Source organism: Atractosteus spatula, chromosome 17 (assembly GCF_055471065.1).
Source record: "Atractosteus spatula isolate fAtrSpa1 chromosome 17, fAtrSpa1.hap1, whole genome shotgun sequence".
Taxonomy (NCBI): Eukaryota; Metazoa; Chordata; class Actinopteri; order Semionotiformes; family Lepisosteidae; genus Atractosteus; species Atractosteus spatula.
The window spans coordinates 3,426,293-3,548,188 of NC_142722.1; the positions used below are offsets into that span (position 1 = coordinate 3,426,293).

At 49.5% G+C, this 121,896-nt stretch overlaps 1 protein-coding gene across 3 annotated transcripts; it reads right to left on the bottom strand.

Moving 5' to 3' along the window:
* Positions 1 to 57,799: 57,799 nt before the first annotated feature.
* grk3 (G protein-coupled receptor kinase 3) lies at positions 57,800 to 120,518 on the bottom strand. Of its 3 annotated transcripts, XM_088935269.1 has the most exons (22): positions 118,818 to 120,518; positions 111,246 to 111,322; positions 97,345 to 97,418; positions 96,521 to 96,622; positions 96,014 to 96,088; positions 95,088 to 95,149; positions 94,921 to 94,972; positions 94,729 to 94,820; positions 94,299 to 94,398; positions 93,569 to 93,647; positions 93,342 to 93,472; positions 90,240 to 90,334; positions 88,913 to 89,020; positions 68,411 to 68,477; positions 68,084 to 68,184; positions 67,348 to 67,414; positions 67,167 to 67,262; positions 66,253 to 66,415; positions 64,998 to 65,134; positions 64,068 to 64,100; positions 62,550 to 62,663; positions 61,662 to 61,951 (listed from the first exon to the last, which is right to left on the bottom strand). In XM_088935269.1, exons 1-22 carry the CDS (start codon positions 118,928 to 118,930, stop codon positions 61,790 to 61,792), a joined length of 2,100 nt encoding a protein of 699 aa, XP_088791395.1. In that variant the 5' UTR covers positions 118,931 to 120,518; the 3' UTR covers positions 61,662 to 61,789. The 3 variants fall into 3 exon arrangements, with proteins under 3 accessions (XP_088791394.1, XP_088791393.1, XP_088791395.1); XM_088935268.1 differs by lacking the exon at positions 64,068 to 64,100 and having other exon boundaries at positions 57,800 to 61,951; XM_088935267.1 differs by lacking the exon at positions 64,068 to 64,100 and having other exon boundaries at positions 57,800 to 61,951; positions 62,550 to 62,696.
* Positions 120,519 to 121,896: the final 1,378 nt, after the last annotated feature.

The window sequence follows — 121,896 nt, forward strand, 5'->3', positions numbered from 1 at the left end:
CTTTGGTCACCCACATTTAAGTTATGGGGCAGGAACAGCACACTTTTCAAAACGTGTTTTTCAGCCCGAAATAAACGCTTTTTCTCAGCCCTTGGAATCGCAGTGTAACTGCCTGGCTCAGAAGAGCACACTGAGTCAGCCCTTAACCTCAGTGATCAGAAATTGTCAAAACGTGTTTTTCAGCAGAAATAAACATGTTTTGGCAACTTTGGTCACCCCCATTTAAGTTATAGGGCAGGAACAGCACACTTTTCAAAACGTGTTTTTCAGCCCGAAATAAACGCGTTTTCTCAGCCCTTGGAATCGCAGTGTAACTGCCTGCCTCAGAAGAGCACACTGAGTCAGCCCTTAACCCCAGTGTGCAGAAATTGTCAAAACGTGTTTTTCAGCAGAAATAAACACGTTTTGGCAACTTTGGTCACCCCCATGTAAGTTATAGGGCAGGAACAGCACACTTTTCAAAACGTGTTTTTCAGCCCGAAATAAACGCTTTTTCTCAGCCCTTGGAATCGCAGTGTAACTGCCTGGCTCAGAAGAGCACACTGAATCAGCCCTTAACCCCAGTGATCAGAAATTGTCAAAACGTGTTTTTCAGCAGAAATAAACACGTTTTGGCAACTTTGGTCACCCCCATGTAAGTTATAGGGCAGGAACAGCACAGTTTTCAAAACGTGTTTTTCAGCCCGAAATAAACGCTTTTTCTCAGCCCTTGGAATCGCAGTGTAACTGCCTGGCTCAGAAGAGCACACTGAGTCAGCCCTTAACCTCAGTGATCAGAAATTGTCAAAACGTGTTTTTCAGCAGAAATAAACACGTTTTGGCAACTTTGGTCACCCCCATTTAAGTTATAGGGCAGGAACAGCACACTTTTCAAAACGTGTTTTTCAGCCCGAAATAAACGCTTTTTCTCAGCCCTTGGAATCGCAGTGTAACTGCCTGCCTCAGAAGAGCACACTGAGTCAGCCCTTAACCCCAGTGTGCAGAAATTGTCAAAACGTGTTTTTCAGCAGAAATAAACACGTTTTGGCAACTTTGGTCACCACCATGTAACTTATAGTGCAGGAACAGCACACTTTTCAAAACGTGTTTTTCAGCCCGAAATAAACGCTTTTTCTCAGCCCTTGGAATCGCAGTGTAACTGCCTGGCTCAGAAGAGCACACTGAGTCAGCCCTTAACCCCAGTGATCAGAAATTGTCAAAACGTGTTTTTCAGCAGAAAGAAACACGTTTTGGCAACTTTGGTCACCCCCATGTAACTTATAGGGCAGGAACAGCACAGTTTTCAAAACGTGTTTTTCAGTCCGAAATAAACGCGTTTTCTCAGCCCTTAGAATCGCAGTGTAACTGCCTGGCTCAGAAGAGCACACTGAATCAGCCCTTAACCCCCGTGATAGAAAATTATCAAAACGTGTTTTTCAGCAGAAATAAACACGTTTTGGCAACTTTGGTCACCCCCATGTAAGTTATAGGTCAGGAACAGCACAGTTTTCAAAACGTGTTTTTCAGCCCGAATTAAACGCTTTTTCTCAACCCTTGGAATCGCAGTGTAACTGCCTGGCTCAGAAGAGTACACTGAATCAGCCCTTAACCCCAGTGATCAGAAATTGTCAAAACGTGTTTTTCAGCAGAAATAAACACGTTTTGGCAACTTTGGTCACCCCCATGTAAGTTATAGGGCAGGAACAGCACAATTTTCAAAACGTGTTTTTCAGCCCGAAATAAACGCGTTTTCTCAGCCCTTGGAATCGCAATGTAACTGCCTGGCTCAGAAGAGCACACTGAGTCAGCCCTTAACCTCAGTGATCAGAAATTGTCAAAACGTGTTTTTCAGCAGAAATAAACACGTTTTGGCAACTTTGGTCACCCCCATGTAACTTATAGGGCAGGAACAGCACACTTTTCAAAACGTGTTTTTCAGCCCGAAATAAACGCGTTTTCTCAGCCCTTAGAATCGCAGTGTAACTGCCTGGCTCAGAAGAGCACACTGAGACAGCCCTTAGCCCCAGTGTGCAGAAATTGTCAAAACGTGTTTTTCAGCAGAAATAAACACGTTTTGGCAACTTTGGTCACCACCATGTAACTTATAGGGCAGGAACAGCACAGTTTTCAAAACGTGTTTTTCAGCCCGAAATAAACGCTTTTTCTCAGCCCTTGGAATCGCAGTGTAACTGCCTGGCTCAGAAGAGCACACTGAATCAGCCCTTAACCCCCGTGATAGGAAATTGTCAAAACGTGTTTTTCAGCAGAAATAAACACGTTTTGGCAACTTTGGTCACCCCCATGTAAGTTATAGGGCTGGAACAGCACAGTTTTCAAAACGTGTTTTTCAGCCCGAAATAAACGGTTTTTCTCAGCCTTTGGAATCGCAGTGTAACTGCCTGGCTCAGAAGAGCCCACTGAATCAGCCCTTAACCCCCGTGATCAGAAATTGTCAAAACGTGTTTTTCAGCAGAAATAAACACGTTTTGGCAACTTTGGTCACCCCCATGTAAGTTATAGGGCAGGAACAGCACAGTTTTCAAAACGTGTTTTTCAGGCCGAAATAAACGCTTTTTCTCAGCCCTTGGAATCGCAGTGTAACTGCCTGGCTCAGAAGAGCACACTGAGTCAGCCCTTAACCTCAGTGTGCAGAAATTGTCAAAACGTGTTTTTCAGCAGAAATAAACACGTTTTGGCAACTTTGGTCACCCCCATGTAAGTTATAGGGCAGGAACAGCACAGTTTTCAAAACGTGTTTTTCAGCCCGAAATAAACGCTTTTTCTCAGCCCTTGGAATCGCAGTGTAACTGCCTGGCTCAGAAGAGCACACTGAGTCAGCCCTTAACCCCAGTGTGCAGAAATTGTCAAAACGTGTTTTTTAGCAGAAATAAACACGTTTTGGCAACTTTGGTCACCCCCATGTAAGTTATAGGGCAGGAACAGCACAGTTTTCAAAACGTGTTTTTCAGCCCGAAATAAACGCTTTTTCTCAGCCCTTGGAATCGCAGTGTAACTGCCTGGCTCAGAAGAGCCCACTGAATCAGCCCTTAACCCCAGTGATCAGAAATTGTCAAAACGTGTTTTTCAGCAGAAATAAACACGTTTTGGCAACTTTGGTCACCCCCATGTAAGTTATAGGGCAGGAACAGCACAGTTTTCAAAACGTGTTTTTCAGCCCGAAATAAACGCTTTTTCTCAGCCCTTGGAATCGCAGTGTAACTGCCTGGCTCAGAAGAGCACACTGAGTCAGCCCTTAACCCCAGTGATCAGAAATTGTCAAAACGTGTTTTTCAGCAGAAATAAACACGTTTTGGCAACTTTGGTCACCCCCATTTAAGTTATAGGGCAGGAACAGCACACTTTTCAAAACGTGTTTTTCAGCCCGAAATAAACGCGTTTTCTCAGCCCTTGGAATCGCAGTGTAACTGCCTGCCTCAGAAGAGCACACTGAGTCAGCCCTTAACCCCAGTGTGCAGAAATTGTCAAAACGTGTTTTTCAGCAGAAATAAACACGTTTTGGCAACTTTGGTCACCACCATGTAACTTATAGGGCAGGAACAGCACACTTTTCAAAACGTGTTTTTCAGCCCGAAATAAACGCTTTTTCTCAGCCCTTGGAATCGCAGTGTAACTGCCTGGCTCAGAAGAGCACACTGAGTCAGCCCTTAACCCCAGTGATCAGAAATTGTCAAAACGTGTTTTTCAGCAGAAAGAAACACGTTTTGGCAACTTTGGTCACCCCCATGTAACTTATAGGGCAGGAACAGTACAGTTTTCAAAACGTGTTTTTCAGCCCGAAATAAACGCGTTTTCTCAGCCCTTAGAATCGCAGTGTAACTGCCTGGCTCAGAAGAGCCCACTGAATCAGCCCTTAACCCCAGTGATCAGAAATTGTCAAAACGTGTTTTTCAGCAGAAATAAACACGTTTTGGCAACTTTGGTCACCCCCATGTAAGTTATAGGGCAGGAACAGCACAGTTTTCAAAACGTGTTTTTCAGCCCGAAATAAACGCTTTTTCTCAGCCCTTGGAATCGCAGTGTAACTGCCTGGCTCAGAAGAGCACACTGAGTCAGGCCTTAACCCCAGTGTGCAGAAATTGTCAAAACGTGTTTTTCAGCAGAAATAAACACGTTTTGGCAACTTTGGTCACCCCCATGTAAGTTATAGGGCAGGAACAGCACAGTTTTCAAAACGTGTTTTTCAGCCCGAAATAAACGCTTTTTCTCAGCCCTTGGAATCGCAGTGTAACTGCCTGGCTCAGAAGAGCACACTGAGTCAGCCCTTAACCCCAGTGTGCAGAAATTGTCAAAACGTGTTTTTTAGCAGAAATAAACACGTTTTGGCAACTTTGGTCACCCCCATGTAACTTATAGGGCAGGAACAGCACACTTTTCAAAACGTGTTTTTAAGCCCGAAATAAACGCTTTTTCTCAACCCTTGGAATCGCAGTGTAACTGCCTGGCTCAGAAGAGCACACTGAATCAGCCCTTAACCCCAGTGATCAGAAATTGTCAAAACGTGTTTTTCAGCAGAAATAAACACGTTTTGGCAACTTTGGTCACCCCCATGTAAGTTATAGGGCAGGAACAGCACAGTTTTCAAAACGTGTTTTTCAGCCCGAAATCAACGCTTTTTCTCAGCCCTTGGAATCGCAGTGTAACTGCCTGGCTCAGAAGAGCCCACTGAATCAGCCCTTAACCCCAGTGATCAGAAATTGTCAAAACGTGTTTTTCAGCAGAAATAAACACGTTTTGGCAACTTTGGTCACCCCCATGTAAGTTATAGGGCAGGAACAGCACAGTTTTCAAAACGTGTTTTTCAGCCCGAAATAAACGCTTTTTCTCAGCCCTTGGAATCGCAGTGTAACTGCCTGGCTCAGAAGAGCACACTGAGTCAGCCCTTAACCTCAGTGATCAGAAATTGTCAAAACGTGTTTTTCAGCAGAAATAAACACGTTTTGGCAACTTTGGTCACCCCCATTTAAGTTATAGGGCAGGAACAGCACACTTTTCAAAACGTGTTTTTCAGCCCGAAATAAACGCGTTTTCTCAGCCCTTGGAATCGCAGTGTAACTGCCTGCCTCAGAAGAGCACACTGAGTCAGCCCTTAACCCCAGTGTGCAGAAATTGTCAAAACGTGTTTTTCAGCAGAAATAAACACGTTTTGGCAACTTTGGTCACCACCATGTAACTTATAGGGCAGGAACAGCACACTTTTCAAAACGTGTTTTTCAGCCCGAAATAAACGCTTTTTCTCAGCCCTTGGAATCGCAGTGTAACTGCCTGGCTCAGAAGAGCACACTGAGTCAGCCCTTAACCCCAGTGATCAGAAATTGTCAAAACGTGTTTTTCAGCAGAAAGAAACGCGTTTTGGCAACTTTGGTCACCCCCATGTAACTTATAGGGCAGGAACAGCACAGTTTTCAAAACGTGTTTTTCAGCCCGAAATAAACGCGTTTTCTCAGCCCTTAGAATCGCAGTGTAACTGCCTGGCTCAGAAGAGCACACTGAATCAGCCCTTAACCCCCGTGATAGAAAATTATCAAAACGTGTTTTTCAGCAGAAATAAACACGTTTTGGCAACTTTGGTCACCCCCATGTAAGTTATAGGGCAGGAACAGCACAGTTTTCAAAACGTGTTTTTCAGCCCGAAATAAACGCTTTTTCTCAACCCTTGGAATCGCAGTGTAACTGCCTGGCTCAGAAGAGCACACTGAGTCAGCCCTTAACCCCAGTGATCAGAAATTGTCAAAACGTGTTTTTCAGCAGAAATAAACACGTTTTGGCAACTTTGGTCACCCCCATGTAAGTTATAGGGCAGGAACAGCACAATTTTCAAAACGTGTTTTTCAGCCCGAAATAAACGCGTTTTCTCAGCCCTTGGAATCGCAGTGTAACTGCTTGGCTCAGAAGAGCACACTGAGTCAGCCCTTAACCTCAGTGATCAGAAATTGTCAAAACGTGTTTTTCAGCAGAAATAAACACGTTTTGGCAACTTTGGTCACCCCCATGTAACTTATAGGGCAGGAACAGCACACTTTTCAAAACGTGTTTTTCAGCCCGAAATAAACGCTTTTTCTCAGCCCTTGGAATCGCAGTGTAACTGCCTGGCTCAGAAGAGCACACTGAGTCAGCCCTTAACCCCAGTGATCAGAAATTGTCAAAACGTGTTTTTCAGCAGAAATAAACACGTTTTGGCAACTTTGGTCACCCCCATGTAACTTATAGAGCAGGAACAGCAAACTTTTCAAAACGTGTTTTTCAGCCCAAAATAAACGCATTTTCTCAGACCTTAGAATCGCAGTGTAACTGCCTGGCTCAGAAGAGCACACTGAGTCAGCCCTTAACCCCAGTGTGCAGAAATTGTCAAAACGTGTTTTTCAGCAGAAGTAAACACGTTTTGGCAACTTTGGTCACCCCCATGTAAGTTATAGGGCAGGAACAGCACAGTTTTCAAAACGTGTTTTTCAGACCGAAATAAACGCTTTTTCTCAGCCCTTGGAATCGCAGTGTAACTGCCTGGCTCAGAAGAGCACACTGAGTCAGCCCTTAACCCCAGTGTGCAGAAATTGTCAAAACGAGTTTTTCAGCAGAAATAAACACGTTTTGGCAACTTTGGTCACCCCCATTTAAGTTATAGGGCAGGAACAGCACAGTTTTCAAAACGTGTTTTTCAGCCCGAAATAAACGCGTTTTCTCAGCCCTTGGAATCGCAGTGTAACTGCCTGCCTCAGAAGAGCCCACCGAATCAGCCCTTAACCCCAGTGATCAGAAATTGTCAAAACGTGTTTTTCAGCAGAAATAAACACGTTTTGGCAACTTTGGTCACCCCCATGTAACTTATAGGGCAGGAACAGCACACTTTTCAAAACGTGTTTTTCAGCCCGAAATAAACGCTTTTTCTCAGCCCTTGGAATCGCAGTGTAACTGCCTGGCTCAGAAGAGCACACTGAGTCAGCCCTTAACCCCAGTGATCAGAAATTGTCAAAACGTGTTTTTCAGCAGAAATAAACACGTTTTGGCAACTTTGGTCACCCCCATGTAAGTTATAGGGCAGGAACAGCACAGTTTTCAAAACGTGTTTTTCAGCCCGAAATAAACGCTTTTTCTCAGCCCTTGGAATCGCAGTGTAACTGCCTGGCTCAGAAGAGCCCACTGAATCAGCCCTTAACCCCAGTGATCAGAAATTGTCAAACCGTGTTTTTCAGCAGAAATAAACACGTTTTGGCAACTTTGGTCACTCCCATGTAAGTTATAGGGCAGGAACAGCACAGTTTTCAAAACGTATTTTTCAGCCCGAAATAAACGCTTTTTCTCAGCCCTTGGAATCGCAGTGTAACTGCCTGGCTCAGAAGAGCACACTGAGTCAGCCCTTAACCTCAGTGATCAGAAATTGTCAAAACGTGTTTTTCAGCAGAAATAAACACGTTTTGGCAACTTTGGTCACCCCCATTTAAGTTATAGGGCAGGAACAGCACACTTTTCAAAACGTGTTTTTCAGCCCGAAATAAACGCGTTTTCTCAGCCCTTGGAATCGCAGTGTAACTGCCTGCCTCAGAAGAGCACACTGAGTCAGCCCTTAACCCCAGTGTGCAGAAATTGTCAAAACGTGTTTTTCAGCAGAAATAAACACGTTTTGGCAACTTTGGTCACCACCATGTAACTTATAGGGCAGGAACAGCACACTTTTCAAAACGTGTTTTTCAGACCGAAATAAACGCTTTTTCTCAGCCCTTGGAATCGCAGTGTAACTGCCTGGCTCAGAAGAGCACACTGAGTCAGCCCTTAACCTCAGTGATCAGAAATTGTCAAAACGTGTTTTTCAGCAGAAATAATCATGTTTTGGCAACTTTGGTCACCCCCATTTAAGTTATAGGGCAGGAACAGCACACTTTTCAAAACGTGTTTTACAGCCCGAAATAAACGCGTTTTCTCAGCCCTTGGAATCGCAGTGTAACTGCCTGCCTCAGAAGAGCACACTGAGTCAGCCCTTAACCCCAGTGTGCAGAAATTGTCAAAACGTGTTTTTCAGCAGAAATAAACACGTTTTGGCAACTTTGGTCACCCCCATGTAAGTTATAGGGCAGGAACAGCACACTTTTCAAAACGTGTTTTTCAGCCCGAAATAAACGCTTTTTCTCAGCCCTTGGAATCGCAGTGTAACTGCCTGGCTCAGAAGAGCACACTGAATCAGCCCTTAACCCCAGTGATCAGAAATTGTCAAAACGTGTTTTTCAGCAGAAATAAACACGTTTTGGCAACTTTGGTCACCCCCATGTAAGTTATAGGGCAGGAACAGCACAGTTTTCAAAACGTGTTTTTCAGCCCGAAATAAACGCTTTTTCTCAGCCCTTGGAATCGCAGTGTAACTGCCTGGCTCAGAAGAGCCCACTGAATCAGCCCTTAACCCCAGTGATCAGAAATTGTCAAAACGTGTTTTTCAGCAGAAATAAACACGTTTTGGCAACTTTGGTCACCCCCATGTAAGTTATAGGGCAGGAACAGCACAGTTTTCAAAACGTGTTTTTCAGCCCGAAATAAACGCTTTTTCTCAGCCCTTGGAATCGCAGTGTAACTGCCTGGCTCAGAAGAGCACACTGAGTCAGCCCTTAACCTCAGTGATCAGAAATTGTCAAAACGTGTTTTTCAGCAGAAATAAACACGTTTTGGCAACTTTGGTCACCCCCATTTAAGTTATAGGGCAGGAACAGCACACTTTTCAAAACGTGTTTTTCAGCCCGAAATAAACGCGTTTTCTCAGCCCTTGGAATCGCAGTGTAACTGCCTGCCTCAGAAGAGCACACTGAGTCAGCCCTTAACCCAAGTGTGCAGAAATTGTCAAAACGTGTTTTTCAGCAGAAATAAACACGTTTTGGCAACTTTGGTCACCACCATGTAACTTATAGGGCAGGAACAGCACACTTTTCAAAACGTGTTTTTCAGCCCGAAATAAACGCTTTTTCTCAGCCCTTGGAATCGCAGTGTAACTGCCTGGCTCAGAAGAGCACACTGAGTCAGCCCTTAACCCCAGTGATCAGAAATTGTCAAAACGTGTTTTTCAGCAGAAAGAAACACGTTTTGGCAACTTTGGTCACCCCCATGTAACTTATAGGGCAGGAACAGCACAGTTTTCAAAACGTGTTTTTCAGTCCGAAATAAACGCGTTTTCTCAGCCCTTAGAATCGCAGTGTAACTGCCTGGCTCAGAAGAGCACACTGAATCAGCCCTTAACCCCCGTGATAGAAAATTATCAAAACGTGTTTTTCAGCAGAAATAAACACGTTTTGGCAACTTTGGTCACCCCCATGTAAGTTATAGGTCAGGAACAGCACAGTTTTCAAAACGTGTTTTTCAGCCCGAATTAAACGCTTTTTCTCAACCCTTGGAATCGCAGTGTAACTGCCTGGCTCAGAAGAGTACACTGAATCAGCCCTTAACCCCAGTGATCAGAAATTGTCAAAACGTGTTTTTCAGCAGAAATAAACACGTTTTGGCAACTTTGGTCACCCCCATGTAAGTTATAGGGCAGGAACAGCACAATTTTCAAAACGTGTTTTTCAGCCCGAAATAAACGCGTTTTCTCAGCCCTTGGAATCGCAATGTAACTGCCTGGCTCAGAAGAGCACACTGAGTCAGCCCTTAACCTCAGTGATCAGAAATTGTCAAAACGTGTTTTTCAGCAGAAATAAACACGTTTTGGCAACTTTGGTCACCCCCATGTAACTTATAGGGCAGGAACAGCACACTTTTCAAAACGTGTTATTCAGCCCGAAATAAACGCGTTTTCTCAGCCCTTAGAATCGCAGTGTAACTGCCTGGCTCAGAAGAGCACACTGAGACAGCCCTTAGCCCCAGTGTGCAGAAATTGTCAAAACGTGTTTTTCAGCAGAAAGAAACACGTTTTGGCAACTTTGGTCACCACCATGTAACTTATAGGGCAGGAACAGCACAGTTTTCAAAACGTGTTTTTCAGCCCGAAATAAACGCTTTTTCTCAGCCCTTGGAATCGCAGTGTAACTGCCTGGCTCAGAAGAGCACACTGAGTCAGCCCTTAACCCCAGTGATCAGAAATTGTCAAAACGTGTTTTTCAGCAGAAATAAACACGTTTTGGCAACTTTGGTCACCCCCATGTAACTTATAGGGCAGGAACAGCACAGTTTTCAAAACGTGTTTTTCAGCCCGAAATAAACGCTTTTTCTCAACCCTTGGAATCGCAGTGTAACTGCCTGGCTCAGAAGAGCACACTGAGTCAGCCCTTAACCCCAGTGATCAGAAATTGTCAAAACGTGTTTTTCAGCAGAAATAAACACGTTTTGGCAACTTTGGTCACCCCCATGTAAGTTATAGGGCAGGAACAGCACAGTTTTCAAAACGTGTTTTTCAGCCCGAAATAAACGCTTTTTCTCAGCCCTTGGAATCGCAGTGTAACTGCCTGGCTCAGAAGAGCACACTGAATCAGCCCTTAACCCCCGTGATCAGAAATTGTCAAAACGTGTTTTTCAGCAGAAATAAACACGTTTTGGCAACTTTGGTCACCCCCATGTAAGTTATAGGGCAGGAACAGCACACTATTCAAAACGTGTTTTTCAACCCGAAATAAACGCGTTTTATCAGCCCTTAGAATCGCAGTGTAACTGCCTGCCTCAGAAGAGCCCACTGAATCAGCCCTTAACCCCAGTGATCAGAAATTGTCAAAACGTGTTTTTCAGCAGAAATAAACACGTTTTGGCAACTTTGGTCACCCCCATGTAAGTTATAGGGCAGGAACAGCACAGTTTTCAAAACGTGTTTTTCAGGCCGAAATAAACGCTTTTTCTCAGCCCTTGGAATCGCAGTGTAACTGCCTGGCTCAGAAGAGCACACTGAGTCAGCCCTTAACCTCAGTGATCAGAAATTGTCAAAACGTGTTTTTCAGCAGAAATAAACACGTTTTGGCAACTTTGGTCACCCCCATTTAAGTTATAGGGCAGGAACAGCACACTTTTCAAAACGTGTTTTTCAGCCCGAAATAAACGCGTTTTCTCAGCCCTTGGAATCGCAGTGTAACTGCCTGCCTCAGAAGAGCACACTGAGTCAGCCCTTAACCCCAGTGTGCAGAAATTGTCAAAACGTGTTTTTCAGCAGAAATAAACACGTTTTGGCAACTTTGGTCACCACCATGTAACTTATAGGGCAGGAACAGCACAGTTTTCAAAACGTGTTTTTCAGGCCGAAATAAACGCTTTTTCTCAGCCCTTGGAATCGCAGTGTAACTGCCTGGCTCAGAAGAGCACACTGAGTCAGCCCTTAACCTCAGTGATCAGAAATTGTCAAAACGTGTTTTTCAGCAGAAATAAACACGTTTTGGCAACTTTGGTCACCCCCATGTAACTTATAGGGCAGGAACAGCACACTTTTCAAAACGTGTTTTTCAGCCCGAAATAAACGCGTTTTCTCAGCCCTTAGAATCGCAGTGTAACTGCCTGGCTCAGAAGAGCACACTGAGTCAGCCCTTAACCCCAGTGTGCAGAAATTGTCAAAACGTGTTTTTTAGCAGAAATAAACACGTTTTGGCAACTTTGGTCACCCCCATGTAACTTATAGGGCAGGAACAGCACACTTTTCAAAACGTGTTTTTCAGCCCGAAATAAACGCTTTTTCTCAGCCCTTGGAATCGCAGTGTAACTGCCTGGCTCAGAAGAGCACACTGAATCAGCCCTTAACCCCAGTGATCAGAAATTGTCAAAACGTGTTTTTCAGCAGAAATAAACACGTTTTGGCAACTTTGGTCACCCCCATGTAAGTTATAGGGCAGGAACAGCACACTTTTCAAAACGTGTTTTTCAGCCCGAAATAAACGCTTTTTCTCAGCCCTTGGAATCGCAGTGTAACTGCCTGGCTCAGAAGAGCCCACTGAATCAGCCCTTAACCCCAGTGATCAGAAATTGTCAAAACGTGTTTTTCAGCAGAAATAAACACGTTTTGGCAACTTTGGTCACCCCCATGTAAGTTATAGGGCAGGAACAGCACAGTTTTCAAAACGTGTTTTTCAGCCCGAAATAAACGCTTTTTCTCAGCCCTTGGAATCGCAGTGTAACTGCCTGGCTCAGAAGAGCACACTGAGTCAGCCCTTAACCTCAGTGATCAGAAATTGTCAAAACGTGTTTTTCAGCAGAAATAAACACGTTTTGGCAACTTTGGTCACCCCCATTTAAGTTATAGGGCAGGAACAGCACACTTTTCAAAACGTGTTTTTCAGCCCGAAATAAACGCTTTTTCTCAGCCCTTGGAATCGCAGTGTAACTGCCTGCCTCAGAAGAGCACACTGAGTCAGCCCTTAACCCCAGTGTGCAGAAATTGTCAAAACGTGTTTTTCAGCAGAAATAAACACGTTTTGGCAACTTTGGTCACCACCATGTAACTTATAGGGCAGGAACAGCACACTTTTCAAAACGTGTTTTTCAGCCCGAAATAAACGCTTTTTCTCAGCCCTTGGAATCGCAGTGTAACTGCCTGGCTCAGAAGAGCACACTGAGTCAGCCCTTAACCCCAGTGATCAGAAATTGTCAAAACGTGTTTTTCAGCAGAAAGAAACACGTTTTGGCAACTTTGGTCACCCCCATGTAACTTATAGGGCAGGAACAGCACAGTTTTCAAAACGTGTTTTTCAGTCCGAAATAAACGCGTTTTCTCAGCCCTTAGAATCGCAGTGTAACTGCCTGGCTCAGAAGAGCACACTGAATCAGCCCTTAACCCCCGTGATAGAAAATTATCAAAACGTGTTTTTCAGCAGAAATAAACACGTTTTGGCAACTTTGGTCACCCCCATGTAAGTTATAGGTCAGGAACAGCACAGTTTTCAAAACGTGTTTTTCAGCCCGAATTAAACGCTTTTTCTCAACCCTTGGAATCGCAGTGTAACTGCCTGGCTCAGAAGAGTACACTGAATCAGCCCTTAACCCCAGTGATCAGAAATTGTCAAAACGTGTTTTTCAGCAGAAATAAACACGTTTTGGCAACTTTGGTCACCCCCATGTAAGTTATAGGGCAGGAACAGCACAATTTTCAAAACGTGTTTTTCAGCCCGAAATAAACGCGTTTTCTCAGCCCTTGGAATCGCAATGTAACTGCCTGGCTCAGAAGAGCACACTGAGTCAGCCCTTAACCTCAGTGATCAGAAATTGTCAAAACGTGTTTTTCAGCAGAAATAAACACGTTTTGGCAACTTTGGTCACCCCCATGTAACTTATAGGGCAGGAACAGCACACTTTTCAAAACGTGTTTTTCAGCCCGAAATAAACGCGTTTTCTCAGCCCTTAGAATCGCAGTGTAACTGCCTGGCTCAGAAGAGCACACTGAGACAGCCCTTAGCCCCAGTGTGCAGAAATTGTCAAAACGTGTTTTTCAGCAGAAATAAACACGTTTTGGCAACTTTGGTCACCACCATGTAACTTATAGGGCAGGAACAGCACAGTTTTCAAAACGTGTTTTTCAGCCCGAAATAAACGCTTTTTCTCAGCCCTTGGAATCGCAGTGTAACTGCCTGGCTCAGAAGAGCACACTGAGTCAGCCCTTAACCCCAGTGATCAGAAATTGTCAAAACGTGTTTTTCAGCAGAAATAAACACGTTTTGGCAACTTTGGTCACCCCCATGTAACTTATAGGGCAGGAACAGCACAGTTTTCAAAACGTGTTTTTCAGCCCGAAATAAACGCTTTTTCTCAGCCCTTGGAATCGCAGTGTAACTGCCTGGCTCAGAAGAGCACACTGAGTCAGCCCTTAACCCCAGTGTGCAGAAATTGTCAAAACGTGTTTTTTAGCAGAAATAAACACGTTTTGGCAACTTTGGTCACCCCCATGTAAGTTATAGGGCAGGAACAGCACAGTTTTCAAAACGTGTTTTTCAGCCCGAAATAAACGCTTTTTCTCAGCCCTTGGAATCGCAGTGTAACTGCCTGGCTCAGAAGAGCCCACTGAATCAGCCCTTAACCCCAGTGATCAGAAATTGTCAAAACGTGTTTTTCAGCAGAAATAAACACGTTTTGGCAACTTTGGTCACCCCCATGTAAGTTATAGGGCAGGAACAGCACAGTTTTCAAAACGTGTTTTTCAGCCCGAAATAAACGCTTTTTCTCAGCCCTTGGAATCGCAGTGTAACTGCCTGGCTCAGAAGAGCACACTGAGTCAGCCCTTAACCTCAGTGATCAGAAATTGTCAAAACGTGTTTTTCAGCAGAAATAAACACGTTTTGGCAACTTTGGTCACCCCCATTTAAGTTATAGGGCAGGAACAGCACACTTTTCAAAACGTGTTTTTCAGCCCGAAATAAACGCGTTTTCTCAGCCCTTGGAATCGCAGTGTAACTGCCTGCCTCAGAAGAGCACACTGAGTCAGCCCTTAACCCCAGTGTGCAGAAATTGTCAAAACGTGTTTTTCAGCAGAAATAAACACGTTTTGGCAACTTTGGTCACCAACATGTAACTTATAGGGCAGGAACAGCACACTTTTCAAAACGTGTTTTTCAGCCCGAAATAAACGCTTTTTCTCAGCCCTTGGAATCGCAGTGTAACTGCCTGGCTCAGAAGAGCACACTGAGTCAGCCCTTAACCCCAGTGATCAGAAATTGTCAAAACGTGTTTTTCAGCAGAAAGAAACACGTTTTGGCAACTTTGGTCACCCCCATGTAACTTATAGGGCAGGAACAGCACAGTTTTCAAAACGTATTTTTCAGCCCGAAATACACGCGTTTTCTCAGCCCTTAGAATCGCAGTGTAACTGCCTGGCTCAGAAGAGCCCACTGAATCAGCCCTTAACCCCAGTGATCAGAAATTGTCAAAACGTGTTTTTCAGCAGAAATAAACACGTTTTGGCAACTTTGGTCACCCCCATGTAAGTTATAGGGCAGGAACAGCACAGTTTTCAAAACGTGTTTTTCAGCCCGAAATAAACGCTTTTTCTCAGCCCTTGGAATCGCAGTGTAACTGCCTGGCTCAGAAGAGCACACTGAGTCAGCCCTTAACCCCAGTGTGCAGAAATTGTCAAAACGTGTTTTTCAGCAGAAATAAACACGTTTTGGCAACTTTGGTCACCCCCATGTAAGTTATAGGGCAGGAACAGCACAGTTTTCAAAACGTGTTTTTCAGCCCGAAATAAACGCTTTTTCTCAGCCCTTGGAATCGCAGTGTAACTGCCTGGCTCAGAAGAGCACACTGAGTCAGCCCTTAACCCCAGTGTGCAGAAATTGTCAAAACGTGTTTTTTAGCAGAAATAAACACGTTTTGGCAACTTTGGTCACCCCCATGTAACTTATAGGGCAGGAACAGCACACTTTTCAAAACGTGTTTTTCAGCCCGAAATAAACGCTTTTTCTCAGCCCTTGGAATCGCAGTGTAACTGCCTGGCTCAGAAGAGCACACTGAGTCAGCCCTTAACCCCAGTGATCAGAAATTGTCAAAACGTGTTTTTCAGCAGAAATAAACACGTTTTGGCAACTTTGGTCACCCCCATGTAAGTTATAGGGCAGGAACAGCACAGTTTTCAAAACGTGTTTTTCAGCCCGAAATAAACGCTTTTTCTCAGCCCTTGGAATCGCAGTGTAACTGCCTGGCTCAGAAGAGCCCACTGAATCAGCCCTTAACCCCAGTGATCAGAAATTGTCAAAACGTGTTTTTCAGCAGAAATAAACACGTTTTGGCAACTTTGGTCACCCCCATGTAAGTTATAGGGCAGGAACAGCACAGTTTTCAAAACGTGTTTTTCAGCCCGAAATAAACGCTTTTTCTCAGCCCTTGGAATCGCAGTGTAACTGCCTGGCTCAGAAGAGCACACTGAGTCAGCCCTTAACCTCAGTGATCAGAAATTGTCAAAACGTGTTTTTCAGCAGAAATAAACACGTTTTGGCAACTTTGGTCACCCCCATTTAAGTTATAGGGCAGGAACAGCACACTTTTCAAAACGTGTTTTTCAGCCCGAAATAAAAGCGTTTTCTCAGCCCTTGGAATCGCAGTGTAACTGCCTGCCTCAGAAGAGCACACTGAGTCAGCCCTTAACCCCAGTGTGCAGAAATTGTCAAAACGTGTTTTTCAGCAGAAATAAACACGTTTTGGCAACTTTGGTCACCACCATGTAACTTATAGGGCAGGAACAGCACAGTTTTCAAAACGTGTTTTTCAGGCCGAAATAAACGCTTTTTCTCAGCCCTTGGAATCGCAGTGTAACTGCCTGGCTCAGAAGAGCACACTGAGTCAGCCCTTAACCTCAGTGATCAGAAATTGTCAAAACGTGTTTTTCAGCAGAAATAAACACGTTTTGGCAACTTTGGTCACCCCCATGTAACTTATAGGGCAGGAACAGCACACTTTTCAAAACGTGTTTTTCAGCCCGAAATAAACGCGTTTTCTCAGCCCTTAGAATCGCAGTGTAACTGCCTGGCTCAGAAGAGCACACTGAGTCAGCCCTTAACCCCACTGTGCAGAAATTGTCAAAACGTGTTTTTTAGCAGAAATAAACACGTTTTGGCAACTTTGGTCACCCCCATGTAACTTATAGGGCAGGAACAGCACACTTTTCAAAACGTGTTTTTCAGCCCGAAATAAACGCTTTTTCTCAGCCCTTGGAATCGCAGTGTAACTGCCTGGCTCAGAAGAGCACACTGAATCAGCCCTTAACCCCAGTGATCAGAAATTGTCAAAACGTGTTTTTCAGCAGAAATAAACACGTTTTGGCAACTTTGGTCACCCCCATGTAAGTTATAGGGCAGGAACAGCACACTTTTCAAAACGTGTTTTTCAGCCCGAAATAAACGCTTTTTCTCAGCCCTTGGAATCGCAGTGTAACTGCCTGGCTCAGAAGAGCCCACTGAATCAGCCCTTAACCCCAGTGATCAGAAATTGTCAAAACGTGTTTTTCAGCAGAAATAAACACGTTTTGGCAACTTTGGTCACCCCCATGTAAGTTATAGGGCAGGAACAGCACAGTTTTCAAAACGTGTTTTTCAGCCCGAAATAAACGCTTTTTCTCAGCCCTTGGAATCGCAGTGTAACTGCCTGGCTCAGAAGAGCACACTGAGTCAGCCCTTAACCTCAGTGATCAGAAATTGTCAAAACGTGTTTTTCAGCAGAAATAAACACGTTTTGGCAACTTTGGTCACCCCCATGTAAGTTATAGGGCAGGAACAGCACAGTTTTCAAAACGTGTTTTTCAGCCCGAAATAAACGCTTTTTCTCAGCCCTTGGAATCGCAGTGTAACTGCCTGGCTCAGAAGAGCACACTGAGTCAGCCCTTAACCTCAGTGATCAGAAATTGTCAAAACGTGTTTTTCAGCAGAAATAAACACGTTTTGGCAACTTTGGTCACCCCCATTTAAGTTATAGGGCAGGAACAGCACACTTTTCAAAACGTGTTTTTCAGCCCGAAATAAACGCGTTTTCTCAGCCCTTGGAATCGCAGTGTAACTGCCTGCCTCAGAAGAGCACACTGAGTCAGCCCTTAACCCCAGTGTGCAGAAATTGTCAAAACGTGTTTTTCAGCAGAAATAAACACGTTTTGGCAACTTTGGTCACCAACATGTAACTTATAGGGCAGGAACAGCACACTTTTCAAAACGTGTTTTTCAGCCCGAAATAAACGCTTTTTCTCAGCCCTTGGAATCGCAGTGTAACTGCCTGGCTCAGAAGAGCACACTGAGTCAGCCCTTAACCCCAGTGATCAGAAATTGTCAAAACGTGTTTTTCAGCAGAAAGAAACACGTTTTGGCAACTTTGGTCACCCCCATGTAACTTATAGGGCAGGAACAGCACAGTTTTCAAAACGTGTTTTTCAGCCCGAAATACACGCGTTTTCTCAGCCCTTAGAATCGCAGTGTAACTGCCTGGCTCAGAAGAGCCCACTGAATCAGCCCTTAACCCCAGTGATCAGAAATTGTCAAAACGTGTTTTTCAGCAGAAATAAACACGTTTTGGCAACTTTGGTCACCCCCATGTAAGTTATAGGGCAGGAACAGCACAGTTTTCAAAACGTGTTTTTCAGCCCGAAATAAACGCTTTTTCTCAGCCCTTGGAATCGCAGTGTAACTGCCTGGCTCAGAAGAGCACACTGAGTCAGCCCTTAACCCCAGTGTGCAGAAATTGTCAAAACGTGTTTTTCAGCAGAAATAAACACGTTTTGGCAACTTTGGTCACCCCCATGTAAGTTATAGGGCAGGAACAGCACAGTTTTCAAAACGTGTTTTTCAGCCCGAAATAAACGCTTTTTCTCAGCCCTTGGAATCGCAGTGTAACTGCCTGGCTCAGAAGAGCACACTGAGTCAGCCCTTAACCCCAGTGTGCAGAAATTGTCAAAACGTGTTTTTTAGCAGAAATAAACACGTTTTGGCAACTTTGGTCACCCCCATGTAACTTATAGGGCAGGAACAGCACACTTTTCAAAACGTGTTTTTCAGCCCGAAATAAACGCTTTTTCTCAGCCCTTGGAATCGCAGTGTAACTGCCTGGCTCAGAAGAGCACACTGAGTCAGCCCTTAACCCCAGTGATCAGAAATTGTCAAAACGTGTTTTTCAGCAGAAATAAACACGTTTTGGCAACTTTGGTCACCCCCATGTAAGTTATAGGGCAGGAACAGCACAGTTTTCAAAACGTGTTTTTCAGCCCGAAATAAACGCTTTTTCTCAGCCCTTGGAATCGCAGTGTAACTGCCTGGCTCAGAAGAGCCCACTGAATCAGCCCTTAACCCCAGTGATCAGAAATTGTCAAAACGTGTTTTTCAGCAGAAATAAACACGTTTTGGCAACTTTGGTCACCCCCATGTAAGTTATAGGGCAGGAACAGCACAGTTTTCAAAACGTGTTTTTCAGCCCGAAATAAACGCTTTTTCTCAGCCCTTGGAATCGCAGTGTAACTGCCTGGCTCAGAAGAGCACACTGAGTCAGCCCTTAACCTCAGTGATCAGAAATTGTCAAAACGTGTTTTTCAGCAGAAATAAACACGTTTTGGCAACTTTGGTCACCCCCATTTAAGTTATAGGGCAGGAACAGCACACTTTTCAAAACGTGTTTTTCAGCCCGAAATAAAAGCGTTTTCTCAGCCCTTGGAATCGCAGTGTAACTGCCTGCCTCAGAAGAGCACACTGAGTCAGCCCTTAACCCCAGTGTGCAGAAATTGTCAAAACGTGTTTTTCAGCAGAAATAAACACGTTTTGGCAACTTTGGTCACCCCCATGTAACTTATAGGGCAGGAACAGCACACTTTTCAAAACGTGTTTTTCAGCCCGAAATAAACGCTTTTTCTCAGCCCTTGGAATCGCAGTGTAACTGCCTGGCTCAGAAGAGCACACTGAATCAGCCCTTAACCCCAGTGATCAGAAATTGTCAAAACGTGTTTTTCAGCAGAAATAAACACGTTTTGGCAACTTTGGTCACCCCCATGTAAGTTATAGGGCAGGAACAGCACACTTTTCAAAACGTGTTTTTCAGCCCGAAATAAACGCTTTTTCTCAGCCCTTGGAATCGCAGTGTAACTGCCTGGCTCAGAAGAGCCCACTGAATCAGCCCTTAACCCCAGTGATCAGAAATTGTCAAAACGTGTTTTTCAGCAGAAATAAACACGTTTTGGCAACTTTGGTCACCCCCATGTAAGTTATAGGGCAGGAACAGCACAGTTTTCAAAACGTGTTTTTCAGCCCGAAATAAACGCTTTTTCTCAGCCCTTGGAATCGCAGTGTAACTGCCTGGCTCAGAAGAGCACACTGAGTCAGCCCTTAACCTCAGTGATCAGAAATTGTCAAAACGTGTTTTTCAGCAGAAATAAACACGTTTTGGCAACTTTGGTCACCCACATTTAAGTTATGGGGCAGGAACAGCACACTTTTCAAAACGTGTTTTTCAGCCCGAAATAAACGCTTTTTCTCAGCCCTTGGAATCGCAGTGTAACTGCCTGGCTCAGAAGAGCACACTGAGTCAGCCCTTAACCTCAGTGATCAGAAATTGTCAAAACGTGTTTTTCAGCAGAAATAAACATGTTTTGGCAACTTTGGTCACCCCCATTTAAGTTATAGGGCAGGAACAGCACACTTTTCAAAACGTGTTTTTCAGCCCGAAATAAACGCGTTTTCTCAGCCCTTGGAATCGCAGTGTAACTGCCTGCCTCAGAAGAGCACACTGAGTCAGCCCTTAACCCCAGTGTGCAGAAATTGTCAAAACGTGTTTTTCAGCAGAAATAAACACGTTTTGGCAACTTTGGTCACCCCCATGTAAGTTATAGGGCAGGAACAGCACACTTTTCAAAACGTGTTTTTCAGCCCGAAATAAACGCTTTTTCTCAGCCCTTGGAATCGCAGTGTAACTGCCTGGCTCAGAAGAGCACACTGAATCAGCCCTTAACCCCAGTGATCAGAAATTGTCAAAACGTGTTTTTCAGCAGAAATAAACACGTTTTGGCAACTTTGGTCACCCCCATGTAAGTTATAGGGCAGGAACAGCACAGTTTTCAAAACGTGTTTTTCAGCCCGAAATAAACGCTTTTTCTCAGCCCTTGGAATCGCAGTGTAACTGCCTGGCTCAGAAGAGCCCACTGAATCAGCCCTTAACCCCAGTGATCAGAAATTGTCAAAACGTGTTTTTCAGCAGAAATAAACACGTTTTGGCAACTTTGGTCACCCCCATGTAAGTTATAGGGCAGGAACAGCACAGTTTTCAAAACGTGTTTTTCAGCCCGAAATAAACGCTTTTTCTCAGCCCTTGGAATCGCAGTGTAACTGCCTGGCTCAGAAGAGCACACTGAGTCAGCCCTTAACCTCAGTGATCAGAAATTGTCAAAACGTGTTTTTCAGCAGAAATAAACACGTTTTGGCAACTTTGGTCACCCCCATTTAAGTTATAGGGCAGGAACAGCACACTTTTCAAAACGTGTTTTTCAGCCCGAAATAAACGCTTTTTCTCAGCCCTTGGAATCGCAGTGTAACTGCCTGCCTCAGAAGAGCACACTGAGTCAGCCCTTAACCCCAGTGTGCAGAAATTGTCAAAACGTGTTTTTCAGCAGAAATAAACACGTTTTGGCAACTTTGGTCACCACCATGTAACTTATAGGGCAGGAACAGCACACTTTTCAAAACGTGTTTTTCAGCCCGAAATAAACGCTTTTTCTCAGCCCTTGGAATCGCAGTGTAACTGCCTGGCTCAGAAGAGCACACTGAGTCAGCCCTTAACCCCAGTGATCAGAAATTGTCAAAACGTGTTTTTCAGCAGAAAGAAACACGTTTTGGCAACTTTGGTCACCCCCATGTAACTTATAGGGCAGGAACAGCACAGTTTTCAAAACGTGTTTTTCAGTCCGAAATAAACGCGTTTTCTCAGCCCTTAGAATCGCAGTGTAACTGCCTGGCTCAGAAGAGCACACTGAATCAGCCCTTAACCCCCGTGATAGAAAATTATCAAAACGTGTTTTTCAGCAGAAATAAACACGTTTTGGCAACTTTGGTCACCCCCATGTAAGTTATAGGTCAGGAACAGCACAGTTTTCAAAACGTGTTTTTCAGCCCGAATTAAACGCTTTTTCTCAACCCTTGGAATCGCAGTGTAACTGCCTGGCTCAGAAGAGTACACTGAATCAGCCCTTAACCCCAGTGATCAGAAATTGTCAAAACGTGTTTTTCAGCAGAAATAAACACGTTTTGGCAACTTTGGTCACCCCCATGTAAGTTATAGGGCAGGAACAGCACAATTTTCAAAACGTGTTTTTCAGCCCGAAATAAACGCGTTTTCTCAGCCCTTGGAATCGCAATGTAACTGCCTGGCTCAGAAGAGCACACTGAGTCAGCCCTTAACCTCAGTGATCAGAAATTGTCAAAACGTGTTTTTCAGCAGAAATAAACACGTTTTGGCAACTTTGGTCACCCCCATGTAACTTATAGGGCAGGAACAGCACACTTTTCAAAACGTGTTTTTCAGCCCGAAATAAACGCGTTTTCTCAGCCCTTAGAATCGCAGTGTAACTGCCTGGCTCAGAAGAGCACACTGAGACAGCCCTTAGCCCCAGTGTGCAGAAATTGTCAAAACGTGTTTTTCAGCAGAAATAAACACGTTTTGGCAACTTTGGTCACCACCATGTAACTTATAGGGCAGGAACAGCACAGTTTTCAAAACGTGTTTTTCAGCCCGAAATAAACGCTTTTTCTCAGCCCTTGGAATCGCAGTGTAACTGCCTGGCTCAGAAGAGCACACTGAATCAGCCCTTAACCCCCGTGATAGGAAATTGTCAAAACGTGTTTTTCAGCAGAAATAAACACGTTTTGGCAACTTTGGTCACCCCCATGTAAGTTATAGGGCTGGAACAGCACAGTTTTCAAAACGTGTTTTTCAGCCCGAAATAAACGGTTTTTCTCAGCCTTTGGAATCGCAGTGTAACTGCCTGGCTCAGAAGAGCCCACTGAATCAGCCCTTAACCCCCGTGATCAGAAATTGTCAAAACGTGTTTTTCAGCAGAAATAAACACGTTTTGGCAACTTTGGTCACCCCCATGTAAGTTATAGGGCAGGAACAGCACAGTTTTCAAAACGTGTTTTTCAGGCCGAAATAAACGCTTTTTCTCAGCCCTTGGAATCGCAGTGTAACTGCCTGGCTCAGAAGAGCACACTGAGTCAGCCCTTAACCTCAGTGTGCAGAAATTGTCAAAACGTGTTTTTCAGCAGAAATAAACACGTTTTGGCAACTTTGGTCACCCCCATGTAAGTTATAGGGCAGGAACAGCACAGTTTTCAAAACGTGTTTTTCAGCCCGAAATAAACGCTTTTTCTCAGCCCTTGGAATCGCAGTGTAACTGCCTGGCTCAGAAGAGCACACTGAGTCAGCCCTTAACCCCAGTGTGCAGAAATTGTCAAAACGTGTTTTTTAGCAGAAATAAACACGTTTTGGCAACTTTGGTCACCCCCATGTAAGTTATAGGGCAGGAACAGCACAGTTTTCAAAACGTGTTTTTCAGCCCGAAATAAACGCTTTTTCTCAGCCCTTGGAATCGCAGTGTAACTGCCTGGCTCAGAAGAGCACACTGAGTCAGCCCTTAACCCCAGTGATCAGAAATTGTCAAAACGTGTTTTTCAGCAGAAATAAACACGTTTTGGCAACTTTGGTCACCCCCATTTAAGTTATAGGGCAGGAACAGCACACTTTTCAAAACGTGTTTTTCAGCCCGAAATAAACGCGTTTTCTCAGCCCTTGGAATCGCAGTGTAACTGCCTGCCTCAGAAGAGCACACTGAGTCAGCCCTTAACCCCAGTGTGCAGAAATTGTCAAAACGTGTTTTTCAGCAGAAATAAACACGTTTTGGCAACTTTGGTCACCACCATGTAACTTATAGGGCAGGAACAGCACACTTTTCAAAACGTGTTTTTCAGCCCGAAATAAACGCTTTTTCTCAGCCCTTGGAATCGCAGTGTAACTGCCTGGCTCAGAAGAGCACACTGAGTCAGCCCTTAACCCCAGTGATCAGAAATTGTCAAAACGTGTTTTTCAGCAGAAAGAAACACGTTTTGGCAACTTTGGTCACCCCCATGTAACTTATAGGGCAGGAACAGCACAGTTTTCAAAACGTGTTTTTCAGTCCGAAATAAACGCGTTTTCTCAGCCCTTAGAATCGCAGTGTAACTGCCTGGCTCAGAAGAGCACACTGAATCAGCCCTTAACCCCCGTGATAGAAAATTATCAAAACGTGTTTTTCAGCAGAAATAAACACGTTTTGGCAACTTTGGTCACCCCCATGTAAGTTATAGGTCAGGAACAGCACAGTTTTCAAAACGTGTTTTTCAGCCCGAATTAAACGCTTTTTCTCAACCCTTGGAATCGCAGTGTAACTGCCTGGCTCAGAAGAGTACACTGAATCAGCCCTTAACCCCAGTGATCAGAAATTGTCAAAACGTGTTTTTCAGCAGAAATAAACACGTTTTGGCAACTTTGGTCACCCCCATGTAAGTTATAGGGCAGGAACAGCACAATTTTCAAAACGTGTTTTTCAGCCCGAAATAAACGCGTTTTCTCAGCCCTTGGAATCGCAATGTAACTGCCTGGCTCAGAAGAGCACACTGAGTCAGCCCTTAACCTCAGTGATCAGAAATTGTCAAAACGTGTTTTTCAGCAGAAATAAACACGTTTTGGCAACTTTGGTCACCCCCATGTAACTTATAGGGCAGGAACAGCACACTTTTCAAAACGTGTTTTTCAGCCCGAAATAAACGCGTTTTCTCAGCCCTTAGAATCGCAGTGTAACTGCCTGGCTCAGAAGAGCACACTGAGACAGCCCTTAGCCCCAGTGTGCAGAAATTGTCAAAACGTGTTTTTCAGCAGAAATAAACACGTTTTGGCAACTTTGGTCACCACCATGTAACTTATAGGGCAGGAACAGCACAGTTTTCAAAACGTGTTTTTCAGCCCGAAATAAACGCTTTTTCTCAGCCCTTGGAATCGCAGTGTAACTGCCTGGCTCAGAAGAGCACACTGAATCAGCCCTTAACCCCCGTGATAGGAAATTGTCAAAACGTGTTTTTCAGCAGAAATAAACACGTTTTGGCAACTTTGGTCACCCCCATGTAAGTTATAGGGCTGGAACAGCACAGTTTTCAAAACGTGTTTTTCAGCCCGAAATAAACGGTTTTTCTCAGCCTTTGGAATCGCAGTGTAACTGCCTGGCTCAGAAGAGCCCACTGAATCAGCCCTTAACCCCCGTGATCAGAAATTGTCAAAACGTGTTTTTCAGCAGAAATAAACACGTTTTGGCAACTTTGGTCACCCCCATGTAAGTTATAGGGCAGGAACAGCACAGTTTTCAAAACGTGTTTTTCAGGCCGAAATAAACGCTTTTTCTCAGCCCTTGGAATCGCAGTGTAACTGCCTGGCTCAGAAGAGCACACTGAGTCAGCCCTTAACCTCAGTGTGCAGAAATTGTCAAAACGTGTTTTTCAGCAGAAATAAACACGTTTTGGCAACTTTGGTCACCCCCATGTAAGTTATAGGGCAGGAACAGCACAGTTTTCAAAACGTGTTTTTCAGCCCGAAATAAACGCTTTTTCTCAGCCCTTGGAATCGCAGTGTAACTGCCTGGCTCAGAAGAGCACACTGAGTCAGCCCTTAACCCCAGTGTGCAGAAATTGTCAAAACGTGTTTTTTAGCAGAAATAAACACGTTTTGGCAACTTTGGTCACCCCCATGTAAGTTATAGGGCAGGAACAGCACAGTTTTCAAAACGTGTTTTTCAGCCCGAAATAAACGCTTTTTCTCAGCCCTTGGAATCGCAGTGTAACTGCCTGGCTCAGAAGAGCCCACTGAATCAGCCCTTAACCCCAGTGATCAGAAATTGTCAAAACGTGTTTTTCAGCAGAAATAAACACGTTTTGGCAACTTTGGTCACCCCCATGTAAGTTATAGGGCAGGAACAGCACACTTTTCAAAACGTGTTTTTCAGCCCGAAATAAACGCTTTTTCTCAGCCCTTGGAATCGCAGTGTAACTGCCTGGCTCAGAAGAGCACACTGAGTCAGCCCTTAACCCCAGTGATCAGAAATTGTCAAAACGTGTTTTTCAGCAGAAATAAACACGTTTTGGCAACTTTGGTCACCCCCATTTAAGTTATAGGGCAGGAACAGCACACTTTTCAAAACGTGTTTTTCAGCCCGAAATAAACGCGTTTTCTCAGCCCTTGGAATCGCAGTGTAACTGCCTGCCTCAGAAGAGCACACTGAGTCAGCCCTTAACCCCAGTGTGCAGAAATTGTCAAAACGTGTTTTTCAGCAGAAATAAACACGTTTTGGCAACTTTGGTCACCACCATGTAACTTATAGGGCAGGAACAGCACACTTTTCAAAACGTGTTTTTCAGCCCGAAATAAACGCTTTTTCTCAGCCCTTGGAATCGCAGTGTAACTGCCTGGCTCAGAAGAGCACACTGAGTCAGCCCTTAACCCCAGTGATCAGAAATTGTCAAAACGTGTTTTTCAGCAGAAAGAAACACGTTTTGGCAACTTTGGTCACCCCCATGTAACTTATAGGGCAGGAACAGTACAGTTTTCAAAACGTGTTTTTCAGCCCGAAATAAACGCGTTTTCTCAGCCCTTAGAATCGCAGTGTAACTGCCTGGCTCAGAAGAGCCCACTGAATCAGCCCTTAACCCCAGTGATCAGAAATTGTCAAAACGTGTTTTTCAGCAGAAATAAACACGTTTTGGCAACTTTGGTCACCCCCATGTAAGTTATAGGGCAGGAACAGCACAGTTTTCAAAACGTGTTTTTCAGCCCGAAATAAACGCTTTTTCTCAGCCCTTGGAATCGCAGTGTAACTGCCTGGCTCAGAAGAGCACACTGAGTCAGGCCTTAACCCCAGTGTGCAGAAATTGTCAAAACGTGTTTTTCAGCAGAAATAAACACGTTTTGGCAACTTTGGTCACCCCCATGTAAGTTATAGGGCAGGAACAGCACAGTTTTCAAAACGTGTTTTTCAGCCCGAAATAAACGCTTTTTCTCAGCCCTTGGAATCGCAGTGTAACTGCCTGGCTCAGAAGAGCACACTGAGTCAGCCCTTAACCCCAGTGTGCAGAAATTGTCAAAACGTGTTTTTTAGCAGAAATAAACACGTTTTGGCAACTTTGGTCACCCCCATGTAACTTATAGGGCAGGAACAGCACACTTTTCAAAACGTGTTTTTCAGCCCGAAATAAACGCTTTTTCTCAACCCTTGGAATCGCAGTGTAACTGCCTGGCTCAGAAGAGCACACTGAATCAGCCCTTAACCCCAGTGATCAGAAATTGTCAAAACGTGTTTTTCAGCAGAAATAAACACGTTTTGGCAACTTTGGTCACCCCCATGTAAGTTATAGGGCAGGAACAGCACAGTTTTCAAAACGTGTTTTTCAGCCCGAAATCAACGCTTTTTCTCAGCCCTTGGAATCGCAGTGTAACTGCCTGGCTCAGAAGAGCCCACTGAATCAGCCCTTAACCCCAGTGATCAGAAATTGTCAAAACGTGTTTTTCAGCAGAAATAAACACGTTTTGGCAACTTTGGTCACCCCCATGTAAGTTATAGGGCAGGAACAGCACAGTTTTCAAAACGTGTTTTTCAGCCCGAAATAAACGCTTTTTCTCAGCCCTTGGAATCGCAGTGTAACTGCCTGGCTCAGAAGAGCACACTGAGTCAGCCCTTAACCTCAGTGATCAGAAATTGTCAAAACGTGTTTTTCAGCAGAAATAAACACGTTTTGGCAACTTTGGTCACCCCCATTTAAGTTATAGGGCAGGAACAGCACACTTTTCAAAACGTGTTTTTCAGCCCGAAATAAACGCGTTTTCTCAGCCCTTGGAATCGCAGTGTAACTGCCTGCCTCAGAAGAGCACACTGAGTCAGCCCTTAACCCCAGTGTGCAGAAATTGTCAAAACGTGTTTTTCAGCAGAAATAAACACGTTTTGGCAACTTTGGTCACCACCATGTAACTTATAGGGCAGGAACAGCACACTTTTCAAAACGTGTTTTTCAGCCCGAAATAAACGCTTTTTCTCAGCCCTTGGAATCGCAGTGTAACTGCCTGGCTCAGAAGAGCACACTGAGTCAGCCCTTAACCCCAGTGATCAGAAATTGTCAAAACGTGTTTTTCAGCAGAAAGAAACGCGTTTTGGCAACTTTGGTCACCCCCATGTAACTTATAGGGCAGGAACAGCACAGTTTTCAAAACGTGTTTTTCAGCCCGAAATAAACGCGTTTTCTCAGCCCTTAGAATCGCAGTGTAACTGCCTGGCTCAGAAGAGCACACTGAATCAGCCCTTAACCCCCGTGATAGAAAATTATCAAAACGTGTTTTTCAGCAGAAATAAACACGTTTTGGCAACTTTGGTCACCCCCATGTAAGTTATAGGGCAGGAACAGCACAGTTTTCAAAACGTGTTTTTCAGCCCGAAATAAACGCTTTTTCTCAACCCTTGGAATCGCAGTGTAACTGCCTGGCTCAGAAGAGCACACTGAGTCAGCCCTTAACCCCAGTGATCAGAAATTGTCAAAACGTGTTTTTCAGCAGAAATAAACACGTTTTGGCAACTTTGGTCACCCCCATGTAAGTTATAGGGCAGGAACAGCACAATTTTCAAAACGTGTTTTTCAGCCCGAAATAAACGCGTTTTCTCAGCCCTTGGAATCGCAGTGTAACTGCTTGGCTCAGAAGAGCACACTGAGTCAGCCCTTAACCTCAGTGATCAGAAATTGTCAAAACGTGTTTTTCAGCAGAAATAAACACGTTTTGGCAACTTTGGTCACCCCCATGTAACTTATAGGGCAGGAACAGCACACTTTTCAAAACGTGTTTTTCAGCCCGAAATAAACGCTTTTTCTCAGCCCTTGGAATCGCAGTGTAACTGCCTGGCTCAGAAGAGCACACTGAGTCAGCCCTTAACCCCAGTGATCAGAAATTGTCAAAACGTGTTTTTCAGCAGAAATAAACACGTTTTGGCAACTTTGGTCACCCCCATGTAACTTATAGGGCAGGAACAGCAAACTTTTCAAAACGTGTTTTTCAGCCCAAAATAAACGCATTTTCTCAGACCTTAGAATCGCAGTGTAACTGCCTGGCTCAGAAGAGCACACTGAGTCAGCCCTTAACCCCAGTGTGCAGAAATTGTCAAAACGTGTTTTTCAGCAGAAGTAAACACGTTTTGGCAACTTTGGTCACCCCCATGTAAGTTATAGGGCAGGAACAGCACAGTTTTCAAAACGTGTTTTTCAGACCGAAATAAACGCTTTTTCTCAGCCCTTGGAATCGCAGTGTAACTGCCTGGCTCAGAAGAGCACACTGAGTCAGCCCTTAACCCCAGTGTGCAGAAATTGTCAAAACGAGTTTTTCAGCAGAAATAAACACGTTTTGGCAACTTTGGTCACCCCCATTTAAGTTATAGGGCAGGAACAGCACAGTTTTCAAAACGTGTTTTTCAGCCCGAAATAAACGCGTTTTCTCAGCCCTTGGAATCGCAGTGTAACTGCCTGCCTCAGAAGAGCCCACCGAATCAGCCCTTAACCCCAGTGATCAGAAATTGTCAAAACGTGTTTTTCAGCAGAAATAAACACGTTTTGGCAACTTTGGTCACCCCCATGTAACTTATAGGGCAGGAACAGCACACTTTTCAAAACGTGTTTTTCAGCCCGAAATAAACGCTTTTTCTCAGCCCTTGGAATCGCAGTGTAACTGCCTGGCTCAGAAGAGCACACTGAGTCAGCCCTTAACCCCAGTGATCAGAAATTGTCAAAACGTGTTTTTCAGCAGAAATAAACACGTTTTGGCAACTTTGGTCACCCCCATTTAAGTTATAGGGCAGGAACAGCACACTTTTCAAAACGTGTTTTTCAGCCCGAAATAAACGCGTTTTCTCAGCCCTTGGAATCGCAGTGTAACTGCCTGCCTCAGAAGAGCACACTGAGTCAGCCCTTAACCCCAGTGTGCAGAAATTGTCAAAACGTGTTTTTCAGCAGAAATAAACACGTTTTGGCAACTTTGGTCACCACCATGTAACTTATAGGGCAGGAACAGCACACTTTTCAAAACGTGTTTTTCAGCCCGAAATAAACGCTTTTTCTCAGCCCTTGGAATCGCAGTGTAACTGCCTGGCTCAGAAGAGCACACTGAGTCAGCCCTTAACCCCAGTGATCAGAAATTGTCAAAACGTGTTTTTCAGCAGAAAGAAACACGTTTTGGCAACTTTGGTCACCCCCATGTAACTTATAGGGCAGGAACAGTACAGTTTTCAAAACGTGTTTTTCAGCCCGAAATAAACGCGTTTTCTCAGCCCTTAGAATCGCAGTGTAACTGCCTGGCTCAGAAGAGCCCACTGAATCAGCCCTTAACCCCAGTGATCAGAAATTGTCAAAACGTGTTTTTCAGCAGAAATAAACACGTTTTGGCAACTTTGGTCACCCCCATGTAAGTTATAGGGCAGGAACAGCACAGTTTTCAAAACGTGTTTTTCAGCCCGAAATAAACGCTTTTTCTCAGCCCTTGGAATCGCAGTGTAACTGCCTGGCTCAGAAGAGCACACTGAGTCAGGCCTTAACCCCAGTGTGCAGAAATTGTCAAAACGTGTTTTTCAGCAGAAATAAACACGTTTTGGCAACTTTGGTCACCCCCATGTAAGTTATAGGGCAGGAACAGCACAGTTTTCAAAACGTGTTTTTCAGCCCGAAATAAACGCTTTTTCTCAGCCCTTGGAATCGCAGTGTAACTGCCTGGCTCAGAAGAGCACACTGAGTCAGCCCTTAACCCCAGTGTGCAGAAATTGTCAAAACGTGTTTTTTAGCAGAAATAAACACGTTTTGGCAACTTTGGTCACCCCCATGTAACTTATAGGGCAGGAACAGCACACTTTTCAAAACGTGTTTTTCAGCCCGAAATAAACGCTTTTTCTCAACCCTTGGAATCGCAGTGTAACTGCCTGGCTCAGAAGAGCACACTGAATCAGCCCTTAACCCCAGTGATCAGAAATTGTCAAAACGTGTTTTTCAGCAGAAATAAACACGTTTTGGCAACTTTGGTCACCCCCATGTAAGTTATAGGGCAGGAACAGCACAGTTTTCAAAACGTGTTTTTCAGCCCGAAATCAACGCTTTTTCTCAGCCCTTGGAATCGCAGTGTAACTGCCTGGCTCAGAAGAGCCCACTGAATCAGCCCTTAACCCCAGTGATCAGAAATTGTCAAAACGTGTTTTTCAGCAGAAATAAACACGTTTTGGCAACTTTGGTCACCCCCATGTAAGTTATAGGGCAGGAACAGCACAGTTTTCAAAACGTGTTTTTCAGCCCGAAATAAACGCTTTTTCTCAGCCCTTGGAATCGCAGTGTAACTGCCTGGCTCAGAAGAGCACACTGAGTCAGCCCTTAACCTCAGTGATCAGAAATTGTCAAAACGTGTTTTTCAGCAGAAATAAACACGTTTTGGCAACTTTGGTCACCCCCATTTAAGTTATAGGGCAGGAACAGCACACTTTTCAAAACGTGTTTTTCAGCCCGAAATAAACGCGTTTTCTCAGCCCTTGGAATCGCAGTGTAACTGCCTGCCTCAGAAGAGCACACTGAGTCAGCCCTTAACCCCAGTGTGCAGAAATTGTCAAAACGTGTTTTTCAGCAGAAATAAACACGTTTTGGCAACTTTGGTCACCACCATGTAACTTATAGGGCAGGAACAGCACACTTTTCAAAACGTGTTTTTCAGCCCGAAATAAACGCTTTTTCTCAGCCCTTGGAATCGCAGTGTAACTGCCTGGCTCAGAAGAGCACACTGAGTCAGCCCTTAACCCCAGTGATCAGAAATTGTCAAAACGTGTTTTTCAGCAGAAATAAACACGTTTTGGCAACTTTGGTCACCCCCATGTAAGTTATAGGGCAGGAACAGCACAGTTTTCAAAACGTGTTTTTCAGCCCGAAATAAACGCTTTTTCTCAGCCCTTGGAATCGCAGTGTAACTGCCTGGCTCAGAAGAGCACACTGAGTCAGCCCTTAACCCCAGTGTGCAGAAATTGTCAAAACGTGTTTTTTAGCAGAAATAAACACGTTTTGGCAACTTTGGTCACCCCCATGTAAGTTATAGGGCAGGAACAGCACAGTTTTCAAAACGTGTTTTTCAGCCCGAAATAAACGCTTTTTCTCAGCCCTTGGAATCGCAGTGTAACTGCCTGGCTCAGAAGAGCCCACTGAATCAGCCCTTAACCCCAGTGATCAGAAATTGTCAAAACGTGTTTTTCAGCAGAAATAAACACGTTTTGGCAACTTTGGTCACCCCCATGTAAGTTATAGGGCAGGAACAGCACACTTTTCAAAACGTGTTTTTCAGCCCGAAATAAACGCTTTTTCTCAGCCCTTGGAATCGCAGTGTAACTGCCTGGCTCAGAAGAGCACACTGAGTCAGCCCTTAACCCCAGTGATCAGAAATTGTCAAAACGTGTTTTTCAGCAGAAATAAACACGTTTTGGCAACTTTGGTCACCCCCATTTAAGTTATAGGGCAGGAACAGCACACTTTTCAAAACGTGTTTTTCAGCCCGAAATAAACGCGTTTTCTCAGCCCTTGGAATCGCAGTGTAACTGCCTGCCTCAGAAGAGCACACTGAGTCAGCCCTTAACCCCAGTGTGCAGAAATTGTCAAAACGTGTTTTTCAGCAGAAATAAACACGTTTTGGCAACTTTGGTCACCACCATGTAACTTATAGGGCAGGAACAGCACACTTTTCAAAACGTGTTTTTCAGCCCGAAATAAACGCTTTTTCTCAGCCCTTGGAATCGCAGTGTAACTGCCTGGCTCAGAAGAGCACACTGAGTCAGCCCTTAACCCCAGTGATCAGAAATTGTCAAAACGTGTTTTTCAGCAGAAAGAAACACGTTTTGGCAACTTTGGTCACCCCCATGTAACTTATAGGGCAGGAACAGTACAGTTTTCAAAACGTGTTTTTCAGCCCGAAATAAACGCGTTTTCTCAGCCCTTAGAATCGCAGTGTAACTGCCTGGCTCAGAAGAGCCCACTGAATCAGCCCTTAACCCCAGTGATCAGAAATTGTCAAAACGTGTTTTTCAGCAGAAATAAACACGTTTTGGCAACTTTGGTCACCCCCATGTAAGTTATAGGGCAGGAACAGCACAGTTTTCAAAACGTGTTTTTCAGCCCGAAATAAACGCTTTTTCTCAGCCCTTGGAATCGCAGTGTAACTGCCTGGCTCAGAAGAGCACACTGAGTCAGGCCTTAACCCCAGTGTGCAGAAATTGTCAAAACGTGTTTTTCAGCAGAAATAAACACGTTTTGGCAACTTTGGTCACCCCCATGTAAGTTATAGGGCAGGAACAGCACAGTTTTCAAAACGTGTTTTTCAGCCCGAAATAAACGCTTTTTCTCAGCCCTTGGAATCGCAGTGTAACTGCCTGGCTCAGAAGAGCACACTGAGTCAGCCCTTAACCCCAGTGTGCAGAAATTGTCAAAACGTGTTTTTTAGCAGAAATAAACACGTTTTGGCAACTTTGGTCACCCCCATGTAACTTATAGGGCAGGAACAGCACACTTTTCAAAACGTGTTTTTCAGCCCGAAATAAACGCTTTTTCTCAACCCTTGGAATCGCAGTGTAACTGCCTGGCTCAGAAGAGCACACTGAATCAGCCCTTAACCCCAGTGATCAGAAATTGTCAAAACGTGTTTTTCAGCAGAAATAAACACGTTTTGGCAACTTTGGTCACCCCCATGTAAGTTATAGGGCAGGAACAGCACAGTTTTCAAAACGTGTTTTTCAGCCCGAAATCAACGCTTTTTCTCAGCCCTTGGAATCGCAGTGTAACTGCCTGGCTCAGAAGAGCCCACTGAATCAGCCCTTAACCCCAGTGATCAGAAATTGTCAAAACGTGTTTTTCAGCAGAAATAAACACGTTTTGGCAACTTTGGTCACCCCCATGTAAGTTATAGGGCAGGAACAGCACAGTTTTCAAAACGTGTTTTTCAGCCCGAAATAAACGCTTTTTCTCAGCCCTTGGAATCGCAGTGTAACTGCCTGGCTCAGAAGAGCACACTGAGTCAGCCCTTAACCTCAGTGATCAGAAATTGTCAAAACGTGTTTTTCAGCAGAAATAAACACGTTTTGGCAACTTTGGTCACCCCCATTTAAGTTATAGGGCAGGAACAGCACACTTTTCAAAACGTGTTTTTCAGCCCGAAATAAACGCGTTTTCTCAGCCCTTGGAATCGCAGTGTAACTGCCTGCCTCAGAAGAGCACACTGAGTCAGCCCTTAACCCCAGTGTGCAGAAATTGTCAAAACGTGTTTTTCAGCAGAAATAAACACGTTTTGGCAACTTTGGTCACCACCATGTAACTTATAGGGCAGGAACAGCACACTTTTCAAAACGTGTTTTTCAGCCCGAAATAAACGCTTTTTCTCAGCCCTTGGAATCGCAGTGTAACTGCCTGGCTCAGAAGAGCACACTGAGTCAGCCCTTAACCCCAGTGATCAGAAATTGTCAAAACGTGTTTTTCAGCAGAAAGAAACGCGTTTTGGCAACTTTGGTCACCCCCATGTAACTTATAGGGCAGGAACAGCACAGTTTTCAAAACGTGTTTTTCAGCCCGAAATAAACGCGTTTTCTCAGCCCTTAGAATCGCAGTGTAACTGCCTGGCTCAGAAGAGCACACTGAATCAGCCCTTAACCCCCGTGATAGAAAATTATCAAAACGTGTTTTTCAGCAGAAATAAACACGTTTTGGCAACTTTGGTCACCCCCATGTAAGTTATAGGGCAGGAACAGCACAGTTTTCAAAACGTGTTTTTCAGCCCGAAATAAACGCTTTTTCTCAACCCTTGGAATCGCAGTGTAACTGCCTGGCTCAGAAGAGCACACTGAGTCAGCCCTTAACCCCAGTGATCAGAAATTGTCAAAACGTGTTTTTCAGCAGAAATAAACACGTTTTGGCAACTTTGGTCACCCCCATGTAAGTTATAGGGCAGGAACAGCACAATTTTCAAAACGTGTTTTTCAGCCCGAAATAAACGCGTTTTCTCAGCCCTTGGAATCGCAGTGTAACTGCTTGGCTCAGAAGAGCACACTGAGTCAGCCCTTAACCTCAGTGATCAGAAATTGTCAAAACGTGTTTTTCAGCAGAAATAAACACGTTTTGGCAACTTTGGTCACCCCCATGTAACTTATAGGGCAGGAACAGCACACTTTTCAAAACGTGTTTTTCAGCCCGAAATAAACGCTTTTTCTCAGCCCTTGGAATCGCAGTGTAACTGCCTGGCTCAGAAGAGCACACTGAGTCAGCCCTTAACCCCAGTGATCAGAAATTGTCAAAACGTGTTTTTCAGCAGAAATAAACACGTTTTGGCAACTTTGGTCACCCCCATGTAACTTATAGGGCAGGAACAGCAAACTTTTCAAAACGTGTTTTTCAGCCCAAAATAAACGCATTTTCTCAGACCTTAGAATCGCAGTGTAACTGCCTGGCTCAGAAGAGCACACTGAGTCAGCCCTTAACCCCAGTGTGCAGAAATTGTCAAAACGTGTTTTTCAGCAGAAGTAAACACGTTTTGGCAACTTTGGTCACCCCCATGTAAGTTATAGGGCAGGAACAGCACAGTTTTCAAAACGTGTTTTTCAGACCGAAATAAACGCTTTTTCTCAGCCCTTGGAATCGCAGTGTAACTGCCTGGCTCAGAAGAGCACACTGAGTCAGCCCTTAACCCCAGTGTGCAGAAATTGTCAAAACGAGTTTTTCAGCAGAAATAAACACGTTTTGGCAACTTTGGTCACCCCCATTTAAGTTATAGGGCAGGAACAGCACAGTTTTCAAAACGTGTTTTTCAGCCCGAAATAAACGCGTTTTCTCAGCCCTTGGAATCGCAGTGTAACTGCCTGCCTCAGAAGAGCCCACCGAATCAGCCCTTAACCCCAGTGATCAGAAATTGTCAAAACGTGTTTTTCAGCAGAAATAAACACGTTTTGGCAACTTTGGTCACCCCCATGTAACTTATAGGGCAGGAACAGCACACTTTTCAAAACGTGTTTTTCAGCCCGAAATAAACGCTTTTTCTCAGCCCTTGGAATCGCAGTGTAACTGCCTGGCTCAGAAGAGCACACTGAGTCAGCCCTTAACCCCAGTGATCAGAAATTGTCAAAACGTGTTTTTCAGCAGAAATAAACACGTTTTGGCAACTTTGGTCACCCCCATTTAAGTTATAGGGCAGGAACAGCACACTTTTCAAAACGTGTTTTTCAGCCCGAAATAAACGCGTTTTCTCAGCCCTTGGAATCGCAGTGTAACTGCCTGCCTCAGAAGAGCACACTGAGTCAGCCCTTAACCCCAGTGTGCAGAAATTGTCAAAACGTGTTTTTCAGCAGAAATAAACACGTTTTGGCAACTTTGGTCACCACCATGTAACTTATAGGGCAGGAACAGCACACTTTTCAAAACGTGTTTTTCAGCCCGAAATAAACGCTTTTTCTCAGCCCTTGGAATCGCAGTGTAACTGCCTGGCTCAGAAGAGCACACTGAGTCAGCCCTTAACCCCAGTGATCAGAAATTGTCAAAACGTGTTTTTCAGCAGAAAGAAACACGTTTTGGCAACTTTGGTCACCCCCATGTAACTTATAGGGCAGGAACAGTACAGTTTTCAAAACGTGTTTTTCAGCCCGAAATAAACGCGTTTTCTCAGCCCTTAGAATCGCAGTGTAACTGCCTGGCTCAGAAGAGCCCACTGAATCAGCCCTTAACCCCAGTGATCAGAAATTGTCAAAACGTGTTTTTCAGCAGAAATAAACACGTTTTGGCAACTTTGGTCACCCCCATGTAAGTTATAGGGCAGGAACAGCACAGTTTTCAAAACGTGTTTTTCAGCCCGAAATAAACGCTTTTTCTCAGCCCTTGGAATCGCAGTGTAACTGCCTGGCTCAGAAGAGCACACTGAGTCAGGCCTTAACCCCAGTGTGCAGAAATTGTCAAAACGTGTTTTTCAGCAGAAATAAACACGTTTTGGCAACTTTGGTCACCCCCATGTAAGTTATAGGGCAGGAACAGCACAGTTTTCAAAACGTGTTTTTCAGCCCGAAATAAACGCTTTTTCTCAGCCCTTGGAATCGCAGTGTAACTGCCTGGCTCAGAAGAGCACACTGAGTCAGCCCTTAACCCCAGTGTGCAGAAATTGTCAAAACGTGTTTTTTAGCAGAAATAAACACGTTTTGGCAACTTTGGTCACCCCCATGTAACTTATAGGGCAGGAACAGCACACTTTTCAAAACGTGTTTTTCAGCCCGAAATAAACGCTTTTTCTCAACCCTTGGAATCGCAGTGTAACTGCCTGGCTCAGAAGAGCACACTGAATCAGCCCTTAACCCCAGTGATCAGAAATTGTCAAAACGTGTTTTTCAGCAGAAATAAACACGTTTTGGCAACTTTGGTCACCCCCATGTAAGTTATAGGGCAGGAACAGCACAGTTTTCAAAACGTGTTTTTCAGCCCGAAATCAACGCTTTTTCTCAGCCCTTGGAATCGCAGTGTAACTGCCTGGCTCAGAAGAGCCCACTGAATCAGCCCTTAACCCCAGTGATCAGAAATTGTCAAAACGTGTTTTTCAGCAGAAATAAACACGTTTTGGCAACTTTGGTCACCCCCATGTAAGTTATAGGGCAGGAACAGCACAGTTTTCAAAACGTGTTTTTCAGCCCGAAATAAACGCTTTTTCTCAGCCCTTGGAATCGCAGTGTAACTGCCTGGCTCAGAAGAGCACACTGAGTCAGCCCTTAACCTCAGTGATCAGAAATTGTCAAAACGTGTTTTTCAGCAGAAATAAACACGTTTTGGCAACTTTGGTCACCCCCATTTAAGTTATAGGGCAGGAACAGCACACTTTTCAAAACGTGTTTTTCAGCCCGAAATAAACGCGTTTTCTCAGCCCTTGGAATCGCAGTGTAACTGCCTGCCTCAGAAGAGCACACTGAGTCAGCCCTTAACCCCAGTGTGCAGAAATTGTCAAAACGTGTTTTTCAGCAGAAATAAACACGTTTTGGCAACTTTGGTCACCACCATGTAACTTATAGGGCAGGAACAGCACACTTTTCAAAACGTGTTTTTCAGCCCGAAATAAACGCTTTTTCTCAGCCCTTGGAATCGCAGTGTAACTGCCTGGCTCAGAAGAGCACACTGAGTCAGCCCTTAACCCCAGTGATCAGAAATTGTCAAAACGTGTTTTTCAGCAGAAAGAAACGCGTTTTGGCAACTTTGGTCACCCCCATGTAACTTATAGGGCAGGAACAGCACAGTTTTCAAAACGTGTTTTTCAGCCCGAAATAAACGCGTTTTCTCAGCCCTTAGAATCGCAGTGTAACTGCCTGGCTCAGAAGAGCACACTGAATCAGCCCTTAACCCCCGTGATAGAAAATTATCAAAACGTGTTTTTCAGCAGAAATAAACACGTTTTGGCAACTTTGGTCACCCCCATGTAAGTTATAGGGCAGGAACAGCACAGTTTTCAAAACGTGTTTTTCAGCCCGAAATAAACGCTTTTTCTCAACCCTTGGAATCGCAGTGTAACTGCCTGGCTCAGAAGAGCACACTGAGTCAGCCCTTAACCCCAGTGATCAGAAATTGTCAAAACGTGTTTTTCAGCAGAAATAAACACGTTTTGGCAACTTTGGTCACCCCCATGTAAGTTATAGGGCAGGAACAGCACAATTTTCAAAACGTGTTTTTCAGCCCGAAATAAACGCGTTTTCTCAGCCCTTGGAATCGCAGTGTAACTGCTTGGCTCAGAAGAGCACACTGAGTCAGCCCTTAACCTCAGTGATCAGAAATTGTCAAAACGTGTTTTTCAGCAGAAATAAACACGTTTTGGCAACTTTGGTCACCCCCATGTAACTTATAGGGCAGGAACAGCACACTTTTCAAAACGTGTTTTTCAGCCCGAAATAAACGCTTTTTCTCAGCCCTTGGAATCGCAGTGTAACTGCCTGGCTCAGAAGAGCACACTGAGTCAGCCCTTAACCCCAGTGATCAGAAATTGTCAAAACGTGTTTTTCAGCAGAAATAAACACGTTTTGGCAACTTTGGTCACCCCCATGTAACTTATAGGGCAGGAACAGCAAACTTTTCAAAACGTGTTTTTCAGCCCAAAATAAACGCATTTTCTCAGACCTTAGAATCGCAGTGTAACTGCCTGGCTCAGAAGAGCACACTGAGTCAGCCCTTAACCCCAGTGTGCAGAAATTGTCAAAACGTGTTTTTCAGCAGAAGTAAACACGTTTTGGCAACTTTGGTCACCCCCATGTAAGTTATAGGGCAGGAACAGCACAGTTTTCAAAACGTGTTTTTCAGACCGAAATAAACGCTTTTTCTCAGCCCTTGGAATCGCAGTGTAACTGCCTGGCTCAGAAGAGCACACTGAGTCAGCCCTTAACCCCAGTGTGCAGAAATTGTCAAAACGAGTTTTTCAGCAGAAATAAACACGTTTTGGCAACTTTGGTCACCCCCATTTAAGTTATAGGGCAGGAACAGCACAGTTTTCAAAACGTGTTTTTCAGCCCGAAATAAACGCGTTTTCTCAGCCCTTGGAATCGCAGTGTAACTGCCTGCCTCAGAAGAGCCCACCGAATCAGCCCTTAACCCCAGTGATCAGAAATTGTCAAAACGTGTTTTTCAGCAGAAATAAACACGTTTTGGCAACTTTGGTCACCCCCATGTAACTTATAGGGCAGGAACAGCACACTTTTCAAAACGTGTTTTTCAGCCCGAAATAAACGCTTTTTCTCAGCCCTTGGAATCGCAGTGTAACTGCCTGGCTCAGAAGAGCACACTGAGTCAGCCCTTAACCCCAGTGATCAGAAATTGTCAAAACGTGTTTTTCAGCAGAAATAAACACGTTTTGGCAACTTTGGTCACCCCCATGTAAGTTATAGGGCAGGAACAGCACAGTTTTCAAAACGTGTTTTTCAGCCCGAAATAAACGCTTTTTCTCAGCCCTTGGAATCGCAGTGTAACTGCCTGGCTCAGAAGAGCCCACTGAATCAGCCCTTAACCCCAGTGATCAGAAATTGTCAAACCGTGTTTTTCAGCAGAAATAAACACGTTTTGGCAACTTTGGTCACCCCCATGTAAGTTATAGGGCAGGAACAGCACAGTTTTCAAAACGTATTTTTCAGCCCGAAATAAACGCTTTTTCTCAGCCCTTGGAATCGCAGTGTAACTGCCTGGCTCAGAAGAGCACACTGAGTCAGCCCTTAACCTCAGTGATCAGAAATTGTCAAAACGTGTTTTTCAGCAGAAATAAACACGTTTTGGCAACTTTGGTCACCCCCATTTAAGTTATAGGGCAGGAACAGCACACTTTTCAAAACGTGTTTTTCAGCCCGAAATAAACGCGTTTTCTCAGCCCTTGGAATCGCAGTGTAACTGCCTGCCTCAGAAGAGCACACTGAGTCAGCCCTTAACCCCAGTGTGCAGAAATTGTCAAAACGTGTTTTTCAGCAGAAATAAACACGTTTTGGCAACTTTGGTCACCACCATGTAACTTATAGGGCAGGAACAGCACACTTTTCAAAACGTGTTTTTCAGACCGAAATAAACGCTTTTTCTCAGCCCTTGGAATCGCAGTGTAACTGCCTGGCTCAGAAGAGCACACTGAGTCAGCCCTTAACCTCAGTGATCAGAAATTGTCAAAACGTGTTTTTCAGCAGAAATAAACATGTTTTGGCAACTTTGGTCACCCCCATTTAAGTTATAGGGCAGGAACAGCACACTTTTCAAAACGTGTTTTTCAGCCCGAAATAAACGCGTTTTCTCAGCCCTTGGAATCGCAGTGTAACTGCCTGCCTCAGAAGAGCACACTGAGTCAGCCCTTAACCCCAGTGTGCAGAAATTGTCAAAACGTGTTTTTCAGCAGAAATAAACACGTTTTGGCAACTTTGGTCACCCCCATGTAAGTTATAGGGCAGGAACAGCACACTTTTCAAAACGTGTTTTTCAGCCCGAAATAAACGCTTTTTCTCAGCCCTTGGAATCGCAGTGTAACTGCCTGGCTCAGAAGAGCACACTGAATCAGCCCTTAACCCCAGTGATCAGAAATTGTCAAAACGTGTTTTTCAGCAGAAATAAACACGTTTTGGCAACTTTGGTCACCCCCATGTAAGTTATAGGGCAGGAACAGCACAGTTTTCAAAACGTGTTTTTCAGCCCGAAATAAACGCTTTTTCTCAGCCCTTGGAATCGCAGTGTAACTGCCTGGCTCAGAAGAGCCCACTGAATCAGCCCTTAACCCCAGTGATCAGAAATTGTCAAAACGTGTTTTTCAGCAGAAATAAACACGTTTTGGCAACTTTGGTCACCCCCATGTAAGTTATAGGGCAGGAACAGCACAGTTTTCAAAACGTGTTTTTCAGCCCGAAATAAACGCTTTTTCTCAGCCCTTGGAATCGCAGTGTAACTGCCTGGCTCAGAAGAGCACACTGAGTCAGCCCTTAACCTCAGTGATCAGAAATTGTCAAAACGTGTTTTTCAGCAGAAATAAACACGTTTTGGCAACTTTGGTCACCCCCATTTAAGTTATAGGGCAGGAACAGCACACTTTTCAAAACGTGTTTTTCAGCCCGAAATAAACGCGTTTTCTCAGCCCTTGGAATCGCAGTGTAACTGCCTGCCTCAGAAGAGCACACTGAGTCAGCCCTTAACCCCAGTGTGCAGAAATTGTCAAAACGTGTTTTTCAGCAGAAATAAACACGTTTTGGCAACTTTGGTCACCACCATGTAACTTATAGGGCAGGAACAGCACACTTTTCAAAACGTGTTTTTCAGCCCGAAATAAACGCTTTTTCTCAGCCCTTGGAATCGCAGTGTAACTGCCTGGCTCAGAAGAGCACACTGAGTCAGCCCTTAACCCCAGTGATCAGAAATTGTCAAAACGTGTTTTTCAGCAGAAAGAAACACGTTTTGGCAACTTTGGTCACCCCCATGTAACTTATAGGGCAGGAACAGCACAGTTTTCAAAACGTGTTTTTCAGTCCGAAATAAACGCGTTTTCTCAGCCCTTAGAATCGCAGTGTAACTGCCTGGCTCAGAAGAGCACACTGAATCAGCCCTTAACCCCCGTGATAGAAAATTATCAAAACGTGTTTTTCAGCAGAAATAAACACGTTTTGGCAACTTTGGTCACCCCCATGTAAGTTATAGGTCAGGAACAGCACAGTTTTCAAAACGTGTTTTTCAGCCCGAATTAAACGCTTTTTCTCAACCCTTGGAATCGCAGTGTAACTGCCTGGCTCAGAAGAGTACACTGAATCAGCCCTTAACCCCAGTGATCAGAAATTGTCAAAACGTGTTTTTCAGCAGAAATAAACACGTTTTGGCAACTTTGGTCACGCCCATGTAAGTTATAGGGCAGGAACAGCACAATTTTCAAAACGTGTTTTTCAGCCCGAAATAAACGCGTTTTCTCAGCCCTTGGAATCGCAATGTAACTGCCTGGCTCAGAAGAGCACACTGAGTCAGCCCTTAACCTCAGTGATCAGAAATTGTCAAAACGTGTTTTTCAGCAGAAATAAACACGTTTTGGCAACTTTGGTCACCCCCATGTAACTTATAGGGCAGGAACAGCACACTTTTCAAAACGTGTTATTCAGCCCGAAATAAACGCGTTTTCTCAGCCCTTAGAATCGCAGTGTAACTGCCTGGCTCAGAAGAGCACACTGAGACAGCCCTTAGCCCCAGTGTGCAGAAATTGTCAAAACGTGTTTTTCAGCAGAAAGAAACACGTTTTGGCAACTTTGGTCACCACCATGTAACTTATAGGGCAGGAACAGCACAGTTTTCAAAACGTGTTTTTCAGCCCGAAATAAACGCTTTTTCTCAGCCCTTGGAATCGCAGTGTAACTGCCTGGCTCAGAAGAGCACACTGAGTCAGCCCTTAACCCCAGTGATCAGAAATTGTCAAAACGTGTTTTTCAGCAGAAATAAACACGTTTTGGCAACTTTGGTCACCCCCATGTAACTTATAGGGCAGGAACAGCACAGTTTTCAAAACGTGTTTTTCAGCCCGAAATAAACGCTTTTTCTCAACCCTTGGAATCGCAGTGTAACTGCCTGGCTCAGAAGAGCACACTGAGTCAGCCCTTAACCCCAGTGATCAGAAATTGTCAAAACGTGTTTTTCAGCAGAAATAAACACGTTTTGGCAACTTTGGTCACCCCCATGTAAGTTATAGGGCAGGAACAGCACAGTTTTCAAAACGTGTTTTTCAGCCCGAAATAAACGCTTTTTCTCAGCCCTTGGAATCGCAGTGTAACTGCCTGGCTCAGAAGAGCACACTGAGTCAGCCCTTAACCCCAGTGTGCAGAAATTGTCAAAACGTGTTTTTAAGCAGAAATAAACACGTTTTGGCAACTTTGGTCACCCCCATGTAAGTTATAGGGCTGGAACAGCACAGTTTTCAAAACGTGTTTTTCAGCCCGAAATAAACGGTTTTTCTCAGCCCTTGGAATCGCAGTGTAACTGCCTGGCTCAGAAGAGCCCACTGAATCAGCCCTTAACCCCCGTGATCAGAAATTGTCAAAACGTGTTTTTCAGCAGAAATAAACACGTTTTGGCAACTTTGGTCACCCCCATGTAAGTTATAGGGCAGGAACAGCACACTATTCAAAACGTGTTTTTCAACCCGAAATAAACGCGTTTTATCAGCCCTTAGAATCGCAGTGTAACTGCCTGGCTCAGAAGAGCACACTGAGTCAGCCCTTAACCCCAGTGATCAGAAATTGTCAAAATGTGTTTTTCAGCAGAAATAAACACGTTTTGGCAACTTTGGTCACCCCCATGTAAGTTATAGGGCAGGAACAGCACAGTTTTCAAAACGTGTTTTTCAGCCCGAAATAAACGCTTTTTCTCAGCCCTTGGAATCGCAGTGTAACTGCCTGGCTCAGAAGAGCACACTGAGTCAGCCCTTAACCCCAGTGATCAGAAATTGTCAAAACGTGTTTTTCAGCAGAAATAAACACGTTTTGGCAACTTTGGTCACCCCCATGTAAGTTATAGGGCAGGAACAGCACAGTTTTCAAAACGTGTTTTTCAGGCCGAAATAAACGCTTTTTCTCAGCCCTTGGAATCGCAGTGTAACTGCCTGGCTCAGAAGAGCCCACTGAATCAGCCCTTAACCCCCGTGATCAGAAATTGTCAAAACGTGTTTTTCAGCAGAAATAAACACGTTTTGGCAACTTTGGTCACCCCCATGTATGTTATAGGGCAGGAACAGCACAGTTTTCAAAACGTGTTTTTCAGCCCGAAATGAACGCGTTTTCTCAGCCCTTGGAATCGCAGTGTAACTGCCTGCCTCAGAAGAGCCCACTGAATCAGCCCTTAACCCCAGTGATCAGAAATTGTCAAAACGTGTTTTTCAGCAGAAATCTACACGTTTTTGCAACTTTGGTCACCCCCATGTAACTTATAGGGCAGGAACAGCACTCTATTCAAAACGTGTTTTTCAGCCCGAAATAAACGCGTTTTATCAGCCCTTAGAATCGCAGTGTAACTGCCTGGCTCAGAAGAGCACACTGAGTCAGCCCTTTACCCCAGTGATCAGAAATTGTCAAAATGTGTTTTTCAGCAGAAATAAACACGTTTTGGCAACTTTGGTCACCCCCATGTAACTTATAGGGCAGGAACAGCACACTTTTCAAAACGTGTTTTTCAGCCCGAAATAAACGCGTTTTCTCAGCCCTTAGAATCGCAGTTTAACTGCCTGGCTCAGAAGAGCACACTGAGTCAGCCCTTCACCCCAGTGATCAGAAATTGTCAAAACGTGTTTTTCAGCAGAAATAAACACGTTTTGGCAACTTTGGTCACCACCATGCATCTTATAGGGCAGGAACAGCACAGTTTTCAAAACGTGTTTTTCAGCCCGAAATAAACGCGTTTTCTCAGCCCATAGAATCGCAGTGTAACTGCCTGGCTCAGAAGAGCACACTGAGTCAGCCCTTAACCCCAGTGTGCAGAAATTGTCAAAACGTGTTTTTCAGCAGAAATAAACACGTTTTGGCAACTTTGGTCACCCCCATGTAACTTATAGGGCAGAAACAGCACACTTTTCAAAACGTGTTTTTTCAGCCCGAAATAAACGCTTTTTCTCAGCCCTTGGAATCGCAGTGTAACTGCCTGGCTCAGAAGAGCACACTGAGTCAGCCCTTAACCCCAGTGATCAGAAATTGTCAAAACGTGTTTTTCAGCAGAAATAAACACGTTTTGGCAACTTTGGTCACCACCATGTATCTTATAGGGCAGGAACAGCACAGTTTTCAAAACGTGTTTTTCAGCCCGAAATAAACGCGTTTTCTCAGCCCTTAGAATCGCAGTGTAACTGCCTGGCTCAGAAGAGCCCACTGAATCAGCCCTTAACCCCAGTGATCAGAAATTGTCAAAACGTGTTTTTCAGCAGAAATAAACACGTTTTGGCAACTTTGGTCACCCCCATGTAAGTTATAGGGCAGGAACAGCACAATTTTCAAAACGTGTTTTTCAGCCCGAAATAAACGCTTTTTCTCAGCCCTTGGAATCGCAGTGTAACTGCCTGGCTCAGAAGAGCACACTGAGTCAGCCCTTAACCCCAGTGTGCAGAAATTGTCAAAACGTGTTTTTCAGCAGAAATAAACACGTTTTGTCAACTTTGGTCACCCCCATGTAACTTATAGGGCAGGAACAGCACAGTTTTTAAAACGTGTTTTTCAGCCCGAAATAAACGCGTTTTCTCAGCCCTTGGAATCGCAGTGTAACTGCCTGGCTCAGAAGAGCACACTGAGTCAGCCCTTAACCTCAGTGATCAGAAATTGTCAAAACGTGTTTTTCAGCAGAAATAAACACGTTTTGGCAACTTTGGTCACCCCCATGTAACTTATAGGGCAGGAACAGCTCACTTTTCAAAACGTGTTTTTCAGCCCGAAATAAACGCGTTTTCTCAGCCCTTAGAATCGCAGTGTAACTGCCTGGCTCAGAAGAGCACACTGAGTCAGCCCTTAACCCCAGTGTGCAGAAATTGTCAAAACGTGTTTTTAAGCAGAAATAAACACGTTTTGGCAACTTTGGTCACCCCCATGTAACTTATAGGGCAGGAACAGCACAGTTTTCAAAACGTGTTTTTCAGCCCGAAATAAACGCGTTTTCTCAGCCCTTAGAATCGCAGTGTAACAGCCTGGCTCAGAAGAGCCCACTGAATCAGCCCTTAACCCCCGTGATAGGAAATTGTCAAAACGTGTTTTTCAGCAGAAATAAACACGTTTTGGCAACTTTGGTCACCCCCATGTAACTTATAGGGCAGGAACAGCACACTTTTCAAAACGTGTTTTTCAGCCCGAAATAAACGCGTTTTCTCTGCCCTTAGAATCGTAGTGTAACTGCCTGGCTCAGAAGAGCACACTGAGTCAGCCCTTAACCCCAGTGTGCAGAAATTGTCAAAACGTGTTTTTCAGCAGAAATAAACACGTTTTGGCAACTTTGGTCACCTTCATGTAACTTATAGGGCAGGAACAGCACAGTTTTCAAAACGTGTTTTTCAGCCCGAAATAAACGCTTTTTCTCATCCCTTGGAATCGCAGTGTAACTGCCTGGCTCAGAAGAGCACACTGAGTCAGCCCTTAACCCCAGTGTGCAGAAATTGTCAAAACGTGTTTTTAAGCAGAAATAAACACGTTTTGGCAACTTTGGTCACCCCCATGTAAGTTATAGGGCTGGAACAGCACAGTTTTCAAAACGTGTTTTTCAGCCCGAAATAAACGCTTTTTCTCAGCCCTTGGAATCGCAGTGTAACTGCCTGGCTCAGAAGAGCCCACTGAATCAGCCCTTAACCCCCGTGATCAGAAATTGTCAAAACGTGTTTTTCAGCAGAAATAAACACGTTTTGGCAACTTTGGTCACCCCCATGTAAGTTATAGGGCAGGAACAGCACAGTTTTCAAAACGTGTTTTTCAGCCCGAAATGAACGCGTTTTCTCAGCCCTTGGAATCGCAGTGTAACTGCCTGCCTCAGAAGAGCCCACTGAATCAGCCCTTAACCCCAGTGATCAGAAATTGTCAAAACGTGTTTTTCAGCAGAAATCTACACGTTTTTGCAACTTTGGTCACCCCCATGTAACTTATAGGGCAGGAACAGCACTCTATTCAAAACGTGTTTTTCAGCCTGAAATAAACGCGTTTTCTCAGCCCTTAGAATCGCAGTGTAACTGCCTGGCTCAGAAGAGCACACTGAGTCAGCCCTTTACCCCAGTGAAATGAAATTGTCAAAATGTGTTTTTCAGCAGAAATAAACACGTTTTGGCAACTTTGGTCACCCCCATGTAACTTATAGGGCAGGAACAGCACACTTTTCAAAACGTGTTTTTCAGCCCGAAATAAACGCGTTTTCTCAGCCCTTAGAATCGCAGTGTAACTGCCTGGCTCAGAAGAGCACACTGAGTCAGCCCTTCACCCCAGTGATCAGAAATTGTCAAAACGTGTTTTTCAGCAGAAATAAACACGTTTTGGCAACTTTGGTCACCCCCATGCATCTTATAGGGCAGGAACAGCACAGTTTTCAAAACGTGTTTTTCAGCCCGAAATAAACGCGTTTTCTCAGCCCTTAGAATCGCAGTGTAACTGCCTGGCTCAGAAGAGCCCACTGAGTCAGCCCTTAACCCCAGTGATCAGAAATTGTCGAAACGTGTTTTTCAGCAGAAATAAACACGTTGTGGCAACTTTGGTCACCCCCATGTAACTTATACGGCAGGAACAGCACAGTTTTCAAAACGTGTTTTTCAGCCCGAAATAAACGCGTTTTCTCAGCCCTTAGAATCGCAGTGTAACTGCCTGGCTCAGAAGAGCACACTGAGTCAGCCCTTAACCCCAGTGTGCAGAAATTGTCAAAACGTGTTTTTAAGCAGAAATAAACACGTTTTGGCAACTTTGGTCACCCCCATGTAAGTTATAGGGCAGGAACAGCACAGTTTTCAAAACGTGTTTTTCAGCCCGAAATAAACGCGTTTTCTCAGCCTTTGGAATCCCACTGTAACTGCCTGGCTCAGAAGAGCCCACTGAGTCCGCCCTTAACCCCAGTGTGCAGAAGTTGTCAAAACGTGTTTTTCAGCAGAAATAAACACGTTTTGTCAACTTTGGTCACCCCCATGTAACTTATGGGGCAGGAACAGCACCCTTTTCAAAACGTGTTTTTCAGCCCGAAATAAACGCGTTTTCTCAGCCTTTGGAATCCCAGTGTAACTGCCTGGCTCAGAAGAGCCCACTGAGTCAGCCCTTAACCCCAGTGTGCAGAAGTTGTCAAAACGTATTTTTCAGCAGAAATAAACACGTTTTGGCAACTTTGGTCACCCCCATGTAACTTATGGGGCAGGAACAGCACCCTTTTCAAAACGCGTTTTTCAGCCAGAAATAAACGCGTTTTCTCAGCCTTTGGAATCCCAGTTTAACTGCGTGGCTCAGAAGAGCCCACTGAGTCAGCCCCTTAACCCCAGTGTGCTGAAGTTGTCAAAACCTGTTTTTCAGCAGAAATAAACGTGTTTTGGCTACTAAGGTCAGAAGTGCATACTAAGCACGCTCTTTGCAGCAGTGTTGAGATTTTGTCAAAACATGCATTTCAGCTCAAACAAATGCGTTTTGGCAACGTTGCTCATTCCACTGTAATTGCTAAGGTCAGAAGTACATACTGCGTAAGCTCTTTGCTGCAGTGTTGAGATTTTTTCAAAACGTTCTTTTCAGCTCAAACAAACGTGTTTTGGCAACTTTGGTCCTCCCACTGGAACTGCTAAGGTCAGAAGTGCATACTGAGTCAAGTCTTAGCAGCAGTGTTGAGACTTTGTCAAAACGTGCTTTTCAGCTCAAACAAATGCGTTCTGGCAACTTTGGTCCTCCCACTGTAACTACTAAGGTCAGAAGTGCATACTGAGCAAGCTCTTTGCAGGAGTGTTGAGATTTTGTCAAAACGTGTATTTCAGCTCAAACAAACGCGTTTTGGTAACGTTGAGAATCCCACTGTGGCTGCTGTGGCCAGAAGTGCATACTGTCTCAAGTCTTAGCAGCAGTGTTGAGATTTTGTCAAAACGTGCTTTTCAGCTCAAATAAACTCGTTTTGGTAACTTTGAGAATCCCACTGTGACTGCTGTGGCCATTAGTGCATAATGACTCAAGTCTTAGCTGCAGTGTTGAGATTTTGTCAAAACATGCTTTTCAGCTCAAATAAATGCGTTTTGGCAACGTTGGTCATTCCAGTGTAACTGCTAAGGTCAGAAGTACATACTGAGTTAACTCTTTGCTGCAGTGTTGAGATTTTGTCAAAACGTGCTTTTCAGCTCAAACAAACGCATTTTTGTAACTTTGAGAATCCCACTGTGACTGCTGTGGCCAGATGTGCTTACTGACTCAAGTCTTAGCAGCAGTGTTGAGATTTTGTCAAAACGTGCTTTTCAGCTCAAAGAAATGCGTTTTGGCAACGTTGGTCATTCCACTGTAACTGCTAAGGTCAGAAGTGCATACTGAGTAAACTCTTTGCAGCAGTGTTGAGATTTTGTCAAAACATGCATTTCAGCTCAAACAAACGCGTTTTGGTAACTTTGAGAATCCCACATGTAACTACTAAGGTCAGAAGTGCATACTGGCTCAAGTCTTAGCAGCAGTGTTGAGATTTTGTCAACACGTGCTTTTCAGCTCAAACAAACGTGTTTTGGTAACTTTGAGAATCCCACTGTGACTGCTGTGGCCAGAATTGCTTACTGACTGAAGTCTTAGCAGCAGTGTTGAGATTTTGTCAAAACGTGCCTTTCAGCTCAAACAAATGCGTTTTGGCAACGTTGCTCATTCCGCTGTAAGTGCTAAGGTCAGAAGTACATACTGTGTAAGCTCTTTGCTGCAGTGTTGAGATTTTTTCAAAACGTGCTTTTCAGCTCAAACAAACGTGTTTTGGCAACTTTGGTCCTCCCACTGTAACTGCTAAGGTCAGAAGTGCATACTGAGTCAAGTCTTAGCAGCAGTGTTGAGACTTTGTCAAAACGTGCTTTTCAGCTCAAACAAATGCGTTTTGGCAACGTTGCTCATTCCACTGTAACTGCTAAGGTCAGAAGTACATACTGAGTTAACTCTTTGCTGCAGTGTTGAGATTTTGTCAAAACGTGCTTTTCAGCTCAAACAAACGCATTTTTGTAACTTTGAGAATCCCACTGTGACTGCTGTGGCCAGATGTGCTTACTGACTCAAGTCTTAGCAGCAGTGTTGAGATTTTGTCAAAACGTGCTTTTCAGCTCAAAGAAATGCGTTTTGGCAACGTTGGTCATTCCACTGTAACTGCTAAGGTCAGAAGTGCATACTGAGTAAACTCTTTGCAGCAGTGTTGAGATTTTGTGAAAACGTGCTTTTCAGCTCAAACAAACGCGTTTTGGTAACTTTGAGAATCCCACTGTGACTGCTGTGGCCAGAAGTGCATACTGGCTCAAGTCTTAGCAGCAGTGTTGAGATTTTGTCAAAACATGCTTTTCAGCTCAAACGTTTCAAACTCGTTTTGGCAATTTGGGATTCCCACCGTAACTGCTATGGCCAGAAGTGCATACTAAGTAAGCTCTTTGCAGCAGCAGCAGTGTTGAGATTTTGTCAAAACGTGCTTTTCAGCTTAAACAAACGCGTTTTGGCAACCTTTGGTATACCACTTTAACCACATTACATACGTAATGCTTTGTATGTTGTATGTATGTGTCTTATGATGTAAAGAACAGGTAAAGGTATGTTTATTCCATGCTAAAAGGAAAAGAAAAGAGACAATGTTTCAGATGTGGCGCCTTCTTCAGTTGTCCATTTGTATTGTATGTTATTTGTATATACTTTGGCAACACTGTAATTCGTCTGTCATGCCAGTAAAGCTGTTTGAATTGAATTGAGATAAATACAATAAGAGAGGAGAGAGGGACAGTACAAAGCTGAATTGTGGGTATTTGCTGCCCTCTGATGGTGACAAGAGGCCACTTCCACCCCTGGTCCCTGCTGCTAAATTATTATTTAGAGTGATGAAGCCAGTTCAGAGATGGGGATTATTAGGAGCCCATAATTGGTAAAGGCCAATGGGAATTTTGGCCAGGACACCAGGGGTAACACCCCTACTCTTTTCGAGAAATGCCCTGGGTTTTAATTCTCATCCAAAGGATGGTGCCTTTTTACAGTATAGTGTCCCCATCACTATATTGGGGGTATAGGACCCACACAGACTGCAGGATGAGCACCCCCTACTGGCCCCACTAACACCTCATAATTTTCTCCCTCTTTCTTTCTGCAGACTCCTGTTCTTCCTGTTCCTCTGTCACTCCTCCATTTCCCAAGCTTCCTCTCCCTCTGTCTCTGCAGTGCCCCCTGTGGCTCGTACCAAAATTTCCACCAGCAGCTGCTTGAAGACGTGGAAGGTGTCTTCTCCCTATGGCCTCTGGGCACTCTCCAGGGCATGGTTTGAGAGGGGCAGAGAAGGCGCTGAGCAGAGGCTCCTTGTTCCAGTTGAGAGAGCCAGCCTGCCAAACTGGCACGCCTGGAGACAGGCAAGTAGCAAGCAACCAGCAGGTACCTGTACGTGAGCAGCAGACACTCACCCTGCGTGACAGTACCCTCACACCCCCTGCACTGAATCAGTACCGTCACACCCACTGAATGAGTCAGTACCATTACACCCCCTCCCCTGAGTCAGTACTGTAAAACCCATTGCCATAAGTCAATACTATTACACCCCCTGCTCTGAGTCAGTACCGTCACACACACTGCCCTTAGTTGATTGAGAGGCGATTGGCACAGGAGAGAGGATGCAGGGAGGAGCAATTGGGACAGGAGAGTGTGAGGGGTGATCGGCACAGGAGGGAAAGGGCAGAGAGGGGTGATTGGCACAGGGGCACAGCGGGCATGAGAGACTGGCAGTAACAGAACAAGAGTGAGGCACATTGGAGCAGGTTTTGTCCCAACTCACCTTCTCAATCTCGTTCTCCTGGACATCCAACACCAACTCATCTGTCTCCAGACAGACTCTCACTCTCCCCTCAGGCAGCTCTGGGGTCCCTACGTCTGGCTTCAGCTGTGTCGCTGCACAAATATAGGGTCAACACAATCCTGCGCCAACGCACAGTGCCCTAAGCCCTCACTCCACTGAACAACAGCAGGATTCTCACTTGTGCCACCAGACTCACCTGGAGTGAAGCCAGCCCTGTGTACATACCACACCTGGTTGGTCTCATACCACACATCCCACTGCGGAGAGACAGAGTGAGGGTGAGTGTGGCGCAGCTGTGCCAGTCGGCTGGCTGTGTGTGTCTCCTTCTCTCACCTGCTCCGTGGTGCTGCTCTCGGCTGTCTGCCCCCCAGGATCCTGTCTCTCGGTCTGTGCTCCATTTCTCCACTTCCTCTCCTTCCTTTTCCTTCCTGCTCCTCTGATTGGCTGTTCTGGGGATGGGCAGACCAAGGCTCTGCCCCTTTCCCAGATTTGGTGTCATCATCCTTCTGTCTGATTTCTTGGTGCCTGTGGCAGCCTGTTGCTGTCCATCGCTGTCATGGTGGACTCTGTTGACCAGCAGGGATGTCCAATTGCTCCTCTCTGTCTCTAGAGGTGGCAGGAAGGGAAGGACTAGGTTTGCTGAGCTTGCTGGGCTGCATCAATCCAGAACAGATCCAGTATTATTGGCTCAAGTAGAATATGTGTGTGACCATGCATAGATGGTTTGGGGTTTTTAATTTACTTTATATGCCAGCAGCTATATCACCCTGCTACTCACAAATGGCAACCCACTGAAGCTCAGCATGTGGAGCCTGGCCAGTACCTGGATGGGAGACCTCCTGGTAAAGCTAAGGTTGCAGCTGGAAGAAGTATTTGCTGTTTGCATTGGTAAATTCCCATTGCCACTCGACAGGCATATAAGAGACCTACAAAAAGCATGGGTCCTTTCCCTCCTTTGGGCCCTGTAGGAGGAAGTTGGGAGCTAGGGCTGAATATAGTTTCCTCACTCATAAACCTGTTAAGACAACTTGCAAACCAATACAAAATAAAGTGGGGTACATTGCTACCTTTCCTCTATACCTGCCTATGGTTATTTGTCTAACAGTATGCGTAAGGTGTAAATGCACCGGGTGTACGGTGATCTGGTAAGAAGCCAATCAGACGTTTACTCATGATACCGTAAAATACCTTCCCCAGATTACTATTCACACCGATGCCCCGGTAGTTGTTAGGATCGAGTTTATCTCCACTCTTATAGATGGGCATGATCAGTCCTTGATTCCAGGCCTCAGGAAAACACCCAGCTTTCATGATGAGGTTGAATAGTTTGAGCAGGGATTGTTACAACTCCGAGCTGCTGTGTCTCATTGTTGATCCCATCTTGGTCACAGGTTTTGCGTGGTCTAAGGGCTTGGATTATGTCCAGTAGCTTCTGCTCAGTGATTGGGAGTCTAAGGGGTTGTCTTTAATAGCCAATTCCAAAATTTTGAGTTTTTCATAAATTATGTTTTGGTCTGATTTATTTATATTTGGGAGCATTTAGTACAGATTTTCAAAATATGTTTGCTAGATTGTTCTATTTTGGATGGCCAGTTCTTCTAGTTTTGATTTATTTAGGGCAGGGGATGTAACGGTACTGACTCAGGGCATTTACTTAGCATTCCACTTCCACTTCTCCCAGAAGCAGTTTTGATTTAATGATGTTGTTTATTTATGTTTCTTTTCTTTTTGAGCATGTGTTTGCAATGTTTTACCATTTCACAGTAGCTGAGGCACAGATGTGTGGCTGTCTGTGTTTTTGATTTGAGAGGTTCTGTAGTTTTTTTCTGATGTTTTTGTACTCTTTTGCATTTTTTTTGTAGTTTTTTTTAATTTTGATCTTTTTAGCTTTGATTTTGATGTTCTTTGTAAAAGGTGATTTCATTTTTTTTTGTGGCCAAGTTTATGCCTATTTTGTTGGTCTGATACTATTGCACACTGATGTATCCTATAGTGTCTGAATTCGCCCAGTGTAGTTTGTTTTCTCCGGGCTGTCTGTGTCCCATTTGTATGCCTGGTTAAGGTTACACAGCTCAGTCACACTTCCACACCCTCACACTCACACACTCACACTGTCCACAATGAGCTCACACCAGCAGCTATATCACCCTACAACTCACAACCAGCAGCCCAGCAGGTGTGAGCCTGGTCAGTACCTGGAGGGGAGACTTCTGGGAAAGCTAAGTTTGCTGCTGGAAGAGGTGTTAGTGGGGCCAATAGGGGTTGCTCGTCCTGCAGTCTGTGTGGGTCCTATATCCTCAATATAGTGATGGGGACACTGTACTGTAAAAAGGCGCCATCCTTTGGATGAGAATTAAAACCCAGGGCATTTCTCGAAAAGAGTAGGGGTGTTACCCCCGGTGTCCTGGCCAAAATTCCCATTGGCCTTTACCAATTATGGGCTCCTAATAATCCCCATCTCTGAACTGGCTTCATCACTCTGCTCTCCTCCCCACTGAGAGCTGGTGTGTGGGGAGTGTACTGGTGCACTGTGGCTGCCACTGTATCATCCAGGTGGGGCTACACACTGGTGGTGGTGGAGGGGATCCCCAATATCTGTAAAGTGCTTTGAGTGAAGTGTCCAGAAAAGCACTATATAAGTGTGAGGAATTATTATTATTATTACATTCATAAACTCTCTCACACACACACACTCTCTGTCCACTCTGTTCTCAAATTCACACACTCGCACAGCACTGTTCACACTGAGCTCACACGCTCATAAACTCTCAAAAAATACACATACATAATCACACACTCTTACACAATCTCATGAGGACTCACACAACTGAGTTGCTGACTCATACTCACTCTCACATAGTCTGTCTACATTGAGCTCACACACTAAAAACTCTCAAACTCTCACACACTATCTACAATGAGCTCACACATTTACTCACACCCTCAGCACTGTGGCTGTCTGAGGAGTTGCAAGGGTCAGCCAGGGGTGAGGGGTCTTGCCAAGCGACAGTGTTGAGAACCAGGGGGGCTGGGGGGGCTGGAATGAGGGCGTGACAGGAAGAAAGACAGGTACAGATACAGAGTGAGGAGTGTGCTTCTCTAACCAGCTGACACTAACAGGTCCCAAACCTGAGGGCCTCTTCCTCAGTGTCTGCATCACAAAGCTCTGAAATGACCAATCTACTACTAATGGATTCTCAGCAGTCCCTCAACTGGGCTGATGGGGGCGCTGCAGGAAGAGCTCCAGCATGAGCAGTGGATTCCAGGCCTGGCTGTGACACAGGTGCCCAGGAATCTGAGAGGTGTCCCTGCATAATGAGCACTGATGAAGAATGAGAATGATGATGAACACTGAAAACACAGACACAGAACACCAGCGATCTGAACTGCGGAGAGAAACAACATCATACCGCTGTGAACCACAGGTGTACTAAGCCACCACTTCTCCTGTATAGAACCAAAAATTCCACCAATCTGTATCACAGTACAGCACAGTATTCTAGTACAGCACAGTGTAGTACAGTAACGCAGAGATCACTGCACAGCTTCACAGGACTGTACTGCAGTATTCTAGTACAGCACAGTGTAGTACAGTAACGCAGAGATCACTGCACAGCTTCACAGGACTGTAGTGCAGTATTCTAGTACAGCACAGTGTAGTACAGTAACGCAGAGATCACTGCACAGCTTCACAGGACTGTAGTGCAGTACTCTAGTAAAGCACAGTGTAGTACAGTCACACAGATATCACAGCACTTCCTCACAGGACTGTAGTGCAGTATTCAAGTACAGCACAGTCACACAGAGAACACTGCACAGCCTCACAGTACTGTAGTGCAGAATTGTAGTACAGCATTATTATTATATGGGGTATTATTATACAGTAGTTCTGTACATTTTAATGTACATTATTACACACTGGACATCACTGTGCTGCCTTAGTGCCCTGAAAACTTTCAGCAGCCACTGCTAGATTCACAATCACTGTTATGACTCACAGTTTGACAAGTTCCATATTGCACTATGTATTTAGTATTATTGAATTATTCTTATTCATAATTACCAGTTCTACCTGGATTGTGTTTAATAACATGAGAACACTATCTATGCTACCTTTACAATGACTTCTACTGCTTGTTTCTCAGCTCCACAGCTGGGTCTTGGCCCTGTACAATACAGCTGCAGAGCTTGCTTCCCCTACTGCAGGAATAACAGGACTGCCCTGTTACAGACTGGCTACTCATCCCAAATTCTCAAATATCAAGAAAACTGATCTGACACAGCTGATGTTTTGGAGTGTAACAATTAATTAGTCAATAAATCAATATATTAAACCTAGGTTTCCTTCAAAGCAGGAATTGGTAAACGAAAATAAAATGATGACTGGAGAAACACTTCACAAGAGTAAAAATAACCAGACAGAAGGCCACAGAGATAAGGAGAGGCAGAGAGGGAGAGAGGGGACTGAACTGCACACCAGTAAGCAGAGAGAGGGGGGAAGACTGAGAGACAGGTATGTGATTTCTATCTGCTTGGGCAACATTGTAATTCAGCAGTCAAGCCAATAAAGCTCTTTGTATCTGAATCCCAATCTGAACTTGGCACAGGTAGGAGGGCACAGGAAGAGAGCGCTGGATGGTAGAGGCAGAGGAGTGGGGAGATCGGGGGGAGAGGGGTCGCAGTGCTCTGCTTTGGAGTGTGATGCTCTCTCCTCTCAGCAGCAGGGCTGCACATCAAACACTTAAGGACTCTGAAGTCTGATTCACCCTTAACATGCAGCATGAGGCACCAGTCACTTAAGGAAGAGCGTGGCTCAGCAGCCCGAGCTCTGCAGGAGAGGGGCCCTGTCTGGATCAGCCGGGTGCAGGCCTTGATCAAGGATAAGGTTCTCAATGGGTAAAGAGTGTGGTGTCTGACCTGGAGTGAGGCAGACAGACAGCAGGTCGAGAAAACTGGACCAAGATGGCAGACAGTGTCAGCAAGGCTGCAAAGGGTAAAGACTCAGCTTGAGACTGTGCAGAGACACCTGGCTATACATACCCTCTACACACAGGCACCAGCCCTCCAATCAGAAAGCGCCAAAGGAACTCCTCACGTTCCAACCCTAGCAACAGTCTCCAGGCCAGGCTGTCAGCTGCCAGCTGCCAGCTGCCAGCTGCCAGCGCTGAGACTGACAGGCTCAGCTGGGAGAGGGGCAGGACTTCCAGAGGAAGCGAACAGATAAACGAGTGAGAGGGAGAAAGACAGACCCTGATGAGGCAGCACAGACTCATTGACCACAGCCTGGAGAAGGAAACTGGACACAGACTGACCAGACTGTCCAGAGAGGAAGACAGAGATGCACTGTGACAAGTATTCTGGGATTAGACATTCTTTCCTAAATTAACAAACCTAATCCTAGAATTCCCACAACTGCCAAAATCAGACCAGCTCTACTGTAAATCCTACTGGAGGAGGAAACTGTGGCCTAGAATGTGATCTCAATAATAATACAGTGATGTATGTAAATGTCAAATAATATGCTTCTACTGTAAAGTTGTTAATTGTGTCTGCTGTGGCACATAAATTCATTGGTTATCCCATTAAAGCTCTTTGAATTTGAGACAGAGCAGGGAGTGACCAACCAACAGTCTCACTTCCGCACCTTTCTGAACTGCTAGATGACAGCTAGGGGAGCCACTGAACCCCCAGAGCCTCAGACACAGTTGTTTCCTAATTATTAAATAAAAAAGTCGCAACCCCCAAGTTTATTTAAGTCATTTAATCTGGAGGGCTGTCATTCTACTCACTGCGTAATTAACTCATTAAATATGCTGGGGGATGATACTGGTGTTTGGAACAGAATGTTTCCTTGAATACTGTCAATTACTGTCAGGCTGTTCAGTGAATGTTCTGAATTATCTTACAGCTTCCTCTACTGCTCTGATCCTATACATTTGAAATCACTTTGGAAAAAAGAGCATGACGACTCAGATCTGCGACCATTACTCAGACTGGCAAGATTCAGGATCCAACATCCTTCAAATGAGAGGGCAGCTCTGGCCTACACAGACTGCACCTCCTCTAGTGACGCACAAACACGCAGAACCGTGGAGGCAGTTTGACCTCTAAGTGTGTGAAATAAAACATGATCCTGGGTGCCTCCAGAAGCAGGCCCATCTCGCTCAGTGGGAGCTGGGATTACTGGTTTCTCCTCCTGCTCATGCCGAGAGCTGCCAGAAAACACAACCAGTCGGACAGACCTGCCCACAGACATAGATGCACAGAGACGGGCAATACCAGGCACAACCAGAGACAGGCACAGACACAGGTACTCAGAGACACACTGACAGACGTGCAGAGACAGATAGACAGGCAGGTTTTGACACGAAAGGTGGTTTATTGGAACTGGTTTTGTGTGTACGAGCAGTTCGACCAACATATACAAGCTTCCCTAGCTGTTCCAGAACTTTAAAACAAAAATAAAACCTATTAAAATAAAAATAAAAATCATTTATTATATATTAACCCCAACAACAGTAGTAATTGCTTGCTTGTGGCACATCACAAAAATCTTGGACAAGTGTAACCTGGAGAATCACAGTGTCTGAAGGAGCAGTGGCTGTGGTGTACAGCACTCCCTACAGACAATAAATATGAGGAAAGAACCGCAGCTCCACGGCTCTTGTTTCTACAGGTCCATACTGTACATCGCTGTGGGAGCGGCCGAGAGACCAGACCTCTGCTGCCTCTCCATCTCACCACACCACACCATCAGCATCTGGAAATGTTCTGCTTCTTTTCTCAAATACTTCTTTTTTTACATGTGATATTTATTATTTTTAATACAATACACAGATGAAAGAAATCTGGCAATCCTGCATTTTTACATGATCTCTATGAATAAAAATAAATTCATCAGCAACAGTAATAAAATTCCATAACAGTATCAGAGGCGACACCGGGAGAGCTTGTCTTCGAGGAGGAAAGGCAGCAAAACTGTGCTGTGTGATTAACTTGTCATGACTGTGATCCTGCACCCCAGTGCAACGCCCTCAGACCAGGCAACAGGTTCTGCACCCTGACTGCGCTGGGCGCCCTGCTGCTGTCTCTGCAGGAATCAGAAACGGCCATCCGCACAGACCTTGTGCTAACAATACAGAACTGACTGGGAACCCACCAGGACGATAAATTCAGGAGATACAAAGCGAGAAGCCCATCAGGCAGCTGTGCCTGCGAGAGCTCTGGAAATCTCTCACAGAGACGATCTGGTCAGTGCCATCCTGCGGACATTCTACAGAAAGGTTTATTACAGCCAAACTCTGCGGACAGTTTTATTTAACGTGCGGATCGGCCACACCCCTCTGCCTCTCTCAAAGACAAGCGTAGGCCCCCCAGCCCTCAACCCTGCTGCAGATAACGGAGAAAGCCCCCCCCCACTCCTCCTCGTGCTGCTCGATCATTCATCAACAACACAACAAACATGGAGAAAAAAAATTACCAAAAAATGTATCATATATATTATATCTAACTGCATGTATGTCACATTCAGAGTCTATAAAAACTACAATGCCTTATGGAAATCAAACCTCCTCCTCCCCGATACCCCAGTCTGACAGCGCCTCCTGCTGGATGGGGGGAAACCCACAGCACCCCTTTGTGGGACAGCCTGTGTCAAGCCCCTTAGGCACAGGGGCTGGAGCCCAGTGAGGCAGGTCTAAAACTAACCCACTGGGAGCACAGGGACCCCCAAAATCATCTTCATCATCACTAATCACACAACTGGGGGGCTCCATCTCCCCAGTCGCTAGCCCCGCACTGCTCCTCGTGCACGCAGACAAGACATACAGCAAATTTGCACAACTCTGGTCATTATAATCCATAAAAGGATAGTATTTTAAGGAAAAAAATCAGTCTTCAGCAAACTGGTTGATCTGGTGCTGGGTGAGTGGCCTGTCTGCCTGTGAGGGAGCCGAGGGGAGATAGAATCCAACACATAGGGCTCACACTACTCTCTAGTGGCCCTGAGAGGAGCAGCAGGGCAGTCTTTACAGTGGAAGCCCCATTCACGAGCGCAGAAACACACACCTTTAATCAGTGCAGTGTTTCCATTCCTAGCCAAGGCTTACTGCTCAGAAACAAACTGATAAAATGTTATGCAGGTTGGTGCTAGACTGAGTAATTCCTATAGTTGATCCAGGTCCCAGAACTTGAGCCTTTTCAACTCAGTGTACATGAAAGGAAGAGCTTGAAAATCAAGAGGCATGTTCTGACACAGGCAGCTGTGGGCTCTCACGGGCTCTCCTGCCACACAAGCAGCCCAGGCAGACTGCCCTCCCCGCCACCGGCCCAGCCTGGAGCCCATCAAAATCACCAGACACCTCCTGACTGCTGCTAGGACAAACAGACAGACACACAGTGACCGATATATACAGATACAGAAGAGATATGTATGTACAGCTCCCCAGCCCTGTCACTCTCCCTCCCCCAGGGGACGCTGGTCGTCTCTCATCACACAAACACAAAGCAGAAGATAAAGAACAATGTCAATCCAGGGGTGCCGTGCACGATGTCGCTGTTCTGCACCTCTGTCCACAGCCAGCAGCCGATCCACACCCACACCCCGGGGCGCCTGGGCTACAGGGCGACCCAGACACACCTGCTCAAGTAAAACGTATTGGCACTTTTGCACATTAACGATGACGGGGCAGGTGGGGTGCAGGAGCGATGTCTTGTCTTCCAGAATTTTGGGGGAAAGTGGCGCCACCCCAACCCCAGAAGCAACCATTCTCCTCCTTCTACCTCTGCTCCCATCTTCGCTCCATTCCTCCTAGAGTCTCATCTTTGCACTTACAGAAAACAAAAGTTATCTCCAAAAATAACTAATTCTCTCTATAACAGTACGACCCCGGACCAAAGAAAATTAATCCATCTTTGGTCCCCTGCCCATCCTCACCCACCCCCAAGCCCAGCTCATGTGTGGCACAATTCAGTCAGTCCCTGCGTTGGCATTCCTGATCCACAGAAAACTGAGCATTGACAACAATTCCCCCTGCCCTCCATGGTACTGTCCACCTCCACCTCCGCTGGGTTTAAGCAGTGGTGCGGTCCACCTCCACCTCCGCAAGGTTTAAGCAGTGGTGCGGTCCACCTCCACCTCCGCTGGGTTTAAGCAGTGGTGCGGTCCACCTCCACCTCCGCTGGGTTTAAGCAGTGGTGCAATTCTCCTCCCCCTTTTCTCAGTTTAAGCAGTGGTACTGTCCATCTCCCCCTCCACCCAGTTGAAGCAGTGGTGCGGTCCACCTTCCCCTCCATTCAGTTGAAGCAATGGTGCGGACCACCTTCCTCTGGTCTCTCTCTTCCAGTGCAGAGGCAGACTGTAAGTCATGAAATCTGGGAAACAGCTGCAGCTCCAGCCCAGGAAAGTGGGGGTAACCTGGCAAGGCCAGGTGTGACAGGGGTAGGGTAGCTTGGGGAATAAGCATACAATCCTAGCCTACTCCTCAGGGCATCTGCAGTATGTTTGAGAGATCAGGACTGAGGGCGCACAGCTACCTCCAACCCCCAGAAAATCATCTCCACTATTTGTTTCATTGTCCTCCTGCTGACAACAGCAGCAGGCTCACATTATTTAAAAAAAGGGATCATAGGCCAGAGATGGGCTTAGTGTTGAAGCCTCTCTGGCATTGTGCTTGTATCTGCAGTCCTGATACCCCAGCGGTGTGGCCACACACCGAGCGATGACACCAGCTAAAGACCACGCACGAACATTATGCACCAGAGACACTGCAGCTGTAAGGGGGAAGGGCAGTGTGCAAACTGCTTACTATCAGATCAGTTTCTTTATTAAAAATCAGAATTCTTAAAATAAAAAATAAATAGATAAAAAGACAGTCCAGCTCTAGTTCTGTCTGAGCTCAATGTGCTATCTCAGGCCATGTCTTTGAGGAAGCAGTCTAGAAGAGAGGTTTGACCAACAGAGATCATTAATAAGATGAATGGGTGGGGTGGAAAGGTGAAGGGTGAGGGAAGGGAATGAGGGGATTATTTCATACAGAAGTAACCAAGGTAGTAGTAGAAATTCGTGGCCCATCTCCCCCACAAAGACTCAACAGTAAATACACAGCACAGTTACAGTCCCACTGCAATCCACCAGGGGGGGCCAAAGACTGCAGTCCTATTGCAATCCACCAGAGGGAGCCAAAATTAAAACTGCAGTCCCATTGCTATCCACCAGGGGGAGCAAATGACAGTTTGCACTGCTGCTGGTACTCCAAAAATATGTTAAGAGTACTGAATATTTACACTTGAGTGCTGGGGTGAGGGTGTGCTCCTGTGAGGAGAGAGGATGGAGGGATGGGAAGGAGGCTCTACAGCCCGTTGCTGTTGCGATGAGTGAGTTGTGGTTTGGAGAGCTCCACCACCGCTGTGCGGGTCTTGCCAATGACCTTAGGTGCCCGGCGGAGCAGCTTCTGGGCCTCAGTGAAAGCCTCCGTCAGCTCCTTCTTCCACTGCACAAACTCTGGGTCACTCTGAGGAAAACAGAGAGAGATTGAGGTGCAATTAACACCCGAGAGACACAGGCAGCGGGAGGAAAGGAGAGAGGAGAGAGGAGGAGTAACAGGCAGCGAGAGGAGAGAGGAGAGCAGGCCTAACAGGTAGTGAGAGGAGAGGAGTAACAGGCAGCAAGAAGAGAGAAGAGCAGTAACAGGGAGCGAGAGGAGAGGAGGAGTAACAGGCTGCAAGAGGAAAAAGGAGAGCAGGCCTAACAGGCAGCGAGAGGAGAGAGGAGCAGTAACAGAGCAAGAGGAGAGAGGAGAGCAGACCTAACAGGCAGTGAGATTGGAGAGGAGCAGTAACAGGGAGTGAGAGGAGAGAGTAGAGCAGGCTTAACAGGCAGCGAGAGGAGAGAGGAGCAGTAACGGAGTGAGAGGAGAGAGGAGAGCAGGCCTAACAGGCAGCGAGAGGAGAGAGGAGCAGTAACAGGGAGCGAGAGGAGAGAGGAGAGCAGGGCTAACAGGCAGCGAGAGGAGAGGAGGACTAACAGGCAGAGAGAGGAGAAAGGAGGAAGGGGGACAGGCACACAAAGACAGCTGATGTGCAGTGACAGGATGGCTGAGGGGTGCTGACCTCACACTGCAAGACGAACTGTTTGCCCCCCTTGATGCGCAGTAGGATACATTTCTTCTCCTTAACCTGCGTCTCCTCCACTGACACTATCTGCTCCATGGTCAGCAGGTTCTGCTGCAGATTCACAAACAGGGGACTGTTATACCACTGAGAGAGAGGGAGAGAGGGAGAGGGAGAGGGAGAGTGAGATGGATGGAGAGAGGGAGGGGGTGAGGCAGTGAGATGGGAGCATGGAGGGGAGGATGGAAGGGGTGGAGGGGGCCCGAGCTGTTACTCTCAGGTGAGGCACTCTGGGGGCAGTTACTGAAGAGCAATACAGAAAACACTGTCAAACACAGAGATCCAAAACGCATACCAATGCACAGACAACAGCTATAATAATGGAAGTGAACCCCAGGGGCTTGGCACTAGCAGTGGGAGGCACTCCAGGACCTGGCTCTGAATGGACACACACAAACTGGGCCTGCGAGGAGGATCGTCACAGGGGACGCTGCCAAGTGAACAGCGACTTACAAACTGACAAAACAACGAGATTATTAGTTACTACGGAACACTGGGCAGAGGTCTGAGCCACACTTAGAGATTCAGTTAGTAGCACAAGCCTGATTAATGCTCCACCAGGTTAGTGCTTCATTGCCAAGAGTGACTCCCTGACACTCTGCTGTCCTGACCAGCTGCGGGGGTTGTACTCACTGGAAAAGGAACTGGAATCAGGAGAAATGGGAGGGAGAACTGGAATAAAACTGGGAGCTCGCTTGAACAGACTGAATCTGGAACAGAGACACAACACTGTTTCTCAGGAGCTCCAGGGAAAGAGGATTTATGGCGACAGACAGCTGAGGGCACAGCCATGCCCGGAGTACGCCACCCCTCTGCGTGATCATTAAAATCTGTGTCTGCTGTTGAACCTGAAGGGGTTCCCAGCGCAGCACTGCAGACAGACCAGCTGATGCTAGGAACACTGGTCGACAGGAAGGGAGGGAGCCTGGTGAGGGTCTGTGGCAGGTCAGTGGCACACAGGGATTGGTAGGGGCATCTGGCTCTCCAGCTGTGCCTCTGCCCGAGGCGTCTCCATCAGGCTGTATGCACGTGTGTGTTTCTGCACAGCAGGGCAGCGACAGCTTCTACACCTCTGTATTCAGGGGGTGCACAACGAGGGGTTAGTAGAAGCCTTGCGGTTTCAGTGCAGTTTTCAGTGGCCTACAAAAACAGTTCTCATTAGAGGCCAGCTGGCCACTGTGAGCTGTCCTGGGCCAGAGCAGTTAGAGCACTGCTGGAGACACAGAGGGTGAGAGGACCACCTGTCCGCGTAGAGATGTGTGTGTGTTCAAACGGTGCAGGCTAGTTTGCCTGTGAAAGTGCATCGACTCCAAACGCTGCACAGCGGCTGAACAGGGGGCTTCACTAGCAAATGGATGGAGAGCACAACAGAGGCCCCCAGACATGCCCTGGTAGGACACACACACACCGCCGTTGGAGAGAGGGGCTGGGGGGCTACTAGGCACACTGAGCTCTTACCAGTCTACGCTTTTTATAGATAATCCAGGTTTCCTAGACAGAGAAACAACAGACAGGACAGCTGCATTCATTGGACCAGATACACGCAAGCAAACGCGTGCACCTGTCACGGAAAGCAGATTCCCAATGCACAGCAGTTCAGTCCACTCCAGGTTTTACGGTGAGCACAGAGCTCGAGTACCAGGGGCTCATGATGCTGTAAGGCACAAGGTACCGCTCAGGTACACAAGGTGGACTCACAAGAAGCTATCAATCACAAAATCTCCAACAACAAGAGCCCTGCAAACTCCAGTCAAACCTCAAGTGGACCAGACTGTTACACCACAGTAACATGCACACTCAAACCCACTCTCACTCTCCTGCTGTCTGCGTGTCGGCATCAGACAATGAATCCAGGCAAATGTCACTGTGATCCCATTGGGACTGTGTTCCTCTCAGATCAACACGCATACTCACATTCTACGACACCGCAAAACAATGACCATGAGAGCAGTAATAATCACACCAATACAGTGAAATAAGAGTCCGCCCTGCAGGTCACAGCTCTGCCCCCAACTTCTGAAAATGGGGAGAAAGGCATTACAGAATGATCCACGTTTCCATGGCTCTGTTCCGAATACTAACCCTGTCCGACTGGAAAAAAAACATCAGATCAGTTCAGTTATGAAGAGAATAAGTCAACAGAGAATATACCAATCTCTCTGCTAAATTTTCTGTCCACCTGTCTGTCCACCTGCCCGCATGTCTGTCTGCCTGTCTGTCCACCTGCATGTCCGCCTGTCCACCTGTCTCCCTGCCCACCTGTCTATCCGCTCAGCTGTCTGTCTCCCTGTCCTTCCACATTTCTGAAGCCAGAGCACGAGACGGAGAGCCACAGAGCCGCAGGTGAGAAACAGTGTGCAGACCGAGCTGTGAGAGGGGAGAGCTTACCCGGGACTCCCCTTCACCCCTCCACTCCACACGGTTGGGAAACAGGTAGAAGTAGCGCCGCTGCCACTGCGTCAGGAAGGGGTTTCCCAGCTTCAGCATGTAGCCATGCATGATGCAGTCCTTCCCCAGGGCATAGTCTGCACACACAGAGAGACACAGGGTTAACAGAGGGCAGAGTCTGCACACACACACAGACACAGGGTTAACACAGGGCATAGTGTGCACACACACACACAGACACGGGGTTAACAGGCATAGTCTGTACACAAAGAGAGACACAGGGTTAACAGAGGGCGTAGTCTGCACACACAGAGAGACACAGGGTTAACAGAGGGCATAGTCTGCACACACACAGAGAGACACAGGATTAACAGAGAGCGTAGTCTGCACACACACAGAGAGACACAGGGTTAACACAGGGTGTAGTCTGTGTACACACAGACAAAGGGCTATCAGGGCGTAGTCTGTGTACACACAGACAAAGGGCGTACTGTGCACACACACAGACACAGGGTTTTTAGGGCGTAGTCTGTGCACACAGACACAGGGCTCACACAGGGCATAGTCTGCACACACAGACACGGGGCTCACACAGGGCATAGTCTGCACACACAGACATGAGGCTCACACAGGGCATAGTCTGGACACACAGACACAGGGCGTAGTGTGCACACACAGGCACAGGGTTAACAGTGCATAGTCTGCACACACACACAGACACAGGGTTAATACAGGGTGTAGTCTGTGCACACAGAGAGACACAGGGTTAACACAGGGCATCGTCTGTGCACACAGAGAGACACAGGGTTAACACAGGGCGTAGTCTGCGCATACAGAGAGACACAGGGTTAACACAGGGCGTAGTCTGTGCTGAGAGACACAGGGTTAACACAGGGCGTGGTCTGCACACAGAGAGACACAGGGTTAACACAGGGCGCAGTCTGCACACACACAGAGACACAGGATTAACACAGCGGTACTTTGCACTCTGAGGTTAACACAGAGTGTGACAGACTGCACACATAGTGTGACAGACAGTAGTTGGTTGGCTCAGTATAAAACTGCATGGAGCAGCCCTCACCCAAAGCACTCTGCACATGTAGCTCTTCATAGGAATGCAGAACTTGCATAATTCAGGGAGCAGACAGATAGGACAAAGGTACACAAAGACTAATATCTTCTTGATGTGGAACAGCCTATAACAAGGTGCAATCTAACCCCCTGGCCTGGAGGGGGCGTCATGCTAGGCACTTACCCTCCTCATGGCCCAGCTGCTTGTTCTTGGCTCTCTTGCGCGCCTCAATCTTGTCAGTGTCAGCGTTGACAGCTTCATATACGGTCTCAGCCACTTCCTGCTGCCAGCGCTCGGAGATCACTAGTGGAAAATTCTTGTACAGCTCCTGATCACTGTCCAGCAGCTGGAGAGAGAGAAGCAGAACAGTCCAGAGAGACCCATAATTAATAATAATAACAACTCATTACACTTATATAGCACTTTTCTGGACACTGCACTCCAAGCTCTTTACAGGTAATGGGGATCCCCTTCACCACCACCAGTGTGCAGCCCCCACCTGGATGATGCGCCAGATCACTCCCAGCTCACCAGCTCTCAGTGGGGAGGAAAGCAGAGTGATAGAGCCAGTTCAGAGATGGGGATTATTAGGAGGCCATGACTGGTAAAGGCCAGGGGGGAAATGGGGCCAGGACACCGGGGTTACACCCCTACTCTTTCCGACGAACGCCCTGGGATTTTTAATGACCACAGAGAATCAGGACCTCAGTTTTACATCTCATCCGGAGAACGGTGCCTTTTTACAGTGTAATGTCCTTGTCACTATACTGGGGCATTAGGACCCACACAGACTACAGGGTGAGCGCCACCTACTGGCCCCACTAACACCTCTTCCAGCAGCAGCCTTAGCTTTCCCAGGAGTCTCCCCTCCAGGTACTGACCAGGCTCACACTGCTGAGGTTCAGTGGGCTGCTGGTGGTAGGTTTCAGTGTGATATGGCTGCTGGCTTATATAGAAGGAGAGAGATGGAAAGAGGGACAGACAGTGATTAATAAGACAGTCATGTAGGGAGAATAACTGGGATATAGCAGAGACGGTGCACAAAGGGCATGGTCTTATTCCAGACAGAGAGGACAGAGAGTGGACACTGTGCTGACCTTGATGCCTTTGGTGTCCTCTTCATCGAAGGAGCCGATGTCGAAGGCGTCTGCTGCGTTCACCTCCCCCCGCGGCGGAATTAGAGGCGGAGAGTACTGCAACCATGAGACACACTGCGTCACCAAGACTGAGCACACCCAGACAGACTATACAGAGACAGAAGCACACAAACAGTCTCACCTTCTGCAGATACACCTGCTGCCAGTCGATCCCTTTAAAAAACACATGCTCCTTCACCTCCTGAGCCCTAAAGATGACAAACACAGTCACTGTCTCTAGCGATTTAACTTCTTTCTTCCTCCCCCTCTCTCAGAAAGGGCAAACTAACATGACCTCCTGGGAAGGAAAGCCACTGAAGCGAACCACTCTGCGCTCAGTGTCCTGAAAGGCTGGTGTTCAGCATGTGAACTCCACGGGCTGGTCAGTGCTGTGTGAGTGCATCCCCTGTGCCTGCTGCTCTCCTCTCTGTCACACACAGTTACACCTGCACTTGATGACCAGATCCCCCTCCCACCCCACTGCATTGCCAGCATTGAACACCAGGTAGAAGCACTGAACTCCTCTCAATACAGAGAATACTGGCAGGCAGAGAAATAAAGATGATTCAGAGGCACTGAGAAAGAGGAAAAGAAGATGGGGGAAAGAAAGTTACAAATGACAGAAGGCCATTAGGCCCACCTAGGTTATTTGCATGCTAGCAGTCAATTCATAGCAGGATCTCATCCGGCCACTTCCTGAAAGAAGACAGGGTATCAGCTCTTACACCCGTAATAGAGACATGACATTTCCTCTGAATTATAATAATAAAATACTAATAACAGCTCATTAATCACTGAATATCATATGCAGAGGATTTCTGCCTCTCCCTACTGACGGACGTGACCTATGCCCTGAGGCAGGGACCACAGAGCCTCACCCCCGGCCCAGACAGCCCAGCCTCTTGGCAACATCGCGCTGCAGCAGCCCTTCCAGCAGGGACTTCAGCTCCGGGGAGAACGAGTCTGGCAGCTCCACGTTCTGAGAGACAGAGAGAGGTGGGGCGTGAGACTGAAGCGGTACAGCTGTCAGTGTCAGTGTGCACAGGTGTGTGATCCTGGTCTCTGACAAGAGGTATGTGTCCCAGGTGTGTTCCAGGTAAGAGGGAGTGACACCGACAGCTGTGGCAGTTCAAACTTGCACCCCACCAGATGTGTACGTGTGTGTCCCTCTGGTGTATGGACAGGTGTGTAGGTGCTGTCCTTACCATGGTGAGCGTCATGCGGTCAATTTCATGTTTGTCTTTGGTCTTGTGCTGCCGGAACGGACTGTGCCTAGACAGACGGACAGGTTACTGAGTACTTACTGCATTATAAAATAGTACAATAATGACACTTTCACTGTACATAAACAAGACTGGTATCTTAATTATTATAATCCAATACAACAATGACTGTGGCACCAGCCCGTCATCTCTGAGCTGAACCTGCATAGAGAGCAGAGGCTGGGAGACACACACACGGAGGCCAGGAGCAACTTCAACAGACAAGGCTGATAAATTACACAAAGGAACAAGTAATAGGTTTATTCCCTGCTGAAAAAAGAAAAAAACACAATGTTTCAGCCGTGGAGCCTTCTTCAAGTGTGAGAAAGACAGGGCAGTAAGCAAAGGTAATGTAGTGGGAGAACAAAAGCTCTCTCCCAGACGTAATTTGTTCTCCCACTACATTACCTTTGCTTACTGCCCTGTCTTTCTCACAGCTGAAGAAGGCTCCACGGCCGAAACGTTGTGTTTTCGTCTTTTTTCAGCACGGAATAAACCTATTACTTGTTCCTTTGCAGCCTACGCATGCTGACGCAGCTCCCCACCTGAACTACTACAACTTACACAATGGCTATGGACACAAGGAAGGTGATGGAGAGAGAGAAAGGAGATATAGTGATGGGAGGACAGAGAGAGAGGACAAAAAAATCCTCACACCTGCAGGAATAAGAACACCTCTCAATCCCACTGGGAGAGGGTGGAGACAACTCAACTCAATAGAGCTGGCAACCCAGTGTGTGATCTCCTCTCCCAGCCTTAGGAACAGACAGTGAGCCTATCTCTCTATAACAAAAATACAGCACGTAATCTCCTGTCCAAGCCTTAGGAACAGACATTGAGCCTGTCTCTCAATAATAATAATACAGTGTGTGATCACCTGTCAAAGCCTGAGGAACAGACAGGGAGTCTGTTTCTCAGTGTTTTGCGTTGTATGTAAAAGTCCTATAATTTATTTAATTTATAAATAAATATAAATATTCTATTGATTCTATATACTATGGCAACACTGTAATTTACCAATCATGAAAATAAAGCTGTTTGAATTAAAATCAGATATGAATAAATTGTGGAGGGGAATGGGAAGAGTCAGTCAGTCAGTGAGTGAGTGTGGAGGGGAGTGGGGAGAGTCAGTCAGTGAGTGAGTGTGGAGGGGAGTGGGGAGAGTCAGTCAGTCAGTGAGTGAGTGTGGAGGGGAGTGGGGAGAGTCAGTCAGTCAGTCAGTGAGTGAGTGTGGAGGGGAGTGGGGAGAGTCAGTCAGTGAGTGAGTGTGGAGGGGAGAGGGGAGAGTCAGTCAGTCAGTGAGTGTGGAGGGGAGTGGGGAGAGTCAGTCAGTCAGTGAGTGAGTGTGGAGGGGAGTGGGGAGAGTCAGTGAGTGAGTGTGGAGGGGAGTGGGGAGAGTCAGCGAGTGAGTGAGTGTGGAGGGGAGTGGGGAGAGTCAGTCAGTCAGTGAGTGAGTGTGGAGGGGAGTGGGGAGAGTCAGTCAGTCAGTGCATGAGTGTGGAGGGGAGTGGGGAGAGTCAGTCAGTCAGTGAGTGAGTGTGGAGGGGAGTGGGGAGAGTCAGTCAGTCAGTGAGTGAGTGTGGAGGGGAGTGGGGAGAGTCAGTCAGTGAGTAAGTGTGGAGGGGAGTGGGGAGAGTCAGTCAGTGAGTGAGTGTGGAGGGGAGTGGGGAGAGTCAGTCAGTCAGTGAGTAAGTGTGGAGGGGAGTGGGGAGAGTCAGTCAGTCAGTGAGTGAGTGTGGAGGGGAGTGGGGAGAGTCAGTCAGTCAGTGAGTGAGTGTGGAGGGGAGTGGGGAGAGTCAGTCAGTGAGCGAGTGTTGAGGGGAGTGGGGAGAGTCAGTCAGTGAGTGAATGTGGAGGGGAGTGGGGAGAGTCAGTCTGAGTGTGTGAGTGTGGAGGGGAGTGGGGAGAGTCAGTCAGTCAGTGAGTGAGTGTGGAGGGGAGTGGGGAGAGTCAGTCAGTGAGTGAGTGTGGAGGAGAGTGAGGAGAGTCAGTCAGTCAGTGAGTGAGTGTGGAGGGGAGTGGGGAGAGTCAGTCAGTCAGTGAGCGACTGTGGAGGGGAGTGGGGAGAGTCAGTCAGTGAGTGAGTGTGGAGGAGAGTGAGGAGAGTCAGTCAGTCAGTGAGTGAGTGTGGAGGGGAGTGGGGAGAGTCAGTCAGTCAGTGAGTGAGTGTGGAGGGGAGTGGGGAGAGTCAGTCAGTCAGTGAGTGTGGAGGGGAGTGGGGAGAGTCAGTCAGTCAGTGAGTGAGTGTGGAGGGGAGTGGGGAAAGTCAGTCAGTCAGTGAGTGAGTGTGGAGGGGAGTGGGATGAGTCAGTCAGTGAGTGAGTGAGTGTGGAGGACAGTGGGTAGAATCAGTGAGTGAGTATGGAGGGGAGTGGGGAGAGTCAGTTAGTGTGGAGGGCAGTGGGGAGAGTCAGTCAGTCAGTGAGTGAGTGTGGAGGGGAGTGGGGAGAGACAGTCAGTGAGTGAGTGTGGAGGGGAGTGGGGAGAGTCAGTCAGTCAGTGAGTGAGTGTGGAGGGGAGTGGGGAGAGTCAGTCAGTGAGTGAGTGAGGAGGGGAGTGGGGAGAGTCAGTCAGTCAGTGAGTGTGAGGGGAGTGGGGAGGGTCAGTCAGTGAGTGAGTGTGGAGGGCAGTGGGGAGAGTCAGTCAGTGAGTGAGTGAGTGAGTGTGAAGGGGAGTGGGGAGAGTCAGTCAGTCAGTGAGTGAGTGAGTGAGTGAGTTTGGAGGGGAGTGGGGAGAGTCAGTCAGTGAGTGAGTGTGGAGGGGAGTGGGGAGAGTCAGTCAGTGAGTGAGTGTGGAGGGGAGTGGGGAGAGTCAGTGAGTGAGTGTGGAGGGGAGTGGGATGAGTCAGTCAGTGAGTGAGTGTGGAGGACAGTGGGTAGAGTCAGTGAGTGAGTGTGGAGGGGAGTGGGGAGAGTCAGTGTGGAGGGGAGTGGGGAGAGTCAGTCAGTCAGTCAATCAGTGAGTGAGTGTGGAGGGGAGTGGGGAGAGTCAGTCAGTCAATCAGTGAGTGAGTGTGGAGGGGAGTGGGGAGAGTCACTCAGTCAGTCAGTGAGTGAGTGAGTGTGGAGGGGAGTGGGGAGAGTCAGTCAGTGAGTGTGGAGGGGAGTGGGGAGAGTCAGTCAGTGAGTGAGTGTGGAGGGGAGTGGGGAGAGTCAGTCAGTGAGTGAGTGTGGAGGGGAGTGGGGAGAGTCAGTCAGTCAGTGAGTGAGTGTGGAGGGGAGTGGGGAGAGTCAGTCAGTGAGTGAGTGAGGAGGGGAGTGGGGAGAGTCAGTCAGTCAGTGAGTGTGAGGGGAGTGGGGAGGGTCAGTCAGTGAGTGAGTGTGGAGGGGAGTGGGGAGAGTCAGTCAGTGAGTGAGTGAGTGAGTGTGAAGGGGAGTGGGGAGAGTCAGTCAGTCAGTGAGTGAGTGTGGAGGGGAGTGGGGAGAGTCATTCAGTGAGTGAGTGTGGAGGGGAGTGGGGAGGGTCAGTCAGTGAGTGAGTGTGGAGGGGAGTGGGGAGAGTCAGTCAGTGAGTGAGTGAGTTTGGAGGGGAGTGGGGAGAGTCAGTCAGTGAGTGAGTGAGTGTGGAGGGGAGTGGGGAGAGTCAGTCAGTCAGTGAGTGAGTGTGGAGGGGAGTGGGGAGAGTCAGTCAGTGAGTGAGTGTGGAGGGGAGTGGGGAGAGTCAGTGAGTGAGTGTGGAGGGGAGTGGGATGAGTCAGTCAGTGAGTGAGTGTGGAGGACAGTGGGTAGAGTCAGTGAGTGAGTGTGGAGGGGAGTGGGGAGAGTCAGTGTGGAGGGGAGTGGGGAGAGTCAGTCAGTCAGTCAATCAGTGAGTGAGTGTGGAGGGGAGTGGGGAGAGTCAGTCAGTCAATCAGTGAGTGAGTGTGGAGGGGAGTGGGGAGAGTCAGTCAGTCAATCAGTGAGTGAGTGTGGAGGGGAGTGGGGAGAGTCACTCAGTCAGTCAGTGAGTGAGTGAGTGTGGAGGGGAGTGGGGAGAGTCAGTCAGTGAGTGAGTGTGGAGGAGAGTGAGGAGAGTCAGTCAGTGAGTGTGGAGGGGAGTGGGGAGAGTCAGTCAGTGAGTGAGTGTGGAGGGGAGTGGGGAGAGTCAGTCAGTGAGTGAGTGTGGAGGGGAGTGGGGAGAGTCAGTCAGTCAGTGAGTGTGAGGGGAGTGGGGAGGGTCAGTCAGTGAGTGAGTGTGGAGGGGAGTGGGGAGAGTCAGTTAGTGTGGAGGGGAGTGGGGAGAGTCAATCAGTCAGTCAATCAGTGAGCGAGTGAGGAGGGGAGTGGGGAGAGTCAGTCAATCAGTGAGTGAGTGTGGATGGGAGTGGGGAGAGTCAGTCAGTCAGTGAGTGTGGAGGGGAGTGGGGAGAGTCAGTCAGTCAGTGAGTAAGTGTGGAGAGCAGTGGGAGGAGTCAGTCAGTGAGTGAGTGTGGAGGGGAGTGGGGAGAGTCAGTCAGTGAGTGAGTGTGGAGGGGAGTGGGGAGAGTCAGTCAGTCAGTGAGTGAGTGTGGAGGGGAGTGGGGAGAGTCAGTCAGTGAGTGAGTGTGGAGGGGAGTGGGGAGAGTCAGTCAGTCAGTGAGTGAGTGTGGAGGGGAGTGGGGAGAGTCAGTCAGTCAGTCAGTGAATGAGTGTTGAGGGGAGAGGGGAGAGTCAGTCAGTCAGTGAGTGAGTGTGGAGGGCAGTGGGGAGAGTCAGTCAGTGAGTGAGTGAGTGTGGAGGGGAGTGGGGAGAGTCAGTCAGTCAGTGAGTGAGTGTGGAGGGGAGTGGGGAGAGTCAGTCAGTGAGTGAGCGAGTGTTGAGGGGAGTAGGGAGAGTCAGTCAGTGAGTGAGTGTGGAGGGGAGTGGGGAGAGTCAGTCAGTCAGTGAGTGAGTGTGGAGGGGAGTGGGGAGAGTCAGTCAGTGAGTGAGCGAGTGTTGAGGGGAGTGGGGAGGGTCAGTCAGTGAGTGAGTGTGGAGGGGAGTGGGGAGAGTCAGTCAGTCAGTCAATCAGTGAGTGAGTGTGGAGGGGAGTGGGGAGAGTCAGTCAGTCAGTGAGTGAGTGTGGAGGGGAGTGGGGAGAGTCAATCAGTGAGTGAGTGTGGAGGGGAGTGGGGAGAGTCAGTCAGTGAGTGAGTGTGGAGGGGAGTGGGGAGAGTCAGTCAGTCAGAGAGTGTGAGGGGAGTGGGGAGAGTCAGTCAGTCAGTGAGTGAGTGTGGAGGGGAGTGGGGAGAGTCAGTCAGTCAATCAGTGAGTGAGTGTGGAGGGGAGTGGGGAGAGTCAGTCAGTCAGTGAGTGAGTGTGGAGGGGAGTGGGGAGAGTCAGTCAGTCAGTGAGTAAGTGTGGAGGGCAGTGGGGAGAGTCAGTCAGTCAGTGAGTAAGTGTGGAGGGCAGTGGGAAGGGTCAGTCAGTGAGTGAGTGTGGAGGGGAGTGGGGAGAGTCAGTTAGTGTGGAGGGGAGTGGGGAGAGTCATTCAGTCAGTGAGTGAGTGTGGAGGGGAGTGGGGAGAGTCAGTCAGTCAGTGAGTAAGTGTGGACAGCAGTGGGAGGAGTCAGTCAGTGAGTGAGTGTGGAGGGGAGTGGGGAGAGTCAGTCAGTGAGTGAGTGTGGAGGGGAGTGGGGAGAGTCAGTCAGTCAGTGAGTAAGTGTGGAGGCCAGTGGGAGGAGTCAGTGAGTGAGTGAGTGTGGAGGGGAGTGGGGAGAGTCAGTCAGTCAGTGAGTGAGTGAGTGTGGTGGGGAGTGGGGAGAGTCAGTCAGTGAGTGAGTGTGGAGGGGAGTGGGGAGAGTCAGTCAGTCAGTGAGTGAGTGTGGAGGGGAGTGGGGAGAGTCAGTCAGTCAGTGAGTGTGGAGGGGATTGGGGAGAGTCAGTCAGTGAGTGTGGAGAGTCAGTGAGCGAGTGAGTGTGGAGGGGAGTGGGGAGAGTCAGTCAGTGAGTGAGTATGGAGGGGAGTGGGGAGAGTCAGTCAGTCAGTGAGTGAGTGTGGAGGGGAGTGGGGAGAGTCAGTCAGTCAGTGAGTGTGGAGGGGAGTGGGGAGAGTCAGTCAGTGAGTGAGTAAGTGTGGAGGGCAGTGGGAGGAGTCAGTGAGTGAGTGTGGAGGGGAGTGGGGAGAGTCAGTCAGTCAGTGAGTGAGTGAGTGTGGAGGGGAGTGGGGAGAGTCAGTCAGTGAGTGAGTGTGGAGGGGAGTGGGGAGAGTCAGTCAGTCAGTGAGTGTGGAGGGGATTGGGGAGAGTCAGTCAGTGAGTGTGGAGAGTCAGTGAGCGAGTGAGTGTGGAGGGGAGTGGGGAGAGTCAGTCAGTGAGTGAGTGTGGAGGGGAGTGGGGAGAGTCAGTCAGTCAGTCAGTGAGTGAGTGTGGAGGGGAGTGGGGAGAGTCAGTCAGTGAGTGAGTGTGGAGGGGAGTGGGGAGAGTCAGTCAGTCAGTGAGTGAGTGTGGAGGGGAGTGGGGAGAGCCAGTCAGTCAGTCAGTCAGTGAGTGTTGAGGGGAGAGGGGAGAGTCAGTCAGTCAGTGAGTGAGTTTGGAGGGGAGTGGGGAGAGTCAGTCAGTCAGTCAGTGAGTGAGTGTGGAGGGGAGTGGGGAGAGTCAGTCAGTGAGTGAGTGTGGAGGGGAGTGGGGAGAGTCAGTCAGTCAGTGAGTGAGTGAGTGTGGAGGGGAGTGGGGAGAGCCAGTCAGTCAGTCAGTCAGTGAGTGTTGAGGGGAGTGGGGAGAGTCAGTCAGTGAGTGAGTGTGGAGGGGAGTGGGGAGAGTCAGTCAGTCAGTGAGTGAGTGTGGAGGGGAGTGGGGAGAGTCAGTCAGTGAGTGAGCGAGTGTTGAGGGGAGTGGGGAGGGTCAGTCAGTGAGTGAGTGTGGAGGGGAGTGGGGAGAGTCAGTCAGTCAGTCAGTCAATCAGTGAGTGAGTGTGGAGGGGAGTGGGGAGAGTCAGTCAGTCAGTGAGTGAGTGTGGAGGGGAGTGGGGAGAGTCAATCAGTGAGTGAGTGTGGAGGGGAGTGGGGAGAGTCAGTCAGTGAGTGTGGAGGGGAGTGGGGAGAGTAAGTCAGTCAGTGAATGTGAGGGGAGGGGAGTGGGGAGAGTCAGTCAGTGAGTGAGTGTGGAGGGGAGTGGGGAGAGTCAGTCAGTCAGTGAGTGAGTGTGGAGGGGAGTGGGGAGAGTCAGTCAGTGAGTGTGGAGGGGAGTGGGGAGAGTCAGTCAGTCAGTGAGTGTGAGGGGAGGGGAGTGGGGAGAGTCAGTAAGTGAGTGAGTGTGGAGGGGAGTGGGGAGAGTCAATCAGTGAGTGAGTGTGGAGGGGAGTGGGGAGAGTCAGTCAGTGAGTGAGTGTGGAGGGGAGTGGGGAGAGTCAGTCAGTCAGAGAGTGTGAGGGGAGTGGGGAGAGTCAGTCAGTCAGTGAGTGAGTGTGGAGGGGAGTGGGGAGAGTCAGTCAGTCAATCAGTGAGTGAGTGTGGAGGGGAGTGGGGAGAGTCAGTCAGTCAGTGAGTGAGTGTGGAGGGGAGTGGGGAGAGTCAGTCAGTCAGTGAGTAAGTGTGGAGGGCAGTGGGGAGAGTCAGTCAGTCAGTGAGTAAGTGTGGAGGGCAGTGGGAAGGGTCAGTCAGTGAGTGAGTGTGGAGGGGAGTGGGGAGAGTCAGTTAGTGTGGAGGGGAGTGGGGAGAGTCATTCAGTCAGTGAGTGAGTGTGGAGGGGAGTGGGGAGAGTCAGTCAGTCAGTGAGTAAGTGTGGACGGCAGTGGGAGGAGTCAGTCAGTGAGTGAGTGTGGAGGGGAGTGGGGAGAGTCAGTCAGTGAGTGAGTGTGGAGGGGAGTGGGGAGAGTCAGTCAGTCAGTGAGTAAGTGTGGAGGCCAGTGGGAGGAGTCAGTGAGTGAGTGAGTGTGGAGGGGAGTGGGGAGAGTCAGTCAGTCAGTGAGTGAGTGAGTGTGGTGGGGAGTGGGGAGAGTCAGTCAGTGAGTGAGTGTGGAGGGGAGTGGGGAGAGTCAGTCAGTCAGTGAGTGAGTGTGGAGGGGAGTGGGGAGAGTCAGTCAGTCAGTGAGTGTGGAGGGGATTGGGGAGAGTCAGTCAGTGAGTGTGGAGAGTCAGTGAGCGAGTGAGTGTGGAGGGGAGTGGGGAGAGTCAGTCAGTGAGTGAGTGTGGAGGGGAGTGGGGAGAGTCAGTCAGTCAGTGAGTGAGTGTGGAGGGGAGTGGGGAGAGTCAGTCAGTCAGTGAGTGTGGAGGGGAGTGGGGAGAGTCAGTCAGTGAGTGAGTAAGTGTGGAGGGCAGTGGGAGGAGTCAGTGAGTGAGTGTGGAGGGGAGTGGGGAGAGTCAGTCAGTCAGTGAGTGAGTGAGTGTGGAGGGGAGTGGGGAGAGTCAGTCAGTGAGTGAGTGTGGAGGGGAGTGGGGAGAGTCAGTCAGTCAGTGAGTGAGTGTGGAGGGGAGTGGGGAGAGTCAGTCAGTCAGTGAGTGTGGAGGGGATTGGGGAGAGTCAGTCAGTGAGTGTGGAGAGTCAGTGAGCGAGTGAGTGTGGAGGGGAGTGGGGAGAGTCAGTCAGTGAGTGAGTGTGGAGGGGAGTGGGGAGAGTCAGTCAGGCAGTCAGTGAGTGAGTGTGGAGGGGAGTGGGGAGAGTCAGTCAGTGAGTGAGTGTGGAGGGGAGTGGGGAGAGTCAGTCAGTCAGTGAGTGAGTGTGGAGGGGAGTGGGGAGAGCCAGTCAGTCAGTCAGTCAGTGAGTGTTGAGGGGAGAGGGGAGAGTCAGTCAGTCAGTGAGTGAGTGTGGAGGGGAGTGGGGAGAGTCAGTCAGTCAGTCAGTGAGTGAGTGTGGAGGGGAGTGGGGAGAGTCAGTCAGTGAGTGAGTGTGGAGGGGAGTGGGGAGAGTCAGTCAGTCAGTCAGTCAGTGAGTGTTGAGGGGAGTGGGGAGAGTCAGTCAGTGAGTGAGTGTGGAGGGGAGAGGGGAGAGTCAGTCAGTCAGTGAGTGAGTGTGGAGGGGAGTGGGGAGAGTCAGTCAGTCAGTCAGTGAGTGAGTGTGGAGGGGAGTGGGGAGAGTCAGTCAGTGAGTGAGTGTGGAGGGGAGTGGGGAGAGCCAGTCAGTCAGTCAGTCAGTGAGTGTTGAGGGGAGTGGGGAGAGTCAGTCAGTGAGTGAGTGTGGAGGGGAGTGGGGAGAGTCAGTCAGTCAGTGAGTGAGTGTGGAGGGGAGTGGGGAGAGTCAGTCAGTGAGTGAGTGTGGAGGGGAGTGGGGAGAGTCAGTCAGTCAGTGAGTGAGTGAGTGTGGAGGGGAGTGGGGAGAGCCAGTCAGTCAGTGAGTGAGTAAGTGTGGAGGGCAGTGGGAGGAGTCAGTGAGTGAGTGTGGAGGGGAGTGGGGAGAGTCAGTCAGTCAGTGAGTGAGTGAGTGTGGAGGGGAGTGGGGAGAGTCAGTCAGTGAGTGAGTGTGGAGGGGAGTGGGGAGAGTCAGTCAGTCAGTGAGTGAGTGTGGAGGGGAGTGGGGAGAGTCAGTCAGTCAGTGAGTGTGGAGGGGATTGGGGAGAGTCAGTCAGTGAGTGTGGAGAGTCAGTGAGCGAGTGAGTGTGGAGGGGAGTGGGGAGAGTCAGTCAGTGAGTGAGTGTGGAGGGGAGTGGGGAGAGTCAGTCAGTCAGTCAGTGAGTGAGTGTGGAGGGGAGTGGGGAGAGTCAGTCAGTGAGTGAGTGTGGAGGGGAGTGGGGAGAGTCAGTCAGTCAGTGAGTGAGTGAGTGTGGAGGGGAGTGGGGAGAGCCAGTCAGTCAGTCAGTCAGTGAGTGTTGAGGGGAGAGGGGAGAGTCAGTCAGTCAGTGAGTGAGTGTGGAGGGCAGTGGGGAGAGTCAGTCAGTGAGTGAGTGAGTGTGGAGGGGAGTGGGGAGAGTCAGTCAGTCAGTGCATGAGTGTGGAGGGGAGTGGGGAGAGTCAGTCAGTCAGTGAGTGAGTGTGGAGGGGAGTGGGGAGAGTCAGTCAGTCAGTCAGTGAGTGAGTGTGGAGGGGAGTGGGGAGAGTCAGTCAGTGAGTGAGTAAGTGTGGAGGGGAGTGGGGAGAGTCAGTCAGTCAGTGAGTGAGTGTGGAGGGGAGTGGGGAGAGTCAGTCAGTCAGTGAGTGAGTATGGAGGGGAGTGGGGAGAGTCAGTCAGTCAGTGAGTGAGTATGGAGGGGAGTGGGGAGAGTCAGTCAGTGCATGAGTGTGGAGGGGAGTGGGGAGAGTCAGTCAGTCAGTCAGTCAGTGAGCGAGTGTGGAGGGGAGTGGGGAGAGTCAGTCAGTCAGTGAGTGAGTATGGAGGGGAGTGGGGAGAGTCAGTCAGTGCATGAGTGTGGAGGGGAATGAGGAGAGTCAGTCAGTCAGTGAGCGAGTGTTGAGGGTAGTGGGGAGAGTCAGTCAGTCAGTGAGTGAGTGTTGAGGGGAGTAGGGAGAGTCAGTCAGTGAGTGAGTGTGGAGGGGAGTGGGGAGAGTCAGTCAGTCAATCAGTGAGTGAGTGTGGAGGGGAGTGGGGAGAGTCAGTCAGTGAGTGAGTGTGGAGGGGAGTGGGGAGAGTCAGTCAGTGAGTGAGTGTGGAGGAGAGTGAGGAGAGTCAGTCAGTGATTGTGGAGGGGAGTGGGGAGAGTCAGTCAGTGAGTGAGTGTGGAGGGGAGTGGGGAGAGTCAATCAGTGAGTGAGTGTGGAGGGGAGTGGGGAGAGTCAATCAGTGAGTGAGTGTGGAGGGGAGTGGGGAGAGTCAGTCAGTGAGTGAGGGTGGAGGGGAGTGGGGAGAGTCAGTCAGTGAGTGAGTGAGTGTGGGGGGAGTGGGGAGAGTCAGTCAGTGAGTGAGTGTGAGGGGAGTGGGGAGGGTCAGTCAGTGAGTGAGTGTGGAGGGGAGTGGGGAGAGTCAGTTAGTGTGGAGGGGAGTGGGGAGAGTCAGTCAGTCAGTCAATCAGTGAGTGAGTGTGGAGGGGAGTGGGGAGAGTCAGTCAGTCAGTGAGTGAGTGTGGAGGGGAGTGGGGAGAGTCAGTCAGTCAGTGAGTGAGTGTTGAGGGGAGTGGGGAGAGTCAGTCAGTCAGTGAGTGAGTGTTGAGGGGAGTGGGGAGAGTCAATCAGTGAGTGAGTGTGGAGGGGAGTGGGGAGAGTCAATCAGTGAGTGAGTGTGGAGGGGAGTGGGGAGAGTCAGTCAGTGAGTGAGGGTGGAGGGGAGTGGGGAGAGTCAGTCAGTGAGTGAGTGTGGAGGGGAGTGGGGAGAGTCAGTCAGTCAGTGAGTGAGTTTGGAGGGGAGTGGGGAGAGTCAGTCAGTCAGTCAGTGAGTGAGTGTGGAGGGAAGTGGGGAGAGTCAGTCAGTGAGTGAGTGTGGAGGGGAGTGGGGAGAGTCAGTCAGTGAGTGAGTAAGTGTGGAGGGGAGTGGGGAGAGTCAGTCAGTCAGTGAGTGAGTGTGGAGGGGAGTGGGGAGAGTCAGTCAGTCAGTCAATCAGTAAGTGAGTGTGGAGGGGAGTGGGGAGAGTCAGTCAGTGAGTGAGTGAGTGTGGAGGGGAATGGGGAGAGTCAGTCAGTCAATGAGTGAGTGTGGAGGGGAGTGGGGAGAGTCAGTGAGTGAGTGTGGAGGGCAGTGGGGAGAGTCAGTCAGTCAGTGAGTGAGTATGGAGGGGAGTGGGGAGAGTCAGTCAGTCAGTGAGTGAATATGGAGGGGAGTGGGGAGAGTCAGTCAGTGCATGAGTGTGGAGGGGAGTGGGGAGAGTCAGTCAGTCAGTGAGCGAGTGTTGAGGGGAGTGGGGAGAGTCAGTCAGTCAGTGAGTGAGAATTGAGGGGAGTGGGGAGAGTCAGTCAGTCAGTGAGTGAGAATTGAGGGGAGTGGGGAGAGTCAGTCAGTGCATGAGTGTGGAGGGGAATGAGGAGAGTCAGTCAGTCAGTGAGTGAGTGTGGAGAGGAGTGGGGAGAGTCAGTCAGTCACTGAGTGAGTATGGAGGGGAGTGGGGAGAGTCAGTCAGTCAGTCAGTGAGCGAGTGTTGAGGGGAGTGGGGAGAGTCAGTCAGTCAGTGAGCGAGTGTTGAGGGGAGTAGGGAGAGTCAGTCAGTGAGTGAGTGTCGAGGGGAGTGGGGAGAGTCAGTAAGTGAGTGAGTGTGGAGGGCAGTGGGGAAAGTCAGTCAGTGAGTGAGTGTGGAGGGGAGTGGGGAGAGTCAGTCAGTGAGTGAGTGTGGAGGAGAGTGGGGAGAGTCAGTCAGTCAGTCAGTCAGTCAGTGAGTGAGTGTGGAGGAGAGTGGGGAGAGTCAGTGAGTGAGTGAGTGTGGAGGGGAGTGGGGAGAGTCAGTCAGTGAGTGAGTGTGGAGGGGAGTGGGGAGAGTCAGTCAGTGAGTGAGTGTGGAGGAGAGTGAGGAGAGTCAGTCAGTGATTGTGGAGGGGAGTGGGGAGAGTCAGTCAGTGAGTGAGTGTGGAGGGGAGTGGGGAGAGTCAATCAGTGAGTGAGTGTGGAGGGGAGTGGGGAGAGTCAATCAGTGAGTGAGTGTGGAGGGGAGTGGGGAGAGTCAGTCAGTCAGTGAGTGTGAGGGGAGTGGGGAGGGTCAGTCAGTGAGTGAGTGTGGAGGGGAGTGGGGAGAGTCAGTTAGTGTGGAGGGGAGTGGGGAGAGTCAGTCAGTCAGTCAATCAGTGAGTGAGTGCGGAGGGGAGCGGGGAGAGTCAGTTAGTGAGTGAGTGAGTGTGGAGGGGAGTGGGGAGAGTCAGTCAGTGAGTGAGTGTGGAGGGGAGTGGGGAGAGTCAGTCAGTCAGTGAGTGAGTGTGGAGGGAAGTGGGGAGAGTCAGTCAGTCAGTCAGTGAGTGAGTGTGGAGGGGAGTGGGGAGAGTCAGTCAGTCAGTGAGTGTGGAGGGGAGTGGGGAGAGACAGTCAGTGAGTGAGTGTGGAGGGGAGTGGGGAGAGTCAGTCAGTCAGCGAGTGAGTGTGAAGGGGAGTGGGGAGAGTCAGTCAGTCAGTGAGTGAGTGTGGAGGGGAGTGGGGAGAGTCAGTCAGTGAGTGAGTAAGTGTGGAGGGGAGTGGGGAGAGTCAGTCAGTCAGTGAGTGAGTGTGGAGGGGAGTGGGGAGAGTCAGCCAGTCAGTGAGTGAGTAAGTGTGGAGGGCAGTGGGAGGAGTCAGTGAGTGAGTGTGGAGGGGAGTGGGGAGAGTCAGTCAGTGAGTGAGTGTGGATGGGAGTAGGGAGAGTCAGTCAGTCAGTGAGTGAGTGTGGAGGGGAGTGGGGAGAGTCAGTCAGTCAGTGAGTGAGTGTGGAGGGGAGTGGGAAGAGTCAGTCAGTGAGTGAGTGAGTGTGGAGGGGAGTGGGGAGAGTCAGTCAGTCAGTGAGTGAGTGAGTGAGTGTGGAGGGCAGTGGGGAGAGTCAGTCAGTCAGTGAGTGAGTGTGGAGGGGAGTGGGGAGAGACAGTCAGTGAGTGAGTGTGGAGGGGAGTGGGGAGAGTCAGTCAGTCAGTGAGTGAGTATGGAGGGGAGTGGGGAGAGTCAGTCAGTCAGTGAGTGAGTGTGGAGGGGAGTGGGGAGAGACAGTCAGTGAGTGAGTGTGGAGGGGAGTGGGGAGAGTCAGTCAGTCAATCAGTGAGTGAGTGTGGAGGGGAGTGGGGAGAGTCAGTCAGTCAGTCAGTGAGTGAGTGTGGAGGGGAGTGGGGAGAGTCAGTCAGTCAGTGAGTGTGGAGGGGAGTGGGGAGAGACAGTCAGTGAGTGAGTGTGGAGGGGAGTGGGGAGAGTCAGTCAGTCAGCGAGTGAGTGTGAAGGGGAGTGGGGAGAGTCAGTCAGTCAGTGAGTGAGTGTGGAGGGGAGTGGGGAGAGTCAGTCAGTGAGTGAGTAAGTGTGGAGGGGAGTGGGGAGAGTCAGTCAGTCAGTGAGTGAGTGTGGAGGGGAGTGGGGAGAGTCAGCCAGTCAGTGAGTGAGTAAGTGTGGAGGGCAGTGGGAGGAGTCAGTGAGTGAGTGTGGAGGGGAGTGGGGAGAGTCAGTCAGTGAGTGAGTGTGGATGGGAGTAGGGAGAGTCAGTCAGTCAGTCAGTGAGTGAGTGTGGAGGGGAGTGGGGAGAGTCAGTCAGTCAGTGAGTGAGTGTGGAGGGGAGTGGGAAGAGTCAGTCAGTGAGTGAGTGAGTGTGGAGGGGAGTGGGGAGAGTCAGTCAGTCAGTGAGTGAGTGAGTGAGTGTGGAGGGCAGTGGGGAGAGTCAGTCAAGTCAGTGAGTGAGTGTGGAGGGGAGTGGGGAGAGACAGTCAGTGAGTGAGTGTGGAGGGGAGTGGGGAGAGTCAGTCAGTCAGTGAGTGAGTATGGAGGGGAGTGGGGAGAGTCAGTCAGTCAGTGAGTGAGTGTGGAGGGGAGTGGGGAGAGACAGTCAGTGAGGGAGTGTGGAGGGGAGTGGGGAGAGTCAGTCAGTGAGTGAGTGTGGAGGGGAGTGGGGAGAGTCAGTCAGTCAGTCAGTGAGTGTGGAGGGGAGTGGGGAGAGTCAGTCAGTGAGTGAGCGAGTGTTGAGGGGAGTAGGGAGAGTCAGTCAGTGAGTGAGTGTGGAGGGGAGTGGGGAGAGTCAGTCAGTGAGTGTGAGGGGAGTGGGGAGGGTCAGTCAGTGAGTGAGTGTGGAGGGGAGTGGGGAGAGTCAGTCAGTCAATCAGTGAGTGAGTGTGGAGGGGAGTGGGGAGAGTCAGTCAGTCAAGCAGTGAGTGAGTGTAGAGGGGAGTGGGGAGAGTCAGTCAGTCAGTCAGTGAGTGTGGAGGGGAGTGGGGAGAGTCGGTCAGTCAGTCAGTCAGTGAGTGAGTGTGGAGGAGAGTGAGGAGAGTCAGTCAGTGAGTGTGGAGGGGAGTGGGGATAGTCAATCAGTGAGTGAGTGTGGAGGGGAGTGGGGAGAGTCAGTCAGTCAGTGAGTGTGAGGGGAGTGGGGAGGGTCAGTCAGTGAGTGAGTGTGGAGGGGAGTGGGGAGAGTCAGTTAGTGTGGAGGGGAGTGGGGAGAGTCAGTCAGTCAGTCAATCAGTGAGTGAGTGTGGAGGGGAGTGGGGAGAGTCAGTCAGTCAGTGAGTGAGTGTGGAGGAGAGTGAGGAGAGTCAGTCAGTGAGTGAGTGTGGAGGGGAGTGGGGAGAGTCAATCAGTGAGTGAGTGTGGAGGGGAGTGGGGAGAGTCAGTCAGTCAGTGAGTGTGGAGGGGAGTGGGGAGAGTCAGTCAGTCAGTGAGTGTGAGGGGAGGGGAGTGGGGAGAGTCAGTCAGTGAGTGAGTGTGGAGGGGAGTGGGGAGAGTCAGTCAGTCAGTGAGTGAGTGTGGAGGGGAGTGGGGAGAGTCAGTCAGTCAGTGAGTGAGTGTGGAGGGGAGTGGGAAGAGTCAGTCAGTGAGTGAGTGAGTGTGGAGGGGAGTGGGGAGAGTCAGTCAGTGAGTGAGTGAGTGAGTGTGGAGGGCAGTGGGGAGAGTCAGTCAGTCAGTGAGTGAGTGTGGAGGGGAGTGGGGAGAGACAGTCAGTGAGTGAGTGTGGAGGGGAGTGGGGAGAGTCAGTCAGTCAGTGAGTGAGTATGGAGGGGAGTGGGGAGAGTCAGTCAGTCAGTGAGTGAGTGTGGAGGGGAGTGGGGAGAGACAGTCAGTGAGGGAGTGTGGAGGGGAGTGGGGAGAGTCAGTCAGTGAGTGAGTGTGGAGGGGAGTGGGGAGAGTCAGTCAGTCAGTCAGTGAGTGTGGAGGGGAGTGGGGAGAGTCAGTCAGTGAGTGAGCGAGTGTTGAGGGGAGTAGGGAGAGTCAGTCAGTGAGTGAGTGTGGAGGGGAGTGGGGAGAGTCAGTCAGTGAGTGTGGAGGGGAGTGGGGAGAGTCAGTCAGTGAGTGAGTAAGTGTGGAGGGCAGTGGGAGGAGTCAGTCAGTGAGTGAGTGTGGAGGGGAGTGGGGAGAGTCAGTCAGTCAGTGAGTGAGTGAGTGTGGAGGGGAGTGGGGAGAGTCAGTCAGTCAGTGAGTGAGTGTGGAGGGGAGTGGGGAGAGTCAGTGAGTGAGTGTGGAGGGGAGTGGGGAGAGTCAGCGAGTGAGTGAGTGTGGAGGGGAGTGGGGAGAGTCAGCGAGTGAGTGAGTGTGGAGGGGAGTGGGGAGAGTCAGTCAGTCAGTGAGTGAGTGTGGAGGGGAGAGGGGAGAGTCAGTCAGTGAGTGTGGAGAGTCAGTCAGTGAGTGAGTGTGGAGGACAGTGGGGAGAGTCAGTCAGTCAGTGAGTGAGTGTGAAGGGGAGTGGGGAGAGTCAGTCAGTCAGTGAGTGAGTGAGTTTGGAGGGGAGTGGGGAGAGTCAGTCAGTGTGGAGGGGAGTGGGGAGAGTCAGTCAGTCAGTGAGTGAGTGTGGAGGGGAGTGGGGAGAGTCAGTCAGTCAGTGAGTGTGGAGGGGAGTGGGGAGAGTCAGTCAGTGAGTGAGTGAGTGTGGAGGGGAGTGGGGAGAGTCAGTGAGTGAGTGAGTGTGGAGGGGAGTGGGGAGAGTCAGTCAGTGAGTGAGTGAGTGTGGAGGACAGTGGGTAGAGTCAGTGAGTGAGTGTGGAGGGGAGTGGGGAGAGTCAGTTAGTGTGGAGGGGAGTGGGGAGAGTCAGTCAGTCAGTCAATCAGTGAGTGAGTGTGGAGGGGAGTGGGGAGAGTCAGTCAGTCAGTCAGTCAGTGAGTGAGTGTGGAGGGGAGTGGGGAGAGTCAGTCAGTCAGTGAGTGTGGAGGGGAGTGGGGAGAGTCAATCAGTGAGTGAGTGTGGAGGGGAGTGGGGAGAGTCAGTCAGTGAGTGAGTGTGGAGGGGAGTGGGGAGAGTCAGTCAGTGAGTGAGTGTGGAGGGGAGTGGGGAGAGTCAGTTAGTGTGGAGGGGAGTGGGGAGAGTCAGTCAGTCAGTCAATCAGTGAGTGAGTGTGGAGGGGAGTGGGGAGAGTCAGTCAGTCAGTGAGTGAGTGTGGAGGAGAGTGAGGAGAGTCAGTCAGTGAGTGAGTGTGGAGGAGAGTGAGGAGAGTCAGTCAGTGAGTGTGGAGGGGAGTGGGGATAGTCAATCAGTGAGTGAGTGTGGAGGGGAGTGGGGAGAGTCAGTCAGTCAGTGAGTGTGAGGGGAGTGGGGAGGGTCAGTCAGTGAGTGAGTGTGGAGGGGAGTGGGGAGAGTTAGTTAGTGTGGAGGGGAGTGGGGAGAGTCAGTCAGTCAGTCAGTCAATCAGTGAGTGAGTGTGGAGGGGAGTGGGGAGAGTCAGTCAGTCAGTGAGTGAGTGTGGAGGAGAGTGAGGAGAGTCAGTCAGTGAGTGAGTGTGGAGGGGAGTGGGGAGAGTCAATCAGTGAGTGAGTGTGGAGGGGAGTGGGGAGAGTCAGTCAGTCAGTGAGTGTGGAGGGGAGTGGGGAGAGTCAGTCAGTCAGTGAGTGTGAGGGGAGGGGAGTGGGGAGAGTCAGTCAGTGAGTGAGTGTGGAGGGGAGTGGGGAGAGTCAGTCAGTCAGTGAGTGAGTGTGGAGGGGAGTGGGGAGAGTCAGTCAGTGAGTGTGGAGGGGAGTGGGGAGAGTCAGTCAGTCAGTGAGTGTGAGGGGAGGGGAGTGGGGAGAGTCAGTCAGTGAGTGAGTGTGGAGGGGAGTGGGGAGAGTCAATCAGTGAGTGAGTGTGGAGGGGAGTGGGGAGAGTCAGTGAGTGAGTGTGGAGGGGAGTGGGGAGAGTCAGTCAGTCAGTGAGTGTGAGGGGAGTGGGGAGGGTCAGTCAGTGAGTGAGTGTGGAGGGGAGTGGGGAGAGTCAGTGTGGAGGGGAGTGGGGACAGTCAGTCAGTCAATCAGTGAGTGAGTGTGGAGGGGAGTGGGGAGAGTCAGTCAGTCAGTGAGTGAGTGTGGAGGGGAGTGGGGAGAGTCAGTCAGTCAGTGAGTAAGTGTGGAGGGCAGTGGGGAGAGTCAGTCAGTCAGTGAGTAAGTGTGGAGGGCAGTGGGGAGGGTCAGTCAGTGAGTGAGTGTGGAGGGGAGTGGGGAGAGTCAGTTAGTGTGGAGGGGAGTGGGGAGAGTCAGTCAGTCAGTGAGTGAGTGTGGAGGGGAGTGGGGAGAGTCAGTCAGTCAGTGAGTAAGTGTGGAGGCCAGTGGGAGGAGTCAGTCAGTGAGTGAGTGTGGAGGGGAGTGGGGAGAGTCAGTCAGTGAGTGAGTCTGGAGGGGAGTGGGGAGAGTCAGTCAGTCAGTGAGTGAGTGTGGAGGGGAGTGGGGAGAGTCAGTCAGTCAGTGAGTGTGGAGGGGAGTGGGGAGAGTCAGTCAGTGAGTGAGTAAGTGTGGAGGGCAGTGGGAGGAGTCAGTCAGTGAGTGAGTGTGGAGGGGAGTGGGGAGAGTCAGTCAGTCAGTGAGTGAGTGAGTGAGTGTGGAGGGGAGTGGGGAGAGTCAGTCAGTCAGTGAGTGAGTGTGGAGGGGAGTGGGGAGAGTCAGTGAGTGAGTGTGGAGGGGAGTGGGGAGAGTCAGCGAGTGAGTGAGTGTGGAGGGGAGTGGGGAGAGTCAGCGAGTGAGTGAGTGTGGAGGGGAGTGGGGAGAGTCAGCGAGTGAGTGAGTGTGGAGGGGAGTGGGGAGAGTCAGTCAGTCAGTGAGTGAGTGTGGAGGGGAGAGGGGAGAGTCAGTCAGTGAGTGTGGAGAGTCAGTCAGTGAGTGAGTGTGGAGGACAGTGGGGAGAGTCAGTCAGTCAGTGAGTGAGTGAGTGTGAAGGGGAGTGGGGAGAGTCAGTCAGTCAGTGAGTGAGTGAGTTTGGAGGGGAGTGGGGAGAGTCAGTCAGTGTGGAGGGGAGTGGGGAGAGTCAGTCAGTCAGTGAGTGAGTGTGGAGGGGAGTGGGGAGAGTCAGTCAGTCAGTGAGTGTGGAGGGGAGTGGGGAGAGTCAGTCAGTGAGTGAGTGAGTGTGGAGGGGAGTGGGGAGAGTCAGTGAGTGAGTGAGTGAGTGTGGAGGGGAGTGGGGAGAGTCAGTCAGTGAGTGAGTGAGTGTGGAGGACAGTGGGTAGAGTCAGTGAGTGAGTGTGGAGGGGAGTGGGGAGAGTCAGTTAGTGTGGAGGGGAGTGGGGAGAGTCAGTCAGTCAGTCAATCAGTGAGTGAGTGTGGAGGGGAGTGGGGAGAGTCAGTCAGTCAGTCAGTGAGTGAGTGTGGAGGGGAGTGGGGAGAGTCAGTCAGTGAGTGAGTGTGGAGGAGAGTGAGGAGAGTCAGTCAGTGAGTGTGGAGGGGAGTGGGGAGAGTCAATCAGTGAGTGAGTGTGGAGGGGAGTGGGGAGAGTCAGTCAGTGAGTGAGTGTGGAGGGGAGTGGGGAGAGTCAGTCAGTGAGTGAGTGTGGAGGGGAGTGGGGAGAGTCAGTCAGTCAGTGAGTGTGAGGGGAGTGGGGAGAGTCAGTCAGTCAGTCAATCAGTGAGCGAGTGTGGAGGGGAGTGGGGAGAGTCAGTCAGTCAGTGAGTGAGTGTGGAGGGGAGTGGGGAGAGTCAGTCAGTCAGTGAGTGAGTGTGGAGGGGAGTGGGGAGAGTCAGTCAGTCAGTGAGTGAGTGTGGAGGGGAGTGGGGAGAGTCAGTCAGTGAGTAAGTGTGGAGGGCAGTGGGAGGAGTCAGTCAGTGAGTGAGTGTGGAGGGCAGTGGGAGGAGTCAGTCAGTGAGTGAGTGTGGAGGGGAGTGGGGAGAGTCAGTCAGTGAGTGAGTGTGAAGGGGAGTGGGGAGAGTCAGTCAGTGAGTGAGTGTGGAGGGGAGTGGGGAGAGTCAGTCAGTCAGTCAGTGAGTGAGTGAGTGTGGAGGGGAGTGGGGAGAGCCAGTCAGTCAGTCAGTGAGTGAGTGTTGAGGGGAGAGGGGAGAGTCAGTCAGTCAGTGAGTGAGTGTGGAGGGCAGTGGGGAGAGTCAGTCAGTGAGTGAGTGTGGAGGGGAGTGGGAAGAGTCAGTCAGTCAGTGAGTGAGTGTGGAGGGGAGTGGGGAGAGTCAGTCAGTGAGTGAGTGTGGAGGGGAGTGGGGAGAGTCAGTCAGTCAGTGAGTGTGAGGGGAGTGGGGAGAGTCAGTCAGTGAGTAAGTGTGGAGGCCAGTGGGAGGAGTCAGTGAGTGAGTGAGTGTGGAGGGGAGTGGGGAGAGTCAGTCAGTCAGTGAGTGAGTGAGTGTGGTGGGGAGTGGGGAGAGTCAGTCAGTGAGTGAGTGTGTAGGGGAGTGGGGAGAGTCAGTCAGTCAGTGAGTGAGTCACCCAGGCACCTGTTCAGTAGATGTCCTCCACTTCTTGTTTGCTGGGCTTTCAGTCCCCCTCCTAACTCTAGTCTCAGTCTACAAAGAGATCCCAGTTTCTCTGTGTTGCAAAGCACCCCCTCACCTGACCTCTCTCTTTCTGTGCTTTGATGTGTTCAAACACACTGCCACACATCACAGGGACATCAATCACTGTGTGTGTTCCCCCTACACATACACCCCCCCACCTGTCTTTCTGCCACTCTCCTTTCCCCACTCTCTTCCTCTGTGAAGTGTGTGACTTGACCTACAAGGTCAAGACCTCCAGCACACCTCAACACTGCCCTTTACTGCAGGACATCAAACACCAAGACAGAGGGAGGGAGAGAGCTGAGAGAGACGGGGAGAGGAGAGACGGGGGAGAGAGCTATGGAGAATGGTGAGAGCGCTATGGAGAAGGGAGAGAGCCAAGGAGAAGAGGCACTCAGGCTCAGGACTGACCCCCGCAGCAGTTTGAAGAGCATGCAGCCCAAAGAGAACCAGTCTGCACTGCTGTCGTACGCGGTGCCCTTCTGCAGCACCTCTGGTGCCATGTAGCCATGTGTTCCCCTGCAAGACAGAAGAACACAATCAGACACATGCACAAGGAAGGGAGAAGCAGAAACAGAGAGAGCGAGCGAAACGGGCACAGAGAGAGAGAGCAAGCGAGCGAGACAGGCACAGAGAGAGAGAGCAAGCGAGACGGGCACAGAGAGAGCGAGCAAGCGAGACGGGCACAGAGAGAGCGAGCATGCGAGCGAGACGGGCACAGAGAGAGCGAGCGAGCGAGACAGGCACAGAGAGAGCGAGCGAGAAGGGCACAGAGAGAGCAAGCATGCGAGCGAGACAGGCACAGAGAGAGCGAGCGAGCGAGACAGGCACAGAGAGAGCGAGCGAGACGGGCACAGAGAGAGCGAGCGAGACGGGCACAGAGAGAGCGAGCGAGCGAGACAGGCACAGAGAGAGCGAGCGAGCGAGACGGGCACAGAGAGAGCGAGCGAGCGAGACGGGCACAGAGAGAGAGACGGGCACAGAGAGAGCGAGCGAGCGAGACAGGCACAGAGAGAGCGAGCGAGATGGGCACAGAGAGAGCGAGCGAGATGGGCACAGAGAGAGCGAGCTAGCAAGACGGGCACAGAGAGAGCAAGCGAGCGAGATGGGCACAGAGAGAGCGAGCGAGATGGGCACAGAGAGAGCGAGCTAGCGAGACGGGCACAGAGAGAGCGAGCGAGAGAGACGGGCACAGAGAGAGCGAGCGAGACGGGCACAGAGAGAGCGAGCGAGATGGGCACAGAGAGAGCGAGCTAGCGAGACGGGCACAGAGAGAGCGAGCGAGAGAGACGGGCACAGAGAGAGCGAGCTAGCGAGACGGGCACAGAGAGAGCGAGCGAGACGGGCACAGAGAGAGCGAGCGAGACGGGCACAGAGAGAGCGAGCTAGCGAGACGGGCACAGAGAGAGCGAGCGAGAGAGACGGGCACAGAGAGAGCGAGCGAGAGAGACGGGCACAGAGAGAGCGAGCTAGCGAGACGGGCACAGAGAGAGCGAGCGAGAGAGACGGGCACAGAGAGAGCGAGCGAGACGGGCACAGAGAGAGCGAGCGAGACGGGCACAGAGAGAGAGATAAACAGAAACAAGCAAAAAGACAGAAATTTGTTAGGCTCTAGACAGACTTAATTCAAAGGTCTGACCAATGAATGAGTATTGCCAAAGCAACAACAATTATCAGAACAATAGAGACTAACAGAGAGAGAGAGATGGCGAACAGGGAGAGGCAGAGGGATACTGACACGCTGGCGTGGGGTTTCTTCTTGGAGAAGTCACAGGCTAGCCCCAGGTCCGATATCCTCACATGGCCATGCTCATCCAGCAGGATATTGGCAGGCTGGAGAGGGGGAGAGGAAGAGCCATCAAAAGAAGCCTATATAAAATAAATTCTTCAACAAGAAGCTGAGTTGTATCCAGCCCATTTTCCTGTATGGAGTGAGGTTTACGGTTCACTCAATCAGAAATGCACATGATAGAAAAAGCATTCAGCTGAAATCCTGAACATCCATTTTCTAGGTGCTGGTGTACCACGCCTGCAGGCCTGAACAAGTCCTTGAGACACTGCTCATCCACGTACAGAATTGCACCCAGGTTCAGGAGGCTTCTCAGGAGAAGTAACCCAGAGTCGCTCCGTTTGAAGGCCCTGCAGCTCCTCAGCCAGCTTGCCCTGAACCTCACTACACAGACCCTCACTGCTGCAGACTCAATTATATCACACATCAAAATCAGAGAACACTGGGACAATTAAAACAAATACCAAAGTACACCTGATAGCTGTCAGGCCCGAAACAGAAATAATGGTCTTGGAGTATCTCTTCATTGGCAGAGATGCAGGCAGATCCTGACCAAGTACAGGCTGAATAACCAAAGGCAACAAGACAACCCTGGCCATCCAGAGAAGAGGCTGTATGGCCACTGCGAGACAGGAGAGGTCAAGACAAGTATGTACTTTCCTGCTCAGTCCAAACACACCCAGGACACTTCAGTTTTCGACTTCCCCACCAACATTAATCAAAAAACCTGGCTGTTCTTCCAGCCCCATAGGCTAGTTTGGGGTTGAGTTCACCCTGTCACAGCCTGAGGGAGACACAGTGAGGATCAGCACACAGGTACCCCAGGGGTTCACCCTGTCACAGCCTGTGGGAGAGACAGTGAGGAACAGCACACAGGTACCCCAGGGATTCACCCTGTCACAGCCTGTGGGAGACACAGTGAGGAACAGCACACAGGTACCCCAGGGGTTCGCCCTGTCACAGCCTGAGGGAGACACAGTGAGGATCAGCACACAGGTACCCCAGGGGTTCACCCTGTCACAGCCTGAAATGCAGCTCATAGTGCGTTTGTCCAAACTCTCACAATTTAGAAGAGTAACTTACTTCTTATACATTGATCTCTAGCCAAGACAAAAAAAATAGTAATTTTTGAATACACAAACAGTAAAATACAATTTATTCTTGCTTAGTTTTCTAGTCTGTTTGTTGAATAGCTACAAAATAAAAAACAGATGTCTTCATGTAAAAAGATGCTAGATGCTAAACGTCAAGATGCTGCGACTTCAAATTACGACTTCAAATTTGTTGTACTTTTCAACTCATAATGTAGCCACATTCTGTTTATCTTTTAGTAATGTTTTACAAGAGCTTTTCCTGGTTTGCTCATCCTCTATAAAGTAGTGCCAGACTCCAGATCTTTTTCTTCCAGCTGAAAGCATGGAGAACCACAAGCATTTCTTGCATCTACGTGGCTTTTCTTTTTCTAATATAATAGGTACAGTGTACACATCTCTTTGTTTATCTGGGTACCAATCAATTAACACTGAGACACACTGAGGTGTGGAAACGCCGGCTGGAAATGAGGACAGTCAGAAACAGAAGGGAAGAGGAGAAAGCTGCACGCCCTGTTACTGGAGATTCTCACACCCTGAGGCACCACGCAGCCCTGGAACTGGACCCGCTACAGCCAGCAGAAAGGACATGCGCAAACGGTGAACCTCACGTGACAAAATTCATTTCAGTACGAATTTTACTCAGACAGGGCATTTCGGCTCATCTTAATGCACTCAAACAAAAAATGCAAAGCAATTTAGTCTTTGTCATCGTGGATTAGTTGTGAGCGTTTCATCTTGATTTCATTTCATTTCAATGAAATGAAATGAAAAACAGGTGGTTGACAAATATATTTGTGTCATAACTGAAGGCGACTAAATAAACACTGATGCAGTGGCTGTTATTGGAAATAAATCAACATTTTGAATGATTTGTCAATGTTCATCAGTAAGTATTTCCTGAATCTCTTCAGTCTTGATCAGAGAAGACTACAAGGAGACCTGATCACAAATTCAAAATCCCCAAATCTCTGTAACAGTCAGCCCTGAGGACTCCTTCAGATGTAACAGTGAAATATGAATTAAGTGGCAGTGTATTTAAAACTAATAACAGGAGGCACTTCTTTACACAAAAGGTTACAGAAGCACGGGAAAAGCTGTCCAGCCATGCTGTTGAACCTGATAACCTGGCTTCTGTCAAGAAACAGTTTGATGAAATCCTGAGATCAATTAAAACTGACTACAAAACGAGCTAGATGGGCCCAATGACCTCCTCTCGCAAGAAACCTTTTTGATGTTCTATTGTCTTAATGTTCAAAGCTTTGGTAATACTTGTCATTACAGTCGTGCCAATAAGGCATCTGTTAATTTGAATCTGATCGAGAGGGTGACGAGGGGGAGAGAGGAGGACAGAGGGAAGGAAAGAATTTTAATCAAGGACACAGTCAGTGACACACATAACCCAGATTGGACTTCCATCCCCCAACAACTCTTCCCTTAGTGCTTTACTGGAAGGGCCATTTGTATGTTGTTAAATAGGTTAGTCAAACAAAAAAAAAAGGAAAAAAATCCACAATTATTGTTATGAAAAACAAAAGTTAGTTTTAATACTCTACAAATGAAACAGGGAAGAAAACAGTTTAAATTAGACCCTGTGTATAATTGGAGCAGTGTATCTCCCTGAGCCAGGCTGCTATGACGGGACCTGCATACTCCTGCCATTTGTCTCCCCCTAGCCCCTTGCCCTTGCTGTAGCCACACCCCTATGTTAGCCCCTCCCCTTACAGTTACACTCCATTAGCCACCATTGTTGGGGCCACATCCCTCTATTAGCAAGTGCTGTGTAGCCACACCCCTCTATTGGCCCCTCCCACTTGCCAAGGCCACACGCCTCTATTAGACCCTGTTCTGTAGCCACACAAGCCCCTCCCTCTATTAACCCTTCCACTTTGCCATGGACAGACCGTCCCCTCCCCATTGCTGCAGATACACTCTCTATTAGCCCCTCCCCCTCTCTCACCTTCAGGTCTCTGTAGACCACGTAGCGGTTGTGCATGTGCTCCAGGCCCAGGATGATCTCAGCCGCATAGAAGCGCATCTCTTTCTCGTTAAACACACCGTGCTGAGAGAGGTGGTAGTGCAGGTCCCCTCCTGAGAGACAAAAACATACAAGCGGGCAGAGGGAGAGGAGTGAAGAGAGGGGGGAGATGGTAGACTAAGGTTGGAGAGGGGTGAAAGGTAACTCACCGTTCATGAGGTCCAGGATGAAGCAGAGCTTGTCGGGGGTGTGGAAGGCATAGGTCATACAAACAATGAATGGGCAGTCCTGGATGAAGAGAGAGGAAGAGGATCAGAAAGAGAAAAAGGGAAGGAGGGGAGACAGAGGGGAGTCATTTACTCACAGAGAACTGCACTTACTAGCTTTAAGAACGCAAAAGCAGACATTGCACACAGCTGCCCTCCTCTGCTTCACTGCAGTGAGACCACAGGGGAGCAGACAGCCAGGAGGAACCAGGGCTGCAGAGCAATTCACAGTTCAGGAATGCGGAATGCTGTAATCCAGCTGTGACCTTTCACTGACCCTCTCTCTTGGACAGAACAGGCTCAGGACACTTTCTTACCAGCTGTGCTACAGCTGTTTGTGCGACGTGGGGCAGGGTGACGTCTCCATTGGAGCTGCTACCTGCCTGCCAGCCACTGGGACTGGCAGATTATAAACAGCTCTGTGCAATTTGGGCCTTGGAAGATCTCAAGGTCATTTTTATCGGTAACTTGACATCTCTCATTAGTGTCAGTGCTGGAAGCAATGGATACTGTCCAGTAAAGAAATTTAGTTCACTAAATTTCAAAACTAAAATTCAAAAGAGTCACAGACAGCCCGGCTGGAGTGAGAACCTGGAGTCCCAGGCACGACTATGTGACAGCGTGTCCAGTGAGACAGTAACGGAACACATTCTCAGGCAGCACGTGAACTCACCCCAGTGCTGACCAGCGACAGCATGATCCTCTCGTTCAGCGCTAGAGTCTCCCCCTGTTTCATCTTGATCCGCTTCTTATCCAGACACTTCATAGCGTACCTGCCGCACACAGCCCCTCCATCAGCAACTGGACACACACCTTCCCTATCCTACTCTGCCCGTGCTCCGTCTCCCCACCCTTTGCAATAACGGTGCCTGCTTTCCGTATGCTCTCCCTGCTCCCAGCTCTACCCTCTGCCCTGAGCTCCTCGCCCCTCCCTCCTTTCGCTCTCCACCTCTTCATGTCGAAGTTGGTGCACTGGCGGCACTGTCACAGATACCACAATTACAGCTGAATCCTTTCTGGACTGCACAAGCACGGAAAGCAAGTGAAACCTTCCCCCTCTAACAGGCACGGTCTCTGTCACTCTTAACACTCTGTTGACTCACATTTTCCCTGTGTCTGCTTTCCTGCAGCCGTACACCTCTCCGAAGCCACCGCGGCCGATGATCCGATGCACGCTGAAGTCGTTCATCGTCAGCTGAGAGAGGGGGCAGGAAAGGAAAGAGGGGTATTGTGCAGTTACAAACCGCTGACTACATTTCTGTGAAAACCGCAACACGCAGACAGGAGACACTCACGTGGATATTGAGCTCCACGTTCTTCCACTGGCAGAACCGCGTGAACTTGTCACTGCAGAGAGAAACAGAGTGAGAAAAGGCCAAGACTGGGGCCTCATCACGCATGGGGGCTCCACAACAGATCCACAGACCAACAAACACAGGCCTGCGCCCGTCTGCTCACTCACCTCTCAATGAACTTCTGAAAGATCTTCCCTCGCAGACTGTCAGAGATCTCCTCGATATAGGGCTGCAGCATAGGCAGGGAGGCAGAGAGACAGAAGTGTGAGCCGTGTTCTTCCTTGCAAGTGTGTGCACGCCAGTGTTCATCAGTGTCTGTGAGTACCACTAGTGACGGTATTACATGTACGGGTTTGAGCAGACGTCACTGCCCAGATATCATATTCCAGAAGAACAATGCATAGACGTAACATTAAAACCAGTTCTTGAAAGAAACTCTCAAAATTCTAAGCACAGAAGCACTTTCAAAACTGGCACACAATGCAGGTGTTCACTCAGTCACTTTGTCAAGCCCACAGCGTGCTATTGGCAAGAGCTTTCACATATTAAAACCAGAAACAACTGATATATCATTTTGGTATGAATTCAAAAGTAACTTCCACTGTGCTGGAACAGCAGGAACTCTGGTACTAGTGCACAATTTAAAATTCCATCCATACGTTAAAAATCAGGTATGCTCTATATAGCAAGACAGCTTCAGTCCTCAGCTCCACTGTCTGAAGAAATGTGGGTTTCCTGGGCGTCTCTCTAACCCTTGGCTACAATTGAGTGCTAGAAAAGCTGCGGCCAGAGCAGCAGGCAGGATCGTTCTGACAACAAACATCTAACAAAACTGTCTCATCCTCATGCAGCACAAATAAGAATGCTGAAGGCACTGAATCTATTGAGCCTTACTCATAATTGAGGGCACTACCACCACATGGAAACAACACACACCTAATCGTTTTCTCAATAACGTGAAGCTGTAAAGCAATAACTTGGCCTACAGCTGTTCTGGTCACCTACTGAGCCTGATGTGTCAGGGCACACCCGTGTGTGCCCATGCTTGCCAACGTGTGTCTGTGTGCCACTGAGGGCGGCTAGGAGAGCTTGCCTGGAACAGCGTGGGGGGCACCTGCTTCTTGGCCAGATGAGTCTGGACGTGGTCCACAGCTTTCTTAGAGAAGGGCTGCAGAAGAGGAACACAGCTGTCAGCACTCCAGCCAGCTTCACAGCAACAGCAGCACAGAAGCACAAGGAGGCAGGGAAGTAAAATAAAAATCTCAGATATAACAAAGTGGGACACAAATAGGAATACAGGAATCGAGACTGTGAGAGACAGAGGACTGAAAGAGTAAGATGTTGAAGCAGAGCAGACTTGGGTTTAGATGCTTCTGCAAAAGCTGCTCCAACAGTCCAATGTCTAATCGCTCCTGTTCGTCAGGCTGAGACCCGCACAAACACTGAAGCAGTGAATTAGCAGGTTCAGCCCAACAGGATTGACTTAAAGCTGGTCTCCAACTGAACAGCTTCCGCATGAGCACCCGGCCCAAGCCTGCCGGCGCGCGTGACAGCGATGTCGACAGAGTGTGTATACAGGCATGCCAGCTGGCTCCCTCACATGTGAGCAGGACAGCAGCTCCTTCATGATGTACTTGTCATAGACCTGCCGGCTCCGGCACAGCCGCTCCTCCTCGGAGTCCAGCTTCTCGTACTCCTTGATCTGGGACACAGAGATGCAGCATTGTCACACTGTCACACAGCCCTCCCACTCCTCCTGAATGCCACAGTAACCCTCCATCAAGGATGACGTCACTGGGGTCTCCCATCCCCAGCCAATCCCCATGCAGAGAGCACAGAAGAGTGCAGTTGCTAGGAGATGGGGCTCAGGCTCCAGGCAGTGTGTTGTCATGGTTTTAGGAGAGGGAGAAGGGCAATGGGGGAGATTCACATTTCCAGATTAAGCCCCAGCAATTGCCTGTACAATACAGCACCACTCAGTCTCCAGCATTACCACGAGAATTGGGAGGAATGGGGAGGGCAGGGCTTATGAGCTCAGAGAGGGTGGGGGGCACACACACTGAGGCTATCCTGTTCTCCATCTGTGGGAACTTTGACTCTTCTTAGTTCCTACTCCTCCGTTGCAAACACCACACTGGGAAATACAGACACGAAATACTGTTTTTTTTCGTCACATAAGTAAATGCACATACCACCCCACCCCCCCAACACACACACCGATCTCCGTCCTCGGCCCCCTCGTCCTGCTGTGAGCAGCTGCAGAGAGGAGCCCCTGCCCAGCTAGCAGGCAGAAGGAAGAGACAGCCCAGGAGGACAGTACAGCATTATCTTGGCTCCAGGTTCGGAGTTAACCACACTAGTACAACACTACAGGCCAGGGCAGGAGAGCCGAGATAAATCCCAGGACAGAGTCTCAGGTCTTACCTCCTCATAGAACTTCAGCTGTGGGACAGCCTCGTCAATCTCATTCATGCAGAAATCCTTAAATAACAGGAACCCTGAGAAACAGTCAGGTAGAGAGAAAGAGACAGACTGGAGTTAACTACCAAAACTGCACTGATCCTGGGGGACTGACAGACGATGGAGAGAGGGGTTAACACCCCAAAAACTGCTCTAAGTGAACCCAGACACTCCAGAGACTGATGTCTGTTACTTACACACTAGACACCTGGGCCCACTGACCCCAGTCACTCCAGACCAGTGAGACTCATGTCTGTTACTCACACACTGGACACCTGGGCCCACTGAACCCAGTCACTCCAGACCAGTGAGACTCATGTCTGTTACTCACACACTGGACACCTGGGCCCACTGACCCCAGTCACTCCAGACCAGTGAGACTCATGTCTGTTACTCACACACTGGACACCTGGGCCCACTGAACCCAGTCACTCCAGACCAGTGAGACTCATGTCTGTTACTGACACACTGGACACCTGGGCCCACTGACCCCAGTCACTCCAGACCAGTGAGACTCATGTCTGTTACTCACACACTGCACACCTGGGCCCACTGACCCCAGTCACTCCAGACCAGTGAGACTCATGTCTGTTACTCACACACTGGACACCTGGGCCCACTGAACCCAGTCACTCCAGACCAGTGAGACTCATGTCTGTTACTGACACACTGGACACCTGGGCCCACTGACCCCAGTCACTCCAGACCAGTGAGACTCATGTCTGTTACTCACACACTGGACACCTGGGCCCACTGACCCCAGTCACTCCAGACCAGTGAGACTCATGTCTGTTACTCACACTGCTGTGGAATCTATAATGAGAACTGAACCAGAGGATCCTGAGTGGCAACAGGATTCTAGGAAACAGTCAGTATGGGTTTAGAACATTTGTAAAGGCAAGTCTGGATTAAATTGTTTGAGTGATTTAAACAAGAGCACTAACACACACACACATTTTCAGAAGATCTTTGATAAAAAAGTTGTTATTCCATTTCAGGCGTTAGTTGGTCAAGGTACTGCATTCCCTTGGATTAAGATGGCATTAACAGATATAAAAGATTCCTGGATCTGGGATGGTGGAGTTAGTGTAGTACCACAGGAGTCTGTACCTGGACCACTTCCCAATTTAGACCAATGATCTCAGTTCTGGGACAGTTGGTAAACTAATCAAGTGTGCAAATGATATCAAACTGGGGCACTTAGCAAACACTGCAGAGTCTGCACAGACATTCAGAAAGACTGGGACCAGATTCAGGACTGAACAATCTCCTGGCAGATGACATTTACAGCAGACAAGTGCAGAGTTTACTCGCAGGAGAGAAAACACACTACAGATACACGATGGGAAACAATGAGCTGAAGAGGGTCCTCGTGAAAAGACTGAGCTCTTCGCTATTTTACACCATAACACAATATAACACTGGTACTGTTATACAAGTGTAATACACTCACACCATAACACACTAGAACACACTCATGATAATGCACTTGCACTTGAACATGCTCACATACTTTCTCTCTGATACCACTGCAGTGCCATGCAGTCTGTCTCCATGACAACCTGGCATAATGGAGTTTTGCGATTTTAGGCTTGGCACTGCAACCCCATCTCTGAGCATCGCAACATCCCTCCCTCTACACCTCTCCTGCACTGGTAAATACAAACACACTTGAAAGGGTGCTGCAGGATGTGTCAGTGTCACCGTGGCTAAATATAACATCAAAGTGAGGACAAGAGAGGAGAGAGACCTGGGGAAAGAGAGAGAGAAGAGAGAGAGACCTGGGGAAAGAGAGAGAGAAAGACTTTGGGAAAATAAGGGAGTAAAGGAAAACAAGAAAAGAGGTAGCACAAGGGACTTAAAATGAGTTCCAGCAGAACAAAGCCTTAGGAAACGAGAGGCTGATGGAGAGATACTCGCTCCGACAGACACGCACTACAGAAAAGGTGCTGGCTGACGGGTTGTCATGGTGACAGGCTCCCATCAAAACTGGGAGAATCTGGCATGTGTGGGGAAGACAGATGGAGTGAGAGAGAGAGCTCTGCAGTCAGTACAGAAGATTCAACTGCGGGTTAAGTGGCTCTGCAGTGTGGGTTTATCTGAGCAGCACAGTCCTCCAAGGGCTGGCTGCGCTATAGGAAATAGGGATCAGCAATAACCTTAATCCCACAGCTACATCCCCCTCTTCCCACACCTCCACACAGGCCACAGTAAAAATACCAGCACTAATTCAGATTAAATTAATACACTAATTCTTGTCCCCAACAGTAAGAGAGACCCAGACCTCATAACGTCAAGTACCTCGCTCTACTGCTCTTTATCGCCGTCTCTCTTCCTCTCTCCTGCCCTATCTCTCCCTTTCTTTTTCTATCACTCTTTATCGCCGTCTCTGCTACTCTCCATCTTCCTTTATTCATCTCTATCTCTCCCCATCTGGCCATGAAGTTTAAATTCTCTCTCGTAATCTCCCTCTGTTATCCTGGATCTCTTTCTCGGGTTCACATTTGAGGAGTGTGCTGGTACAACACGCTGAACTCCTGCAATATCTGTTTCTTCTCTCTCTCACATTTTGTTCCACTGTCTCCAGCTCAGTCTATTCCCTTATCAAAGCCTCTTCTCTCTCCCTGCCACAGGCTGTCTGAAGTGCTTCTATGCATACTTTCCCTTCTGTACCCATCTGTGGTTGTCCGACCAAACGTACTCAAGGACAACAGCTCAGCAGGTTTTATAGGCCTCTTTCAATCTCCAGCTGTTTAAGAGCAAGTATAGGCCTTAACCTGTCCTACTAGGCAGATAATGAGCAATTAGGTACTGATTGAGATAATAAGGTAATGTAGAACAACAATCAGGAACCTTTTAGTCCACCAGGACTGGAACTAAGCACTGAAAAAACACTTATAAATGTGTTTATTTCTGGGATAGTCTGAGGCCGTAAGGGCCGCGTGGAGCTGCCTGAGGCCGTAAGGGGCCGGTCTGAGGCTATCCTGAGAGTTGTCCTGAGGCTGTTCTCTCAAATATGTGAAACACTGTGTAATCATTTAGGATGAACATATAGAAAATTATATACATCCTCAACAATCCCTTCAGATAGTGTAGGCATGAACGGGGCACTGCTCACACTATATAACACTGTGTACTTCACTCTCTCCATCTCAGCTTCTCTCTTCTTGTGTAAAGTTTCCTTGAATCCATTTTCAATTTCCACCTACCTCAATGGCAGCCACCCCCCACCTGAGCTCCGAGCAGTGAAATAGCTGCTGCCTTCACAGGCCCTCAGTTGACTACAGATGTTAAAATAGCCACTTAATATGGCAGCCTAACATAATGAACACAACTAATCCACTGAAAACCACCAACCTTTATTACACAAGTAACCAGCACTGGCTTTCCTCCCAGTCTCACCCTATCTTCCCAACTCTTCTCTTCCTTTCTTCCCTTATCTCTCCTGCCCTCCATCCCTGACTCCTCCTAGCTTCCACTGCATCCACCCTCACCCCCCCCCCCAGCTGGCTGTGCAGACCGGCCTAAAGACACAGAGCAGTCAATTAGATGAGCACTTTATACTTTCCCTTCTGTACCCATCTGTGGTTGTCCCAACCAAACGTACTCAAGGACAACAGTTCAGCAAGTTTTATAGGCCTCTTTCAATCTCCAGCTGTTTTAGAACAAGTATAGGCCTTAACCTATACTTATATTTTCTACTAGGCAAATAATGAGCAATTAGGTACTGATTGAGATAATAAGGTAATGTAGAACAACAATCAGGAACCTTTTAGTCCACCAAGACTGGAACTTAGCACTGAAAAAACACTTATAAATGCGTTTCTTTCTGAGATAGTCTGAGGCCCTAAGGGGCCGCGTGGAGCTGTCTGAGGCCGTAAGGGGCCGCGTGGAGTGAAGTAAATTCACAGAGCCCAGGAAGAGGCCCTGCTGAGTCTCTGGCAGCAAGGCACCGAACTGAGGACTCAGTCCAAGGACAAGGAGTGACACACAGGGAGCCCCAGGATCCAGTCCAGTCCCAGAACACATTTTATCTGTAATTAACAGCAGTGGGAACATGTTGAAAGGCAGAAATTGGGGATGAGGTGCTGACTAGATCAAAACCTTGGAGTCTCAGAGGGTCCCTGAAACAGCGGGAACGCTGAACGAATCCTGCTGCTCCCCTGCCTGGAGAACATTCTACTAATTGGAAACATTTCATCTGCCTATAGGGACTGTTTGTAGACGAGGCCCTGTGCTTCTCTGAGCACACCACTCTGCCTGCGTGTGATCTGGAACTAGCTCACAGGTATCTGCTCAAGAAACAATGCTCATCAGATAAGACGTGGTCTCCAAAACCTCATCAAAGGGAGTCGTTGTGCTCGTCTCCACAGCTGCTGCCTGCGGGCAGCAGGGCAGTGCCATCACAGCCCCCCAGCTGGGCAAGAAACAGTAGTGCCAGAGCAGCATAACCAGCAGCATATCACCCTGCAACTCACAACTGGCAACCCACTGAAGCTAAGCAGGCTGGTCAGTACCCGGATGGGGACCTCCTGGGAAAAACTATGGTTGCTGCTGGAAGAGGTGTTAGAGGGGCCAGCAGGGGGCGCTCACCCTGCGGTCCATGTGGGTCCTAATGCTCCAGTATAGTGACGGGGACACTATACTGTAAACAGGCGCCGTCCTTCAGATGAGACGTAAAACCGAGGTCCTGACTCTCTGTGGTCATTAAAAATCCCAGGGCATTTCTCGAAAAGAGTAGGGGTGTAACCCCGGCCAAATTTCCCATCGGCCCTTACCAATCATGGCCTCCTAATAATCCCCATCTATGAATTGGCTTCATTACTCTCTGCTCTCCTCCCCACTGAGAGCTGGTGTGTGGTGAGCGTTCTGGCGCACTATGGCTGCCGTCGCATCATCCAGGTGGATGCTGCACATTGGTGGTGGTGGAGGGGAGTCCCCATCACCTGTAAAGTGCTTTGAGTGGAGTGTCCAGAAAAGCGCTATATAAGTGTAAGCAATTATTAATTATTATTATGTCTGACAAACTTGGCTATCTCATTTCTTATATGCACATCTTTCCAGTTCTCTCTGAACACTCCAGCACCTCCAGTGCTGTCACACACACCAGTACTGTCCTTACGCATCTTATGGAGCTCATCTGCATGTCATCTTACTTCAGCAGGGTTCAGGTTTGAATGGGGGAGGAGCGGATCACAAAGCAGCAAGGCGTCACACACCACACTTCCACATTTGGCAGACCAGGGGACACCCTTGCTTGGCCTGTCTGCGCCTGTCTCCAAGGTGCTGTGGTCCTCGCAGGGCTCTGGGGACCTGCTCTCTGCTACTGCTTGGGCACTGCGGGCAGGAACCCACGTGCAGGAACTCTGATCCGGACCATCATGGTGAGAACATGAGAGGCTCGCTGGGCCCCCCAAGAGCTGAGCGGGTCTGACATCTTCTCCAGCTGCTGTTCTAAGAAGCCCATAGTTTTGCCTGTTCCAGACACCCACATCTCTTTGTTTAACTTGTTTCCCTGTTCTCCAGCCCAGATGAAGCCCTTTGTAGTTTCCAGTTGTGATGTCACTGAGTGATAAACAGTCCCTGGATCTCTTCAACTGAGGAGATTTATCTCAGGAGATGATGTCGGTATAGAGATATAATCGATATATAATGATCCCTGAGGCAGCTCTTCTCTGAGCTCTGTCTAGGGTGATAATAACCATATTTTCTGCCCTTTTTTTTAAATGTGTCCCTGCCATCCTGCTCCAGTCATGTTTCAGAAACTGCTATGATATCACGGTTTCCTGTTAATGCATTTTATTCTTCAGGTGTCTAGTCCAAAGCTATAAGCATTTCAGAATGGATGTGGTGTTTTCCATTTGTTCTCTATGTTACTCTGGACTTTCCTCTGCTGAGTTTGTCAGTGCACATGTGTGTGTGTCAGTGAAAGTCTGAATGTGCTCATGTGTGTCAGTGAACATGTTAGTACATGTGTGAGTGTGCCAGTGAGAGTCTGAATTGGCTCGTGTGTTTTAGTGAAGACGTCAGTGCACGTGTGAGTCTGAATCTGCTCATGTGTGTGTCACTGCGAGTCTAAATGTGCTCATGTGTGTGTCAGTGCACGTGTGTGTGTCACTGCAAGTCTGAATGTGCTCATGTGTGTGTCACTGCGAGTCTGAATGTGCTCATGTGTGTGTCAGTGCACGTGTGAGTGGCAGTGTGCCACTGTGTATGTTTTTTCCTCCAGAGAAACTGTAACAAAGATCAGTCTGTCCACACACTCCCTCCTCTGCACTATCAGTACGGAAGTGTGCAGCTGATACAGACACGTGTTTGAACACACAAGCATACATCCGCCCACACTGATGGGGGGAGCAAGGGAGAGGGAGAGACAGAGGAAAGCAGGAAAAGAGATCAAGAGGGGGGAGGGGCAGTTATACACACCCACCCACGCATAACCAGGAAAAAGAAGGTTCACTCGCAGACACAGCACACTGCGCTCAGGCATACTTCATCTCAACGCATCACAGGAACAGCGCCGCGCCGACTGTACAAGCCATCCCTAAACATCATCTCTACCAGGAAGCAGACAACACAGTGCTCTACCTCTGCTTTGAAATAATTTCAACCTATCTGTCCTATTCTGCCACCAGCATCTTGGTATCTCTGACAGAGGAAGTCTCGGTTTCCTACAAACCACAGGCACTTCAAGACAAAAACACGGCCTCGTTTCCAGTGCTGAGGTCCTCACTACAGCACTATGGGACATTATAAAACACCATCTGTTAAGAACATTATACTTCTCTGTAAAGGATCAGCTACATTATTTAGAAATGAGAAAGTCAGAAATCCCCCTCTATGCCAGACAGCACTGCACTGCTCCAGACACTCAAGCAGACCTGTTCTAACCCCGGACAATCCCACCATGTCCCCAAGAGCACTCAGTTTGTCATCTGTCACTGCTGAAGACCATATATTCTCTACCCCCCCTCTACAGGCAATAACAGATGCATAGACACAGCACTTCTTTCGCCAGCAGATACTCCAGCCTGTTACACACACCACACACAGGAGCAGCCCCGCTTCCCAACCACTCAGCCGCCATCCTGCACCAGCAGCCCAGCCCTGCAAACCAGGGGGACGTCAGAACCTCCTTCGCCTGCAGGGAGGCCAGGAGGCTGCACTGTAGAACCCAGAGAGAGCTCAGTCAGGACCCTGGTTTTAACAAACAGTGAGAGGATGTTTAATGACCAAGTAGTCAGGACCTCAGTTTAACATGTCATCTCCTGTGGCAAAGTGTCCCCGGTCAGCACAATGGGACGAGCCTGAGCTGCTGTGCAGTCATGCCAGTGGACAGTGTCAATTTATTTTTGTTCTTCAGCCCACAGCCCTGTCACTCCTCTGTCTCACTTCCTCTCCCCAGGAGTTTCGCTCTGAGAGAGCTCTCCACGGGGGTGGGGGTGTGAGTGTGTCAGCAATAGTTGAAGGTTTAACCACCCCACTCTGGCCTGTGCACATTTCCACCGCAGATCTTGCACTTCTTAAACAATTCAGATCTGTCTGAAGTGGGAGAAGCTGACCCCCGGGGGGGGAGAAGCTGTTCTCGCTAGTTCAAGACTTGGAGCTTGAAACCTCAGCATGTCGTTTCCAGGGTGCTGCTTTCGCTTCCTGTATCACTCGCAGTCGTTTTCTCACACAGCCGTCTCTCTGTTGCTCTCCCTTCTTCCTGCCACACTTCCTCTCCACAGCGCTGAGTCTTTGTCCCTGCCGCACTCTGGCAGTGCACAGTACACACTCACAGCACACACCTCACACTGTCACAGTGCAACTCTCACACTCACAGCACACATCTCGCATTCTGGCAGTGCACCGCGCACACTCAGAGCACACACCTCAAACTCGCAGCGCACCTCGCACACCTTACACTGTCACAGTGCACCTCGCACACTCATAGCACACACCTCACACTGTCACAGTGCACCTCGCACACTCATAGCACACATCTCACACTCTCGCAGTGCACCGCGCACACCTCACACTGTCACAGTGCACCTCACACTCTCGCAGTGCTCCTCGCACACACCTCACACTGTCACAGTGCACCTCGCACACTCATAGCACACACCTCACACTGTCACAGTGCACCTCGCATACTCACAGCACATCTCACACTCTCACAGTGCACCTCTGACACTCAGAGCGCACACCTCACACTGCACCTCACACACTGTCACAGTGCATACCAGACACACCTCACACTGTCACAGTGCACCTCACACACTCACAACATACATCTCGCATTCTGGCAGTGCACCTCACACTCTCACAGTGCACCGAGCACACTCAGCACACTCCGACAGCGCACCTCACACACTCATAGCGCACACCTCACACTCTGACAGTGCACACCTCACACACTTGCAGCGCACACCTCACACACTTGCAGCGCACCAGGCACACCTCACTCTCACAGTGCAAACCACACACTTTCAAAGTGCACCTTGAACATTCACAGTGCATAACTCACACTTACAGAGCACACCTCGCACTGTCACAGCATAGATCTCACTCTCAGTCTACATCTCAAGCATTTCTGCATACAGCATGCATCTCACTCTCGCTTGGGCAACTCACACTCACACAATATATATCTCACACTCCGCTCTGGGGGGCAGCTGAGCTGGAAAAGTAGCCCTGCAGACAGAGACTGGGTCACAGCTACTGTGTTCTGTGTGGACATCTGCTCAATCGGCTCTGCTCTACTACTGTCCCCTTGTAGCCCGGCGGTTCATAAAATAAAGCTTCCTCTCCTGTCTTCCTTTGACTGCTGCAGCAAGGGCCTGCATCGGCTGCACCACGGAGCAGCCTGAGTTTATAAACAGTGCTGGGCTCCCTGCCAGGGCCTACACTCTGGCCTGCTCTCAGCAGCACTTCACCGCAGAGAGAGGGGGAAGACAGATGAGCACTGCTCTGTACCCACAGCCTCTGTTCTGACTGCAAGAATTAACAGCACAATTCTGCACAGGACTGGACAGCAGAGAACAGTATGGAGAATTATAACATCCTGTTAAAATTAGGCAATGGTGAAGGGAAGAGGAAGTGGCTGGACGAGGTTTGTGGATGAAGAAGAGAGACGCATCCAAACAAGAATGACAGGCTGAATCACCTCCTCTCAATTACAACATTTCTAATGTCTTTATCATAGACAGTGCAATGCACTGCAGTGGGTTACAGTACAATAGTGTCCAATACATCAGTATGTTTCAATACTATGCAACAAATTAGAGTGCTGCACAGAATAGTTCTGGCCACTGTAGAGTAATACATATAGTGCCTTACAGCACAAAACAGTGAAGTTAAGAGGGAGAGAGAGGGACTGTGGCGGCAGTAATGGGATTGATGGGTAAATCAAGCCTCTCAATCCAATAACACTTAATTAAATCTGGTGGAGAATGAGCTATGAGCCAAAGTTACTCTCGCACTAACACTAACATGTTGTTACAGCACATAGACACTGATATAGCACATAGACACACTATAACAGCATACTGACATGGTGTTACAGCCCATAGACTGGCACACCGATAAAGCACACACACGCTGTTACAGCACACACACAGTCACAGCCGTGCTGTGACGGCACACACAGTCACAGACTCACTGTTACATAGCGCACTGACACTGCCAAGCTGTGACAGTGTACACAGTCACTGACGCGCTGTGACAACGCACACACTGACATGCTGTTACAGCACACTGAGACTCTTCTCTCTTCCAGGTTTCTGCCAAACTCTCTTTCTCTCCCTTTCCACATTCTCTCACAGCTTACCCAGACATGAGGACTATCTGTGTTGTTAACTGATAGTTTGTATTGATTTTTTAAACTCCAGCTTAAGTTAGGTTTGTTTCTCCGGCGTCCTGAATTGTTTTCAATATCAGTTTTTCATCCATTGAACTGAGATAAACCCCTTAAGGGTCTCAGTGGTAACGAAGGTTGCTAAGCAACACAAATCTCCCCAACATGTCCTCCAAAGTTGTACGAGGCTAAGCAAGAATAGAGCTAAATTGGAAGACCGAGGTAAGGACAAAGAAAAGGAGGAAAAAAAAAGAGATGATAATCCCAGATTCTCTCCCAGGTGACTGCATCTGAGCAGAATTCCAGTCTGGAAATCTGTCTCCCTGGAGCAAAGTCCTGAAAATCCCGAGTGGACTGTGTGAGAAAGGCAGATGGGAGATTCGAGGACATGTGTGGAGAGGACAGTGACAGGCACAGTCTGAGCTACAGACAGATCCTGCACACACAGCCCCATGCGGCGTCCTCTGTGTGCACTGTGTGCAGGGGAAGATGGGCTGTGTGCTTGTAACCAGGTATCTGATTAAACAGAAGCTCATGTGTTGTTATAGAGACCCTGGGAACTCAGGCCACGATGACGGAGCATCTACACCGCACTGCCGAGCCCAGTCAGGGAAATGGAAATGGGTCTGAAAAACAGCAGAGCAGACATGCAGGCTTGTGGAAACTGTGACCGTGCAGCAGGCCAACAGGCACTCAAGATTATTATGCCGTTTACAACTAATAATAAGCAGCCACTGATTTCAGAGACCAGGAGTGGTGAAATGCGGCACTGCAGGGGCAGCAGAACCTCAGACTGGCATCTCTGATAGATGATCACTCACTGCACAGAACGCTCATGGAGCTCCGCCTCTGCAGGGCTGCAGTGCCCAGGTCATACACTGAGCCGGCCTGGCTCTCCCTGCCTCCTGTCTGTCACAGCTGAGCTCACAGAGCTGCCGTTACCATGGTTACTCAGCCACAAACGGTTGGAAATGGCGGTGGTGACCTCTGACCCGAAGGGGCTGCGTGTAACTGGCAAAGCAGCAATCAGGAACAGCGAGTGCTCTCGCCACTTCCTGGCATCACAGTGAAACCCGCAGCACAGCCTCAACAGACACGTCTCTCACACACAGTCACACTCTTTACACCTGAACTGCACACACTCACACCCAGGGAACACTCTCTCACACCTGAACTGCACACACTCACACCCAGGGAACACTCTCTCACACCTGAACTGCACACACTCACACCCAGGGAACACTCTCTCACACCTGAACTGCACACACTCACACCCAGGGAACACTCTCTCACACCTGAACTGCACACACTCACACCCAGGGAACACTCTCTCACACCTGAACTGCACACACTCACACCCAGGGAACACTCTCTCACACCTGAACTGCACACACTCACACCCAGGGAACACTCTCTCACACCCAGGGAACACTCTCTCACACCTGAACTGCACACACTCACACCCAGGGAACACTCTCTCACACCTGAACTGCACACACTCACACCAAGGGAACACTCTCTCACACCTGAACTGCACACACTCACACCCAGGGAACACTCTCTCACACCTAAACTGCACACACTCACACCCAGGGAACACTCTCTCACACCTGAACTGCACACACTCACACCCAGGGAACACTCTCTCACACCTGAACTGCACACACTCACACCCAGGGAACACTCTCTCACACCTGAACTGCACACACTCACACCCAGGGAACACTCTCTCACACCTGAACTGCACACACTCACACCCAGGGAACACTCTCTCACACCTAGGGAACACTCTCTCACACCTGAACTGCACACACTCACACCCAGGGAACACTCTCTCACACCTGAACTGCACACACTCACACCCAGGGAACACTCTCTCACACCTGAACTGCACACACTCACACCAAGGGAACACTCTCTCACACCTGAACTGCATACACTCACACCCAGGGAACACTCTCTCACACCTGAACTGCACACACTCACACCCAGGGAACACTCTCTCACACCTGAACTGCACACACTCACACCCAGGGAACACTCTCTCACACCTGAACTGCACACACTCACACCCAGGGAACACTCTCTCACACCTGAACTGCACACACTCACACCCAGGGAACACTCTCTCACACCTGAACTGCACACACTCACACCCAGGGAACACTCTCTCACACCCAGGGAACACTCTCTCACACCTGAACTGCACACACTCACACCCAGGGAACACTCTCTCACACCTGAACTGCACACACTCACACCAAGGGAACACTCTCTCACACCTGAACTGCACACACTCACACCCAGGGAACACTCTCTCACACCTAAACTGCACACACTCACACCCAGGGAACACTCTCTCACACCTGAACTGCACACACTCACACCCAGGGAACACTCTCTCACACCTGAACTGCACACACTCACACCCAGGGAACACTCTCTCACACCTGAACTGCACACACTCACACCCAGGGAACACTCTCTCACACCTAGGGAACACTCTCTCACACCTGAACTGCACACTCACACCCAGGGAACACTCTCTCACACCTGAACTGCACACACTCACACCCAGGGAACACTCTCTCACACCTGAACTGCACACACTCACACCAAGGGAACACTCTCTCACACCTGAACTGCATACACTCACACCCAGGGAACACTCTCTCACACAGTCACACTCTTTACACCTAAACAAAAAATATTTTTCTACACAGTACTGTACACTTCTGGAAACAAACCATATAAAATTAAGAAAAAGAGTGGTTCCTGTGATTTTACTGGAAGCTTTAATAGGCCACACACAATTCATCCCACCCAGCAGAAGCACACAGCACACAGGCCTCACCCTGTTGGGACGCAGCAGGTCATCAACTAGAGGGCACGGCCAGGCGAAGTTGCTTCAGATATCAACTGTTCAGCAAAAGAAGGGTTTGTGAACAGGCCTGTGCTCAGACAGAGGAGCTGACTCTCCCCCTGTGAACAGGCCCGTTGCTGTGAGATGATTACAACAGTGGCCTGGCTAAACCCTGTCTCTCAGTCTAGCCTCGTTACAGAAGTATTTCACTTCCAGAAAGATTATCAATAAACCCAACACAAATGGCTCCTTCAGTACCAAGAGGCAAGCACAGACCCAAGGACACTGTCAAAATTAGGAACATGTGAACATGAGACTTTCGGCAGGAGATGACATTACACAAAGGATTGTAGGTACTTGGAACAAGGTTCTAAAGACAGCCAGACAAGATCACAGGACAGATGAGCTCCTGCGCAACCAAGAGAGCAACACCTGACCTCTCATCTCCTAGGAGCAGAAAATCTCCTCATTATTGCTATTAGTAGTAGTTTTCTGGTCACTGAGGTCGAGCCTCCCTTTCACTCCTCTCCGGCCTGCCGGCAGTGCCTTATATAAACGTCTATTATCAACCCCGGCTCCGGCCCTCACTGAGGGTTTCCAAAAATAACCCCCTGCAGGCAGCTCTGATTAATGGCACCAGGGTCAGGACAGAATGAGACAGAAAGACAGGGAAGGGAGGAGAAAGGGACAGAGAGAGGAAGAGTCAGTGCTTCTCAGACACAGCGAAAGGAAAACTGACAACAGTCAGTCTTACTGTGAGTCATTCATGCAAAATGGCTACATTTGTCATTCAAATCCTGCTGCCCTCCCTCCCCATAGCCAGCCAGGGACCTAACTGTCCACAGCCCGACCACAGGGAAATTCTGCGCTGCTACTGAATAGAGAAGCAGATCCATCAAAATACGACTACAGACATGCTTGTCAGGACACAGGCACCAAGACCAGGAGCGCGTCACCTCTGACCCTTGAACCCGGTTAGCACCTTTTACAACACGACCAGCCCCAGTCTCTCCCAGGATCATTCTCAAGAACAGCTCCTGCCCCTGCAAAAGGCATACAGACCCAGAGTTTCAGTACAGGCAGGCACTTCATCTCAGGCTCTGCACGACCTCACACAACAGCTTGCACGCTGAATACTGCACAGAAAGGGCACGCAGGACTCACCAATTTTCTGGTTGAAGATCTTGTCGAATGTCAGCTCGTCCCTCTCCTCCAGGTACTTCTGCATGACGCTGCGAATGCTGTTGGACAGAAGGAGGAAGAGAGAACAGGATTAACAGAGCCCCACTCGCAAAGACTCCTAGAACCAGCGCTAAGGCACACAAACAGACAAGCGGCCCAGGGGACTGACACAAGAACACGCCTCACACGTAGCCAAACACCACACTAATGCTGGTCTCTTCTCTCCCAAACGCCTCTCTCCCCTGCTAATCTGCCACATCCCGGTGAGAACATTAACGAAGCACTCCTGTGGGAAGAGGAATCAATTAGCACTCCCTGAGCCTGGGCCCAATTGACTCGTTAACACCAGAGCACGCGCTGACAGAGGCAGCAGGCTGCACACAGAGCAGCTAAAGGAAAGCCATGGCGTGCGGGCTGGCCTCCAGCCATCAGCCAGAGACAAGAAAGTGGACAGCGTGCGTGCCAGACGCTGGGCAGCCCCAGGGCCAGATGACAGGCAGGGAGACGCTGGGCAGGGAGCAGGCCAAACAGACACCAGGCAGGGAGACACTGGGCACGGAGCAGGCCAAACAGACACCGGGCAGGGAGACACCAGGCGGGGAGCAGGCCAAACAGACGCCAGGCAGGGAGACACCGGGCGGGGAGCAGGCCAAACAGACGCCGGGCAGGGAGACACCGGGCGGGGAGCAGGCCAGACAGACGCCGGGCAGGGAGACACCGGGCGGGGAGCAGGCCAGACAGACGCCGGGCAGGGAGACACCGGGCAACCAGAGGGCCAGACGCTGAGGCCAGTCTGCTGCTCTGCAGTATCTGAACTCAAGCTCCCAGAGAACCCTGAAGTAACACTGTGCTGCTCTCCCCCCAGCAGGAGGTGCCATTTCAGGAATGGTCTGCTAGGAGTCACTGGCACCCATCGTTCGCATGTTTCACAGAGAACAAACTGCAGCCTCACGGCGATCCTGGAGTAATAAGAGCAAGACTCCACAAGGAGCAGGAGGCAGCAGCCTCACCCTCCTGGTATCCCCAGCCCTCAAGCCCACCTGAGCTGCTTCTCCCTGCCTGTGTGCGCAGGGATGTGCCACTCTGGGTTAATGCACACTCCCAAGTCCAGGTGCACAGCAGTCCGATCCACTCCAGGTTTTACAGGGAGTGGAGAGCTGATGAATAAGCAGTGCTGACAAAGCAGTTAACCAAATATATACAGTATATTCTTCTTTCACTCCACATTCCCTTCTATACAAATGTATGCAAAACAAGGTTACATATTCACAGTTGGAAGAACCTGTTGTCGGCTTTGAGAGAAGCCTGCAGTTCCCAGTGAAAACTCTACAGCTCAGGCACTTAGACACCCCAATTAAAACGCCAACCAACAGTTTCAGGCAACTGCAGCACTGAAACAAACAGTGGCAAGAGTTGTGCACTGAGGCAAAAAGCAGTAATTCCAGAGGTGACTGAACCCACCACAGCCGGCAGACGGGAGAGCTTCCCAATGAGCTGGGCGCCCGCAGGACGCCTGTTCCCCGGCAGCACCTGCGCCACACACAGTCCCTTCAGGGCATGTCTGCAACTCTAAACAACGGTAAGGGGGCGCAAACAGAGGACACTTCTTTAGACCAAGAGTGGTGGATGTCTGAATCAGAATGTCCAGCCATGCTGTAGAAGCCAACACTGAGGGGCCCTTCAAGAACAGCTGGACTGAAGTGTGGGATAGATGAGTGACTGAGCAGCCACACTAGTGAGACCAGAATGTGCTGAAGGGCCACTGCCACAACCCTGAGCTATGTGGCCAGCCGAGACCTGCAGCACAAGGCCCATGAGAGAGCACGCCTCAGCATCGAGCACAGCTCTGACTGGGACAGGAGGGCAGGAAGAAAGCGGTAAAAGCTGTAGATGCAGTCTGAGCTACATTTAATGTTTTCATCACTCTGAATTTAGCTGTTTACCATTTACCAAGACCTGTGTTGCTCTGTGCCGTGTGTGTAGTGCGCCGCAATGCCTGTGCTGCTCTGTGCTGCGTGTGTAGTGTGCTGTGATGTCCGTGTTGCTCTGTGCTGCGTGTGTAGTGTGCTGTGATGCCCGTGTTGCTCTGTGCTGCGTGTGTAGCGTGCTGTGATGCCCGTGTTGCTCTGTGCTGCGTGTGTAGCGTGCTGTGATGCCCGTGTTGCTCTGTGCTGCGTGTGTAGCGTGCTGTGATGCCCGTGTTGCTCTGTGCTGCGTGTGTAGCGTGCTGTGATGCCCGTGTTGCTCTGTGCTGCGTGTAGCGTGCTGTGATGCCCGTGTTGCTCTGTGCAGTTTGTATACTGCTTTATGGTAACTATATCGTACTGTCATTAGTGTAGTAAGTGTGGTATGATAACTACATTGTGCCTGCATTAGGACTGTGATAAATGGCAATGAGAGACCTAGAGACTCTACACACAGACCCATCACTGTGTGTCTGGTCGCCCCCCCCCCAGACCGCACTTATGCGTGTGGCAGGTGGAGACGATTATTCTCTGACACCCTGACTGCTAATGAGAGACTGCTGAGAGAGGTGCTGGTCACACAGAGATTGGTAGTCTGCAGCAGTGTAGCACACAAACCCTTACAAAGCAGAGCTGCCAAATCAGCATTGCTGCTCTGACTTGGGCAGCCAGGAAGGGATTCAAAGCCACAACAGTGTGCACACAGTGAAATGCACTACCACTCCCATGTGCCCACTATTAACAGGTTAATGCAGTTATGCCAACAAGTGCATTTCACACCAACCAGCTCGGAAACTGCCCCCTCGTGCTCTCTCTCTCTCCGTCTCTCTCCCAGCTCATACACTCGGACACCACCCCCTCGTGCTCTCTCTCCCCCAGGTCGGACACTCGGACAATGCCCCCTAGTGCTCTCTCTCTCTCCCCCAGGTCGGACACTCGGACGCCTCCCCCTCGTGCTCTCTCTCTCCCCCCCAGGTCGGACACTCGGACGCCTCCCCCTCGTGCTCTCTCTCTCTCCCCCAGGTCGGACACTCGGACGCCTCCCCCTCGTGCTCTCTTTCTCTCCCCCAGGTCGGACACTCGGACGCCTCCCCCTCGTGCTCTCTCTCTCTCTCCCCCAGGTCGGACACTCGGACGCCTCCCCCTCGTGCTCTCTTTCTCTCCCCCAGGTCGGACACTCGGACGCCTCCCCCTCGTGCTCTCTCTCTCTCCCCCAGGTCGGACACTCGGACGCCTCCCCCTCGTGCTCTCTCTCTCTCCCCCAGGTCGGACACTCGGACGCCTCCCCCTCGTGCGCTCTCTCTCTCCCCCAGGTCGGACACTCGGACGCCTCCCCCTCGTGCTCTCTCTCTCTCCCCCAGGTCAGACACTCGGACGCCTCCCCCTCGTGCGCTCTCTCTCTCCCCCAGGTCGGACACTCGGACGCCTCCCCCTCGTGCTCTCTTTCTCTCCCCCAGGTCGGACACTCGGACGCCTCCCCCTCGTGCTCTCTCTCTCTCCCCCAGGTCGGACACTCGGACGCCTCCCCCTCGTGCTCTCTCTCTCTCCCCCAGGTCAGACACTCGGACGCCTCCCCCTCGTGCTCTCTCTCTCTCCCCCAGGTCGGACACTCGGACGCCTCCCCCTCGTGCTCTCTCTCTCTCCCCCAGGTTGGACACTCGGACACCGCCCCCTCACGCTCCCTCTCTCTCCCCCAGGTCGGACACACTGGAGTTGTAACCTTACAGGAGGTACTGTACCCCAGTACCGTATAGCCCCCCAGCAGCCATCCTTCTGATTCGGGGAGCAGACAGGGGTCTGGCCAGATGAACCACTTGGCTTGAGATCAGTCTTTACTATCTAATAGCTGTAAAAAAGATATTCCCTATGCAAACTCAATTAAAAACAGCCCCTCCTTGTAATGAGGCTCTGCTTATCTGTAGAGAGCAATAAATCTCTCTTTTAATTTCACACACAGCCAGAGGCCCTCAATAAAGCCCAGAGTCACCAGTAAGGCTGTCAGCTGTACTGGGGCTGCGCTGCAAGCTGACACCAACTCAGAGAGACACATGCTGCTCCAGGACCAGTCTCTCCCTCTCCTGCCTGACACGTCCATTTATCGAAAGCAACTTCCTCACAGACCCGTTATACAGCTACCTCTGCTGGAGCCTTTCTGGGGCCTTGAAGGGAACTGCAGCTGTGCCCCGCCCCTGATATGAACCCGTGACCAGATCACCGACCACTCGCACTCCTCCACACTGCTGCGTCCTCTCCCTCAGCCTCTTCCTCCTGTCCCTTGCCTCTCCCACGCTCCTCCCCTCCTTATCTCCCACTCCCTCACCTAGTTTGTCAATGTCTCACCTAGCTGTCAGTGGCTCGCCCGTGGCCAGTGAGAATGTCACAGCGCCGCGCTACTTCAGCCAGCTCACAACAAAGCCTTTTTGCTAAAACCGCCTTTGCAGTATTTTTGAAGCTTCTATTTATATGAATGCTTTGGGGTTTCTCCAGCCCACAGTCTGCCCTCTCAGGTGGATTACAGCATGATAGCCAATTCTGGGATCAGATTTTTTCTATAGAAACATTATCTACAAATCCTGACTAAAGACAAAATACTAGCAGATGTTCTTCCCGAGTCTGAGAGCTGTATATCTGATACAGCTTAATCATGTGTTATAAGGCCAGGATTCAGCAGCTTCCCAGATGATCCTGGATTACAAACTGCTGTGCAACAGTAACAATGTCCACAGCTGTGGCCGCAGCCGACAGCATGATGCTCCCCGACTACCACCCCGAGCTCCCCAGCACAGCTGACAGGCCCAACACCAGACCCCGCTGGGGTAACGGCCCAGTGCCTGCTCACCTTCACAGCCAGGCAAAGATAACTCTCTGTTTCAGAACCAGGAGCCCAGCCCATAAGGACTATTTCAGGACCAGGAGCCCAGCCCAGCCCATACAGACTGTTCGGGATGTTCGGGACTTTGCGATGACCACACAAAGCCATGTCACTCCTCAGCGAAGTCCACACTAGAGCTTCAGTAGCTACAGCCCAGCAAAGGCCTGCAGCACACTGAGGCATCGGAGACGGGGCCAACGTACTCCTCGATCTCGAGACCCCTTTTCCCTCAGCACTCTTCACACAGACCTGCCAACACCCCCTCCGGGGCGCTCGGACCGACACGCATCCACACCTTCGCCCCTCAGGTCACCCAGAGTGTAAAACACACATCTACACCTCCACAGCTTTCCCCCTCGGGCACCACTCGCCAAGAGCCCTGGCTGGAAGAATTAATCAAATCAACAAACTAAACATTTAAAAGTCATTGTGCCTGCTTTACAGTTAGAGTGCTATGAGCAAAGCTACTGCTGCAGAAACTGAGAATTCACTTCCTCTTAACCCGCAGAGATTGTCCTCAAGCAGGCACAGCTCCCCACGGGCTCCAACCAGGAGAGGTGCAAGGAGAGGGGCAGGGAGAGAAAGAGAGGGGCAGGGAGAAGGAGAGGAGCAGGGGCAGGGAGAGAGAGAGAGGGGCAGGGAGAAGGAGAAGGAGAGGAGCAGGGGCAGGGAGAGAGAGAGGGGCAGGGAGAAGGAGAGGGGCAGTGAGAGGGGCAGGGAGGAGAAGGAGAGGGAGAGGAGCAGGGACAAGGGGAGAGAGAGGGGCAGTGAGGGGCAGGGAGAAGGAGAAGGAGAGGGAGAGGGGCAGGGAGAGAAAGAGAGGGGCAAGGGCAGAGAGAAGGGTCAGGGGGAGAGAGAGCGGCAGTGAGAGGGGCAGGGAGAAGGAGAAGGACAGGGGCATGGAGAGGGGCAGTGAGAGGGCAGGGAGAAGGAGAGGGGCAGGGAGAGGGAGATTGAAAAGGAGTGGGGCAGGGAGAGGGCAGGGAGAGGGGCAGTGAGAGGGGCAGGGAGAAGGAGAAGGAGAGGGAGAGGGGCAGGGAGAAGGAGAAGGAGAGGGAGAGGGGCAGTGAGAGGGCAGGGAGAAGGAGAAGGACAGGGAGAGGGAGAGGGGCAGGGAGAAGGAGAAGGAGAGGGGCAGGGAGAGAGAGGGGCAGTGAGAGGGCAGGGAGAAGGAGAGGGGCAGGGAGAGGGAGAGGGGCAGGGAGAAGGAGAAGGAGAGGGGCAGTGAGAGGGAGAAGGAGAGGGAGAGGGGCAGGGAGAGAGAGGGGCAGTGAGAGGGCAGGGAGAAGGAGAGGGGCAGGGAGAGGGAGAGGGGGATTGAAAAGGAGTGGGGCAGGGAGAGGGGCATTGAAAAGGAGAGGGGCAGGGAGAGGGCAGGGAGAGGGAGAGGGGCAGTGAAAAGGAGAGGGGCAGGGAGAGGGCAGGGAGAGGGAGAGGGGCAGTGAAAAGGAGAGGGCAGGGAGAAGGACAGGGCTACATCTGAGTAGCACACAGCAAGAACTCATTAACATTCACAGCACCGTGCCACAGACACACAGGTCGCAGGGAGCTGGCTTCATGCTCCACAGGAAATCGATGTGGAGTTCTGTCCGACAGACGCTCCGTCACATTCAGCTGTGTTCACGTATTAAAAAGGAGTCTGGGAGCCTCCAGGGGTCGGACCTGCGGCCCGACTCACACAAACTCAAAAAAATCAGCACGTCAGATGGGTGGAGCGAGCCTGGGTCACAGGCGATGGGACCGGGTCGCCAAACGGGTCCTAATGTCCACTGGTTGTCCTGGTAACCAGGCAACAGGGTAACTGGAGTCGTTCATCCCTGCAACCCCCCCAATTCTCCTCTTCTTCCTCCCCTCTCCTCTCTCCACTTCCTCCCCTCTCCTCTCTCCCTCTTCCTCCCCTCTCCCCTCTCCTCTTCCTCCTCTCCCCCCTCTTCCTCATCCCCTCCTCCTCCTCTCCTCTCTCCTCTTCCTCCTCCCTCCAATCCTCTTCCTTCCCTCTCCTCTTTCTCCTCTCCCCCAATCCTCTTCCTCCTCTCCCCTTCTTCCTCCTCCTCCTCTCTCCTCTTCCTCCTCTCCCCTTCTCTCCCCCCTCCTCTTCCTCCTCCCTCCAATCCTCTTCCTCCTCCCTCCAATCCTCTTCCTTCCCTCTCCTCTTCCTCCTCTCCCCCAATCCTCTTCCTCCTCTCTTCCCTCCTCTTCCTTCCCTCTCCTCTTCCTCCTCTCTCCCCTCCTCTCCCCCCCATCCTCCTCTCCCTGCTTTCTCCTCTCCCCCCTCTTCCTCCTCCTCCTCTCTCCCCCCCATCCTCCTCTCACCCTCCATCCTCCCCCTGCTTTCTCCTCTCCCCCCATCCTTCCCCCTCTTCCTCCTCTCTCCCCCTCAGTCCTCCCTCCTCTTCCTCCTCACCTCCCCTTCCTCCTCTCCCCCCATCCTTCCCCCTCTTCCTCCTCTCTCCCCCTCAGTCCTCCCTCCTCTTCCTCCTCACCTCCCCTTCCTCCTCTCCCCCCAGTCCTCCCTCCTCTTCTTCCTCCCTCCATCCTCTTCCTCCCCCCTCCATCCTCCCTCCTCTTCCTCCCCTCCCCCTCCGTCCTCCCTCCTCTTCCCATACTCCCCCTCCTCTTCCCCTCCGTCCTCTTCCTCATCTCCCCCATCCTCCCTCCTCTCCCCCCCCCTCTCTGACAGCGGGTGCAGGCAGGGCGCTGTGCGCAGCGGTGCGGTACCTGGGCTCGGGCAGGATGATCTTCTTGCTGGCCCGGGCGGCGGGAGTGGACTTGCTCTTCTCCATCGCCATCAGATAGCTGACATCGGCGAGCACGGCCTCCAGGTCCGCCATTTTCACTTCCTCGTGCGCGACGCCGCCACCGAGGACACAGAAAAGCGCAGGTCCGGTGGTCCGGCGGTCCAGGAGCGATCAGTCACGACGGGTCGGGGGCTCAGCGTCCGGACCGGCGGATCCGTTAGAGCCCTCGAGCGACGGTGCCGTTCTGCCGTTAGCTTTCAAACCGCGCCGCCCGTCTCGAGCCCACGCATCGCGACCGGTCCTCCCTCACGAGCCGGGTCTCCGGACCGAACCCGCTGCGGGTCCCGGCCCGTGCAGGGGCGTCCAGGTGCGCGTGCCGAGGCTCGGTCTCCCCGAAAGGAGTCGGTGCTGCAGCTCGATACTGCGCGCGCCCTCCCCCCAGGCCGGCAGACGAACCTCCTCGAGCCGCTTCCTCAGCGCTAGCTGTCAAAAGTCGCGCGACCGGGGGGTTGGGTTGGGTTCGGTCCGGTCCCGTCCGCCAGAGAGCGACCTTGCAGGGCGGCAGTCCGCAAGACACGACCCTCCCCCTGTCTGTCCTCTTGCGCGACAAAAAAAAAACGTTTTTTTAGAAAAGAGAAGCACAGTCCCGGAAAATAAATGCTCGCGTCCGTGTAGCTTCCCCTTCCCGCAACAAAGACCGATCGCAAACAAGCAAGCAAATAAACAATCAGCGCGCTGAAGCCTGACCCCGCGCTGTTTACAGGCAGAAAGCAGGACGCGTTTGCTTCTCTGCTTGCAGCTCCCCGCTGCACGGAAGGACAGGCGGTGCAGGACTATAAATAACCCGCCGCGCAGCCCCCTCTGCCGCTGCCCCGTCCGGCACTGCGGTCCCCAGCCGAGCCGAGCCGAACCGAGCCGGACCGGACCCCCTGCCCGCCGCGCACCCGGCTGGACCGGCTCCCGTCTCTTCAGTGCCTGCGGAGCGGGCGGTCTCTCCTCCGGCCTGACTTCTCCGAGGAGGAAGGGCTTGTCTTGTTTTCAGGGAGCCCCGCTATTGCGAAACGCCGTCATGGCTCGCGCTTCCTGCCGCCTGCGAGCTTCGCCGAAACTGCGCGCGGCCCGGCCGCCGCTCCCGTGCAGGGGGACAGCGCGCGGGCGGGCGGCTCGCGGTCCTCCGAGGTCTGCTGTGCCTCGAGCTCCCTGCGCGCTCAGCATCCGCGCCCGGATCGTCTTGCGCTCGTCTCGCGCTGCGCTTGGTCCCGGCGCCAGCCCTCGGCTACGGCTCCTCCGAGAAGACCTGTCCCCTTTCTCCGAAGGCAAAAAGGTGGCTTTGGCGTGTCCTGTCGACGAAACGCTCACGACCAACAGTCCGTCCTTCCCGGTGCCGAGCAGACTTCTTGTTCAGCCTGCAAAGCTCAGCGACCGACTTCCTCCCAGCTCTCCGCCAGCCGCCTGCGAAACCCGGAGCCGGAACACCAGCGCCGGGAGCTGGATTCTGAGCCCCGCGCTGCTACTGTAATTACAGCAGTAGCCGGGCACACGGGTTTGTGGCACAGACGCCCGCAGCTTTCACCTCCTACTGCGCCTGTAGTCGTGCACGGCCTGCCTAGATGTCGCGGTACTGCCGCTGCCACAGTCTGCATCAGGACCTGCAGGAGGCTCCAGGCAGAGCTGTCGGTCTGAGTGACCAGCAGGCAGAGTGGAGCTCTGACATAGGCACACAGACAAACAGCAAAGTGCAGGAGGGGGAAGGGAGGACTCCAGGCCAGACTCCAGGCCAGAGCAGGACTATCAGCAGCCTGTTCTTCAGCCCCACAGTGAGACAACACAGACACACCTGTCCCCCTGCACACCTGGAGAGTATCTACTGTACACACTGCACACCTGGAATGTATCTACTGTACACACTGACACCTGGATTCTGTATACAGTACACACTGACACCTGGAGAGCATCTACTGTACACACTGACACCTGGATTCTATATACTGCAAACCTGGAGTGTATTGAGTATACACACTGCACACCTAGAGAGCATCTACTGTACACACTGACACCTGGATTCTATATACTGTACACACTGCACACCTGTAGAGCACCTACTGTACACACTGACACCTGGATTCTGTATACAGTACACACTGACACCTGGAGAGCATCTACTGTACACACTGACACCTGGAGTGTGTATACTGTACACATTGCACACCTGGAGTGCATCTACTGTACACACTGACACCTGGATTCTGTATACAGTACACACTGACACCTGGAGAGCATCTACTGTACACACTGACACCTGGACTCTGTATACTGCAAACCTGGAGTGTATTGAGTATACACACTGCACACCTAGAGAGCATCTACTGTACACACTGTACACCTGGATTCTATATACTGTACACACTGCACACCTGTAGAGCACCTACTGTACACACTGACACCTGGATTCTATATACTGTACACACTGCACACCTGTAGAGCACCTGCTGTACACACTGACACCTGGATTCTATATATTGTACACACTGAACACCTGTAGAGCATCTACTGTACACACTGACACCTGGATTCTGTATATTGCACACCTGGAGTGTATTGAGTATACACACTGACACCTAGAGAGCATCTACTGCACACACTGACACCTGGATTCTATATACTGTACACACTGCACACCTGGAGAGCACCTACTGTACACACTGACACCTGGATTCTATATACTGTACACAGTGCACACCTGAAGAGCATCTACTGTACACACTGACACCTGGATTCTATCTACTGTACACACTGCGCACCTGGATTCTGTATAATGCACACCTGGAGTGTATCGAGTATACACACTGACACCTAGAGAGCATCTACTGTACACACTGACACCTGGATTCTATATACTGTACAGACTGCACACCTGGAGTGTATCTAGTGTACACACTGCACACCTGGAGAGCACCTACTGTACACACTGACATCTTGATTCTATATACTGTACACAGTGCACACCTGGATTCTATTTATTGTACACACTGCACACCTGGAGAACATCTACTGAACAC

What these genes read in the sequence shown, in the direction of transcription:
- grk3 (XM_088935267.1), bottom strand. Translation starts at nt 118,930, where the DNA reads ATGGCGGACCTGGAGGCCGTGCTCGCCGATGTCAGCTATCTGATGGCG. An exon ending in AAAGCAGACACAGGGAAAAT is followed by an intron (nt 94,399 to 94,728) that starts GTGAGTCAACAG and finishes TGTGTGCGGCAG; the next exon opens with GTACGCTATGAAGTGTCTGG. An exon ending in CTCTTCAAACTGCTGCGGGG is followed by an intron (nt 68,478 to 88,912) that starts GTCAGTCCTGAG and finishes CCGTCTGTCTAG; the next exon opens with GCACAGTCCGTTCCGGCAGC.